At 37.2% G+C, this 119358-nt stretch overlaps 2 protein-coding genes and 2 non-coding genes across 6 annotated transcripts in view; 2 read left to right on the top strand and 2 right to left on the bottom strand.

Moving 5' to 3' along the window:
- Positions 1 to 5074: 5074 nt before the first annotated feature.
- Positions 5075 to 72916, bottom strand: LOC150078166 (ankyrin repeat and SOCS box protein 13-like). Of its 3 annotated transcripts, XM_090384694.1 has the most exons (6): positions 72604 to 72916; positions 55316 to 55506; positions 35373 to 35523; positions 24275 to 24409; positions 22054 to 22248; positions 5084 to 5492 (listed from the first exon to the last, which is right to left on the bottom strand). In XM_090384694.1, exons 1-6 carry the CDS (start codon positions 72635 to 72637, stop codon positions 5365 to 5367), a joined length of 834 nt encoding a protein of 277 aa, XP_090240820.1. In that variant the 5' UTR covers positions 72638 to 72916; the 3' UTR covers positions 5084 to 5364. The 3 variants fall into 3 exon arrangements, with proteins under 3 accessions (XP_090240822.1, XP_090240821.1, XP_090240820.1); XM_090384696.1 differs by lacking the exon at positions 22054 to 22248 and having other exon boundaries at positions 5075 to 5492; XM_090384695.1 differs by lacking the exon at positions 24275 to 24409 and having other exon boundaries at positions 5075 to 5492.
- A 31193-nt stretch (positions 72917 to 104109) lies between these two features.
- The window catches only part of LOC150078163 (uncharacterized), a 333303-nt gene continuing 318054 nt past the window's right edge, over positions 104110 to 119358 (top strand). Inside the window, exon 1 of the mRNA XM_090385417.1 lies at positions 104110 to 104498. The gene's annotated coding sequence lies outside the window, so the exon portion shown is untranslated. The remainder of the gene's footprint in view (positions 104499 to 119358) is intronic.
- Positions 117032 to 117113, top strand: TRNAS-AGA (transfer RNA serine (anticodon AGA)). The gene has a single exon. It is a non-coding gene; the product is annotated as a tRNA-Ser (tRNA).
- TRNAS-AGA (transfer RNA serine (anticodon AGA)) lies at positions 118586 to 118667 on the bottom strand. The gene has a single exon. It is a non-coding gene; the product is annotated as a tRNA-Ser (tRNA).

Below are 119358 nucleotides of genomic sequence, written 5' to 3'. Positions count from 1 at the left end.
ATTTGATGAATTTTAAGTCATCAGATGTGGATATTGTGGGGATATCAGAAACTTGGTACCATTCAGATATGAGGGATGTGGAATTTGATTGTGTTGCAGATATTAACTGGAACTTGTGGGTTGGTCACAAACTAGCAGAAATTTTTTGGATTTATTGGGTGACTTTTCTACAGCAGCATATTAGAGAGGCAACAAAAAGAAAGCTCTTGATCAGATTATCAGCAGTGACTCTTCATGCATTAATTCCTTTATTTGGATATTCTTACTGTGATAGTGTATTAACATGGAATAACTACTGTCAAGGGAAGGGGTTTTGACAGTGGTCTAAGACAGTTTAAATTCTTTTCAAGGGAACCAACTGCTGTTAGCAACAGCAAATTCTAAATGGGAAGTAATCATATAAGCAAGTAATACTCTCTTTCAAATGGAGTCTAAAATCCAGAGAAGTTTTGAGGGCACAACACCAGATGCGAGAACAATAATCCATGATAGGGCAAACTTCAGAATTGTACAAAGTGAGTAATTGTTTAGAAGAAAAGTAACTTCCAGGGTGAAAGAAAACCCTTCTCTTTCACCCTATTGCTTCCTCTGCATTTTTTAAATGCAGAGGAAGCAATATTTGTGATGTGCTTATGCCAAGAGAGATTAGAAGTAGAGGTAATCTAATCCCTAATAGAGACATCTGATCTACAGATCTGAGTGTCATCGAAGATAAGCACAGGAGCAGCAGACTCCTTTTTTTGCAAAACCAAGACTACTACGCTATCTTTGCCTCACTGAAGAATTACATGGAGAGCAGCACATAAGAAAATGGTGATTATTCAAATAGTTGTTTGTACAGGGCAAGGTCTCTAAGGTGGAATTCAATGTGCCATCAGCAGAAAACTATGGATGGAGTTTCCAGTCATTGGAAGAAAGTCATTATTATAAGAGGAAAAGAGTGGGAAAAAAACTAAACCTTGGGGAATGCCAGCATTAGTGAAGAAATTAAAGACTGAGCCAACTATCATTATCACAAATAGCAGTCAGACAGAAAATGAGATACCCAGTTGCAAAAAGTGGTTGGCAGTCCATAAGATAAAAGCTTATTAAGAAGACCTTTAACGCCAGACAATCAAAAACCTTAGAAATGTCAAAAGTAACTGGTTGAGTTTTACCAAACTTTTCCATTGAATTTATCCATGAATGGGTAGCATAGGCCAAAATATTTCCAGTGGATTGACATTGATGAATTCATGTTGGTGATTATTAATCACGTGAAGAAAAGTTTTGAGATAGTTTAGAAGTTGTCAGTTAATGGTAAATGCAAGGTACTGCATTTACCATTAATTGCCGTGTGATTACTGCTGTCCACAAATGCATGTGGACAGCAGTAATCCCAGGAAAACATACTACTTGTATGCTGCTACTGTACACTAAGCAGTGGAGAACAAAAATGACCTAGATACAGTAACTGTATATGAAGTTATCCATCATATACTTAGGTTTCAATAAAGCTTGACAATATTCTGCAAGCCTACTGTACAAATTGAAGCAGTGTGACATTGGGGAAAGTTACTTCTATGGATAAAGGGATGGTTGTTTGAGTGTCAGAAGATAGAGGATGATTATAAATGGACAATGCTCTTCTTGGAATGATGTTATTACTGGAGTCCTGCAGGGTTCAGTGTTTATTGTTTTCATTATTAATGATTTTGGAGGCATCTGCAGATTATATGAAGGGTGATTAAGGTCAAGAGTAAGTCTAGTAGTCTTGTTGCAGTAGTAATTCAACACTTGCTGCAACAAGATCTAGAAAAGTCAGGCAGATAGGTTGACAAGTGGCAAGGTTTAACTGTGATAAATGCAAAGTACTGCATATGGGCAGCAGTAATCCCAGGATATCACAAAATGCATGCTACTACAGTAGGCAGTAGAGAAAAGAACTAGAATTGTAGTCAAACAAATGTTTCCTGAGCAATGTACATAGGCTATTAGGACAGCACATCAGCTTTTTGTCAATGATATATACAGGGATTTTGCCAGCAGGAATAAGGAGGTGATTATCTCATTGTCTAAGGCAATCATTATGCCACATCTTAGTACTACATACAGGTCTGGAAGCCTCATTTTATGACAATCTTGGGGGAAGGGTGCTGCAAAGAGCAACCAAATTAGTCAAGGACACAAAAGGAAGCCTCTTACAACAAAAGACTAGTTCTGCAAATTGCAGCTTTAAAACTGGGGACCTCTTCACCTCAAATGGCACACAAGGGGACAAATTCAAATTGAGGAAGGATGGTTGCAGGATGTGCAAAAATTTGCTTTCAGCCAGAAAGTAACATTATTGGAACAAACTATCATCAGGTGGAAGAATAAATCATATATTTAAGAGAAGTGGGCAGATGAGGTGGATAGTTTTTCTTTTTTTGTATGAGCTTACTTCCTTGCATGATTTCCACTAAATTAATGCTGCAATTTTATTTTCTTCTTGATCAATACACATTAAAGAGATACTATAACAATACTGAGCTTGAAAACTTTTGGTAAAAATAAAGGAGGGGCAAATGTAACAGTTTAGTAAAGAAGTGGGGTACTATTTCAGTTCTTTAACGTGTTATATTTACTTATTGAAAACAGCAAAACAATAATGATTTTCTCTTGTGACTGTCTGGGAAAACATAAAATGGTGTAATTTTATATTTCAATATTTGTATTGAAATAGTATCTCCACTTTACTAAATTGCTGCATTAGGCCAACATAGCCCACTGATAGGGATTATCCATGTAAACGAATGGCAAGTTTTCAATTGGAAGTTGTTCCTCTGCACTCCAAAGTGCAGTGCAAAGAGAAAACTGCACATTTAGATTTGATATATTTATTCACCACTCCAACTGAGGCTACTTGTCCAATGAGTGATCCAAATAGGTCAAACTTGTAAGGACAGAGACAGAAATAGAAAAACAGATAAGGACAAAGAAGATAGGAGAGGTTATTGTCTTAGTTAAGAAGCACATAAAATCTAAGGAAATGCATCTAGTTTACATAGGTAGCCGATGCAATATTGAGTCAGTTTGGAAAGCAAAAATGAGAGTAGGAGTGTGTTATAGGCCTAATGACACTGATGAGTATAAGCCAGGACAGCTCATAGGGTTTTGTGAATGATATACAGGAATTTTGCTAGCAGGGATAAGGAGGTAATTATCCCACTGTATAAGGCATTGGTCGGGCCACATCTTGGATACTGCATACAGGTCTGGAGGCTTCATTTTAGGAAGGAGTTGCTGGAACAAGTACAGAGGACAAGATTGGTGAGCAGAACAAAGTGGTGCTGCTCTAACCAAGAAAGGCTTCAGTTCTGTAAATTGCAGGGTCTGGAAACTAGGCTCCTGCAAAGGTGATCTGATTGAGGTGTTTAAGGCTTTGAATGGCTTGAGCAAGCTCAATGCTAATGGGATTCTTCCTCTTGCCACCACATGAGGATTACAAATTCAAATTGAAGGGCCGACCGGGCTAGCCGAGTGGGTAAAATACCTGCCCGGCAACCCAAAGGTCGCGGGTTCGATTCCCGCCTCGGGCTTGGATCAAAGTACTGCAAAAACCTTGGGAGGTGCAATATGGCCACAGAAGCCGATGCGCCAACAACTACCAAATCAAAAAAAAAAAAAAAAAAAATCAAATTGAAGGACAGTTGTAGAATAGATGTGCAACTTGCCAACAGGCTGTTAATTGTTGGAACAAACTTTCTTTTGTTTTTGTGGAAGTTGATAGTTTAAATCAACTCAAGGGGGAACTAGACAAACCATTGGAGGGAATGAATAGATGAAATGGGTGGTGTCTTTTTTTTTTTTTTGCTGATATATAATCTTGCATCATTTGCTAATGCTAAAATAATGACATTACAGAGCAAACAACTTTGAATTTTCTTGCATTTAATTTTTTTTTAATAACTGAAGTATTAAAAGAAAAGATGATTGTTTAAAATGAAATAGACTTTAGTTATAGGAGAAATCCAGATGATTAATGGCTGGAGAAAGCTTACTGTCTTTTTCTAAATTAACTTGGTAAAAGTATGTTTTTGTCACTTTTAGTTCATATGCCATCAATCAGTGGGGGAATTTCTTGCGGGAAGGGGGCTGAGAATAAATAATTAAAAAGTAAGCTTGCTTCATCCTTCAGGACTGCTGGTTAATCAATCAGTCTCAGATTGACTGAAGTATGGAGTTTACCCATGAGGATATTCTGAATTTTTCATCCCCAAAAATATGCAAACTAAATAATTTAATAATAGTTGAAAAAAGAAAAAAGCCCACATTTAACCAATGAAATTTTTATTGTTAGCTAGGATGTGGTGAATCATCACTGCACTAGAAGTAACACTATTTTTTTAAGTTTTGATTCATGAAATTCATTAATTCAAGCATTCATCTCATTTAACAATTATAAACTGTTTTAACAACTTCCAGTTTATCACCATGCAGAATACAATGAAAAACCAACAACAGATCTATAATATATTCAATTTTGTGTGATATCCTCAAAATACCGATATTTAGTGCACTTTTTCTTGTAAAATGATTGGCTTTAGCAACGACTGTAACACTAAGTTACTAGTTCAAAATAAAAATTATTGTACAAGAAATGCCTGCAGTTGATATCACTTACATAATGTAAACAGTTTTAAAATGGCAAAGTAATTAAAATTTTTATTCTAGAACAATTAATCAGTCATTTGGTCTTATTTATACTTCACCTTGTTTCATATTTAATTAGTTTGTTACCTGTTCAATTTTGCAGAAGTATTTCAGTGAATGTGGTCTGAACAAAATTAGTTTCTTTACGATTTCATTAATGTATTTATAATGCTGCTACAGAAATAAATTATTTGAAATTATTTCCTAACAATGTAAAAAAAAAAAAAAAAAAAAAAATGTATGCAAACAAAATCTGATTTAAAAAAAATTATTGCCTACTTAGAAGTAATCATCCTTTCACGTTAATTTGTGCTTTAACATGAAAATAGCCAAGCACTTACATGTGTTTATACTGATTTGACTATAAAAGTGACTATAAAATTTGACTATTCAAGTGAAAATGAGATTAAACAGACCCTAAATACCTGAAGGACATTACAAAATTTAGAGAAAATTTACATCAAATGCATGAATGGAAAAAGTGAAATGCTATGTCTACAGATGTAACTTAAATAAAATATACTTGTCTTATCTTAACATGTAAAAATAATTTGAATACAATTTTAACAATGTAATTTATGGTAAAGAAAATGATATCCAACAAAAACTAAACATATTCAACAAATAACAGCTTGAATAACTACATATATACAATTAACAGTTAAATAATTAGCAGGGCCTTTGTCCACTTCATCTGTGATCAAGGTATTCTAATAAAGAACTGGGCAGATTTAACTTTGAAATCTGTGATAGACGTTTAGGTCCAAGTTCCGATCGAATAGTTCTACGGCACCAATCTTGAAGCGACGCTGGCATATCTGTAAAGGTACAAAATAGGAATGGTTTATGTTGTTAATAAATCAAAAGAATTTAACTACTACAATTTGATTTCTTTATATATTCTGTTAAGTGAATAGAACAAACTGTACCTGGCCAGTTGCTTTACCTGATTATAAAACACTGCCCTAACATTAATATCCAGACACCTGTATATCTACAAATAATCTTTATTTACAAGAAGACTAATCTGTGCCTTTATGTTCCAATAGCACCTCTAGTGAAACCTGCAACTTAAATAGTGATTATATGTCTTCGCGCATGCGCGAAGACATATAATCACTATTTAAGTTGCAGGTTTAGCCTGATTCGGTAATTTTCATTCCTGTGATCACGACAGTCGGTTGAAAAGCATTGTCAGCTTCAGGAAGGAAAATAGTTTTGAATATTTTTGTTAGATTCTTTTATTGCGTTAATTTGAATTTTAATTGTTTTAAATTGATTTTGAATTGTGTTAAATTGATTATTTAATTATTTATATTTTACTTTAATTATTTATATTTTACTTTAATGTACCGGTAAGTTGTCGATTTTTTCGTTTTTTCCGTTTTAATTTCTGGAGGGTATCATACGGAAGTGTTCCACGTACTATATTGAGGTAAACTCCTCTTATTAATTTACTAATATTATTATCAACGTAGAATATATTGAGTATTACAGCTCTGATTCATACTATCTTCCTTGGATTAGAAATCCAGATGCAAAAAACTCTTTCACTTGCCACACTCACTGTAGAGATGGTAAGAATTAAATTCCTTCTATTTTGTACAGAGAGGGGAAGAATGTACTTGACAAAGACCACATGAAACTATATACCCTAAAATGCTACCTGTTATATCAACCCAGATGATATTATATAATTTACAGAGGTTGTGTAATATTAACCAATCACCATTCAACAATGGGAGAATGCATCAACCTGTATCCCCCCACCCACAAACTTCCAGCTCTGATTTCAAACTCTAAATACACATTTTCTTAATTTTATAATCTATTTTTATTTTCTCAAATGTAAATGTATAATCTATTATTTTGTATCTTTATATACCTCACATCTTTATATCCTTGGACTTAGCACATTATAGCCTAAGTTCCCCATATGCTATAAAAATTCAAATCACATATATACACACTTTATAAAAATAATTTTAATAAAGTAAAAAATGGAAATGCAGATGATTTTTTTATGTACAACAATAAGCTACTTAAAGTATACAGTAATTCTGAATTTACTGTATACTGTAGCAACCCTACAATAGTATTCTTTTAATCTGCAATTTTTTTGGTAAACTTTTCTTTACCAAAAAATTTATTTTTATTTTTCTTTCAGTTTTGTTCCGAAAGATTTCATTTCTAGTGGCGACTCGATTTCTGATGCTGTAGCACAGAGTGCAAATTTCATAATTAAAAGCAATATAATATAACAACATAAATCAACCTTCTTGAGACCTTTGACCAAATACAACATTCACTAAATAGTGGAGGTCAAACAGATGTAATTTTTTTTGGATTTCACATCTGCCTTTGACAGATGTGATATCCAAAGATACTGCATGGCTACCATCTGAAGGGGGGGGGGTCCCCTTCTTTGCCACAAGTGAAGTTCTTCTAACAAATAGGAAAACACAAGTATCTCAACGATACAACTCTAACCTACACTTTGTAAAGAGAAGTCCCTCAGGATGGACTCCTCTCTGCTTTTCTTTTTACCACTGCTGTTAACCTCTTTCTGTCGCTGCTTGAAAATTTCCTTTTGTATGCAGACGACCTAAAGATGTTCCCTCCTGGGACAATCTAAATCCCAAAATGATTTCTAAGAATGCTTTTTGACAGACAAAGACAGTTTTAACAACTCAAAAACAGCCTTTTATCTGAATAACACTGGTCTCAGCCTTAAACCCAACAAGACTGCTCAAATGTACTTCGCTATGAAAAGAATGAAGACAGACATTAGTATCACCCTCAAGTTGTTTTTTTTTAAGGTTTTAGGAGCATCAGTAACTAAGGCCATATTGCTCAGTGTATACTATCTGTAAATTGCATGTATTCTGTGGTTTATTTTCGGTGTGCTGGACAAAAACCCCAAGTTTCCCAGAGAAAAAGCCATACTAACCTCCTGCAACTGACTAACTCAGCCGCATTGTGAAAAAGGCTCATAAAAATTCCTCAAGTCATCAATGGGACTTTAACTCAGGTCTTTTCCATTAGGTGAGGGGAGGACAGCAATTCTACCAACTGTGCTACCCACAAGGGTGTCATCCTAAATGGGCATCCCATTCAAAGTGTGAGAAACAAGAATCTAGGTATTGTACGGGACAATGAACTCACATTTGCACATCACTTTACAAATGCAATAAAGAAAACTCTTGGAGCATTGTGGCTTGTTAGACAAGAGCTAACTAGGATATGGTGTTCCAACCTCATATAACACACTATGTAGTGAGATGTATATCCCCAGTCATCCTTTTGCCTTCTACCATTAATCTTAGGCAATTCCTATATGTGAAATACTAGATTCTGAGGTGGCTGAACTGCTACCTTGAAAAGCCATTTACAAACTCAAGAAGTACTCTTCACACTAACCTGAACTGGATCTCCTGACAATTGAACCATAATCAAAATGAATATATTGATCCTGTCGAAGCTCTCCACAGAAGGATAGAAATTCCAAGTCTTGCTGAAATTGGCCACCATTACCCAAACCACCAGCAGACCCCATTGCCATAATCAAGCCAACTATGAACAGGATAAAGAACCCTGATAGAATGAGTTCTTCCAACACTTCAAATGTTACTACCTTTCAACACAGACTTAATATTGCAAAGAATAAGGTTACCAGAGCATATACACTCCTTCCCAGCACCTACCAAATTGATGCTGGTCAAAAAAAACAGAAGTGTTTGCTACTTAAGTAAAGATGTGCATTTATTTAATTATAATTAATCTTATTATTGTTTATGTATTCTTAATATTGATATTTATTGTTGTACATTATTTATTTTTAGCTAAACCTGCCATACAACTGAGTAATTCAAATAATGTGATGTTTGTGTCTTCTGTTTAAAAAGAAACCCACTAGCAATGTAGGCTATTTCATCTAATATTTTCATCTACTTTTCATGAATGGCAATGAAATATAGAGGGGAGAATTAAAAAATAATTTTTAATGTAGAAAACTAATTGTACCTTTTAGGTGAATATACACAATTTATACAGATATCAGTAGTGAGGTACAGTTGTGTGATTAATAATGTTACTTGGGGGGAACTAATAAAAACAATTATGAGTTAATATATTAATTTTTGGTGTTACTGTTTATACTCCGGCATGACAATCAAGTCAGTAGAGTTTACAATAATCGTCAAAAATCTCTGAAGGCCCCACAAACTGTAAAAAATCTGAAGGTGCTCATGGATTTCCCCATGCTGCAGGAAATCCATGAGCACCTGACCTGATGCAGGATCTACTCTCCACCAGTTCTTTGTAAATATCCTTCAATATTTTTCTCCATTTGGTCTTCAAAGCACCAACCAGTTCCGATCATACTTTCTTGTGTATTGTACCGATCCACAAGAAAGGTGATAACCGGGATTGCAAGAACTACTGTGGCATCAGCCTCCTTTCCATCATCGGAAAGGTCTTTATGAAGATCATCCAGTCAAGGCTGCAAAAACATCGCGAGCAAACCAGTCGAGAAGAACAGGCAGGATTTAGACCCGGGCGAGGATGCTGTGATCAAATCTTTGCCATCCGTCAGCTGATGGAGGAGAGGATCCGGTGTGGACAGCGAACCCTCATTGTTTTCATTGACTTTAAGTCTGCTTTCGACTGTGTCCATCGGCCACAGTCGAAAGATGTGGCCTGCCTTATGGAAACTACTAGAGGTCGAACATGTACCTCAAAAGTCATCACACTCCTCCAAACTGCATACAACGGTTTAACCAGCCAGGTGCGCATCCAGAACGATTTATCTGAGGAATTTACCATCCAAACTGGAGTCCGCCAAGGGGATGTAGCCTCCCCGTTGCTTTTCAACATCACGGTCGACGCCATTATGAGGCAAGCATTCAGAAACAGACGGGGCATACAATATGACAAGGATCACTATGTGACTGACCTGATGTTTGCTGATGATAGTGCTATCTTTGCTGGTAACGACTCTGAAGCCACGGACATCCTCTACGACATTGCCCGCATTGCCCGGCCATACAGTTTGAAGATCAATGCTGATAAGGCAAAGGCCCTGACAACAGATAGGTCGCAAGCCACCATCTATCTCGAAGGCGTCCAGATCGAGCAAGTGCAGGACTTTAAATACCTTGGGTCGCTGGTCCAGGAGAAGAAAGTTGCATCCACCATGGAAATCCACAGCAGAATTGGACAGGCGGCCACTGCGTTCGCCTCTCTCAAATGGTGTCTGTGGAAGAGGACCAACATTTCCTCAAAGACTAAAATCCGACTCTTCCGGACTTTGATCCTGCCCATTCCCCTTTACGGATCAGAAACATGGATTTGTCTCAAGCTAGATTTAAACAAACTTGAGGTATTCCAAATGCGATGCCTGCAGCAAATTTTGGGCATCTCACTTCGTGACCACATCACTAATGATACCATCCACGCCAGATGCCAACAGCAACCAACCATTGCCGACCAAATCCAGAAGCGAAGGCTTAGATGGTTTGGCCACGTATGTAGAATGGGCACGAACAGAATACCATCCCACTCCTTTGGAGACAACGACCCACCCAATGGAGCATCCAACAGACCGCGCCTAGGAAAACGTGGGCCAAGCAAGTGGAAAATGACTTGAAGAGCCGACGTCTCGACCTTAACCAGGCCAGGACTGACGCCATGGATCGTAAAGTATGGAAGAACATCACAGAGCAAGTCCGAAACCCTGCGGCACCTACAGCAGCATACTGGTTGCGTGGCCAACCGCCTCCCCCAGCTGCCAGCTAAGGACCAAGAAGAAGAAGAACCAGTTCAGCTCTGTATTTTGGACAGTCTCTCTATACATGTACCCACGGAGATGGGGGAAATCCCTGGTGCCGTTTGACACTAAACACACTACACATGTACCCAACGATCAAATTCATCCCAAAGGTTCTCTATAGCAGTGGTTCCCAATCTTTTGTCACTCAAGTCACATTCTCACAACACACCTAAATAGTGATTGCCATTGAACTCAATGGGGTTTTCCCTAATCTTGTAACACACCTGAAAAGGGTCATAATGCACCAAAGTGCCATGGGACAACAATTGAGAACCACTGCTCTATAGGACTGAGGTCAGGGCTTGGGCCTGGCCAATGTGACTTTTCAACACTAGTGTCCTCAAACCAGTTCATCACAATGCAAACAGTATAACATGGTGTGTTGTTCTGCTGATACAGGTATAGGCCTTCCCAGTTGTTCTGCCACAACATAGGTAATGCACTGTTAACCAGGCTGTCTAGATAGACCTCAGCAATCACAGTTTGTCCAAAACAATCAACGGTCCCAAATCAAACCATAAAAAACAGTCCCACACTATCACACTGACTCTGCCAAACTTCATTATCGAGATGATACAGTATAGCAAGTAGCCTTCTCCAGAACCTGCACCCAGCATAACCATCAGACTGGTAGACCACATAACCAAGAATCATCATTACAAAGCACAGCTTGCCATTGGTCTACAGTTGAAGAACAGTGAGCCTTACACCAAGCTAGATGAAGTCAGGTAATAATCAAGATGATTAGTAGCTTTTGGATGGCTACACAACTATGGTAACCCATATCAAGCAGAATCCTGCACACTATACTGGTGCTGACATGTGTCCCAATTGTCTCACTGAGGGCCTCTGTGTGTGTGCTGCAACAACATCAACCTGTGTTCCAAGTAGATGATTCTTTGTAAGGCCCCTCCTCTCGTGTTCTATCAGCTTTGGAAGTTTTATCATGTCATTTCAATGGTTTCAACAGTACAACATCAGTTTCCATTTGCAGATCACATCACCAATCATCAACATAGGGATCTTCAATGCCATTGAAATATCACATACAGACTGATTGCTTATGTGGCACCCTAATATCATTCCATGCTGAAGTCTGTTAATTCTGCATCTTGCATTCACAATCACACTGTATCGTCAAAGGCCCGTGAACATATATAGTTGTGTCTAACATGTTGTGCTTGGGTAAGACATAACTACTTATCAACAAAAGAGTGTCCAGATATTAATGGTAGGGTGGTGTACATCTAGTCTAGCATGCCTCAACCTTTTCAGTAACTTCACCCACCTGTTCTCTTTTTTACATAAATGGTAAACACACCTTAATAAGCCTTCAAGCAGTCTACCAGCTGCGAGACACTTTTCTTAAAAGCTTTTGATTTGGTCCCCCACAAGAGGTTATTTCAATAAACTGGATGAAGCTGAAATTACCAGAAAGGATCCATTGTTTTATCAGGAGCTGGTTAAAATACAGGAAGCAAAGGGTAGTCATGAATGGGCATTCCTCAGAGTGGGCTGAGTATAGTTTCTTCCCTTCTGAGTTGGGCTCTTGTTTCTAATTTTCATTAATTAATCTGATGGAAAAGCTGTCAAAATTTGCTGATTAGAAGGTCAGGAGAATACACTACTACACTGCTGTATCAAGTTACACTGCTTCAAAATGATCTGGACTGGTCAGAAACATGTTCTGAAAAATGACAGCTAAAGAAGATTAACACTACTCGTTTTTTTCATCTAGGAAACATAAATCCAGGAGTAACTTACAAACTAGGCTAGGGGTGGTTCAGGAAAAAAAAAAATATATATATATACAAAGGGTACTAGGAAAGTTTTGCAATATGACGCAACAATGAATCACAGGAAGCTGCTTGTTGCTGCATGTTGAGACATGTTCATACGTGCATAGTAGCCGCCGCGCCAAGTCGATGGGCTCAGTTATTCATTAGTAGTGAGAGTGTAACGTGCTTGCGATGGCATCGTGGTCACGAAATGAGATAAGGACAGTTTTGCGGTATAATTTCGTGCGTGGTTTAACCATAGACCAGTGCTTAGAAGAAATGACTCTTGCACTAGATGATGATTGTCCACATCGTACAACGATATTCAGGTGGTATAGAGAATTCCAAAGGGGAAATTTCACTCTGGAGGATTCTGAGAGGCCGGGAAGGCCACGAACGTCAGTTACGGAGGAAAATGTTACTGCTGTGAGGAAAATGCTTGACGAAAACAGGCGAGTGACCTGCCAACAGATAGAGGATACTTTGGGCCTAAATGCACCAGCAATTCGTTCGATTCTGCAAGATCATTTGCACGTGAAGAAACTTTGTTCTCTCTGGGTGCCGCATCAACTGACTGAAGAGCAGATGACACGACGTGTGACTTGGTGCCGGGAGATGTTAAAAAAGTTTGATAAGGGACAATCTCGGTATGTGAACAACATCGTGACAGGTGACGAGACTTGGCTGTACTATTACGATCTGCAGACCAAGGCTCAAAACAAAGTTTGGGTCTTTGATGATGACGACACACCCGTAATTGTCAGAAAATCCCGATCTGTAAAGAAGAAAATGATAGCTGTATTTTTCAAATCGAGTGGAATTGTGGAACGTGTCGTTTTGGACACGCAGAAGACAGTCACAGCTAAGTGGTATACTGAACAATGCCTGCCTAAAGTCATTGGATCTATGAAGAACCTGCGGCCAAAGTCAAGAATGGACACCTGGTACCTCCATCACGATAATGCTCCAGTTCACCGCGCCAAAGCCTGCACCGAATATTTGACCATGACAGGACTGAAACTTCTCGAGCAGCCTCCCTACAGTCCAGACCTTGCTCCCTGCGACTTTGCACTGTTCCCGCATGTGAAAATGAAGCTAAAAGGGAGGCGGTTTTCCAGTGATGAGGACCTTCTACGGGCTTGGGACAACGAGTGTGCTTTACTCCCTAGTGAAACTTGGCAGAACTGGTTTAAAGATTGGTTTCGGAGGATGGAGAGGTGTATTGAATGTAGAGGAAATTACTTTGAAAAAAATTAAATAAACAAAGCTGTATTGCAAAACTTTCCTAGTACCCTTTGTATATTAGGATTACAATACAGTCAAACATGAATTTACCATGCAGTGCAAACAGGTACAGGAAGGTATGTGTATACCTTCCAACCCCTCCAATTTAGTTGGAAGTTTTCAGTTAATCAGGTCTGTCTCTCAATTTTCTGATAAGTTTAATTTTTTTCCAATTTTTTTAAGTTCGCATTATTTTTGAAATACACAATTATGTTATTTTTTCAATTACAGACCAACTGAATTTAACAATATGAGCTTACAAGTCAACATCAGTTGGCTCTGAAAAGTCACTTGATACTACAGTCCATTCCGGTTATTTGGGACACATCGGGACTAGTGCATTTTGGCCCGATTAAGCGGCTGCCCCAATTATCCGAAGTTTCGCGTAATCCCCCCTTTACAATTAGTTCACTGTACAATCAAATCACGTTACGACGAACTCACCACAGTAAAGTACCGTTCACTATACGATGTTCAGTAAGCGCCGGTCATTCTGATCACGTTTGTGAATTGAATTTTAATTCTATCACACAGCGATTCTAATTAGCGAAAATAGGAGGAATATTATCCACAGACTATAAAAGCAAAGATATATTAAGCACAAATTTACCCTTTATTACCTTACCAATTAAAAAATACATGAAAATCGGAAGAATATACGTGATAATCGGAATAATTAATACGTCTGTAATATGTATATACGAACTAGTTGACATTTCTGTTCACTGATATTTGTGGGTGGGGTTTAAAATTTAAAACAGTAAAAAGATAAGCAATCCATATCAAAGAACACGGCATACACACAAATTGCAAATAACATGATACGCGCAAGTGAGAACGGAGTAACGAGTTACAAAGTTTTAAAAATAGGAATGAAGAGAAGATCTGAAAATTAATTTTTTTATTTGATTGAAGATTTCATGGAAGTGTAAACACATTTCACCATAATAACCCACAGAATTCCAGCTGTCGGTATTATCACAAATTCAATAAGATCGAGTTTACTGGCTGTTTATGATAGATTTCACTAACAGAAAAGCCCAATAAACAGGTGACTGCTAATTGTTTTTATTGTTTTATGGTCGTGACCTCCAGAATTTCGACCGAACCACGTCGTACCGTCGGAGCCAATCGTAGTGGTAATCTCCAGTGCAGTGGTCTCCTGCCCTGATTAAACAGCATGCTGTCCCAATTATGCGAAGTAAGCCCTGGCTATTTTCTCGACTGGTTTCTGTTTTTTAAGATTTGCCCCAAATAAACGGCTGCCCCGATTAACCGGTGGCCCAAATAACCGGAATACACTGTATATGGTTTTCAGCCACCTAACAGGGATCAGGCACCTGACTCCAAAAATTTGAAATTTTGAGCTTTTTATGTTTAATAAAACTATTCCATCCTAAAATTTCACTATACAACTCCACTGCAGCATTTCATTCCTACTGCAACAAAATGGCATACTTTCCACTTAACAGCAGATTATTCTTTGTTAGCCATGTTGCCTCCACATGTAAACAAAGTATTCAAACATAAAAAGGTACATAAAAAAGGTGATAAATGCAAAAAAGGGCTTTTAATTAAAAAACTATAGTAAGGCCAGCTTTGACCTGTATACAGCCTCAGTCCTGGACATAACTTTCTATCAACTTCTGGTGGCTGTCAGCTAGAATTTTCCTTCTCTATTTTTCCTGAACAGCAACTGCCAGAGCCAGTTTGTAAAAAACCTATTTTGGCCACAGTCTAATCTAGCAGAGGTATTTCATCACGCAGGTGTTTAATCCTGCAGTGCCAGTACTACATCCATGAAGTGTAACTCAAAAATAACAAGCCCAAATTGTTAGCTGAAGAAAAAAATCTGTGATTTCCTTTACTTTCTTAAATATAGACAAATTTTTACTTGATATGGTTTTTGAATTTTTATTTATTGTTTTCCCAGAGTCATAGTGCAATTAAACCAAGCAGGCACAGCCCCACGATGTTTGTTCTACTTTTCATTCATAGTAATACCAACAGGGGAAACTGACCGATACTGACACTAAAAATGATGCATTTCTTGATAGTTCAAATTATTTATAACTTTCTCCTACATGATCTAACAGTTTCCAGTGATCGTAAACTACGTCTTTTTAAAAAAACCGAATTCAAATATTCATTATTATTTTTGAAATTTTTGAATAATAAACACAGATAATCACTGGGTACAGAGTATGACATGTTCACATCATTCTAAAATTTTAATTTTGAAAAAATTTTAAAAATTCTAAAAATTCTAGAAAGAACAAAGGAAAGGAGGACCAAAGGGGTACTCTTATCAATAAAGGCTTAAGTTCTGCAAATTGCAACTTCTGAAGACTAGATGCCTGCAAGGTGAATGCCTTGAATACCGATGCTGATGGAATTCTTCCTCTTGCCCAGACTATGCACATGAGGGGGCATATGTTAATTTAACAAAAGACAGTTGTAGTATAGATGAGCAGAAGTTTGCCTTCAGCCAGCAGGTGGTTGAATGTTGCAACAAATGTCCATCTGTTGTTGTTGTGGAAGTGGGTAGTTTGAATAAATAAGGAAGAACTAGACAAACTATTAAAGATGGGGAGATGAGGATTTTTTTTTTTTTTTTGTCTGATGCTGTATAAGCTTGTTTTCTTGCATCATTTTCCACTACTAATACTAATATGTATGAGACACAAACTACCTTCTATGTGGTTCATCCAACACATTGTGAGACTGTTAGGTTGTCCAGACCTTTTCTTTTCTTTCCTTTTTTTTTATTTTATTATTTTTTTATTATTATTTTTTTTTCATGTATTACTTGTGGCCTTCTATTGTCAAATAAAATCTGCCACAGAAGATTTTGGGAGATTCAAACAAATAGCAGTTGTGTACACAAAAATTAATGATATAGCATTCAACCACCATCTCATGTTGAAAGTCTAAGTTCCAATGCACAATTCAACTGGCTTCAAACATGCTGCTTCTGCACAGCGATCAATGGAATTTATATTGTTGGTATGCCTGAGAAAATATGCATGAATGGGAAACAGTTGAGTATATATGATATGATGTGAGAATCATGTTACATCACTTTTTAAAATATTATTTATCTATGACAGATAGATGTCATTCTGACAACTATTCCTAGTCACCTTGAAGAATCTCTCTCTCTCTCTCTCTCTCTCTCTCTCTCTCTCTCTCTCTCTCTCTCTCTCTCTCTCTCTCTCTCTCAGTGAACGAACCTTGATTTTTAAGCTTAATACATGCAAAGCCTAATCAGTTCATTAACCTCCAGCAACTTATCACATTATGCACTGTACTATGATAAACAAGAAAAATTGTTCCATTTTTGACTAGAAAATCACTAATGGAGAACATAATCAATATTTTGTTTTCACTATAATTTCAATAAGACAACACTGAATGAAGTATATACAATGAATCAAAACGAATACTTTAAATAACATATTTTGTAAGTAGAAATGATGAGTTAGATAAAAAGTTGTTCATTTTAAAGGTATACAATTAAAAATTAAGTTTTTAATATTACTTACAGATTAAATGGTGGCCTACTGAGTATGAAGAATAATCAAAACAATAACAAATATTTGAAGTAAGGAAGTGCATGCTGAAGTGATACTAGAAATATAAAAACATTGCAGAAGTTCTGCATGTATGGGAACTTCAATACAAGCCAAAGGTGCCAACAATATAATAATATTCTGCCTCCAAGATAAGTTACAAGAATGTGGAACTGATCACAGCATTAATGAGGAAAGCTGTGGGAGGAAAAGAACATTAAGAAGTTCCAAAAAAAATTTATACTATAAAAAGTGCATAAGACTAATCACCAAAGAAGCCAACAAGACAGTGGTCCTGAGAACTGTACTTGGGTCAATCAAGAATTATAAGAATCTTGGAGAACACAACATTTTCAATCCTTTCATACCTCAGTATTGTATGCAATTCAGGAAAAGTATCCTGATCAACAAGCACAATTTAGCATTCTTTCAACAAGATGGTGCACCTCCAAATTTTCTAAATGATGGACTTCTCAGAAAGTCTCCAAGGCCTCACCCCAAACTTTTTTTTTTTTTTTTTTGAATGGGATACTTGAAAGATAGTGTATAGTCATAAACCACTAGTGCTGCATAATTTGTAGATGATAATACATCTATGGAAGCAAGAAAAATTACAGCTGAAATGCACTACCACATGTCAAACTGTCGAGAAACAATATCATTGATGTATGCATGCTGGCGACAGACAACATCATACGTTGAACATCTGATATAACTCCTATAATGCACCCCATATTTATTAAAACTTTCTGAGATACAGAATATAAAGTTGTTTTTATTTGTCACATATGATATAACATGATTAATAATCTACTTTTCATTCATAGTAATAAGCATGGAGAGAAAAAAAATAATAAAAACATTAACAATTGTTGTGTTACATAGAACATCTCCAAATGCATAATACAGGATTGAACTGAGAGACTGTTTCTTTAACTTTAGCTACTATTTTTATTATTATTATTATTTGCAAGGCCTACACTAGAACAGTAGTCTGTATTATACTTTTACTTACAGAACATGGCACAGAATTCTCAGTCTGGAGGCAATGTGAACAATGGAAAAATTGTATATAGTGTGTTATCTGGCACCAATGCTTTCAAGGGTCTTTGAAGACCTTGTTCCATTTGGTTATACAGTGTTGTGACATTCAGCCCATAAATGTTCAATACATTTTTATTTTATTTTATTACAATTTTACCATGCTATGGATGAAACTACATATAAATTTGAAAAGAAAGTTTCAGTATCCCTAATTCTTATACAGTTTTTGTCCTGGAGTTGAGTACACTAACCCAGTTAGTAAAAATGAAATAAAAATGGAACAAATGCACAAATAAACATTATGCATTTGCTGGTGAAATGGTTTTTAAATCAGGTGACTCTGTTGTGAATACTCAATGTGATTTTAGATGCCACTTCAACATCAGGGGAAATGGTAGTGTTCCAAATGAAAAGATCCTATTACATTAGATTTACAAATTTAGGACAGTATCTTTAATAGATGTGAAAAACATCTGGATTGGATGCTACACAAAAGACTGAAAAAATCGGAACATCTCTGAACATGTGTTAGTCATTAATCGAGAGAATTAAACATCGGAATGAACTATACACCATATATTGCATACTGATTAAAAGTTCCATCCATATAAAATGAAAATGCTTCAACTTGTTCGTAATTTGAACATGTTTGAATTTCTGCAATCTATTCCTACAGAAGGAGAAAGATGATCCTGATTTAATCATGAGGAACAAGGTCCACTTTGGATGACTAAGTAAATAAACAAATTCTAGATATTGGGTGGCAGAAAAATCCATGTCACCTTTCTGAAAAACTACGTCACAGAAAAAAAAATTATCATTTGGTGTGGATGTTTGCTTTCAGCACCATCAGTCCATAATTTTATGAAGATGCTAACAGTTCAATTGTCACAGTAACTTCAGCCCTATATGTAAGGTGTAAGAATTTGTAAGAGAAGATCTTCACCAGAAAGGAGTCAATCTAAAAAATTAAGAAATGTCTGGTTTCAACAGGATGGTGCTACAGCACATACCGCACGACTTTCCATTGATACTTTAAAGGAAATTTTCCAAATCACATTATATCTCGCTTTGTAACACAAACTGGCCACCGTGATAACCAGATTTAACATCTGGAATTTATTTTTATGGGGTTTCTTAAAATGCAAAGTCTATGTAAACGCTGAAGTGTCCATAGAAATATTACAGCATTTCAATTTCATGTTTCACGGACACTTCAGCAATTGCAACAAAAAATACGTGAAGAAATTGAAAGAAAGCCACCAGAAACATTATATAGAGCTTCACATACATAATAATCTGACTATATATCCTGCTTCTAATTGCTTTATGTTTATTTTATGTAATATCTATCTCCAAACCACATCTTTGTTATTCGCTATTGTAGTTATGTAATCTACTGTATATATGTCATTTAAAGAAACATATTACCAACTTTTGAAACAGCTTCTCTGTGTTAACTTTGAGTCAACTGCAGAGGATGCTCTGACCTCTCTAGTGCAGCATTTCCCAAACTTTTTTAGCAGTGGAACACTTTTCATCTCACAACATATTTACGGAACACTTACAAAACAAGGTTAGCAGGAGCCAAAGAACTGCTTACTAATATTTTATTATATACGATGCACTGTGCATCAGGAGCATCTTTATTTCCAACACATGCAAAGGCGAAATTCAAATAACTGTGAACATACTTTCGTTTTGGTCTTTTATTAGTTGGTTCCTGTTATTTCACTTCAGATTTTTAGGGAACAAAAGGCTGCAATTGTTCATCCTCTCTTTGAGGTGTGACAATATTATGTTCATTTTCATTGACCACAGTTGCAAAACCTCTCATTTTAAAGCTCCTTTTTTCAACCACAAATCCATGGTCATTTATTTTAATAATAATATTTCGAAATACTGATAATTATCAAAAAAAAAAAAAAAAAAAAATTATACAAGGAAGTGAGTTTAGTTATATTGGTTAGCTTCCCCCTCTCCAACCAGTGTACTCCAGGCTAAATCACATAAAAATGGCATATCACTACATTGCTACTTTTTTCTAGATGTCATTTTTTTTTTTTGTTAGTTGTTGGCACAGCGGCTTCTGTGGCCATAATGCACCTCCCAAAGTTTTTGCATTTTACTCTGATCCAAGCCCGAGGCAGTATTCGAACCCGTGACCTTTGGGTTGCCAGGTAGGCACTTTACCCACCTGGCTAGCCCAGTCGGCCTAGATGTAATTACCTCTACACATACTTCTCTATGCAAAGCCCACCAAAATAAAGTGTTCCTCGGTCTATTTGATTATTAGTCTATGCCAGTATATTAATAACTGAAAAAAAAAAAAAAAAATGTTAAAAATTATATTGATACAAAAGTGGTGTGTGCTACAAATATGCAAAATTTATTTATTTTATTTAATTATTAATTATGATTTTTCATGGAAGACTTATTCACATCTCACGGAACACTATTGTTTCTGCAGAACACAGTTTGGGGAAATGCTGCTCTAGTGACAGCACTCGAGTTTGTGCAATTTTAGAAATGTTTCTAAAAGAGTAAAAGCCCGAGCATTGTTGCTGTCACTGGAGAAACCACAGCATCCCCTGACAGTTCAATGCAAAAGTTAATGCAGAAGGAATTTTATATTTAAGCTGTTTCAAATACTGCAATAACTGACGTTTGAAATAATTCCCCTTTTAATTATAAAATATTACCAATTGTTTCACTTATTCAGATACCATGTCTGGATCTAATGTTTCTAGTTGTTTTATAACTGCATATATTTAAAATTACCTGCTATATATGGTGCACAAAGTATACTTGTTTTACAGCATCATGTATTTATATGAAGGTATGAAGTAATACATGTATAAAGACATAAAACAAATTTAACGAGGCAGCAATGATGAGGTGCCTCACAGGTGCCCCTCAAAAATAATGTATCCTCATTAAAAATTTTAAATTTTTTCTAACTTTCTAAATATAGTAAAACTTTTACTATTTACTACAATAGTTTCTGATGTGATTTTCTTATGGTTTCCTTATAAAAATTATTTGCAAGAACCTGTCAGGTATCCTGCTGCCATTTTTTCAACTATTTGGATTTTTCTTGAAAAGTAACACAGCACTGGACAAGCCCTGATCTGTGTTTGTTTAAAGTTTTTTCAAGTTAATTGTTTTTTCTCTCCCACTAGGTCAATAAACATCTACCATCTTACCCTACTTGTTTTCACAGCATAAAAACAATAACATGAAACCCAGTATTCTCTCAAGCCTGAAAATGAGAGTAAGTAATAGTATTGAATATACATAAGTTTGTATATTCAATTTTTATGTATTTTCATAGTGTATGAGGTATTCTTTTAAACAGTTCCATAAACATGGATACTTTTCCACACACACTAAAAAAAGAGAAATTACAAACGTTGGATCATCCTGAATGCTTCATTTCAGGTAGGTCATGGCTAATTGTCTCAGATATGCACTGTTTAGCTTATAATTCATATTATAAGGAGGATGACATTGCCATATTAGTGAGTGCTAATATTAAACAGATACATCAGTCTCATAAGATATTTACCATGGTGGGCAACCCCAATAAAATGCAAGAATACAAAATTGAAGAATTTTATGCTACATTATATTAGAAACGGATTTGGAAACTTCCTCATTACTCACTTATAAATAACACAGATTAATGGAAATTATAACTACTAACATGTTAGCTGAACCACAACTAACAATCAAAATAATACTTTTTTGTTAGTTACCAAATTTAATGGTTGTATTATGCTTTGATAAATACAGTAACTTGTATAACTTGAACAAGTTCATATTACAACTGTCTAATCATAACAGGATGCATATTATTACTTGTTCCTACCCTCGTATTTAAGAAGTTCTTCATAAAGCTCTCCTGACTGATTTGGAAGCATGGCTATTGGTCTTCTATTCAGATTGTCAGTAACAAATACATTTGCACCATATTCCAAAAGAAAACGTGCTGTGTTGATAGAGTCATTTCTTGCTGCTATATGCAAAGCAGTTTGATGCATCTTGATGGCATTAACCAGGGCACCTAAATTACACATAATTCTAAAATAAATAAATCAGTGCAAAGTACTAATCTACAGTAGAAGAATTATAAAAAAAAATATTATTCTAAAAATAATACTTTCTGCAAAATAATTTTCCATATAATAATAAACAAGTAATACAATAAATGAATGTAATATCTATAAAATTTATAAAGATGCAGCATGAGATACTCCATGCATCTTCTGCACAGGAATTTAGTGATCCCCATTGGTATAAATTCATTTTCTATGCAAAAACAATGGCCAATTATGCACAGATTTTCAATGTCAGCAAGTAATTTTGATTAACCAATTAACCCTCTGTGGGGTTGGTTGCATAATCAAAAATTCAACCCACAAGACAAAGCTAAGACTATCAAGCAGCAAGACAAATGTGCTTAAGATTTTACTATAAACTTGTATAACTTTTTCAAAAAATTATAATTTTAGTATTCACTGATTCATCACTGAAAAAGTGAACCTTGGTGTTTCATGAATTCATTCCATATTTTCAATAAAAAAATATGCTTTAATGCTTTTATATTATACACTGTGTCTACTTTATTAGGTAGACAGCATGACTACATGCAAATGGGAGGCTGCATCATGTGACCATGACACATGCCATGAGCTACATATCCCAGGTAAAAAGGTATATAATCTCTAGGTACTTTTACTCTGTTATATAATGTGTATATGTAAAGTGTAACTAAATTTATTTGAGACATGACCTTCTGGATTAATAAATAACCTAGAGGTTATTTATCAATGGGCACTGCTCTTCCTGGAATAATGTTATTAGTGAAGTCTCACAAGATTCAGTGCTAGGCTCATTGTTGTTTACAATATTTATTGATATTAATGAAGGCATATCAGGCTTAATGCCTAAGTTTTCAGATGATACAAAAGTTGGCAAGGAGTCAACATAATCAAAGGAGTCATTAATCAAAGTAATTAAGATATGCTACTGCAACAAGATCTAGAAAAATTAATTAGGCAGATGGGATGAGAAGTGACAGTTGAAGTTTAACACTGACAAATGACAAAGGCAAGGTACTGTATATGGGTAGCAGTAATCCAAGAATAATATAACTGTATGGTACAATAGTGAAGGTAGTGGAGTATGATAAAGACCTGGGGGGGAGAAATTGTGCAAACAGACATGAAGTTCTCTGAGCAGTGTAGATGACAGCTCATGGAGTTTTATCAATGATATACAGGAATCATGCCAGCAAAAATAAGGAGGTGATTATCCTGCTGTATAAGGCAATGGTTAGCCACAGTACTGCACATACAGGTCTGGAAGTCTCATGGATTGGGAGAAGCGTAACAAAATTAGTAAGAGGGGAAAAAAAAAAAAAAAAAAACTCTTACCATGAAGGACTTCAGTTCTGCACATTGCAGTGTCTGGAAACCACGTGCCTGCAAGAAGATCAGATTGAGGTGTTTACGACTTTTATTGGACTGAATAAGTGTTGATGACATCCTTATCCTTGCTCAGACAACACACAAGAGGAAGCATAAATTTAAAGTGAGGAAGGACGGGTGCAGGAGAGATGAGTGGAAATTTGCTTTTACAGCTAAAAAGCAGTTGATTGATAGAAGAGATCTCCATCTGGGGGTTGTAGAAGTGGGTAGCTTGAAAAAATATAAGGAAGAACTAGACAAATTATTAGAACAGACAGACAAGTGTGTGTGTTTTGTTGGCTGATACTATATAAAGGCTTGCTTCCTTGCATAATTTGCTAATAGTAATACTACAGTGATATAATCATTGCTTGTATTACAGGAAGGATCTAAGGACAAAAGAACTAGGAAACATGACTTTTAATAATAATATAAAAAGCATGTTTTATTTTAAAACCCTGTATTACATTAAAGACTTGATTAATCTATATTAATGGGGAATAAAGTTGTTATATGTCTAGTAATTATCACAAATTCCAAAATGAAACAAGAACATGTTTGTGGAATTCAAAATTTATGGAATGAATCAACATTCTTGATTCTGTACTAATAATAACTCACCAGCTTGCAGCAACACACGCACAGCTTCAGTATTGTTCATGAAAGAAGCAGCATGTAGAGGGGTTCCAAAATGGCAATCCATTGCATTAAGACGAGCACCAGCATTAATTATCAGTTTAATGCACTCAGGATTTCCTATTGATGTAAAGTATCAAATTATGTTAAAAATAAAGTTGCAAAAGATGCTATTAAATTAAACTAATCAGAGAGATTACCTACATATCAGTCAACTCATAAAATTATAATTCTATATAAGCAAGTAATAAGGTAATGATTGATATTATTATTATTATTATTATTATTATTATTATTATTATTATTATTATTATCAGCCATATGATGCAAGGAAGCCTGAGGCTTATGCTGCACCAGCCAAAAAAAATTTCCCAAGTTACCCTGAGAGAGAGAGGTACCACTGGTAAATGCCTTATTTCTATTTTTGACTCCCAGATCTATCATCACCATCTGCTATTCCTTTGTAGTCATTGTCAAATATTACAGGAACCAAAGAAACATCATGATGAATATCACAGGCCCGATGGGGAAGCATTAGGGGTTTATAATGCCCGAGCCCATGGTTCTTCAAGGGACCCGGCTGAGATCTTAATATTACATTTAAGAAATTAAATTCATTTTTCATCTGGTGGTTGGAGCGGCCATTGCAGTAAGCCAAAATAACTTACATGTGCCTGAAAACAAATTAGTACTGGCAAATAATGCATGGAAGCCAGCTTATATAGCATTAGCAAAAAAAAAAAAAAAAAACCCTGCCTGCTTCCACAACAGAGAGTAACTTTTTCTTACAGTCACCCTGACTGAAAGCAAAGTTTGCTTATCTGTCATATACCCATCCTTTTTCAATTTAAGTTTGTACCCTTGTATGAATTGTCTAAGAGTTTGAATACTCTCATTTACTCAATCCATTAACACTTCAGTTAGAATAGAAGTCTTGATTCCTGTTATTAACCTTTGTATCATCTAAAAACTTAAGACAATAAGCTTGATACATGTTCTTCAATACTAATAAATACTATAAATAGCAGCAAGGGGCCAAGCATTGAATCTGAGGGACTCCACTCATTTTATTCCAAGAACAAGTGCCCACTTATAACCATCTGCTGTCTTTTGCCACTCAACTTACTGTTATATTATGGTTGAGTGGCAAAAGACAGCAAGTGGTTATAGATGGGCACTCCCTTTGGAGGAATATAAGTGGAGTCCCTCGAGTTCAATGCCAGAGCCCCTCACTATTTATAGCATTTATTGTTAATATTGAAGAAGACGTATATTTGGAGATTATTGGCAATGATCATTCTCTCTTCATCGGTTTCTGTTGTAGCCTGATTGCCAGCTCATGCTGTAGCTGAGGGAATGCCCATTGCACAGTATAGTTGATTTGTTATGTGATGATTGAATTGATCGATGATATACAAACGGCCTCCATAGCCGAGTGGGCAGGAGTGGGAGTGCAGTAGCACACGGTCTTTGAGTAGATATTGCTTCCCAAACCTTTAGTAAAATGATTATTCTTATTTTTAAGTTTATTTAATATTTAAGTTTACAGTCACCAATTATAAAGAACAGTAAGAAACCACTTGGAAAAATTGTGGATTCAAGATATGAAAGTATATTCACAAATAAAGACTACCTAGCAGTAGATACCTATAACACAGTAGTAATTAAGTGATATGGGATGGCAGTCCATTTGAAACACATTTTTATTTTTTGAATAATTTTGATGTGGATTCTTTGAACCTACAATTTTATCCATGCTGGAAGACAACTTTAGACCCATAAAGCTGATGGTTCCAAAGCCAATTGTGACAAGTTATTTTTACCGATACTAAAAAAATTTCAGAATTTGAAATGCTTTCAAAATCCACTACCAAGAAAAAAATCCTTGATATATAAAAACTACTTAATATAAACTATCATCTTTTGTGGAATTATTATCCCACTTTCAGAGCTCAGTTATTTTTACTCAAAACATGACTTTGCTCTCCTTCCATGAGTCCTTTTGTGATGGTATCTGAAGAGGTTTGTTTGTTTGTTTGTTATTTGGTTTTTAGGAGCATTAGCAACTAAGGCTATACTGCTCCGGGAATATGCAGTGGTCATTCCCTGACCTTTCTGCATCCTCCGTATTTGGTGGTGGCGGGCTCGAACCCCGGTCTAATCAAGAAGCGTGTGCTACGCACTGCTGCTCCTTCCCACCTGGCTACGGAGGTGCCCTCTGAAGAGGTCTGAGTTCATATCTCATCAAAGGCCTCTTCAATCGAGTATGCAGTTAGTTGGCCTCAGGTACAGTAGTGCTGCGTTCCTATGTGCCGCCAGTAAGCAAAATAAAATTTGCTGCCCTAAATGTTGAATATTGATAAGCGTTAACCAATCAGTAAACAATATCAAAAAAAATTCTGCCACCCGTAAGCGATGCTTATCTCGCCTACCCACATGCGGCAGCCCTGCTCAGGTAGAAAGAATAGGATCCCATCTGTGAATTACTGTTCTTCGGTCTACCTGAGCAGGGCTTCCGCATGTGGGTAGGCGAGGTAATCATCGCTTACGGGTGGCAAAATTTTTTTTTGATATTGTTTACTGATTGGTTAACACTCATCAATATTCAACATTTAGGGCAGCAAATTTTATTTTGCTTACTGGCGGCACATAGGAACGCAGCACTACTGTACCTGAGGCCAACTAACTGCATACTTGATTGAAGAGGCCTTTGATGAGATATGAACTCAGACCTCTTCAGATACCATCACAAAATAAATTACATTATATTACCATAATTCAATGAATTACAAGTTTGATGGTGGTTTGAAATGTTTAAAAAAAATGACCTAAATGTATTATTTATATAATCCTGATATTATGTACATAATTTAAAAAAATACTATTAATAAATATGATATATCCTTGTAATGGATGTGTTAACTAACAATTTTTTTTTTTTTTTTTCTCTTCAAGGGATTTTGGTAAGCCATGTCTGTTGAAAATACCAATATGAAGAAATACAAACTCTGTGCTGATATTACATATCTGCATTTGAAATACATATCTGCAACAGATACGATGGCAATACTAAGGGATTCTGCTCCACTAAGTTCTGCTGTTGTCAAGGTGTATGTAAATTTTGCCTGTGTAATAGGGTTATGTGAAGATGAGTGCCATTCAGATCATCTCTCAATATCTGTCAATTCAAAAATAGTAAAAATAATGGGAGGAATAGTCATAAAAGATCATCAGATGACTGTTAGGCATATTACTGAATCCGTCAGCATATCTAAAAGGCACTGCATACCAATACATTACTTGATGCTGAGAAAAGTTTCTGCACAATGTATGTTAACTAATGACTAGAAAGCCTTTGTGCAAAGCCATCAAGAATGCCTTTGGGAGAAATTTAAGTAAAAAAATACTGAGGACTCTTTCCTGGTTTGTAAATATTTCATCAAATTTCTGCTGACGAGGCTACTTGACTAGATGCTTTTTCAGGAACCAGTAAGTGCATCTTTATTTATTGACTTAAAATTGTTTTTTTCTAACAAATTTTTCTAGCAATGATTTCTAACAAATCATTTAAAATTAGTAGTGGAGTATTTATTTGTAAGTCCCTGATTAATTTGGTGCAACTGTTCTTTACTTGGCCCCTGTAATTATTGTGATATTGTTGTACACATTGGCACTAATGATATTAAGAATAGATCTGCAGACTTACTTAACAAGTAAAGGTCAATGATGAAAAAGAGCCTTCAGTTAGCAATAAATTTGAAAGTGTCTGCAATTCTGCCCGGGCAAGATTGGAGGGAGTATATGATGAGGGCCTTGTCAACCAATTCGGCTCTGGAGAGATTGTGCAAGGTAGAATTTTTCACAGCATGGTCTGTACATGTTAACAGAAGAGTGCTTCTACAGAGATGGGATACACTTAGGCCTCTCATAGCCGCATAGTCAGGAGCGTGAGTGCAGTAGCACGTGCTCTGAGTTCTTTGGGTTCAAGCCTGTGACTGCTAAATATGATTAAAGTTTATATTGGTGATTTATTGTAAACTCCACTGACCTGGTGGTCATGCCGGAGAACAAACAAGAACATTTTTTTTTAGTTAAGTAGCACATAAAATCTAAGGCAGTGCATCCAGTTGACATGGGTATTCAGTGAAATGTTCAGTAGTTTGGTGTGACACAATCACTGGGAAAGCAAAAATGAAAGTAGGAGTGTGTCATAGGCCTAATGACTCTGATGAGTACAATAAACAGCTGTACAGAGAAATGGAGTGGACTAATCTGCATCATATCCAGGTGTCGTTGTAAGGGGGTGCATGATAACCAGGTGTTTGAGTGGTTTTTAGACAGTCCTTGGAATACTTATATGGATGGTTAAGGTGGGACATATTCCCTCTATGCCCCACAAACTTTTCTATTATTGACTGGAATTTGTGGGTTGTTCACTCACACACTAGCAAAACTTTTGGGATTTATTGGATGACTGTTTCCTACAGCAGCATGTTCAAGAGCAACCAGATGGAATAATACTCTTAATCTGATTATCAGAAGTGATTATTAATGCATTAAGAATCTAAAGATAAAGGAACCACTAGGTGGCAGTGATCACAGTGTATTGTGGGATTTACTTATAGATGTCAAGGGTAAAGGGAAAGGTTTTTGATTTCGTAAAGGTGACTACAATGGTCTCAGACAGTTTTTAAATTTTATACAGTGGGACAAACTGATGATGTTACCATCAGCCAATTCTAAATGGGATGCTGCTAGGCTTTTCATACCAACTAAGATACATTGTTCAAGTTTCAGGTCTAAACAGATTACAGATGAACAAATCAGACTCATAGCAGAGAAGAAAAATGCATGGGATGTATATAAATTATCAGGTGACATAGAAGACTATGATAGTTATTTATATGTTATTTTGGTTTTTTTAGGAGCATTAGCAACTAAGGCCATATTGCTCCGGGATATGCGGTGGTCATTCCTGACCTTTCCGCATCTTCCGTATTTGGTGGTGACGGGCTCGAACCCCGGTCTAATCAAGAAGCGTGTGCTACGCACTGCTGCTCCTTCCCACCTGGCTACGGAGGCGCCTACTATGATAGATATAAGCTAGTTTGTAATCAAGTCACAAAGGAATTCAGGCAAGCAAAGGAGATAGATTATAAAAATTCCTTGTCAGAGGATACAAAGAAAAACAGCAAAGACTTCTTAACTTATTTAAACTCTAGAAGGAAGAGGATGAATCAAATTGGTCCACTTGATATCAATGGTTTGAATGTTGATAATCCTGCTCAGGTTGCTGACAGACTGAATGAATATTTTTCATTTACATTCACACAATGAATTCTTTATGGAAGTGGAGGCCAGAAGTTTATCAATCTCTAACCAGGAGCTAAATAATTTTGTAATAAGTGAGAGGAAAGTGGAAGAGAAACTGCTGAAGTTAAACATAAGAAAGGGAAATGGGGTGGATGGATCTATCCAATTATATAAAGGGAGGCAGCAAAGGAAGTAAGCAAACCATTAGCCATAATTATGAGAGCATTCTTCGATTCAGGAGAAGAGGTGCCCAGCAGACTGGAGATGTCAGAATGTATCCCCAATTGACAAAGATGATCAAAGGGGGTGACACGAGTAATTACAGACCTGTTAGTTTAACTTCAGTTCCAGGGACAGTAATGGAGTCACTGGTTAAAGAAGTAATTCAGGATCATCCAGACAAGACTACAGTTATACTTCAGACACGGCAGGGGTTTGTTAAGGGGAAACCTGTCTGACCAATTTTATTGGCTACTACAATATGGTTACAAAGGAAGTGCAAGCAAAAAATAACTTGGATATTATATACTTGGATTTCAAGAAAGCTTTTGATACTGTTGCACATAAAAGACTGCTGTACAAATTGGAGCAGTGCAGTATTAAGGACAAGTTGCTGCTATGGATAAAGGGATGGTTGAAAACAGAGAGGTAATCAATGGACACTGCTCTTTGTGGACTAATGTTATTAATGGAGTACCTAGAGTTTAGTGTTGGGCCCATCGTTGTTCTCTATATTTATCAATGATACTGATGATGGCATATCAGGCTAATGTCCAAGTTTGCAGATGATACAAAGGTTGGTAGGATGGTTAATGACAATAATGACCGCATTATTCTACTACAACAGAAGCAATAAAAATCAGGCAAATGGCAAATTGAAGTTTAACATGGACAAATGCAAATTTTCTTCATGTGGGTAGCAATAACCCCAGATAATGTACCAACTTAGTGACACTACACTCTGGGTAGTGACAAATGAAAAAGACTTGCTGGTAAATGTGCAGTCAGATATGAAGTTCTCTGAGCAGTGCAGACAGTTGCCAGGACAGCTCATGGGGTTTTGTCAATGATATACTGTGATTTTGCTAGCAGAGATAACCATAATGGTATAATGATTATACCATTGTATGAGGCAGTGGTTGAGTCACATCTTCAGTACTACATACAGGTCTGCAGGCCTCATTTTAGGAAGGATGTAGGGTTGCTGGAACGAGTACAGAGAACGACAATGAGATTTGTGAGGGAAAGAAATGGGTGCTCCTACCAAGAAAGGGCTTAAGTTCTGCAAATTGCAGCATCTGGAGACTAGGCATCTGCAAGGTGATCTGTTTAAGACTTTGAATGGTTTGAGCAAGTTCAATGCTTGTGGGATTATTCTTCTTGTTCAGATTATGCACGAGGGGGAATAAATTCAATTTGAGGAAGGACAGTTGCAGAATAGATGAGCGACAGTTTGTCTTTAGCCTACAAGTGTTTTTGTTTTTTTTTTTTTTTTTTTTTGGCTGATGCTGTATGAGCTTGCTTTCTTGCATCATATGCTATTAGTCTATTAATGCTAATATGTATGAGATAAGGGCACACGTCTTTGATCTCGAGTCCAAACATAAAACATGACTTGAAACAAACATCATCTCTACAACTCAAGAAATTCTGTACTGAACGGCCCAGAAGAAAGGTGATGACCTCTTATTTTATTTTATTTCTTTTGGATGCTCAATGAGTAGTACTTGCTGTTTACCATGCGCATATATAGCCATAATTACAGGTCAGTATTATGCACAATTAATAGTAAAAAACTGCATGAAGTCATCACAGGATGAAGCAGCAAGGAAGTTGCATCTTAGTGATAACAGAAATCCTCAATAATCCCCAGGCTACTCCGAGTGCCCAAGCTAACCACAGTACACTGGCGACAGCACCTACAATGTGCACGCGAGCATAGAAACTGGACCTTGAGTGATTGGAAGAGTCGTCTGATCCAATGAATCACATTTCCTGTTGCACCATGTGGATGGCTGGGTACATGTGCATCGTTTATCTGGGAAAGTGATGGTGCCCGGATGCACCATGGGACGAAAACAAGCTGGTGGCCTCGGTGTCATGCTTTGGCCGACCGATGTTCTGCTGGGACACCCTGGGTCCAGTCAGAGCGATGTTCTGCTGGGCACTCTAACGTCTACCACCAACCTATACTTCATTGCTGACCAGGTACACCCTTTCATGGCAACAGTCTTCCCCTCTGGCGGTGCCGTCTTTCAGCAAGATAATGCATCATACCACACCGCCTGGATTGTTCGAGACTGGTTCGTGGAACATGAGGAAGACTTCCAGGTATTGCCCTAGCCTCCAAATTCCCCAGACATCAATCCCATCGCGCATCTGGGGTTTGTGTTGGAACAGCAACTTCAATCTGCGGCATTTCAACCACAGACCTTACAGGAGTTAAAAGGACCTGCTGGTTATGTGTTGGTACCAGATACCACAAGACACATTTAGAAATCTTGTAGCATCCATGCCTCGCCGGGTACGAGCTGTTTTGGCTCATCGGTGTATATGAGTATCCTTTTTTTTGGCAATGCTGATAAGGGAGGTTTGCTGAAAAAATTCACATCTTATTTTCTGGTCTCATCTACTGCTGAAAAGAGGTTTATCTACAAAAGTGATGAACTGCTGAGAGTATGGAGTTACAAGGTAGTTTCTAGAATCTGATAAACGAAGCATACAGGTCTCAGAAAATCTGATGGCAAAGGTAAAGAAAGCCAACACGAGAACCACAGGAAGCTTTTAGCAGTCAAACATATTTCCCGGTACCGCAGCTTCTCCCTGCATTCTTGGTAAACAGATGGTGCGTGTTATCGGTAGTGGCAGTAGAAGTTGATAACGATGTACTAGTTAGGTTTTTCTTATTACTAAAAACAGATTATCGGAGTTCATGAATGGATACCTGAAATTTACTTATGGATACACCCTACAGACTGCCTCAGTCTTAAGGTGTTTATCCCCCTTCTCGCTGTTTTAACCCAATAGGAAAACAACTTCTACTGCAACTACAACAGTCTGTAGAAGTTGTTTTCGTATAGAGTTAAAACAGCGGGAAGGGGATAAACACCCTAAGACTGAGGCAGTCTGAAGGGTGTACCCATAAGAAAATTTCGGGTACACACTCATGAACTCTGATAATCTGCTTTTAATAATAAGAAAAACTTAACCAATACATCTTTATCGAATGGGCTGAACTATCGTGCATGTGAACATGCTTGACAAGATAAAAAATGTACCATTTTCATGAATGAACGATCTTTGAATATTTATTTATTTTTCCTAATTATTTATCTTAATGTTAAAAGTTGTGCTAAAACCTGAGGGTCTTCTTCAGTAGCATATATATATATATATATATATAAACTGAAGAAAAATCCCTTGGAATGGGATCATTCCTGTAATGTGAACCTTTAATGGAAGATGCTATGCTATGATGTTTTCTCATGGTGATGGCGAGCAATTAATGTCAACCCCATTCATCTAACTTGCTTTACTATTATTTTGAACACTTCTGAGTAAGATCTTGTTGCGTACCCTCTAAGATTTGTTTTACTGGGGTGACAGGCCAGAAATAAATGAGTTTGTATCAAGTTCTGTTGTTTTAAGAATATAAACTTAGAAAAACAGTTTTTGAAACACAAAATATAGATGCATGAACATTCAAGGTATCCATCCACTACTAGGTCAGATGAACATTATATAGTTATTGAGCTAATTCACTAAAACATCTAACCATCCATGACCTGGAAAAACAACTGGGACACTCTACTGTGAAACCTGAATATATACACTGATTAAAAAACTGAAATTTGTCCCACATGTGCCATAAAAAAAAAAAAAAAAAAAAACATGCTACACAACTATCCTGATAACATTGTTTTATCGGGATTAGAATAAGGGAAGGAAAGAAATATGATAAAAGTTGCAATGTGTCATGGATGGCAGTAGGATAGCTGCACAAAAAAATCACCAGACAATGGCCAAGAAGAAGTTCAAAAAAGTTAAAAACAAACTTATGTGCATGTTTCAGCTATGGTCTCTCTTTTTTCTTTTGTTTTTACTCAGTATTTTTTCCCATCATTTTATGTTCAGCATACACCAATTATTCTTAACTTGGAAAAAAGGCAGAATCTTCATCCAACAACTGTCCATTAAGGTTAGCACTAAGCTTGAATTATCTTGAAATAATGTTATTTCTACATATACAGGCTGATTCAGGAGATAGTACATATTTTGGGTGGTTATAGTATCGCTTATTCTGGGTAAAAAAGTTCATATAAACATACGTCCAATTCTCAATGGATATGGAGATACAGCTCCCTGAATCAGATGTAAATAAGAAGCAGTTATAACCTGACACTGTTTGGTGTTAGAAGTGTTGTTAAGAATGCTGCACATCTTCACCACACATGCCGAATATGCCAATATGGTGTTTATCTACGGTTTTTGTGGTGGAAGTGCTCCTGCTGCTTGTAGAGAATACCATTGATGGTTTTCAAACCGGATTCAAGAGTGTTTACCAGTGTTTACACCAAACTGCATGAGACTGGTACAGTTCCCAGCACTCCTCATATTTCTTCTGAACATGCAAATGAAGAAAATGTGGATGAATAGAACGCATTCTTCAGTCGGTAGAGCATAGTCCTACTATTATCACACGAAGAATTTCTACATGTATTGGTGTTCCACAGACAAGAGTATGGCGAACATTATGTGAGCACGGCTTGTATCCATTTCACATATAGCGGATGCAACACCTTTAATCAGGAGACGATACCCAGTGATAGGAATTCTGTCAGTGGGTAAATGCTAATCGCCAATTAATTCCATTAATACTGTTCAGCAATGAAGCTACTTTAACCCATGACAGTATCAATAACACCCGTAACAATCACAGGTGGTCAGATGAAAATCCACATGCCGCTGCAGAAAAATTTTCAACACCACTTCTCTGTAAAGATGTGGTGTGGTAGCATCAACAATCAGTTGAATGGGCCTGTTGTGTTATAAAATTGTCTTACAGGGCCCATTTACCTAGAATTTCTACAAAACGAACTTTCATTACTATTGGAGGATGTTCCCTTGGCTACAAGGATTGGTACGTACTTTCAGCATGACAGAGCTCCTGCACATTACACCCGTCTGGTGATACAATATCTAAATCGAACTTTCCCTGAACAATGGATCGGCCGCCAGTAGTGACCCATCACCGACTTTGGTGACCCATTCATTGGTCACCAAAGTCTCCAGACCTCACAACGTTAGATTTTTGTTTGTGGGGATGGATGAAAAGTGCAGTATACAAAGAAAAGGTGAATACAAGAGACGAATTTCTTGCTCGCATTTTGGATACTGCTGCCCTCATTAAGGAATGCCAAGACGACCTCAGAAGAACAACACGTCATATTACCACAAGAGATGAAAAGTGTATTGAGGTTGGAGGTGGGATTTTCAAACATTCATTGTGAACTGTAAAAAATTTGTCATTATTTGTATTTTGTATCATTCAAAAAGTCAATAAATACAAACAATAAGTCATTTATTGTTCTTTAATACTTCTCATAATGGCTTTGTGCATACCAGTTTCAAACAGCTGTATCTCCATATCCATTGGGAATTGGGCACATGTTTATGTGAACTATTTTACCCAGAATAATCGATACTACAACCTCCCTATTTACTATTCCTCCTGAATCACTCTGTACACTGGTGTGTACTCAAAACTTACCTCTCATAGAAGCTTCATGAAGTGGTGTAGTTAGTACTAATGGTGGATTAACACGAGCACCTTGACTGAGTAGAAGCCGAACACATTCTGTACTGCCAGCAGCACAAGCATCACACAGCGGTGTGCTCCCATCAATGCTGTGTGCATCTACCTAAGTATAAAGAATAGAGAAGAATAAAACATTGTAAAAATTATCCTTTTACAAATACAGAAAATTAAGCCACCATGCAATTGCAACTTATGAGTTAACAAGGTTCTGACAGCCCCTCCCATCTGCATGACAGAATCTATATTGATATCTATTTTCAAACATTAATCAAAAAGGAAAAGTCACATTGATACCAAATTTTCCAGCATATTTGTCACTGGTCTTGTGGAAGCTTGCGAGATCAATTACAATTCAATAAACCATCAGTCTTCATCCTCACAGAAATTTATATATGCTGTACATAAATGAAAAGTATTTTCAGGCATTACTTGAGAAGGTTGTTGTTTTGTTTGGAAAATTTTTGGTGTAGCAGGCAGCAGCAGCAGCTTAGGTCCTATTGTGGCTAACAAATGATATTGGAGATATCTTCAACTCTTAATATCATTTGTGCCTATGTGTACAACAATATCATCTTTTGTGCCCTTAAATGATATTTGCTCTATATCATCTACTTTTGCCCATTGCAGACATGCCTTGGTCCTATTCCACCTTGCACAATCCTCCTACGGGAGCAATACATTCTGCCTTCAGAGATTAGTATTAGTAATGGCCACATGGTGCAAGGAAGCCAATGGCTTATGCTGCACCATCAAAATAAAAAGAATAATCATAATAATAAAATAAAAATAACAAAAAATACAGAAAATAAAATAATATGAATGAAAACAAATTAATAATAATAAGGAAATTTAAAATAATAATAATAAGAAAATTTAAAATAATAATAATATTAATAATAAAAATTAATAAGAGAAAAGGAAATGGACAACCTATGCATTTCCCTCCTCCCTTAAGTAATTATCCAGCTGACCTTTGAATTTCCCCAGACTGTCAGCCTCTACCACCCATGTAGGTAACTTACACATGAGCCAAAACATCATGACCACCTACCTAATGATGTTGGTCCTCCATGTGCAGTGAAAACAGCTCGTACCTGGCAAGGCATGGACGCTACAAGATTTCCAAATGTGTCTTGTGGTATCTGGTACCAATGCATAACCAGCAGATCCTTTAACTCCTGTAAGGTCTGTAGTTGAGATGCTGCAGATCTGAGTTGCCACAAATGCTTGATGGGATTGATGTCTGGGAAAATTGGAGGCCAGGGCAATACCTGGAAGTCTTCCTCATTTTCTGCAAACCAGTCTAACAATCCTGGCAGTGTGGCATGTCACATTATCCTGCTGAAAGACGGCACGGCCAGAGGGGAAGACTGTTGCCATGAAAGGGTGTACCTGGTCAGCAATGATGTTTAGGTAGGTGGTAGACATCAGAGTGCTTGGCACATGGATGACTGAACCCAGGGTATCCCAGCAGAACATCGCTCAAAGCATGACACCGGCTTGTTTTTGTCCCACAGTGCATCCAGGTGCCATCACTTCCCCAGGTAAATGATGCACACATACCTGGCAGTCCACATGGCGCAACAGAAAACGTGATTCCTCGGACCAGACTACCTTCTTCCAATCACTAAAGGTCCAGTTTCGATGCTCGCATGCATATTGTAGGTGCTATAGTGAATCATGGTTAGCAGGGGCACTCAGAATGGCCTGTGGCTATGCAGTCCTGTTTTCAACAGGGTTCGATGTACTGTGTGTTGTGATACATTACTCCCATCACCAGCTTTTCAACGGCAAGTTGCACCACAGTCGCCCTTCTGTTGCCATATATCATCTGGGAGAGCCCCTTCCTCACCTTGAGCATCGATGAGCCATGGTCGTCTAACACCTCGCTGGTAATTTGTGGGTGTTCCCTCCTCGGACCACTTTCGGTAGGTACTAACCCTGGCTCACCATGAGCATCCCACCAGTTGTGCCGTTTCGGATATATTCTGACCCAATCATCTGGCCATTACAATTTCGCCTTTGTCAAACTCACTTAAGTCCACTGCCTTTAACGGAGCTTAGTAGCAGGTATTTTTTATACAGTGTCCCGAACTGCGCATGCACCGCAGTTCACCTGCATTGCTTCGATTTGCATAACGACTCTCTGATCATAATGTTTGGCTCATCAATGTATTCCAGTAATTTATAACTCACTAGGTAAAATAAAACTTCCTGCAACCAGTCTAAACAACTCTCCCCTGTAACTTGAATTTGCCCCAGTTGTTCTAGATTCATTTAATAACCCGGAAAATTTCATCCTTATTCATTATGCTTATGCCTCTCAGAGCCTTAAACACCTCAATCAAGTCTCCTCTAAGGTGCCTAGTTTCCAAGCTCTGCAACCCACATTCTTTGAAGTCTTTCCTCAATATGGATGCCCTTTTGCTGATCTCACCAGGTGAGTTACCTGTCTTTGGACCATTTCCGGAAGAACAAATGTCTTTCTTCAGGTGCAGCCTCCATACTTGAACACAGTATTCCAAGTGTGGTCTAACAATAGCCTTATATAATGGGATTATGATGTCCTTATCTCTACTAGCAATTTTTCGATAAATCATTGATAGGACACCGTGGGCCCTCCTTGCAACCAGTCTACAATGCTCTGAGAACTTCATATCTAACCGTATTATAATACCCAAGTCCCAACCGTGGGCCCTCCTTGCAACCAGTCTACAATGCTCTGAGAACTTCATATCTAACCGTATTATAATACCCAAGTCCCTTTCCTCCACTACTGGCTTTAGTTCAATTGCAAGTGCATAAGTTATTTTAGGGTTACTGTTCCTCAGGTGCAATACCTTACACTATGCTGGATTAAAGGATTATTGTTTTTCTAAAACTTTTGATTTAAATTTAGTAGTATAACATTATTTTGCGATTTTTTGATTAATTTGGTGTATTTATTCTTTACTCGGCCTTGTAAAAGTATCGGTAAGGGTTTCCACGTGTTCGTAACTACCGTTACCGTTAGTAACTTTCCCGCCATTGTGATACCGTAGGTTATATACCGTACTAGATAGCGTTAGTTGAACTTCATTAGCAGTTAAATTGTACGTTTAAATAAATACATATAACGACTTAGATTACAAACGTAATATAATTAATAACATAACATAATTAATTAATAAATTAATAGAATCATGACTCAGACCAAAGCAGCAAAGCAAAAGGCTCAAGCTAATGGAAGCGCTGTGGCTCAGAGCAGAACTGAGGGGGGCAGTTGCCCTCTGACTCACAGCCTTATAAAATGCACTGTTTGCTTGATGTTTGCAGAGCAATCGGGTACGGGACATGATACTGCCAAGGGGGATGTCTTTGTGTGTGCGCGATGCAAGGAGTGTATCGATATCAGGCAACAACTCGGCGTTCTTGTGGGCCTATATGAGAGCTTGAAGGACAAGGTGGATGCCCTCGAAGAAACTAAATTGAGGGGCCCATCAAGCTCTCAGCTGCCCACATCAACGCCAGAGCTTGCACTTGGGCATCGCGTGACACAGAGACAACCCCTAAGGCAGAATGCGCTGGTCCCGAAGGAACTAGTAGTTGTTGGTGACTCTATTGTCAGGGAAACGGGGAACATGCTTTGTAAAAAAGATAGGTGGAACAGGACCAGGGTATGTCTGCCAGGGGCAAAGGTTGATGACGTTGTAGAGCGAATATCATCTTTTAAGGGCACAAAAGGTGATATAGTTGTACACGTTGGCACTAATAATATTAAGAGTAGGAGACCGGCAGAATTACTTAACAAGTACAGGTCACTGTTGAACAAAAGCCGAGAATTAGGGTTGAATTTGAAAGTGTCTGCAATTCTGCCCAGACACGATAGGAGGGAGTATATGATGAGAGCCTTGTCGATCAATTCGGCCCTGGAAAGATTATGCAAGGCTCAAGAGGTAGAATTTTTTTCAGCCTGGACTGTACTTGTTAACAGGAGAGATTGCTTCTACAGGGATGGGATACACTTAAATAGAAAGGGTGCAAGAATATTTGCTGATGCTATCGAGGCAGTGTTAGGTGGGTCGGAAAACTGCTAGCTTGGGGGGAGACAAAGACCAATAGATTGACAGTAGCCACTGGCAGAGGTGAAAGAGATTCTTGCACTGCTTCTATTAGAATGAGCAGAAGCCTGAAAAACAAGATGCATGGTATTTCAGAGACTGCTGGGAGCCATTGCGGTACAAGTAAACACATGGGTTGTGTTAGGGTAGCTAAGAATAGAAACAGGTGCAGGTATACTTGCGTGTACACCAATGCTAGGAGTTTAGTAAATAAATTTGATGAATTTGAGGTATTGCTCAAAACATTGAAGGCAGATATTGTTGGGATATCAGAGACGTGGTGTCACACAGATATAAGGGATGCAGAACTGCAATTTGGGGAGTACAACGTCTACAGAAAGGATAGACAGGATAGGAAGGGAGGAGGGGTTATGTTATTAGTTAAGAAACACATAAAAACCAAGGAAGTGAAGCCAGTCGACATCGCTGGACAGTGCAGTGTGGAGTCAGTTTGGTGTGACATAAACATTGGGAGATCAAAATTGAGAGTAGGAGTGTGCTATAGGCCTAATGACTCTGATGAGTATAATAAGGAACTGTACAGGGAAATAGAGTGGGCCAGTAAATCAGAGTGTCTTATAATGGGAGATTTTAATTTCCCAGATATTGACTGGAATTTGGGGGCTGGTTACTCACACACTAGCAGGACTTTTGTGGATTTATTGGATGATTGTTTTCTACATCAGCATGTTCGGGAGGCAACTAGAGGGAGTAATACTCTTGATTTGATTATCAGCAGTGATTCTTCATGCATTAAGAATCTGCAGATAAATGAACCACTAGGTGGCAGTGATCACAGTGTGCTGAAGTGGGATTTACTCAAAGAGGTAACTACCATTAGGGGTAAAGGGAAGGGTTATTGCTTCCGTAAAGGCGACTACGATGGACTGAGACAGTATTTAAATTCTATACAGTGGGACCAACTGATGATGTTACCAACAGCAAATTCAAAATGGGAAGCATTCAAAGAACTTATCTTGGAAGCTACTAGGCTTTACATACCAACTAAGAAATATTGTTCAAGGTTTAGGCCAAAATGGATATCAGATGAACTAATGAGGCATATGGCAGAGAAGAAAAATGCATGGGATACATACAAATTAACACATGACACAGAAGCCTATGATAGATACAAGTTGACATGCAACCAAGTTACAAAGGAGGTTAGGCAGGCGAAGGCAGATTACGAGAAATCCTTGGCAAGGGATGCAAAGAAAAACAGCAAAGAGTTCTTTACTTATGTAAACTCTAGAAGGAAAGGGATGAATCAGATTGGTCCACTTGATATTCATGGGTCAAGTGTTGATGATCCTGCTCAGGTGGCTAACAAACTAAATGAATATTTTGCATCGACATTCACACATGAGGAGTTATTCAGCGAGGGGAATGCCAGAGGTGTATTCAACTCTAGCAGTAAGTTACAGAATCTTGAAATAACTGGGAGTAAAGTGGAGGAGAAACTGTTGAAGATAAACACAAGAAAGGCACCCGGGGTGGATGGGATCTATCCAGTTATATTAAAGGAGGCAGCAAAGGAAGTAAGCAAACCCTTAGCCATAATTATGAGAGCTTCCTTGGACTCAGGGGAGGTACCCATAGACTGGAAATGTGCAAATGTGACCCCAATTCACAAAGGAGGACCAAAGGCTGACACAAGTAATTATAGACCTGTGAGCTTAACTTCTGTTCCAGGAAAATTAATGGAGGCACTGGTTAAAGAAGCACTGCAGGATCATTTAGACAAGACTTCAGTTATAACTCAGACACAGCATGGTTTTGTTAAGGGGAAGTCTTGCCTGACCAACTTGATTGGATACTATGATGCAGTCACAAAATAACTGGATGCAGGGAATAACTTTGATATTATATACTTGGATCTTAGAAAGGCTTTTGATACTGTTGCACATGGAAGACTGCTACACAAATTGGAGCAGTGTGACATTGGAGGCAAATTGCTGCTATGGATAAAGGGGTGGTTGAGGGGGAGAAGACAGAGAGTGGTAATCAATGGACACTGCTCATCGTGGACTGATGTTATTAGTGGAGTCCCTCAGGGCTCAGTGTTGGGTCCATTATTGTTTTCTGTATTTATAAATGATATTGATGATGGTATATCGGGCTTAATGTCCAAGTTTGCAGACGATACAAAGGTTGGCAGGGTTGTCAAGGACACTACTGACACTATGCTGCTGCAACAGGATCTGGAAAGGTTGAGCAGATGGGCTGAGAGGTGGCAAATGAAGTTTAACATTGATAAATGTAAAGTACTACACATGGGAAACAGCAACCCCAGAGCAACGTATCAACTCTGTGGTACTACACTGACAGTGGTAGAGAATGAAAGGGACTTGGGGGTGGTTGTGCAGGCAGATATGAAGTTCTCTGAGCAGTGCAGACGGGCTGCAAGAGTAGCTCATGGAGTATTGTCAATGATATACAGGAATTTTTCCAGCAGGGATAAGGAGGTGATTATTCCATTGTATAAGGCGATGGTCAGGCCACACCTAGAGTACTGTATACAGGTCTGGAGACCTCATTTCAAGAAGGATGTAGAGCTGCTGGAACGAGTACAGAGAAGGGCAACAAGATTAGTGAATGGAACAAAGGGGTGCTCTTACGAAGAAAGGCTTAAGTTTTGCAAATTACAGTGTCTGGAGACTAGGCACCAGCGAGGTGATCTGATAGAGGTGTATAAAGCCTTGAATGGTTTAAGCATGCTCAATGCTGATGGGATTCTTCCTCTTGCTCAGAATAATCACCTCAGAGGGCATAAATTCAAATTGAGGAAAGACAGATGTAGGATAGACGTGCGGAAATTTGCCTTTAGCCAGCGGGTGGTTGGTTGGTGGAACAGACTTCCATCCCTTGTGGTGGAGGTTGATAGCCTAAATAAGTTTAAGGTTCAGCTGGACAGGTATTTTGAGCGAACAGAGGGGTGAAGTGGAAGTGGGTTTTTTTTTTTTTTTGGCTGATGCTGCATAAGCTTGCTTTCTTGCATCAAATGCCTCTACTAATGCTAATGCTAAAGCATAGCTGCCATTTTTCTGACCATCTCTGAAGTCTATCTAGGTTATTCTGAAGAAGTTCTGCTTGGCGGCAATAATTAACTACTCTACCAATCTTTACATCATCTGCAAATTTAGACATCACATCGTCTATCCCTTCATCAATGTCATTTATGAAAATCAAAAACAACAATGGTCCTAATACTGATCCTTGGGGAATTCCACTTCTTACATCAACCCAATCTTAGGAATAACCATTTATCACAACACTCTGCCTCATGCCCTGAGCCACTCTGCTATCAATCTAAGGATTTTCACTGTGATTCCAACCTGTTCCAGCTTATAAAATAACCACATATGTGGGACTAAATCAAATGTTTTGTTGAAATCCAAATAAACAACATCAAAATTATTTCCTAAGTCCAGCTCTTGAGTGACACTGTCAAAATAGCTAACCAGATTAGTTAAACATGATTTTCCCTTTACAAAACCATGCTGAGTATCCTTCAGAATTCCACCCTTGTTCATAGTCTCCATGATTTTTCCTACTACTGAAGTTAGACTAACCCGCTGGTAATTTCCCACTTCACTCTTAGAACCACCCTTATGTATTGAAGATACATTGGCACTTTTCCAATCCAACGGAATCACTTCCGAGTCCAATGATGCTCTCATAATTAGCCTAAATGGTTCAATGTACTCACTTGCCAGTTCCCTTAAGATTACAGGATAAATGCTATCAACCCCTGGAGTCTTACTGGCCTGTAGGTTCGAAAGATTTTTCGAACCTACAGGCCAGTAACCGATTCAAATAAAGATGTGAAAACGATTTCGAACCGATTTAAATAAAGATGTGAAATTTCAACATCATTAATTACATTTTTTCAACTTCACTAACAGAATTTCTCATTGACATGTAAATATTGATGCAAAGTAACTGTTGAGTTCATCTGCAACTTCAGCTGGGGTATCTAATACTATCCCACATCCATTACATAAGGGTCCGATCTAGTTTGTCCTTCTCTTCTTTGCATTTATATATGTGAAGAATTGCTCATCCCTCTCTTTGCTAGCGATTTCTCATAATCTGTCTTTGCCAGCATAACCTTTTAGCATTAGTACAGGCATGCAGTGCAAGAAAGCAAGCTTATGTAGCATCAGCAAAAAAAAACTTCCCATTTCACCCCTCCATTTGTTCCAAATGCCTGTCCAGCTTAGCCTTAAATTTATTTAGGCTACCAACTTCCACAACAAAAGATGGAAGTCTGTTCCACCAATCAAAAAAACTACCTGCTGGATAAGGGCAAATTTCGGCACATCTATTCTACAACTGTCTTTCCTCAATTTAAATCTGTCCCCCCCCCCCAAAGTTTCTCCATCTGAGCAAGAGGAAGAATCCCATCAGCATTCAGCTTGCTCAAGCCATTCATGGCCTTATACACCTCAATCAGATCACCTCACAGGTGCCTAGTCACCAGACACTGCAATTTGCAGAACTTAAGCCTTTCTTGGTAAGGGCACCCCTTTGTTCCCCTCACCGATCTTGTTGCCCTTCTTTGTACTCTAGCAACTCTACATCCTTCCTAAAATGAGGCCTCCAGACCTGTACACAGTACTCTAGGTGTAGCCTGACCATTGCCTTGTATAATGGGATAATCACCTCCCTGTCCCTTCTACCAAAATTCCTATATATCACTGACAAGACTCCATGACCTGTCCTGACAGTCCCGTCTACACTGCTCAGTGAACTCCATATTTGACTGCACAATTACCCCCAGGTCTTTTTCACTTTCCTGAGTGTAGTACCACACAGTTGGTACATTTCTCTTCAATTATTGCTACCCATATGCATTTGTCAATGTTAAAGTTCAGTTGCCACTTCTCAGCCCATTTTTCCAACTAATCTAGATCCAGTTGGAATAGCATACTGTTCATTAACAACCCTGCCAACCTTTGCATCATCTGCAAACTTGGACATTAAACCTGATATACCTTCATCAATATCATTGATATATATAGAAAACAACAATGGGCCCAACACCGAACCCTGGAGAACTCCACTAATAACATTTGTCCACGAAGAGCAGTGTCCACTGATTACCACTCTCTGTCTTCTCCCACTCAACCATCCCTTTATCCATTGTAGCAACTTACCCTTAATGCCATATCTCTCCAATTTGTATAGCAGTCTTCCATGTGCAACAGTATCAAAAGCTTTCCTGAAATCCAAGTATATGATATCAAAATTATTTTTGGCATTTGGTTCCTTTGTGACCACATCATATTATCCAATCAAATTGGTCAGACAAGACCCCCTCCCCTTTAACAAACCCATGCTGTGTCTTAACTATTACTGCAGTCTTGTCTAGATGATCCTGCAATGCTTCTTTAACCAGTGATTCCATTATTTTCCCCAGAACACAAGATAAACTAACAGGTCTATAGTTACTTGTGTCACCTTTTGAACCCCCTTTGTGAATTGGTGATACTTTTGCACACCTCCAGTCCATGGGGTCCTCCCCTGTGTCCAAAGAAGCTCTCATAATTATGGCTAAGGGTTTGCTTACTTCCTTTGCTGCCTCCTTTAATATAACTGGAGAGATCCCATCCACCCCAGGTGCCTTTTTTATGTTTAACTTCAACAATTTCTCCTCCACTTTGCTCTGTTATTACAAAATCACTTAGCTCCCTGTTAGAGATTGATAAACTTTTGGCACTCCCCTCATTGAATAACTCCTCATGTGTGAATGTAGATGCATAATACTCATTCAGTTTATCAGCTACCTGAGCATGATCATCAATAGTGAACACATCTATGTTAAGTGGTCCAATCTGATTCATCCCTTTCCTTCTAGAGTTTACATAAGAAATCTTTGCTGTTTTTCTTTGCATTCTTTGCCAAGGATTTATTGTAATCTGCCCTCACCTGCCTAACCTATTTTGTGACTTTACAGACTAGTTTATATCTGCCATAGGCTTCTATGTCACCTGATACTTTATATGCATCCCATATATTTTTCTTCTCTGCCACGAGCCTCATTAGTTTATCTGACATCCATTTAGGCCTAAACCTTGAATAGCATTTCATCATAGTTGGAATGAAAAGTCTTGCAGCTTCCAAAATTATGTCACTGAAGGATTCCCATTTAGAATTCAATGTTGGTAATACCATCAGTTGATCCCACTATACAGAATTTAAAAATTGTCTGAGACCCCTGTACAGGCGACCCTCACTTAACACTGATAATTCATTTCAGAAAAACAGAGAGCTAAGTGAATCCACGCTAAGCAAGCGCCACATTACCATAAGGTAACATATGTATTTGTGAGTTGCGGTCGGTGCCATAGGATATTTCGTAATCAATAATAAATGTGTAGTAAAAAGATGCTTAAATGTCGGTCAAAATATTTAATATTCAAATATTTGTACATATAAAATATTCTGCATTACATATGTGTATAATTATATGGTAACTACTTACATATCAAAATTAAACTTAAAATTACAATTGAAATCATGAATTTAATTGATCTAAATTGATTTAAATTAATTGATGAATTTAATCATGAAAAATGTGTCGATTTTGGGTTGTACTTTGGCAAACTAAAAGGAGTTTTAATTTAAAATCCCTTGAAGTGTTACCATCCAACAATAAAGTCAACTGATCCTTCGCCGCTTTGAAACCTGGCATGTTTTTTTCTTCTTTCAATGTGAAACTTCTTTTAGGCATTTTTTTCCCAAAAAAGTCCTGCTTCATCTTTGTTAAAAACTTGAAGTATAACACATAATACCACACTTCAATAATTTTAACATGTTCTTTTTTGAAAGTTTAGGCTCCTTGATCTGCACTTGCGGCTTCTCCCTGCATTTTAAATCTATTCAACCAGCCCTTACTAGTTTTAAATGGTTCCACATTTTTTTTTCAGGTAAGCTTTCTTCAGATCATCATATAGGTTAATCTCTTTTTTTTATATATATATTTAACTTAACTGAATTCTGCATTGGATATTATCTTCAAAAAATTAGTTAATCTCTCTATTTCAATCCTAATAGCCAGCCTAGCCCTAGTTGCTTGCAGTGAAACAGCTGTCTTTCCCGCTACTAAAATTAATTCTTTATTTTTTATAATTGTTTTTACAGTTAAGCATGTCAGACCTAAATTATGGCACACATCCACTTGCCATTGACCGGAATCGCTTTGCTTCAAAACGACTAATTTAATTTTCAAATTCAGTCTTTTTCTTACATTTGTAGTCTTCATACTGCGTCCAGACGTTGCTTTTTCATTCTTATCCACCATTATTAACTTTTCGAAAATGTAACTGCGTTGGTTGCATTAATTATGATTCAATGTTCAAGTAAACTGTCTGTTACGCATGACGTCTAATACTGTACTGAGTGATGACTAGACTTCGGATAAATGCATATAACGCAAATATTACAAGCAGTATACTTGATCATTTTTTAAAATGTTGATCTCAGAACTACATAACAAGTCACTGTACTGCAATTAAATTAGAGTGGAGAAAATTTCACTGAGCGTGGGAAAATTTTTCAAGTCAGCATGGGAAACGTTTTAATGATGTTTTGCTACTCATTTTAAAGCTATCAACTCCATCAGATAAAACGTTTTCATTAAATATGCCAAATATGCAATCTATACGCTGGTAAAAGAGCATTATAGCGATTTGTGACAGCGGTATAGTTAGATACGGGTTATAATATAAGAACAGCGTTATAGCAAATCAGTGTAAAGCGAACCAAATATGTTATAATGAGGGTCTGCTGTAGTTACCTTTACGAAAGCAATAGCCCTTCCCTTTAGCCTTGATGGTAGTTACATCTTTAAGTAATTCCCACATGAGTACGTAGTAATCACTGTCACCCAGTGGTTCTTTTATCTGCAAATTCTTAATGCATGAATAATCACTGCTGATAATCAGATCAAGAGTATTCCACCCTCTAGTTGCCTCTCAAACATGTTGCTATAGAAAACAGTCATTCAATAAATCCACAAAAGTCTTGCTAGTGTGCGAGTGACCAACCCACAAGTTCCAGTCGATATCTGGAAAGTTAAAATCCCCCATTATAAGACATTCTGATTTACTGGTCCACTCTATTTCTCTGCACAACTGCTCATTATACTCATCAGATTCATTAGGCCTACAACACACACCTACTCTCATTTTTCCTTTCCCAGTGGGCGCCTCCGTAGCCAGGTGGGAAGGAGCAGCAGTGCGTAGCACACGCTTCTTGATTAGACTGGGGTTCGAGCCCGTCACCACCAAATACGGAGGACACGGAAAGGTCAGGAAATGACCACCACATATCCTGGAGCAATATGGCCTTAGTTGCTAATGCTCCTAAAAACCAAATAACAACAACAACATCCTTTCCCAGTGCTTATGTCACAGCAAATGGACTCAACATTGCATTGTCCACCAAAATCAATTGGATGCACTTCCTCTGATTTTGTGTTTCTTAACTAACAGCATAACCCCTCCTCCCTTCCTGTCTTCTCTATCCTTTCTGTACGCATTGTACTCCAAAATTCCAATTCTGCACTGCTTATGTCTGTGTGACACCACATCTCTGATATCTCAACAATATCTGCCTTTGATGTCTTGACTAGCACTTCAAGCTCATCAAATTTATTAACTATACTCCTAGCATTAGTGTACATGGAAGTATACGTACACCTGTTTCTACTCTTAGTTACCCTAGCACAGCCCATGTATTTATTTGTTCAACTATGACTCCCAGCAGTCCTGGAAATCCCCACTGCCTTGTTTTCCAGGCTGCTGCTCAATTGCATTTCAATAGAATCAGTGCAAGAATCACTTTCACCTCTGCCAGCGGCTACTGTTAATCTATAAGTCTGTGTATCTCCCAAGCTAGCAGTTTTCCGACTCACCTAACTCTCCCTCAATAGCATCAGCAAATATTCTTGCACCCTTTCTATTTAAGTGTATCCCATCCCTGTAGAAGCAGTCTCTCCTGTTAAAAGTGGTTAACAGTAGAGTTTTCAGTGGCATTATTACAGATCAATTTGTAGCTGTTATAGGCTTCAGTATGTTTTATTGCTCTGTAACTTTTTCATGCCATCTTTTTCTGCTCAAGTAATTTGGCAACTTCATTATTAATCCAACTTGGAATCCTCCTTGTGGAGTATTTTTTTGATGGTATATAAGCATTCAGGCTTCTGTGATTAATGTTTTAAAGGTATACCATAATTCAATTGTATTTGCTCTCTGTGAGATATCCACCCAGTTAATAGAGGCCATGTAGCACCTTAAGGCATTGTAATTTCCTTTCCTGAAATTATAACCATTCCTTTGCCTTTAACTACTGCTACCTCTCTCATCATCATCCACCGTAGAATTCTGTGATCATTTACTGCTACTAGTTCCTGTACTGTCAGCCCTGTTTGTGTTGTTGTTATTATTATTTGGTTTTTAGGAGCATTAGCAACTAAGGCCATATTGCTCCAGTATATGCAGTGGTCATTCCCTGACCTTTCCGCATCCTCCGTATTTGGTGGTCACGGGCTTGAACCCTGGTCTAATCAAGAAGTGTGTGCTACGCACTGCTGCTCCTGCCCACCTGGCTATGGAGGCGTCAACTGTCAGCCCTATTATGCCATCTGGTTCATGGGTGATAATGAGGTCTAGAGTATTCTTTTCTCTAGTACTTTCCCTGACATGTTGATACACATAACTATCATCTAGTTCATTTAAAAATTTTGTCCCCCATGTGGAGTTTCCTTTCCATTTGCTCCAAACAATTAGAGGCAAATTGAAATCACCCATAATAAGAAATTTGCGCTTACTTGCCCATTCCATTTGCATGTAGAGGCTCTCATCATAATCTTCACAATCACCTGGCCTGTAGATTATTCCCACTCTCATTATACCTTTGCTTCCAACTATTTCACACCATACAGATTCTATACCAGCATGCGAAAAGTCCAAATCCAGGAAAACTTTCATCGCGCTCAGGCTACTTTTTATAAGAAGCATGACCCCACCACACCTTCTACCTTCCCTATCCTTCCTAAATACATTATACATACCATACTGAAACTCATCATCCCTTATCTCCAGGTGGCACCACATTTCTGTAAGCCCTATTATGTCAGTGTTATTTGTCCTAAGCAGCAGTTCGAATTTACTCATTTTATTGACGACACTTCTGACATTACTGTATAAACAATTAAGACTTAGTGTTCTTGTATAGTAACAACCCTGACACACCCCTTCAAGTTATTTAAGCTGGCTTCCCTGGCATTTGCTACCCGCTCATTTGAAACGCTTTTGCCCTCAGAGCATCTTGCTACTATGTTCTCTTGCAGTAACAAACAAATACTCTTGAGGTATGTGCAAGGGTTAATTTGACCAATACTATCAGATAAACACATATCTATATTACCCTTCTCTCCCCTCAAACTAGCAGTTTCCTTGAACCTTTAAGGTATCTTCAATAATACTGGCAAAAACTTTTGCACCATCTTTGTTTAAATGTATCCCGTTTCTACAAAAAAGATTCCTTCTAACTACAAGTGCAGGCCAAGCTGATAGAAATTTCCCCCCAAAAGCCTTGCAGTCCTTCAAGACTTGAGTTAATCCACTCGGCTTTCAGCATATAATCCCTCCTATCGTGCCTGGGCAGTTTTGCAGACACAGACATTGTGACCTAACTTGCGGCATTTTATAGAATGGTCCTATATTTGTCTAACAAATCATCAGATCAATTATGCTTAATGTTGTTAGTCCCCACATGAATAATAATATTCTCTTTTCCCCCCCCTTAAAATCTGACAGTCAGTTAGTGACATCATTAATACAGGCAGTTCTTACTTTACAAGTTCCTGACTTTACGAGTTTTTATTCCCAAGTATCAAGTATCAACAAAATCGAAAATATGAACATTAATTGCAAAAAATGAATGTTAAACATTCATAAATACTGCATTCCAAACCACGTGCGTAGCTATACAATACAGTTTACCCCACTTTACGATATTAATCAGTTCCAGAGACACCATTTGTATCGTTAAAATATCGTAATATGAACCCAATAACACATTGTTTGTTGGTAATTCGTTTCAAGATCTCAGAAGTTGAAATTTTTGTTGTGTAACTAAGCTATTTATCTTCCTAAAATGTCATTTTTAAAGTTATGAGCATGACCTTAAGGCCATATAAAAGGTCATGAGCGTCATTTGTAAATTGTATTAGTTACCAATTAAAATCATTAAAATGCACTACACTTTCATCGTTATCGTATGTTCCGTTATAAGACTCAATTTTAAACGTCTTCGTGATATTTTCCTAAAGCACATTTCTGGAGGTCACGACCATAAAACAGTAAAAACAATTTGCACTTTCCAGTTTATTGGACTTTTCTTTTAATGCAATTCATTATAAACGGGTAGTAAACTTGATCTTATTGCATTTGCGAAAATGCCGATACCTGGAATTGTGTGGTTTTTTACGTTATTATGGTGAAATATGTTTCTCCTCTCTGAAATCTTCAATTGTATAAAAAACAAATACATTTTCAAACTCTTCATTCCTTTTTTTTAAGCTTCGTAAACTTATTACTCCACATGAATCGTGTTAGTTTCAATTTGTGTGTGCCATTAAAATATGCTTATGCATACAAGCATGAAATTTATAATTAAAAGAGAAATAAAGTTTCCAAGATAAAAAAGATTATCTTGGAAACAAACCTGGAAACAAAAAACGTCTTCTTGTGCAACAAACCAACGAGTGCCGAGCCAATAATGAGTGATCAACGAATGTGCATTTAGTCGTGACGATGAAGAATAAACATTCTTTAACATTTGTAAGTCGTAAATAATTTCTCTATTATTATAATTTGCTTGATTTTACAGGCTACGTTTTCATTTCTTTGGATAAATCAATCATTGTTTAAACATAAACTAATTAGCTAACTAATTTCATTGTTAAGAACGTAACCCCTATTTTTAACCTTATGTCTATGGGAAATAAATTCCCGCATTAAGAGTTTTCGCTTTACAAGTGCACACTAGGAACGAATTAACTCGTAAAGTCGAGAACTACCTGTAGTTGCTCCTGGCAGACACCCTGATTTTAGTCCACCTATCCTTAATTACAAAAAATATTTCCTGTTTCCCTGACAATGGAGTCTCCTAATAGAACTAAGTCCTTTTGAACCAGAGTAGTTTGCACTTGGTTATTCTCTTCTGTGGTCCAAATCGGGAGTGCATCACTTGGTAGGTTGCTAGAGCCTTGAGTCCCCGATGAGCTCCCAGTTACATTATTCTCGAGGGCAAGCACTCATTTTTTCAGTGACTCAAATTGTTCTAGCAATGCACCAAATTGTAACTTAAGATCAGTGCACTCCTTACAATGGTGACAAAGAAAAGAATCTTCAAGTGAGCCAGGATTATCCACTAGGTCGACCTTTGAATACATGCCACAGGTTCTGAAAAGGATAAAATCATGACTCACCTGGAAATTGCTTTCTGCTATTCCCGTATGAGTCATGGTACCCTCTGACGAAGTGTTCAAGGCAGATCTGGTAATAACCATTATCAAATTTACTAATTAATTATTAATAAAAAAACTTTAAAAAATAAATCAAACTATTATGGGGAAAAAAAACTTATAAAAATAAATTTTACAATATACGGAAAAACCTTGGAAATACTGCTCTACTTCAGTAATCCTACTTTAATCCCCTCTTATCTATGTTTCTTTAATATCACTATGAAGAGCTGTAATAGGCATGTCTGCTCGCCACAAATGCCAATAGTACATGCTGCTGCGTTGCCTGAAGCACAAGTGTAAGCTAAGGCAATGAGCTGGATAGCTGAGAGCTTGATGAGCTCCTATTTTCTCCTTCAAGGACATCCTCTCTGTTCTTCAAACCCTCAAAAATGCTCATCAGAACACTGAGTTTGTGGCAAATTTCCTCATATACTTTGCACAGAACACAAACAAAGGCATCCCTTTTGGCTGTAACATAACCCATTCCAGACAGATCCACAAATAAAACACAAGTAGCATAGCATGGATTTATTGGAGGACTGTTTTCTACAGCAACATGTTCGAGAGGCAACCAGAGGGAGTAATACTATTGATCTGATTATCAGCAGTGATTATTCACACATTAAGAATTTGCAGATAAAGGAACCACTAAGTGAGAGTGATCAGAGTGTACAGATGTGGGATTACTTAATGATTTAACTACCATCAAGGGTAAAGGGAAGGGTTTTTGCTTTCGTAAAAGTGAATACAGTGGTCTCAGATAGTTTTTAAATTCTATACAGTGGGATCAACTGATTTAAAAGCATCGAATTCTAAATGGGAAGCCTTCAAGGGATTGTCTTCAAGTCTTGGAAGTTACTAGGCTTTTCATACCAACTAAAAAATACTGTTCAAGATTTAGACAATGGATATCACATTAAATTATGAGGCTCGTGGCAGAGAAGAAAAATGCATGGGATGCACATAAATTATCAGGCAACACGGAAGCCTATGGTAGATATATATAACTGTAATCAAGTATCAAAGGCAGTTAAGGCAAGTAAAGGCTGATTACGAGAAATCCTTGGCAAAGGATGCAAACAAAAAAGAACAAAGGCTTCTTTACTTATGTAAACTCTAGAAGGAAGTGGATGAATCAAATTGGTCCGCTTCATATTGATGGTACAACTGTTGACAATCCTGCTCAGACAGCTGACAAACTGAATGAGTATTTTGCATCTACATTCACAAGAGGAATTCTGCAAGGAGTGGGAGGACAGACATTTACTAAACTCAAACAGGGAACTAAATGATTTTGTAATAATGGAGAACAAAGTGGAGGAGAAATTATTGAAGTTAAACACATAAAAGGCACCTGGGATTGATGGAATCTATCCAGTTATATTGAAGAAGGCAGCAAAGGAAGTAAGCAAACTATTAGCCACAATTAAGAGAGCATCCTTAGATTCAGGGGAGGTCCCCATGGACTGAAGATGTGCAAATGTATCCCCAATTTGCAAAGGGAGTTCAAAAAGGTAACACAAATAATTATAGACCTGTTAATTTAACTTCTGTTTGGAGGAAAATAATGGGGTCACTCGTTAAAGAAGTGTTGCAGAATCACCTAGACAAAACTGCAGTATAGTTCAGACAGCATGGGTGTCTGAACTATACTGCAGTCAGATCTTGTCCGACCAATTAGATTGGATACTCCAATGTGGTCACAAAGGAACTGAATGCAAAAAATAATTTTGATATCATATACTTGTATTTCAGGAAAGCTTTTTGATACCACTGCAGATGGAAAACTGCTATACAAATTGGAGTGGTATGGTATTAAAGGCAAGTTGCTACAATGACCTTATAGGCTTATTAGAAATAAAATTTCTTAGCTAAAACAAAAAACTATATGCCAACCTACGCTATTAGAACTCTCCAGAAACTTATTTACCACAATTAAAACCCTACAATTCCACTACTATGCAATACACTACTAGTTACGTGACACAATATTTGCACCAAATCACCAATACAAAAGCTCTATAAATATTAGGTTTAACTTACAAATTCTCTAGCTAAATTTAAAAATAAGCTAACGAATGATTAGGACTATTAAACTATTTACTGAACATGATTTAATGTTAATCAAGTTAAAAAAAAAAAAAAAAAAAAGGGCAAAATTTTCCAAACGTATCTGTTTCCAAGAGCACAAAATTCTGTCTGCACAGTTCATAACCTTGAACCAAAAAAAATTTCTTTGATCATTTTAAATAATGCATCATGAGAGTAATTTCTCTGCAATGAAACATGACATGTAAATTCAAAGAATAGGAATCAAGGGTGGTGGAACACTGTTACGTACTGTGTATTTGTGTTATTTTTTTTTTGAGAGAGATTTCCTAGGCATATTAACTACTTAAATCATACAGTGCTGAGTCATTAGCAGAGGCATATGATGCAAGAAAGAAAGTTTATACAGCATCAGCCAAAAAAAAAAAAAAAAACTTCCCATTTCACCCATCCATTTGTTCCAAATGTGTATCTAGTTTTGCCTTGAATTTATTTAAGCTGTCAACTTCTACAATGACAGATGGAAGTTTGTTCCAGCAATCAACCACCTGCTGGCTAAAGGCAAATTTCCACACATCTATTCTACAACTGTCTTTCCTCAATTTGAACTTCCCCTCAGGCTCTTAATCTGGGCAAGAGGAAGAATCCCGTCAGCACTGAGCATGCTCAATCCATTCAAGACCTAATACACTTCAATCAGATCACCTCGCAGGTGCCTAGTCTCCAGACACTGTAATTTGCAAAACTTAAGCATTTCTTTGTAAGAGCAACTCTTTGTTCCATTCACTAATCTTGTTGCCACCAAAATGAACCAATGAATTTTTTTTGTTACTTTTCAAAAAATATTTCATGATTTTTTACTATTAATTATAAAAAACTAAAACCTAAGAAGTTTTGCATATTTTATAAAGCCACTTAATTTTTCCCAAACTTCAAATACTGAATATTTTACTAATACACAGTGTTCAAATATTACATTTTGCTTTAGAACTACATATTAAAGTTTGTTCTCTGAGCATTACAATAAGAAAATTTGGTCCAAGCATAAATAAGTTGTCGGTTCAAAACTTTTCAATAATTAGCTTGTAGGTAAGCTTCACATTATCAGAAATTTACCTCAAACTTTGTTTCTTTCAAATGACCCTAAGCAAAAAATCAGCATATATACAGTTACATTATATATAGTAAATATCAAAAAAAATTACCTTGGCTCCAAAACTAATAAGTAACTCTGCACACTCAATATGACCATGTATGCAAGCCTCATGAAGCGGAGTCATTGAATCATAAGTAGCATCATTAGCAGAAAATCCATGCGTTAATAGATTACGAAGTGCATCAACATTACCTGTTTCAGCAGCTTTGTGTAATGGATATGGACCACTCTCATTAAGAACTGAAAAGAATAAACAGATAAAAATAACATATACATAAATAAAAATCTTGAATCATTTTTTGCATTTGCAATGAAACATTAGCACTACGGCAGTTCAAAAGATTTTTTTATTCATTCAAGGATTGTGTTTTGTATTTAAAACATTCAGCACAATTTTTTTTTTTTTTTTTTTTTTTTACACACTTGTACACTAGTTTGGATGGAAAATTGACACTTGCTCAACTTTTCCATTTTCAGAGGCAATATATTTCCCTTTTTTTTTTTTTTTTCTTTTTGCTTGTTTTGTACGTCTTTATTTTCAGAGTTTCTTCCTGATTTGGTGTCATTAAAACTTTTATTTAATGAGCTTAATATTGAGAACAACAATATCGACAAAACAATTCAATAATTTCAGGAGGCTGCTACACTTTCAGTAGGGGCGCCTCCATAGCCAGGTGGGCAAGAGCGGCAGTGCGTAGCACATGCTTCTTGATTAGACCGGCGTTCAAGCCCGTGACCACTGGATGCAGAAAGGTCAGGGAATGACCACCGCATATCCCCGGAGCAATATGACTTTAGTTGCTAATGCTCCTAAAAACCAAATAACAACAACTTTCAGATATTTCCAAAATCAGAAGTAGTGCACCAACAAATTTTATTTAAGGAAGCTTATATATTCCACATTGGTAATTTTTACAAACATCAGCACACAACAATACAATGACATAATATAAAACAAACTTCTGGGGAGGGGGCTAGATTCCCCATGGTTACACCTATGAAATCAAGTCATCCATAAAATGTATATTTTTCAAATGGGTCACAAAATCAAATAATGAAAATAAGCAAAAAAAAAACATCACTATCAGTTAAGAAACAGTCTACCTGATTACCAAAATGATTCATCAGTTTAAGTGCCTTACAAGCTCTGAAAACTATACTTGCTCACAAATGTAATGAAAGCTGTTCAACTTAAAAGAGAAAAGGCACTCCTTTGCTTCTCCAGAAACAAAAAAAATAAAGAGTCATGAAAGAAGTAAATGCATGGGCTGTGTTAGAGTAACTAAAAGTAAGAACAGGTACATGTATTTATTTGTTATTTGGTTTTGTTTTTTTTTTTTTTTTTTTTAGGAGCATTAGCAACTAAGGCCATATTGCTCCGAGATATGCGGTGGCCATTCCCTGACCTTTCCGCATCCTCCGTATTTGGTGGTGACGGGCTCGAACCCCGGTCTAATCAAGAAGCATGTGCTACGCACTGCTGCTCCTTCCCACCTGGCTATGGAGGTGCCTAGGTACATGTATAAAGTGTACTTGCATGTACCTGTTCTTAGGAGTATAGTAAATAAATTTGATGAATTTGAAGTGCTGGTCAAGACATCAAAGCCAGATATTGTTGAGATATCAGAGACATGGTATCGCACAGATATAAGGAATGCAGAATTGGAATTTGGGAGCACAATGTGTACAGAAAGGATAGGAAAGGAGGAGGGGTTACATTGTTAGTTAAGAAACACACAAAATCTAAGGAAGTGAATCTAGTTGACATAGACAGACACTGCAATGTTGAGTCAGTTTGGTTTGACATAAGCACTGGGAAAGCAAAAATGAGAGTAGGAGTCTGTTATAGGCCTAATGACAATGATGGGTACAATAAACAATTATACAGAAAAATAGAATGGGCCAGTAAATCAGAGTGTCTAATAATGGGGGATTTTAACTTCCCAGATATATCAACTGGAACTACTGGGTTCGTCACTGGCAAGGCTTTTGTGGATTTACTGGATGATTTTTTTCTACAGCAGCAGCATGTCAGAGAGGCAACCAGAGGGAGTAACACTCTTCATCTCATTATCAGCAGTGATTATTCATGCATTAAGAATTTACAGATAAAGGAACCACTAGGTTGCAGTGATCATAGTGTACTGATGTGGGATTTACTTAAAGATTTAACTACCATCAGGGGTAAAGGGAATGGTTTTTGCTTTCATAAGGTGACTACAGTGGTCTCAGAGATTTAAGTTCTATACAGCTGGACCAACTTTTGATGTTACCAACAGCAAACTCTAAATGGGAAACATTCAAGGAAGTAACCTTGGAAGCTACTAGGCTTTTTGTTCCAACTAATAAATACTGTTACAGGTTTAGGCACAAATGGATGTCAGATGAACTAATGAGACTCGAGGCAGAGAAGAGAAATGCATGGGATGCATATAAATTATCAGGCAACACTGAAACCTGTGGTATATATAAGCTAGTCTGTAATTAAGTCACAAAGGAGGTTAGGCAAGCGAAGGCAGAATATGAGAAATATTTGGCAATGGACGCAAAATAAAACAGCAAAGATTTCTTTACTTATATAAACTCTAAAAGGAAAGGGATGAATCAGATTGGTCTGCTTAATATCAATGGTTTGACTGTAAATGATCATTCTCAGATAGCCGCCAAAATAAATGAGTATTTTGCATCTACATTCACATATGAGGAGTCATTCAAGGAGGAGAGGGCTAGACGTTTATCAAACCTCTAACAGGAAGTAAAATTATTTTATGACTGAAAGCAAAGTGGAGGAGAAATTGTTGAAGTTAAACATAAGAAAGGCACCTGGGGTGGATGGGATCTATCCAGTTATATTAAAGGAGGTGGCAAAGGAAGTAAGCAAACCTTTAGCCATAATTATGAGAGCATCCTTGGACTCAGGGAAAGTCCTCACGGACTGGAGATGTGCAAAGACATCTCCAATTCGCAAAGAGTGACACAAGTAACTACAGACCTATTAGTTTGACTTCTGTTCCAGGGAAAATAATGGAGTCACTGGTTAAAGAAGCACTGCAGGATCATCTAGACAAGACAGCAGTAATAATTCAGCCACAGAAGGGGTTTGTTAAGGGGAAGTTTTGTCTGAACAATTTGATTGGATACTACAGAGTGGTCCCAAAGGAACTGGATGCAAAAAATAATTTTGATATCATATACTTGGATTTCAGGAAAGCTTCCGCACTGTTGCACATGGAAGACTACTGTACATATTGGAGCAGTATGGCAAGTTGCTACAATGGATAAAAGGTTGGTTGAGTGGGAGAAGGCAGAGAGTGGTAATCAATGGATACTGCTCTTCGTGGACTAATGTTATTAGTGATGTCCCTATGAGTTCGGTGTTGGGCCCATTGTTGTTTTGTTGTTGTTATTTGGTTTTTTAGGAGCATTAACAACTAAGGCCATATTGCTCCAGGGATATGCGGTGGCCATTCCCTTACCTTTCCACATCCTCCATATTTGGTGGTCACAGGCTCGAACCCTAGTCTAATCAAGAAGCGTGTGCTACACACTGCTGCTCCTGCCCACCTGGTTATGGAGGCGCCTGTTGTTTTGTATATTTATCAATGATATTGATGAAGGTATATCAAGCTTAATGTCCAAGTATGCAGATGATACAAAGGTTGGGAGGATTGTAATGTACAGTAATGACAGTATCTGCTGCAATAGGATCTGGAAAAGTTGGGTAGATGGGCTGAGATTTGGTAACTGAAGTTTAACATTGACAAATGCAAAGTACTGCATATGGATTTCAGTAACCCCAGAGATATATACCAACTGGGTGGTGTTACACTTGGGTAGTGAAGAATGAAAGAAACCTGGGGGTAATTTTGCAGTCAGATATGAAGTTTTCTGAGCAGTGCAGACAGGCTTCCAGAGTAGGTCATGGGGTCTTGTCAATGATATACAGGATTTTTGCAAGAAGGGATAAAGAGGTGATTATCCCTTTACATAAGGCAGTGGTCAGGCCACATGTTAAGTACTGCATACAGGTCTGGAAGCCTCATTTTAGGAAGGATGTAGAGTTTCTAGAATGAGTACAGAGAAGAGCGACAAGACTGGTGAGGGGAACAAAGGGGTGCTCTTACAAAGAAAAGTTTTAAGTTCTGTAAATTGCAGCATCTGGATAATAGGCACTGCGAGGTGATCTGATTGAGGTGTATAAAGCCTTGAATGGATTGAGCAAGCTCAATGCTGATGGGTTTCTCCTCTTGCTCAGATTACAAACCTGGGGGGGGGAGGCATAAACTGAAATTGAGGAAAGACGGTTGTCAAATAGATGTGCTGAAATTTTCCTTTAGCCAGCAGGTAGTTGATTGTTGGAACAAACTTCCATCTGTCATTGTGGAAGTTGACAGCGTAAATAAATTCAAGGCAGAACTAGACAAAAATTTGGAACAAATGGATGGGTGAAATGAGGTTTTTTTTTTTCTTTTTTGCTGATGCTGTATAAGCCTGCTTTCTTGCATCATATGGCTCTACTAATGCTAATGCTAACTGATAAAATCTTTTTGCTGATAAGATAATCATTGTGAGAATGCAATCTTTCAGTCTGCAAATTGGGGAAATATGGTCCCTAAACATTACAACTATGAAATTTGTTGATTTTAAAGTTTCCCAACCAAAGAAAACAGCTACTATTTGGACAGGAGTGATCACAAGCTGCAAAATGCTGTTATTTTTATTCAATGCAGTGGCCAAAGGCAACCAAGAAGCATACCCTAAACAAATCTTCAAAGGCATACCTCTTCTGATAAGACAATCTCATAAGGAAAGAACAATATAACAATGGTGTTACAATGTAAAAAAAAAATAATAATAATAAGCAGACATGTACTGATAAAATTCATATTAGGTATTTGGTTCTTTATTCTTACTTATTTGTTTATTATCTTATTATTTTTTACCATTAAAAACTCTATAGCCATTTTTTAATATTACGGTTATGACCGTGTAGAATGATTTGCATCTTTTAAGATTACGATGTGCACTGCAGAAAGATCTAATATTCCTTACATTTCAAGAGTATAACTTTAAAATGGCTTTCACAAGCAAGTGAAAACCATTAATCTGTTTGACTATCTAATTTTTCCAATTAGATGGTCCCATAGGTCAAAGCTAGTCGTAACGTAGAGGCAGCCAAATCAACTAGTGCATATTCTTGCTGATTTACTTTGTCAGCCATAACTGGAGTCTAAATAGTGCATATGCAGGGATACTAGTTATTTCAAGTTCTGTGCGCTGTGTACATTATATCTAAAAATTTCACCATTCATAATGTCCCCAATGTCTTTTACCTCATCTACATCAATGTAAGAATACTCAAATGGAAGAACTTTGTGTGAAAAGAATAAAACTTCCCAAAAAGTGCAAGGTAACTAGTTATCTCAAGGTATTGTGTGCTATGGTTGCTGTATATGTGTACATCATATCTTGAAAATTTCACCATTCATATAATGTTCTCCCCAATGTCTTTTACATCAATGTATGAATACTCAAATGGAAGAACTTTATTGTGTGAATAGAATAAAACTTCCTAATTCATTTCACATATATACAGGTAACCCTCATATAACGTGGTACCTATACGTGGTTTCGATATAATGCGGTTTATAAATTGTGGCTACCCTTGTATGACACAGTCGTGGTTTCGATATAACACAATCTACAAATTGTTGTATGGCTTCTTTTCACACACTTTTATCACGCGACTTAAAAATCAAACTTTATGTTCGTTAAATTTGTGTCTGCTCGTATAACGGGTGTAGTTGCCAGAACCGAATTTACATAAGGAGAAACACACAAATACATACATACAATATTTTTTGTGTAGTGCCAATTTTTTATCTTATAAAGAGTTAACTGTTGTGCAAGTAGTTATAAATAGTGAGTTATTCAGGGAATACTCCTTGGCAAATAAAAAATTTATTTTTTATAGTAATGGCCACCAAAACTGCAAAAGAAGGGAAAAAAACCAACATTGAAAAGAAAATTCATTTCTCTCAAAGAAAAAATTAAAATCTTTGATCGGTTGAAAAATGGAGAAAAGCAAGTTGTTGCAAGGACTTTGAATTCAAATGAATCAACAATTCATACAATCAAACAAAATGAGCAGAAAATCAGAGATAGTTTTATTGCTTGTTCAACGATAAGTGCAAAGCGTGTTGCTCATGTATGCAATATTTTAATGGGAAAAAAAATGGAGAAATCTCTAATGGTTTGGATTGAAGATTGCACTCACAAGAAAATGCCTTTGAGTGGAAACCTTATTAAACAAAAAGCCCTCAAAATTTATCAATATTTATAAGAACTTGAACAAGATTTTTCAGAAGAAAGCTCTCAGCATGAATTTTGTGCCAGTAAGGGCTGGTTCAAAAATTTTAAAAAGCAATTTTCTTTGCAAAATCTTCAGCTCCAAGGAGAATCAGCATCAGCAGACATAGATGCTGCCTGAAAATTCCCAGAACTTTTAAAAATCGTTGAAGGTGGATATAGTGCAGACCAGGTATTCAATGCAGACGAATTTGGGTTAAACTGGAAAAAAAATGCCAAAACGCATTTCGAAAATTGCCAAATTGAAAAAACAGCCCCTGGATTAAAAGTTTCTAAAGATAGAGTTACTCTACTGTTTTGTAGTAATGCGTCAGGTGATTACATGACAAAACCAATGTTAATTAACTGATCTATAAATCCTCGTGCTATGAAAGCAATTGAAAAGTCCACCCTCTCTGTTTATTGGAGAGACAACAAAAAGGCATGGCTTACAGCTAGCAATTTGAAAATCAGTTTTTTAACTGGTTTGTGCCTGATATAGAAAGATACACAAAGAAAAAGAATATAGACTTTAAATTTTACTAATTTTAGATAATGGCATCGAAAAATGTAGCCCATCCGTATATTAAAATAATTTATTTCCTACCTAATATGTTACTTATTCAACCCCTTGATCAAGGGATAATTTCAACATTTAAAGCGTATTATATTCATCAAACATTCGAATTAATTTTGGAAAAAATGGAATCTAATCCAAACATGACACTGCCTCAAGTGTGGAAAGAGTTTTCAATATTTAATTATTTAAAAATTACTTCTCTATGTGTAAAGGAGTTAAAACCCTCTACACTGAAAGGTTGCTGGAAAAAAATATGGCCTAGTGTCGTCCTTAATCAAAATTTTAGGCACCTGGCACACACTTGTGATGGCGAGGGATTTTCTGATATGGTTGAAAATGAAATTCATGAATTAATTGATGAAGAAACAGATTAAAATGATAAGGAATTGGTTCAATTAATAGAAGACGGCAAACCAAATACAAATGGTGAGGAAAGTTCTACTGAAGATTCTGATTGTGCTGAGTCCGTTAAAGAGTTCAGTCTAAAGAAATTAGCAGAAAGATTAAATTTGGCACAAAAGTTAGGAAGTTATTTTATGGATAATGATCCCTCAACAGAGCGCTCGGAAAAATTCAAAAGACAATTGGACAGTTGTTTAGCTCCATACTATGAACTTAATAAAAAAATTGCATCATAGTGGTTACGCAAGGTCTTATTACCGACTTTTTGATAAGAAAACCAGCTGAAGTACCTAGTGAGAATTATACAAATGTCGTCGAAGATATTTCAAGTGATAACGATATCCGGCCACTCGTAAATAAAGAATATCTACGAAATATTTTTTCTGAAGACAGTGATGACGATTAAAATATCCATTTCTTTAATTTTGAATTTTATGCATTATGTGCAATTAAATTTAGGTACAATTCCTAATTTTTATAATTTTATGCTATGTATTTCTTAAATAGTTAGTTACATGAATTCTTGAATGAATAAAATATGTTTTTGTTGAATGTCATTGTTGTTTTTATAATTAAAAAAACACTACGGAACCTAATCCTACTTTTGTATAAAACCTGGACCTCATATAACGAGATTTCTATAACGCGTGATATTTCTGGAACCTAACCTCCGCTTTATACAAGGATTACCTGTACATGGTTACAGAACTAATCTGAATGATGTAGATTTCCATCTGCAATCTGCTAAGCTTACTTTTCTAACAGAATCTCAATTATCACTTATCTCGACCATCACTCATCTCATGTCTCCTAATTATTTGCTCTATGATTCCTTCTGCTTTAAAGGCAATACATGTAATTATGTATGCTCTAATATTCCTTGTCAGATAGTTTCTAATCTGGAATATATTTTCTTCTTCTGCAGCTTAAAATCTCTTTAGCACCAATCTGTCAAATTCATTTGTTGCCTCCATCACGCTCCTCACTCTACAAATCATTCAGAACTTACTTTCTTTCTCCAATATAACTTTCCAAAAAGTGAAGTAATTTTCCTTGGCGATTTTAATGTTTACAATTCACACTGCTTTCGATTTTTTAGTTGAATAGATACAGCTGATAGGAACACTTAGACTTCCGCTATTACTAATGACTTCACAGACAACTGGTTCGTTTATCTACTAGAATACCAGACAATCCTAACTACACACCTAACACTTGCTTGTCTCACAAACAACCTCTCAAAGTACACAGAATGCCACTGGTCTTTAAGTATCTCTAAGTATCAAGTCACTAAGATCACAACTTAGTGACTTCTCTAACAGAGCTTGTGTTAATGGCAATTCTCATCCACATATTTTTTGGCATTACAAGGATACAAAGTGAGATGATCATGTTTTATATTTCTCTTTTCCTTGGCTGGACTTGGCATTAAAAAGTTTCTGCCTACACTCTTATTAATAACAAGTTAATAAATCCAAATTTGATTTTGAAAAGGCTAAAAACAGGAAACTTGTTTCTTGTTTGAAAGGTAGTTGAGCCTTTGATCTTTTGTTAAAGCTATTGGCTGCAACTTCAGTTCATCCATATTTCTATCTTTGTTACACCCAAATGGTGCTATTGCATCCACAACTAAAGGTAAAGCAAGCTTAATATCTTACGCTAACACCTGCACTGATGACCATGGTAAATCTTCTCTGCTATACCAAAAACGTCTTCCAAGAGAAAAAGTATTAAAAGAATCTCATGAATAATAACAAAACTAAAGGTATTGATGGTATTTCTAATTCTGTTCCTAAAACTTCTTTGGAGATAGCTCCTGTTTTGTATGACCTTTTTGCACTCTCTTATTCCTTGTGTTTTCACTTTTGCATGGAAACTTACTCATTACTGTATCAGGATGTTTAGTGTAGTATTTTTAATTATATAAAATTTGAGCAGAAAATACACCACAGGCCACAGTAGCAAAGCAAAAGGCTTAAGGTAGTGGGAGTGCCATGGTTGGGGAAGAAAGGGGTTCTCTGAATCACCACCTTATGAAAAGTACAGTACTGGTTGTTTGATGTTTGTGCAGCTATCAAGGAATGGAACGTGATATTGCCAAGGTGGATGTCTTTGTGTGTGCTCGATGTAAAGATTGAAAATGTTAGGTGCCAACTCAGAATTGTTGTGGGCCTCTATGAGAGCCTGAAGAATAGGATGGATGAACAGAAAGGATTTAAACTGGAGGCCCATCAATCTCTCAGCTGCCCACATCAACACCAGAGCTGGCACTTAATCATCAGGCAACAGAACGACAATCACAAGGTAGAATGCGCTGGTCCCACAGGAGCTAGTTGTTGTCGGCGACTCTACTGTCAGGGTAGTAGGAAATATATTGTGCAAAAAGGATAAGGGAATAGAACCAGGGTATGTCTGCCAGGGGCAAAATTGATGATGTTGTACAGGAGATATCATCTTTTAAGAGCACAAAAGGTGCTCTTAAAAGATGATATCTTCAACTGTGCTCTGTTGAACACATTGGCACTACTGACATTAAGAGTAGGACATCTGGGGACTTAATAAGTACAGGTCAACGTTAAAAAACAGTCACAAGTTACGGTTAAATTTGAAACTGTCTGCAATTCTGCCAGACAGGACAGGAGGGAGTATGTAATGAGAGCTTTCTCAATCAATTCAGCCATGAAGCGATTGTGCAAGGCTCATTGGGTTGAAATTTTCTTGGCATCATCTGTACTTTTTAACAGAAGAGACCGCTTCCACGGGATGGGATACACTTAAATTGAAATGGCACAAGAATATTTTCTGATACTATCAAAGAGTGTGAAATCTATTAAGATCTGCGCCAGCTGGTCACATGGATCCACTCCCTACTCTGAAACCAGGAACACCTAATAATACAGGAAGAAGAATACTACAGGGCATTCACCCAATTTTCTCAGGACCTCTTTTCACGACAAAGATCCCTGCCACCTCCATAACAACTACTGATCTCCCAACTCTGGCCGACACCCCAACACTAAATGGCAACGGAACTGCACAGCTGTGTGACAACAGTACCCTACAAAGACAATATCAGGAACAGATAACTATGGCGCAGCAAGCCCAAGGATTCCAAACTCAAAACTCCTGGAAGACTGTCCCATAGACATAATTATGAGAAAACCCTAAAATAAACCCTTAGCCATAATTATGAGAGCATCCTTAAATTCAGGGGAGGTCCCTTGTCAATGATACACAGACTGGAGATCTGCGAATATATGCCCAATTCATAAAGGGGGGGGGGGGGTCAGAAGGTGACAAGTAATTACTGACCTGCCAGCTTAACATCCATTCCAGGTAGAATAGTGGAATCACTGGTTAAAGAAGTAATGCGGGACCATCTGGACACGAATGCAATTATACCGCTGTCACAGCATGGATTTGTTAAGGGGTGGTCTTCTCTAACCAATCTGATAGGTTACTATGATGTAGTGACCAATGAACTGGATGCAAAAAAATAATTTTGATATCATATACTTGGTTTCGGGAAGGATTTTGATACTGTTGCACATAAAAGATTGCTGTATAAACTGGGGAAATGTGGCATTAAGGGCAAGGTACTTCTATGGATAAAGGAATGGTTAAGCGGAAGAAGACAAGAGAGTGGTTATCAATGGGTACTGCTCTTTGTGGATTAATGTTATCAGTGGAGTTCCCAAGAGTTCAGTGCTGGGCCCATTGTTGTTTTCAATATTTATTAATGATATTGGTGAAGGTATATCAGGCTTAATATCAAAGTTTGCAGATGATACAAAGGTTGACAGGGTGGTTAACAACAGTCAGTATACTACTGCAACAAGTGTTAGAAAAATTAGGTTGATGGGCTGAGAAATGATAGTTGAAGTTTCAAGTGGACAAATGCAAGGTACTACATATGGGTAGCAGTATCTCAGAGTAACTTATCAACTGTGTGGAACTACACTCAGGGTAGTATAAAATGAAAAAGACTGGGGGTCATCATGTAGTCAGATATGAAATTCTCTGAGCAATGCAGACATGCTGCCAGGACAGCTTATGGAGTTTTGTCAATGATACACAGAAACTTTGCTAGTAGAGATAAGGAGATGATTATCCCTTTTGCACAAGGCCATGATTAGGCCACATCTAGATATGGCCATCATGTATACGTCTGTATACATCATGTATACAGATGTGGAGGTCTTACTTTAGGAAGGATGTAGAAGATGCTGGAACAAGTGTAGAGAAGGGCAACCAGATTGGTGAAGGGAAACAAAAGAGTGCTCATACCTAGAAAGGCTTAACTGTTGCAAGGTGCAGCATCTAGTGCCTAGGCTCCTGCAGGGAGATCTGATTGAGGTGTTTAAGGCCTTGAATGGATTGAATAAAATGAATGTGAATGACATTCTTCCTCTTGCTGAGACTACACATGAGGGGACAAATTTAAGTTGAGGAAGGATGACTACAGGATAGATGTGCAAAGTTTACCTTCAGCCAGCAAGTGGTTGATTATTGGAATAGGCTTTTATCTGTTGTTGTGGAAGTGGATGGTTTGAATAAAGGGTAAGTGTGAGTGAGGTGTGTGTGCCTGTTTTTTTTTTTTTTTTTTTTTTTGGCTGATGCTATATAAGCTTGCTCTCTTGCATCATTTGCCACTACTACTAGCTTTCAGATTTGTAGTCACTGTTAAAAATGTTAAAAAAATAATATTAATGTGATGATATATTAAGAGAATTCATTGAGCCTATGTTGGTTGCATCGCTAATGGAATACATCATTCATGTGCCATCTATTAGAATCCATTTTTTTTTATGAAAAAAATAGATAATTTTTAGCCATTTCACTGAATTTAAAAAAAAAAAAAGTTACTCATTGTCTAGTTTCCAGTTGCTGCAATTTGCAAAACTGAAGCCTTTCTTGGTAAGAGCACCCCTTTGTTCTCTTCACCAATCTTGTTGCTTTTTTCTAGGCACCCATTCAAGCAGACTCAAATCCTTCCTAAAATGAGGTCTCCAAACCTGTATACAGTTCTTAAGATGCAGCCTAACCATGGCCTTGTACAAAAGGATAATCATTTTCTTATCCCTACTAGAAAATTTCCTGTATATCATTGACAAAACCCCCATGAGCTGTCCTTCCAGCCTGTCTGCACTGCTCAGAGAACTTCATATCAGACTACACAATTACCCTCAGTTCTTTTTCTTTTTCATATTCCACTATACTGAGTGTAGTACCACAAAGTTGATACATTTATCTGGGGTTATTGCTACCCATATGCAGTACCTTGCATTTGTCAATGCTAAACTTCAACTAAACTGCCATCTCATCCCATCAGCCTAATTTTTCTAGATCTTGGTGCAATACAGGCATTCTTTGTATAAACCAGTTAATTTCAAAAGTAAGACAAATACTCATATGGCATCTATTAGCATTAGTAGAGGCATATGATGCAAGAAAGCAAGCTTATTCAGCATCAGCCAAAAAAAAAAAAAAAAAACCCCACTCCCATTTCACCCCTCCGTTCGTTCGAAATACCTGTCCAGTTGAGCTTTAAATTTGTTTAGGCTATCAACTTCAACAACAAATGATGGAAGTCGGTTCCACCAACCAACCACCCGCTGGCCAAAGGCAAATTTCCGCACATCTATCCGACATCCGTCCTTCCTCAATTTGAATTTATGCCCTCTAAGGTGATTATTCTGAGCAAGATGAAGAATCCCATTGGCATTGAGCATGCTCAAACCATTCAAAGCCTTATACACCTCTATCAGATCACCTCGCCGGTGCCTAGTCTCCAGACTCTGTAATTTGCAAAACTTAAGCCTTTCTTCGTAAGAGCAACCCTTTGTTCCATTCACTAATCTTGTTGCCCTTCTCTGTACCCGTTCCAGCAGCTCTACATCCTTCTTGAAATGAGGCCTCCAGACCTGTATACAGTACTCAAGATGTGGCCAAACCATTGCCTTATACAAGGGAATAATCACCTCCTTATCCCTGCTAGAAAAATTCCTGTATATCATTGACAAGACACCATGAGCTACTCTTGCAGCTCGTCTGCACTGCTCAGAGAACTTCATATCTGCCTGCACAATTACCCCCAGGTCCTTTTCATTCTCCACCACTGTCAGTGTAGTACCGCAGAGTTGATACGTTGCTCTGGGGTTACTGTTTCCCATATGTAGTACTTTACATTTGTCAATGTTAAACTTCATTTGCCACCTCTCAGCCCATCTGTTCAACCTTTCCAGATCCTGTTGCAGAAGCATAGCGTCAGTAGTGTCCTTAACGACCCTGCCAACCTTGGTATCATCTGCAAACTTGGACATTAAACTTGATGTACCATCATCAATATCATTCATAAACACCGAAAACAACAACGGACCCAACACTGAAGCTTGAGGAACTCCACTAATAACATTAGTCCACGTTGAGCAGTGTCCATTGATTACCACTCTCTGTCTTCTGCCACTCAACCATCCCCTTATCCATAGCAGCAATTTGCCTCCAATGCCACACTGCTCCAATTTGTGCAGCAGTCTTCCATGTGCAACAGTATCAAAAGCCTTTCTAAGATCCAAATATATAATATCAAAGTTATTCCCTGCATCCAGTTCTTTTGTGACTACATCATAGTATCCAATCAAATTGGTCAGGCAAGACCTGCCCTTAACAAAACCATGCTGCGTCTGAGCTATAACTGAATTTTTGTCTAGATGATCCTGCAGTGCTTCTTTAACCAGTGCCTCCATTAATTTACCTGGAACAGAAGTTAAACTAACAGGTCTATAATTACTTGTGTCAGCCTTTGATCTTCCTTTGTGAATTGGGGTTACATTTGCACATCTCCAGTCTATGGGTACCTCCCCTGAGTCCAAAGAAGCTCTCATAATTATGGCTAGGGGTTTGCATACTTCCTTTGCTGCCTCCTTTAATATAACTGGATAGATCCCATCCACCCCAGGTGCCTTTTTTATGTTTATCCTCAACAATCTCTCCTCCACTTTCCTCTCAGTTATTACAAAATCATCCAGCTCACTGCCAATGTTCACTTTACCTACATCATTCTCCTTCCCGAATAACTCCTCATGCGTGAATGTAGATGCAAAATACTCGTTTAGTTTGTTAGCCACCTGAGCAGGATCCTCAACTGTTGAACCATCAATATCCAGTGGACCAATCTGATTCATCCCTTTCCTTCTCGAGTTCAAATATGTAAAGAACTCTTTTCTGTTTTTCTTTGCACCCTTTGCCAAGGATTTTTCGTAGTCTGCCTTTGCCTGCCTAATCTCCTTTGTGACTTGGTTACAGACCAACTTATATCTATCATAGGCTTCCATGTCACCCATTAATTTGTATGTATCCCATGCATTTTTTTTCTCTGCCACATGTCTCATTAGTTCATCTGACAACCATTTAGGCCTAAACCTTGAACAATATTTCTTAGTTGGTATGTAAAGCCTGGTAGCCTCCAAGATTAGTTCCTTGAATGCTTCCCATTTTGAGTTTGCTGTTGGTAACATCATCAATTGGTCCCACTGTATAGAATTTAAATACTGTCTCAGACCACCATAGTCGCCTTTACGAAAACAAAAACCCTTCCCTTTACCTCTGATGGTAGTTACCTCCTTGAGTAAATCCCACTTCAACACACTGTGATCATTGCCACCTAGTGGTTCATTTATCTGCAGATTCTTAATGCATGAAGAATCACTACTGATAATCAGATCAAGAGTATTGCTCCCTCTTGTTGCCTCACGAACATGCTGATGTAGAAAACAATCATCCAATAAATCCACAAAAGCCTTGCTAGTGTGCGAGTGACCAACCCACAAATTCCAGTCAATATCTGGGAAATTAAAATCCCCCATTATAAGACTCTCTGATTTACTGGCCCACTCTATTTCCCTGTACAATATCTTATTATACTCATCAGAGTCATTAGGCCTATAGCACACTCCTACTCTCAATTTTGATTTCCCTATGCTTATGTCACACCAAACTGACTCGACACTGCCCTGTCCATCGATGTCGACTGGCTTCACTTCCTTGGACTTTATGTGTTTCTTAATTAATAGCATAACCCCTCCTCCCCTCCTGTCCTGTCTATCCTTCCTATACACATTGTATTCCCCAAATTCCAGTTCCGCATTACTTATATCTGTGTGACACCACGTCTCTGATATCCCAACAATATCTGCCTTTGATGTTTTGAGCAATACCTCAAATTCATCAAATTTATTTACCAAACTCCTAGCATTGGTGTACACGCAGGTATACATGCACCTGTTTCTATTCTTAGCTACCCTAACACAACCCATGTGTTTACTTGTACCGCAATGACTACCAGCAGTCTCTGAAATATCCTGCATCTTGTTTTTCAGGCTTCTGCTCATTTCAATAGAAGCAGTGCAAGAATCACTTCCACCTCTGCCAGTGGCTACTGTTAATCTATTAGTCCTTGTATCCCCCCAACTAGCAGTTTTCTGACCCACCTAACACTGCCTCGACAGCATCAGCAAAAATTCTTGCACCCTTTCTATTTAAGTGTATCCCATCCCTGTAGAAGCAGTCTCTCCTGTTAACAAGTACAGTCCAGGCTGAAAAAAATTCTACCCCTTGAGCCTTGCACAATCCCTCCAGGGCCGAATTGATCGACAAGGCTCTCATCATATACTCCCTCCTATCGTGTCTGGGCAGAATTGCAGACACTTTCAATTTCAACCCTAATTCACGGCTTTTTTTCAACAGTGACCTGTACTTGCTAAGTAATTCCGCCGGTCTCCTACTCTTAATATCATTAGTGCCAACGTGTACAACTATATCACCTTTTGTGCCCTTAAAAGATGATATCCGCTCTACAACGTCATCAACCTTTGCCCCTGGCAGACATACCCTGGTCCTATTCCACCTATTACACACCAAAGTTAATCTGTCATCTATGACTCACTGAAATTGACACCTCTTATAAACCGAAACAAAAGTGGTTCAGTTTACAAGAGAAGTCTGCATGTTTATGGAATGTGCCACACACCACACATGGTGTGATTTGGGAATTGACACCACTTAGGAGGCATAAATTTGTATTATGAAAGTGTGGTGCATACAGGGCCTGAGTGATGAATGAATAACTGTTACTACTGCCTTCCTACCATTTACATAAGCACATTTTGCTTTTTTTTTTAAATCTCTCATAATAACTGTGTTCTTATTTTATCAACAGTCATGTAATCAAAGAAAAAAGGAACCCCCTTGATGTAAGTCAGCAAATTATCATCAACACTGAAATCTGTTATACCCAGTAGGAGTGCAGGTCACTGTCAAAATACAAGTCAAGTCTTTCTGAGCTATCAGCCTTCCAGAAAATAAATACCTGTTATTGCTGGGTCCACTGACAATGGACCAGGTGCCACCAATGAAATTCTACATTATCAATTTAAAATGTTTGTAAAGTATATCGCAAACTCGTTTAATCTGCACATTTTAATTGCTGGTTAAGAGGTTCAAAATTACAATAAAGCTGGAAATTCTCCTTCGTCTTAGAGGCCATAGCAAAAAGCAAGCTTATAAAGCATCAGCAAAAATAAAAATAACTTCCCACATCACCTGTCGATCGCCTCCAATAGTCTGTCTAGTTCTTCCTTGAATTTATTTAAACTACCCACCTCCAACAACAGAAGTTTTGTTCCGACAATCGACCATGCGCTGGCTGAAGGTAAACTTCACACATCTATCCTGCAACCATACTTTCTCTACTTGAATTTATTCTACACAACGGCTTTCATCATGGCTACATGTGTTTACTATAGGCGAAATTCTGGATTCCAGTGATATTTTCGAACGGTCCAGTTGTAACTGTCGAATTGCCTCACGACTATTTGGAGTTTTTCGCGATGTCACCCGGGTAGTATGCAAGCCCATCAACAAACTAAAATCGTGCAGAGCCCTGATTGAGTGTTCACTCTAGAGGTTAACAGAATTTGATTTTAAAATAAGTGATAAAACCTACTCACTTGAATCCAAATCCACAGCTTCTTCTTTTGACATGAATTAAAGACGTAGTTTTTATACTGTATTATATAATAAACACTTAACTGTTCTAAGACCAGTATAGCTATATATAAAAAAGAAAAAGAAACCTAATCCACCGATCAAGAAATAGGTAAATAATGTATTTAAAACAAGTGAAATCAAATCCCAATGTTTACTTAATAAGCAAACGCTTTACTACGAGTTATACTATCCCACAACTTCGCATTTCCAATCAAAAACAAAGATTTATTGTTTATCACAACAGCGTTTGCACTATAAAAATTAAAATTAAAAAAAAAAAAAAAAAAACATTAAAGATGCCCTCTGCTGGGTAGTAAATTAATTCCCAAGAGCTTGACATCAGATTATTCAATTATTTTTTTTATATTTTATTTTTCGATATAGAGAGGCAAAATGAATTGGGATCTTGTAAAGTGCATAGAAAAATAAAGAATTGGATTAGTGAATACAAATATTATATCGAGTTACATAAATTTACTTATAATCGATCTGAAGCTATTATAATATAATAGATTTAGATTCGACTTGATTTTAGTAGTCGTAATAGTAATAACCATATACAGTAGTGCAAGGAACTCCCAAGCTTTTGCTGCACTGGTCGGGGGAAAAAAAAAAAAAAAAAGAAAGAAAAACAAACCAGTGCATAAGAAAATACAAATTATATGATTCCTTCCTCACATAGGTGACTATCCAGTTAACCTATGAATTTATTCAAACTGTCAGCGTCAACTACCTGTGAAGACAACCTGTACAGTAATCAACAACTCGCTGGCTAAAAGCAAACTTTCTACAATCTAGTCTAAACCTCTACCCTTGTAATTTGAATTTGTGCTGGCGAGTTCCGGAATTCTCTATAACAGTGAAAAATTCTGCCTTCATTCATTTCGCTAGCCCCTTTCAGATCCTTATAAATCTCAATCAGGTCACCTCTGAGGTGCTTGGTCGCCAAGTCCACGTATGCGGAGTCTTTCCTCATATTGTCTGCCTTTTGCTGATCTCACCATGCGAATTGCCTTGTCTTTGGACCCTTTCAAGGTGCTCAGTGTCTTTTTTTCAGATGAGATTTCCATACTTGAACACAGTATTCCAAATGTGGTCTTAGAATTGCTTTATACAGTGGAACTATGACCTCCATATCTCTACAGGATAATGTTCAATGAATTATTGATAGGACACCATGGGCTTTCCTGGCTGCTTGTTTACACTGCTCAGAAAACTTCATATTTTTTGTTTATACTCTGGCACCACCACCACCAGGTCAATGGAGTTTACAATAAATCATCAATACAAATGTTAATCGTATTTAGCAGTCACGAGCTTGAACCCCAGTCAACTCAAAGAGGGCATGCTGCTGCACTCATGCTCCTGACCACTCGGCTACGTCAGGCCTGTCCCATACTATAGCTTCCAGATCCCTCTCTTCATCTACAGTTTTTAATTCAACACCACAAAGTATATAATTTATTTTCGAGTTGCTATTCGCCAATAGCAACATCGCCAAGAGCACAGATAGCTTCTCATCTGAGAAGAGGTGAGAAGTTATCTGTTAGGATAAGAACCTTGATTCTCACCACGAGAAGCAAACCGATGAATTCTGCAGGAGGCCTAAGAGTAAGTGAACAGAATCATTTAAAAATGTATTGATTCTACATACTTTTAGACTGCATATAATTACAAAAATTGTTCAATGATATACTGTAATCATGTAATGTTTTAAACATAAGGATGGCAGCCGTTCCAACAATATGCACTACTTTAAAACCATCAAGTTCAAGCGATCAACCTAATACATTTTTACAGGTGTAGCTCTATTTTAAATAAAATACACTAGTGTATAACTGTTATAATTTTTTATTTTAAAAAAATATATTAGGTAAGTAGGGTAAAAATGTGAAGCAGACTCAAAATCTAATTTAGGGAAATAATTCATAAGATTTCTGGCATTTTCCAGGAAATTATATTATACTTTTATTTCATTGGATCACAATCGATTATGTGCTGATTCCTGTTTTAAATTATGGTGTTCATAAGATCCTAAGGTGGAAGTGAGAAATTGATACCAATAAAGAGTTATCATAAAAGAAATCCTTCCAGAAATCTTTATTTTAAGTAAACCAATTTCAGGGTCGTTTTCACTCCTCATCTCCAACTCAAATCATCTCCCGTTCAAAGGTGGCAACTCTAGGTCTTCTATTTACAACGATTCTCTGTCCCTTTCTAGTGTCCTGCAGGTAGCACGTGGTTATAATCCTCGTTCATCACACCGTGTGGAAAAGATCCAGATTCGAATCCCATAAATTAATCGAGGAATTTTTATGAGCGTTTTCCACGCCGTAATTAAGCCGATCAGTCTCAGGAGAGAATGGCAACGTTTTATCCCTAAATTCGAGTATTTTTAATCACATAAAAAAGGCAAACCAACCATAAAACAATTTGTGGTTGTTTTGCTTCTTCCTCCGGATAAAAAAAAAAACAATTTACAGCTAATACAATTGCGCGTGTGTGCGTGCACTGGTGTGTATGATAGAGGCAACAAATAAAGTTTACAAATAATATGACAGAGGGAACAAATAAAATGTGGCAAAGAGGTAATGCCAAACGAGACCAAAAATTGGAGATTCAAAATTATAAAATCTGTGAAAAAGAATATCAGATTGGACATATAAAAAATACAGGGCATTGGAAACTACCTGCAATTCTGCCCAGACACAATAAGATAGAGAGTGTACATGATAAGGGCCTTGTCAATCAATTGGGTACATGAGACAGAGATTAGGCAAGGTTCATGACTGGATTTTTCCAGCCTGGTAACTGCTTATTAACGATGATGAGACTGCACAGGCTAGGAGATTAACAGAGTAGCTGCAAACAGTGAGGAAAGTGATCCTTGCACTGCTGCTATTGGGAGAACAGAAAATCCTAAAAAGCGGGGTCTCGGAGGTTACGAGGTATCTGGTGTTATTTATGGTACACTATGGCACTCTACAACAAAGTGATTTTTATCCTGGCAATAACTTACGGCTCGCCAGTATGGTTTACCACGGCAGTTATAGTCGTTAACAAAAGAATTCTTGACACCATCCAGAGAAATATTCTACTAACTACACTGGTGCGCAAAACTTAAGGACCAGTCTGGTTTTCACCTGTAACTTCTCATAGGTGTGGCCTGGAGATGGAAAAAGCATACCAAAGGAACCTCGTGAGGTACAGAAATGAGGAACGAAACAACAACGGAAACAAAACGGTACAGAGGGACTTTATTCAAAAATGGCAACATGGCACTGGCTGCCATGATACAGATGAATCATTGACAAAGATGGAACAAAGGGAAGAGGTGGTCCTGAGTAGGAGATATGGCCACCTCTAATGTCGATGCAGGCTTTGCACCGCCTATCATAGTTATAACGCTGTTGTTGATAAGTTCTTACGGTAACATCGTCCAGTCCATTCCTCTGTCAGCGCTATCTTCAGCTGGTGAACTTTTTCTGGTGGGTGTGGACGTGCCGCTAGGCTTCTTCCCAGAGCGTCCCATATGTGTTTAATGGGATTTAGATCATGGAACGGGCAGGCTAATCCATACGAACAATATCCTTACTTTCCAAAAGCATATAAACAGCTGCAGAGCGATGGGGTGTAGCATTATCATCCATAAACACGAACTCGAGGCCAATGGCACCTCGGAATAGACGCACATGGGGAAGGATTACCTCAGTACAGTAGCGCGCAGCGGTTACAGTACCGCCTTCCAGTATCTGGAGTTGTGTACGTCCATCCAAGGTCACGTCTCCCCAGACGAGAACACCTCGACCGCCATATCGATCCCTTTCTGTGATGTTTGCTGGGTTATACCATGTGCCAACCTCTCGCCAGATTAGCTGACATCCAGAATCGCTGCTTAGACTGCATCTACTCTCATCAGTAAAGAGTACCTTACCCCATTGCCCTGCTGTCCAGTCCTTGTGTTCGATGCACCACTTCAAACGGTGTCTCCGATGGGCAGATGTTAAAGGGACACAGCGTACTGGCCGTCGGGCAGACAGTCCACCTTTACAGAGTCGCTGGTCACAGTAAAGCGCGATATCTGTGTCCTATGCTCCTGTGCAGCTGGTTTGCAATGGATCCCGCTGTCTGGTGTGGGTCCCTCTTGGTCTGTAGGAGTATATAGTGCTCATCATTGGGCGTTGTTTTTCGTGGAGGACCACCACTGGTCCTTCGAAAAGCTGTATATGTCGTCCTGAAGGCCGACCACGCACGTGAAACGACTATGGGCGATACCGAAGATTAACAAAGCAGACCATAGACCCGCACCAAACGAGCAAGAAAAGAGCAGCAAGGAACCTAAGGGAATAGTGCCACTATCGACAATTGAGCACCCAGAAATGATGGATATGTCCTGATGATGGATATGTCCTAAATCAGCCTCATGTCTGAAGAACCAGAACTTACTACCCACATTGGGCCGAGTAGTAATGTAAGATTACCCACCAAAACTAAATGGAAGAACTGTAAATACAACTGAAGAATGACATATACCAACTAATATAATGACCTTCTAGTCCCCCAGTTGATTTGTTAGGAACCGCATCCTGAATCTGACCTTCTGCCATTTGGCGATCTAAACCGGGTGCCCTAACCTTGTTTCTTTAAATCCCCATCCCCTGGCGTGGGAGGGAGTATACAGGTTTCCACCTTCTCCCCCTGCTCCCCCCTCTTCTCCTGGTGGGGCCTGTCCTCCCTGATCTTCACGGGGGTCACTTTCCCAATTGTTCCCTTATTTCTATCTGTTCTCCACAGCCTTCGGTCTCTCTCTCTCTCTCCCTACTCAAGCTTAACTTACCCAGAATGCCCATAAAGTAACTTATTTCAACTAGCACAAAATGTAACCCCTCTCACTTAAACCTATACCCCAATTCAGCTGTAAATTCACCACAATGCTCCTCATTTTTTTTTCTATAGGTCTTTGCCACTGAAATCTTCGGAAACTACAGAACTGTACGGAAAGTACAGGTCACTGTTGAACAAAAGCCGAGAATTAGGGTTGAATTTGAAAGTGTCTGCAATTCTGCCCAGACACGATAGGAGGGAGTATATGATGAGAGCCTTGTCGATCAATTCGGCCCTGGAAAGATTGTGCAAGGCTCAAGGGGTAGAATTTTTTTCAGCCTGGACTGTACTTGTTAACAGGAGAGATTGCTTCTACAGGGATGGGATACACTTAAATAGAAAGGGTGCAAGAATATTTGCTGATGCTATCGAGGCAGTGTTAGGTGGGTCGGAAAACTGCTAGCTTGGGGGGAGACAAAGACCAATAGATTGACAGTAGCCACTGGCAGAGGTAAAAGAGATTCTTGCACTGCTTCTATTAGAATGAGCAGAAGCCTGAAAAACAAGATGCATGGTGTTTCAGAGACTGCTGGGAGCCATTGTGGTACAAGTAAACACATGGGTTGTATTAGGGTAGCTAAGAATAGAAACAGGTGCAGGTATACTTGCGTGTACACCAATGCTAGGAGTTTAGTAAATAAATTTGATGAATTTGAGGTATTGCTCAAAACATCGAAGGCAGATATTGTTGGGATATCAGAGACGTGGTGTCACACAGATATAAGGGATGCGGAACTGCAATTTGGGGAGTACAATGTCTACAGAAAGGATAGACAGGATAGGAAGGGGGGAGGTGTTATGCTATTAGTTAAGAAACACATAAAAACCAAGGAAGTGAAGCCAGTCGACATCGCTGGACAGTGCAGTGTGGAGTCAGTTTGGTGTGACATAAACATTGGGAGATCAAAATTGAGAGTAGGAGTGTGCTATAGGCCTAATGACTCTGATGAGTATAATAAGGAACTGTACAGGGAAATAGAGTGGGCCAGTAAATCAGAGTGTCTTATAATGGGAGATTTTAATTTCCCAGATATTGACTGGAATTTGGGGGCTGGATACTCACACACTAGCAAGGCTTTTGTGGATTTATTGGATGATTGTTTTCTACATCAGCATGTTCGGGAGGCAACTAGAGGGAGTAATACTCTTGATTTGATTATCAGCAGTGATTCTTCATGCATTAAGAATCTGCAGATAAATGAACCACTAGGTGGCAGTGATCACAGTGTGCTGAAGTGGGATTTACTCAAAGAGGTAACTACCATTAGGGGTAAAGGGTTATTGCTTCCGTAAAGGCGACTACGATGGACTGAGACAGTATTTAAATTCTATACAGTGGGACCAACTGATGATGTTACCAACAGCAAATTCAAAATGGGAAGCATTCAAAGAACTTATCTTGGAAGCTACTAGGCTTTACATACCAACTAAGAAATATTGTTCAAGGTTTAGGCCAAAATGGATGTCAGATGAACTAATGAGGCATATGGCAGAGAAGAAAAATGCATGGGATACTTACAAATTAACACATGACACAGAAGCCTATGATAGATACAAGTTGATATGCAACCAATTTACAAAGGAGGTTAGGCAGGCGAAGGCAGATTACGAGAAATCCTTGGCAAGGGATGCAAAGAAAAACAGCAAAGAGTTCTTTACTTATGTAAACTCTAGAAGGAAAGGGATGAATCAGATTGGTCCACTTGATATTCATGGGTCAAGTGTTGATGATCCTGCTCAGGTGGCTAACAAACTAAATGAATATTTTGCATCGACATTCACACATGAGGAGTTATTCAGCGAGGGGAATGCCAGAGGTGTATTCAACTCTAGCAGTAAGTTACAGAATCTTGAAATAACTGGGAGTAAAGTGGAGGAGAAACTGTTGAAGATAAACACAAGAAAGGCACACGGGGTGGATGGGATCTATCCAGTTATATTAAAGGAGGCAGCAAAGGAAGTAAGCAAACCCTTAGCCATAATTATGAGAGCTTCCTTGGACTCAGGGGAGGTACCCATAGACTGGAAATGTGCAAATGTGACCCCAATTCACAAAGGAGGATCAAAGGCTGACACAAGTAATTATAGACCTGTGAGCTTGACTTCTGTTCCAGGAAAATTAATGGAGGCACTGGTTAAAGACGCACTGCAGGATCATTTATACAAGACTTCAGTTATAGCTCAGACACAGCATGGTTTTGTTAAGGGGAAGTCTTGCCTGACCAACTTGATTGGATACTATGATGCAGTCACAAAAGAACTGGATGCAGGGAATAACTTTGATATTATATACTTGGATCTTAGAAAGGCTTTTGATACTGTTGCACATGGAAGACTGCTACACAAATTGGAGCAGTGTGACATTGGAGGCAAATTGCTGCTATGGATAAAGGGGTGGTTGAGGGGGAGAAGACAGAGAGTGGTAATCAATGGACACTGCTCATCGTGGACTGATGTTATTAGTGGAGTCCCTCAGGGCTCAGTGTTGGGTCCATTATTGTTTTCTGTATTTATAAATGATATTGATGATGGTATATCGGGATTAATGTCCAAGTTTGCAGACGATACAAAGGTTGGCAGGGTTGTCAAGGACACTACTGACACTATGCTTCTGCAACAGGATCTGGAAAGGTTGAGCAGATGGGCTGAGAGGTGGCAAATGAAGTTTAACATTGACAAATGTAAAGTACTACACATGGGAAACAGCAACCCCAGAGCAACGTATCAACTCTATGGTACAACACTGACAGTGGTAGAGAATGAAAGGGACTTGGGGGTGGTTGTGCAGGCAGATATGAAGTTCTCTGAGCAGTGCAGACGGGCTGCAAGAGTAGCTCATGGAGTATTGTCAATGATATACAGGAATTTTTCTAGCAGGGATAAGGAGGTGATTATTCCATTGTATAAGGCGATGGTCAGGCCACACCTAGAGTACTGTATACAGGTCTGGAGGCCTCATTTCAAGAAGGATGTAGAGCTGCTGGAACGAGTACAGAGAAGGGCAACAAGATTAGTGAATGGAACAAAGGGGTGCTCTTACGAAGAAAGGCTTAAGTTTTGCAAATTGCAGTGTCTGGAGACTAGGCACCAGCGAGGTGATCTGATAGAGGTGTATAAAGCCTTGAATGGTTTAAGCATGCTCAATGCTGATGGGATTCTTCCTCTAGCTCAGAATAATCACCTGAGAGGGCATAAATTCAAATTGAGGAAAGACAGATGTAGGATAGACGTGCGGAAATTTGCCTTTAGCCAGCGGGTGGTTGGTTGGTGGAACAGACTTCCATCCCTTGTGGTGGAGGTTGATAGCCTAAATAAGTTTAAGGCTCAGCTGGACAGGTATTTTGAACGAACAGAGGGGTGAAGTGGAAGTGTTTTTTTTTTTTTTTTTTTTTTTTGGCTGATGCTGCATAAGCTTGCTTTCTTGCATCAAATGCCTCTACTAATGCTAATGCTAATGCTAACTAGGTGGTAAAGTCTGCCAGAGTACTTAAAAATCTACTGGGTGCCTGACCTGCCTCCTCATGGCAAAGTGTCGGCAACGTTAATTCCCACTAGGGGCCCAACAGCTAAATGGTCAGAAGAACAACATAAAATAACACTACACGACATTTCACTCCCCACACACTTTTAAATCTTTGGACACCACAGAATACTATGATGCACAAACAGAGTATACAATGCGGAGATGGGGGAATCACCTGATGCCATCAGACAGCTAACACACTCTACACTTATTCATGGGACAGTCTGCTCATGTAGCACAGCGGTATTGTCACCGTCCTCTCCACACCGGGTGAAAGGCCCGAGTTCGAATCCCGTCGATGACGCGAGGAACTTTAATGGGCTTTTTTCACTCCGTGGCTGAGTTAGTCGGTCTCAGGCGTAGATAGCAAGGTTTTCCCCCAGAAACAGGGGTTTTTTTCGTCTAGCAAAAACAGTCAAATCGACCAGAGGAAACACACAATTTACAGACAAAATACATATATGGGTATATATAGTCAATTACTGGTGACCTAATATAATAATTTGGTTTAAAAATATTCATGGGACAAGCAAATACATGGGATGTGTTAGAGTTATTGAAAGGAAAAACAAGTGCATATACACTAATGCTAGAAGTATGGTAAACAAATTTTATTAATTTAAAGTACTGATTAAATCATAAACGAGGATATTGTATAGATATCGGAGGCATTGTGCCTCTCAGACATAAGGAATGCAGAATTTGAATATGGAGGAGTACAACGGCTACAGAAAGGACAAGAGGAGGGAGGAGTTGTGTTCTTAGTTATGAAGCACATAGAATCTAAGGCGGTGTACACAATCAATTTTATGGTCAGTGCAATGTTAAGTCAGTTTGATGTGAAACAACAATGAGAGTAAGAATGTGTTATAGGCTTAATGACTGTAATGAACACGCGTATATAACTGTAATGAAGGCTTGTGCCTTCCTGGCCGCTTGCTTATACTGCATCGAAAATTTTACGTCTGACTGAAACCAAACCCCCCTCAGTCCATTTCTTCCTAAACCACATTTAGCTCTGCACTCCCTAGTTTATAAGTAACTCCTGTTTGCTGTTCTTCAGATCCAAAACTTTACAGTTTGAAGCATTAACTTTCATTTTCCATTTTTCAGCATCTGTACACCCTATCTAAATGATTTTGAAGAGAAATAGTCTAGTTCTAGTTGTTAACTATCCTTCCTACCTTTAAATGCTGGGTATACTGTACATTGCAGATACACTCCTGCACAATTTCCAGCAGATTTTGAAATCTGCCACATCCCCCAGGTATCAAACCCATTAGAAGCCTGGGGGATGTGCTTAACTTCATTTTGAGGTAACAAATACATTTGAAATGGATTTCATACCTCAAACCCATTTCTAAAAAATTGGGACACATGTCAACACCAATGCAGTGCACAAAATGCTACATGATATTGGTTACTACAGTTATCTTCCAAAAGCCACTAATCGCCTCTACTAACACCAGACGCCATTAGCTTAGGTAAGGCCCCCGTTCTTGGACCGTACAATAATGAAAAGCTGCACTTTGGAGTGACGAGTCAAGGTATATAGTTTACCAGTCTCACGATCGTGCCTGGTATTGGTGAATGAGTTGAGAAAGCTACCTGTCGGACTCTATCATCCTGATAATGAAGCTTAGCAGAGGTAACCTGATTGTCTGAGGCTGTTTTTCATGGTTCCATCGGTTGTGTTAAATGCCTGGGACCATCGGTTGTGTTAAATGCTGACCGAATGCTGAGAATGCTGAGATCTATCTAGGCGTCCTGACAATAATAAGTTACCGAAGTTTTGGGAGTACGTCGGGGAAGCCATACCTATAGCAGCAGGACAACGCTCCATGTCATACTGCTCGCGTTGTAACCGACTGGTTTGAGGATATGAGCATCAGAAAGTTGCACTAGCCAGCCCAGAGTTCTGAGTTCATCCTATAGGGTACCTCTGGGATGAATTGGATCGTCTGTTGAATATGAAAAAAAATACCATTTAACAGAGCTGAATTGGTAGCCACCTTGAAGGATTAATGACGGAAAATATCGGAGGACATTTCCAAAAAAAGTAATGTAGAGCATTCAATGGAGACTCTAGATTGTCATAAAGGTTAAAGGTTTCAGCAAGTTTTTTTTTTTTTCTTATAAATAAAGATTATTATTTGTTGTTGTTGAGTTTTAGGAGCATCGGCAACTAAAGCGATGTTGATCCTGTATATTGTGTGTAAATTACGTATATTCTGAGGTCAATTTTCTGTCTGTTTGTTGGAGAAAAAACCCGAGTTTCAGGAGAAAAACCATACTACCTATTCCTGAGACCGACTAACTCAGCCACGTTGTGATAAAGACTCATAAAATTTTTCACCTGTAAAAATTAGTCATCGACTGGATTCGAACTCAGGTCTACGGTGTTGACTCAGGTCTACAGTTTTCAACACTTATCAGTCACGAAGAGGAGATCAAAAATGATCAGGTAAAGATCAATGGCGACAGAATTCGGCTGATATCTGCGTACACGGTCTTGAGACAAATATGAGATGAGAGACTTACCCTCAAGGACCACTTTGAAAGAATGAAGAAGAGTTTAGTAGTTTTATTATTATTATTATATTAGAGTTACTGTAATCGATTACAGTAACCCTTATGTAAATTGTGTGTTTTGCCTGTCGATTTGCCTGTTTTGCTGGACGAAAAAAAACCCAGTTTCTGGGGAAAAACCTTGCTATCTACGCTTGAGACCGACTAACTCAGCCACGGAGTGAAAAAAGCCCATTAAAGTTCCTCGCGTCAACGACAGGATTCGAATCCGGGCCTTTTCCACCTGGTGTAGGGAGGACGGTGACGATACCACTGTGCTACGCGCGCAGACAGTTTTAGTAGCTTATGTATCATACGGCAAGAAACTGTTGGAATACAATAATCAGAATGTCACACAATATGACATCTTCCAATGATTCTGTGCGAAATTGGCGGTCCAATGACCGGCGATTTCGACCAGAGAACGCATGCAATCTACTGGCATAAATACATGTAGGCATATAAGTTAGTTCTTCGGTGGCCCAAATATTATTTATTTATTTATTATTTTTTTTTTTAACCATTCGCCGGGGATGCCCATATAAAATCTTCTCCGTGTGAATGACATGTTTCGGCCTCAGGCGAGGACAGCATGGTTTTCTTCCGAAAACTTGGATTTTTTATCCAGAAAAACAGCAAATCGACCAACCACAGAACACACGCAGTTTACAGAGCTTATATTCGGCGCAAGTTGTTGATACCCTACAACAGCAATAACAATGACATGTTTCCAGTTATAGATCCAGAAAAGTATATAGTGTAAAAAGAAGTACAGACGACAGCCTCTGAAAAACACTTTCATGCTAATAAATCGGCAGGATAAACAAGCAACCCAGAAGTGACTGTTTAAAAAATAAAAAGGCTTGAAAAGAAATAAATTCTTATAAGACTATATGTATTTTGATTAGTTATATGGTTATACGAATCTTCATATAACCATATGTAAATATTCATGGAACTTAAGCAATCATAGGCTACAGTCTAGCAATACATTTTCTAAAAACTACATCTAGTAATAATGCGAAATAGTGAAACGCACAAATCTATGAAAATATATTTCTGCACATAATAATGCTTAACATGTATAACGTTCTGTATGTAATAACTATGTAAATAGTGATAGTCTAGATAAATTTTTCTTTGCAAGATAAGGGATATGTAGTTGAGATAACGTGCGATTAACGCTATATGAAATAATGACATGTTAAAATACAAGCAAGTTTGGCTTTGGAATGTATGCTCTTCTGATAGCCATTCAGAGAGTGAAATTATTAGTAATAAAACTGGTGTAAATAAATAAATAAATCTCCAGTAAACTTTGACAAATTCCCCTGCATTCTCTCATCAGTGGCATTAAAGAAGATGAGGAACAGAAGCTGCTCTAACAGTGATCCCTGAGGAACTCCACTTGCTACACTGATCCATCCTGAGGTATTCCATTTATGACTACTCTGTCTCCTATCTATTAGCCAGCCCTTCATCAAACGAAGGATCTTACCAGTAATCGCAAATATTTTCAGGGTTATATAAAATCCTTTCATGGGGAACCGCATCAAAAGCTTTTCTGAAGTCAAGGTAAATAACAACGAACACATTGATAGTCTATTGATAATGGCAATGATAATTAATTAATAATAATTAATTGATAATGTCGAAGTTGTTTCTGGAGTCATCATTATCCAGATAGAGCAGGTTGGATTTGCCTTTCACGGACCATGCCATGATCCATTAAAGATATCATTCCTATCCAGATGGTCTTGTATTGTGTCCATAACTGCAGACTCCGTGACCTTTCCCGCTATTCAAGGCTAGTTTAACTCATTAGTTCTATATTTGTCCATTATCTCGTAATGGCAGAATTTTTGATGGAGTTTATGAAATAATTAATCGATTTATTAATTTATAATTCCAAAAGTGAAAATATTTAAAAAAAAATAATTTATGGAGTTTAAATTAAATTCCATAAATTTCATTTAAGTTATATTTAATTTAAACTGAATAAATTTAAATTCATTACGTAATGTCGTAAAAGTATCATACGTTGCTGGACAACACGTTGAACTTCACTGAGAGGTCTCACTACAGTTGCCATCTGCTTTTGACACTGAAACACTCGATTAGCAAGTTCTTGCAGTTAGCACAGCGGTCATGACGCTGTTCTGTCCCGTGTTGAAAAGGCTTGGTTTTACGTTAGAACCGGATTCGCTTGTATAGAGTTTTTTTTTTTTTTTTTTGTTTCCTTCCCCTCCACATCCTCACCGAGTTAATTAATCTTGGGCAAGTGTTGGTAGACAGACGTTTTGCTCACTCCCGAAAAATCCGGTTTTTCATTTCGCAAAACAGTCAAACAGGCCAGAGAAAAATACAATATATAAACAAAATATAGTGATACCTCGTGGTTTGAGATACCACGATACTTAATCTGAATTTAAACTACATGTTCAATTTAAAAAAATATGGCTGATAGATTTCAGAATGTATGAATGAAAGTACAAAGTTGTAAACTGTTATGTTGTGGTAATAGATTCTTGAAATTACTTCTGCGGTTAGTAAAATGGACTAAATAATTTTAAAATCAACTTTTTAAACCATAGTTATTTAATTAATTTAAAAAGCGATTAAATTAATTAAATAAAACGATTTAATTTTTAAAACTTTAAAATTAATTAAAGAAAATGATTAAATTTTAAAAAAACTTTAAAATAATTAATTAAATAAAATTGTTAAATTTAAAAAACCGAGTTGTGCACTTCTACTTCCTTGAGCATATTTTAATTCCGTATCCTTACTAATTAACTCATTTAAACTCTAAATTATTCAAAACCTCTTAAACCCCAAAATTATTCATCCATCCTACCTCATGTAACAACTGCAGATTATCTAAGGTGAATACCGTTTATTAAGCTTTGATATTCGAACTTGATTTTAAAAAAACCTTAAAATTAATTAAATAAAAGGATTACATTTAAAAAAAACTTTAAAATTAATTAAATAAACTGCTTTGGTTAATAAAACTGTTTTAGTAAACGATATCTTGAAAAACAACGTCTGTAAGAGTTAGAAATTTCAAAGGGCCGGATACTTCTTCACACTAATTAGTCCACTAAGAAGTTTTTTAATGTTATCACGCTGCGCTAAATACACCACCCGAGTTGCTGACCGAAACGGTAACGTGTTCTTACTGAATTATGGAAGCAACGCTTATGATGTGTACCAACTACAAGAAACTTGCGGTATATCCTGTGAATCCAAAACCACATCCTAAACACCTGAATCATCAGACTTGTTCTAATGAAAGACTACGTTTTCTGTAATTAGTTATTTATCATTAACTCTTATTATTCATAAATCTGCTTGACTTGTAATAACGTTACAGTGGATTGATAATGTGAGACGTACTACGTGCAACAGTGCGTGGTGCTGAGCTGTTATGTTGTTGGTAGTTCGTTAGAGTATCTAGTAGAGAAAGAAAAAACCGTTGCGTATAAACTGGTTGTTGGGGTAATTTGAAGGGGTGCCATGATAAGTGTTTTCATGTTACCGAGTTTATATAATGCGATTATTTATTCTTTTCAGTACTTATCTGTACAGCTGTTCGTTTATCCATCAGCCTCTGTAATATATCTATGCTAATTAATGGGAGTTGTTTGTTTACTGCTATCAATAAATCATTCTAAAAATCAGCACATTTTGTTGTGTCTTTCTGGTGAGTCAAAAATACAGAATCTATAAATGAGAACGCAATGTAATATGCAAGTAAATCGTAGATAATGACAGTAGTCACCACATTTGACTATAAACTGTCCAGATCTTTTGGATTACAAAGTGGGACACCTCACAATAAGTTCTCCCCTTGGTTTATAACAGTAACATAAAATATTAGGTTACTAAAGTGTTTCAATGTTTTATTGTAACTAAAAAATAAATTATTATACACAAGTACTTTCTGTATTAAAATTATGTTTTATAAGCTTTATTCCCTTGCATCATGATTGGTTGTTGTAGGATTTTAGGCACATCGGCAACTTATGCCATATTGTACCGTATATGATACGTCTGTAAAATTGCGTGGGTTCTGTGGTCCATTTGCTGTTTGCTCGACGAAAACCAGACACTATAATGAAACATTTTTAAAAATATATTCAAATAAACATTACTTTTAACTTTTTTTAAAAAATTATATTTTTCAATGTAATTTTCTTGAGCAGCTATACACTTCTTATATTGCTCATAGAGCTGTTGGAAACACATTTTAAACTCATTTGAACTGACTGCCTCAATTCCATTGACATTTCTTTTTATTCCTCTATCCTTCTAAAACTCAGTCCTGTCTTATATCTCGCAAAAAGAATTCTTCTGCTCCTATGCTTATCTTTGGTGACACTCCGATTTCTAGGCAAGATGATATATCTCTTTTGGGAATTACCCTGACTTCTAATCTCTCTTGGCACAAGCACATTACAAATATTGCTTCCTCTGCATCTAAAAAACTTGGTTTTCTCTTTCGTTCTCGGCGTTACTTTTCTTCCAAACAGTTTTTCACTTTGTACAAATCGCAAATCCGCCCTACCATGGAATATTGTTCCCACATCTGGGGCGATGCCCCCAAAACATCTCTCGGGCTTCTAGATTTCATTCAGAAGAGGGCAGTTAGGTTAATTAATGATTCATCTCTAACAGAGTCTCTCCACTCTCTGTCTCATAGACGTACTGTTTCTGCTGCATGTCTTTTCTACAGATACTTCCATGGGCACTGTTCTTCTCAACTGGCTTCTATAATTCTCGCTCTCTCTCTTTCAAAAATGTCCGAACATATGCCACCACCAGCCAACATCTATTTACTGTCCAACTTCAAACTCACAGAACCAACTTTTCATCTTCCTCGTTCATTCATTCAACTGCCGCTTTCCGGAACAACCATCCTTCATACGTATTTCTTGAAAATTACAGTTCACAGAAGTTCAAGTCTAATGTCAACAAATATCTCCTTTCGTCTTCTCAACCTCCAACCCATGCACGGTACTAAGTACTCTAGGTTCTAATACCTCTCGTGTTTGGGGTTTTCATATGAAAAAAAAAAAAAAAACCTCTAAAATCATAATCATTTAAGTATGAATTTGATTTGGGAAATAAGGAAAATCAAGGGCATAAGAGATATTGTTTAGTTTCACAGTCACAAGCTTTACCCAAAACTCCTTGATAGCCAGCACAGAATGAGGCCTGGAGTTGCCGTTCAACAGGAACCAGTTCTCCTTTTTTCGAAACTGAGGCCTTATTAGATGAATCTTTTAAACCGAACAATACCGAACTTCTGCACAGCTATCTTTATTCAGTGCTCTACCTTGTGAAACAAATTACTTGTGAATGATTACTTTGATTTCGAAGAAAGTGATCGCCATCTTTGATTTTTAATTTTGGGAAATTAAATGTTTTGTGTTTCGGAGAATATATTGATCGCCATTCCATGCTTTGTCTCTTTCTTTGTGGATGGCATTCGAAAAATTACAATTCGTTGCCTGTTTGCGATCGAATCGAGTAAGGAAAGACCGTCGTCAACAACTTCAATGAGTTCTTTGCATGCTTCGAGCCCGAGAATCTTTTGTTCATCAATCAGAGGAGAAGTGTGAGAAGAGTCAAACAGTGGGGAACGAACTTAGCACAGATCGGTATGCCCAAATTATCTGTCCTAATTGGTTCGCTGAGGACATGAAACCGATTTTCCATTATTCCAATAGCAATTCGACCATCGGAACAATGTGCAATCGAAAAACTTTTCGATTGCTTCTGAGGATTTTTATATTAGTGATGCCCCGAGTCCAAGATGATATACCTTTAGTATATTATGTTTGTAAATTTCATGTGTCCAGTGGTCAGTTTGGCTGTTTTCTGGATAAAAAACCTTCTCGTGAGGGGAAACCTTGAAGCTAATAAAAGTTTCTTGTGTCATTGACAGGAGCCGAACCCGAGCCTTTTCCAAACGGTGTGAAAGGATAGTGATTATTGTTGTTGTTCTTTAAGGAGCATCAACGACTAAGGCCATATTGCTCCGTGTATATTGTCTGTAAATTTTGTATGTTCTGAGGTCGATTTTCTGTTTTGCTGGACGAAAACCCCGAGTTTCCGGGAGAAAACATGCTACCCTCGCCTCAGATCGAATAACTCAACCATGTTGTGAAAAAGGCCCATAAAAATTCCTCACCTCATCGACGGGAAGCGAACTCATGTCTTTTTCGCCAGGCGTGAGGAGGATGGCCATCCTACCAACTGTGCTACCCACGAGGGCATGGTGATTAAAACCAGTTGATTATATCCCGTTTCTGGGATCACATTTCTAAGATTAAAAGCGTTCATTGTCTTCCAGAACCTCACAGAACTTTCAAAATCTTGGAATCCAGTGAAAAACATACCAGTGAAATAGACCATTGTTACCATACACCTTGTTTATCGTGAATATTTAAGAATCAAAAACATTTTTGAATACTGGGTGTATGAGCACATACTTTAGAAACATCCTGAATTTCAGTAATACATAAACGATGTAATCATACTATAGTGTGTGTCTTTATTACGATTTATACTATATAATTAACATAGTATTGATACACACCATCGCCACTTCTACTTTTACGCTTGAATGCCATCATTCTCTTTACTGAAAACGATTTTCCACCTTAATGTTTTGATATTGTATCAAAAACTGAAGGTAGTTCTTCACAGGCATATTTTTTGGACAAGTGAATGCCACTGAGCTTTTGACTCAAATCAGATCGATATGGATACACCTAAGACTTTTCATGTGTTTATGAAGTGCTGAATCTGCTCACTAACTTCCTTTTCCTGCTTGCTTATAGCTTGATTGATTTTTTCCATGAGTGCAACAAAAATTCTTCAACTTCTTCACCAACTTCTCCTCTGATTGATGATCAGTCAGTTAGTGGCTTATCTTTAATCACAAAAGAGTTTCTTTTACAGAGTAAAGGAACCATTTTTTTACGATTAAACGTAAAAAGAGATTCACAGTGAATCGTTTTCTTGAAAATCACGAACACATTTTGTTTATTTGGCTTGATGTTCATTCCTGAATATAAAAGCCATAGTAAGTTATGTTATGTTATGTTATAGTCTGCATCCACAGAACACTATGTTAATCCACTTTTATTGTATTATTAAATTTTCTGTATATTATTTTTTTTTATTGTGAAAAGATAAATGTGCTTGTACCATATTTTTTTAGCGAATCGGACGTAAAAGGAATTTATCATTAATGGCATGCGCACACGAGGGACATTTTGTGGCCGGACTCGACTGCAAAAAGCAGCCAGAGAATGGCTAAAAAAAAAAAAAATTGCAGCTATCTCGGTAATTCTCTGGCCGAGATAGCTGGTATTGCACTACTTCGAATAAATAACGCTTCTCTAGTAAAGAAGACTACTGTTATTTATTTTCAGTGGATACCACCACCCAGACGATCGTTTCGAAGCTAGTGGGCTTCATCATCAATGGGTGGGCAATTGTCTGGGTGGTGGTATCCACTGAAAATAAATAACAGTAGTCTTCTCTACTAGAGAAGCGTTATTTATTTGAATTAGTGCAATACCAGCTATCTCGTTGTGAAGGCAGCCACAATATGAGATACAATTAAAACGATGCCTTTTACACAACATAGTAGTTCAAATTTATGGGTAAAATATGATGTATCTACACCGATATTATATAGTTAATTATCTAAACCCATAAGAAATTATGCCTTGTGCATTTCGTTTTCTAATACGTTAATAAAAATTATAATTACTTACCTATTTCATTCTTCTCCTTACTATTCAGTTCCTTAAAATTGCTGCGAAAAACCTCACACACTTCCTCTCAAGCTTTTGTCTTCTCGCTTTTATATTCTTCGCATGCATAGTTCCAATTTTCAGGTTGAGCTCGTATCTCATTATTGAAAAGTGTTGAACTACTCCATATCAAAACAACTTTGCAAATAACGAGACAAAACTACGATTGACTCACGAGTGATTGCTGTTGTTGTTGCAATAGGATTTTAGAATCATCGGCATCTAAGGCCATATTGCTCCGTGTACTGTATATTGTCTGTGGATTGCGTGTGTTCTGAGGTCGATTTCCTGTTTTCTGGAAGAAAAACCCGAATTTCCGGGATAAAAAACCATGCTACCTTCGCCTGAGATCGACTGACTCAGACACGTTTTGGAAATGTCCCATAAAAATTCCTCACGTCATCTTCGGGACTCGAACTCAAATCTTTTAAACACGGTGTGAGGAGGACGGCGATTATACTAACTGTACTATCCCGGAGGGCAATGGTGATTGCGTGTTCTATGAGAAAACACTGTGGTCGGTGCCCGGAGACCCTAAATGTATGTGTCTGCGCGAGTAGAACAGTGGTAGCGTCCTCCCTACAACTGGTCAAAAAGGCCCGGGTTCGAATCCCGTCAATGACGCGAGGAACTTGAATGGGCTTTTTTCACTCCGTGACTGAGTTAGTCGGTCTCAGGCGTAGATAGCAAGATTTTTCCACCAGAAACTGGAGTTTTTTTTGTTCAGCAAAACAGACAAACCGACCATAGAACGCACGCAAGACACACAGCACGGCAGATGAATTTTAATATTAGGGTGGCTTAATACATAATAGTTTACTTCTTTTTTTTTTTTTTTTTTTTTGGAGGCCTTAAATGTGATTGGGGAGTTGGTTGATGGTTTCTCAATACATCTACTACTTTGGTAAGTGCCGCAGTTTATATGATAATAAAATAGGGAAAAACAACGTTTAGCTCAAAGTCACTTGACTCCCTTCTCTGTACTGAAGTTATAGAAGAGAAGCTTACTGAGTGACCTTGAGTTGTTGTTATTGTTATTTTTGTTGTTGTCCATGCTACAAACGTGATCCTTTTATTGTGTATTATGTTTGTTTGAGACTTAATATATGGGACGCACAATTCTTGTTTAAGAACCAAGTGCATGTCGTGCAAAGCCGAAAAATCTGGAATAACTCACAGGAAACCGAATTTGCCCTAAAACCGACGTTGGTGTTATTTTGACTTCTATGAGTAGTCTTGGAAGCAGTCGAAATGGACAAAATGACCCTCACTTTATTTGGAGATCCAGCTCGTTTCAAAGATATTTTGTAGAATTCAGATCAGGAGTCTGAAATTGTCACGCGAATTATGGAATTTCAGTTTCCTCAAAAATCAGATTCGTTCAATACAGGCTTATGGGAAGAAGCATTATCATTTTGGAACATAAAATGGGTATCCGAGAGCTGTCCAAAATGTCAATGTACGAAGTATCGTTAAAAGGTTTTCAGCCCTGCGTTCGACGGTCACAATTCGCACCAAAAGAATAAACCCCGCATCGTGATGTTTTCTCCACCTCACAACTTTCTTGTTAGGACGATGCATCAGGACAGGTAGATAGAGCTCTCTGTGCATTCTTCAAACCCAAAACGGATTTCCATATCTGAAAATTTCAACTCGACTCATCACTCCACAAAACCTTTCTGTTGCTCCAAAGTTATCGACAACATATTACTCCAAACGACGTGTGGCATTCGTTGGTGCCATGTGGATTAGCTGAAGCTCCTTTATGAACACTGTGTCCATGCAACTCCCTAAGAACAGTGGACGCACTTAGAGAGAGTCCTGTTTATATCCGGAGCTCCCAAGAACATCTTCTTAATCAATTATCTTGACTTATTACATTGTGGTTTAACTATTGTTCCATGCACTGACAAACTGCTCACATGCAACCAGCAGTCATAGTTCTCGGAACTCGAAAGTTCCTTGCTGTACACGACATCTCCAATGTATCTTACACCTTTATATCTGTTTCTCTTTTTTATCTGCCTATGCGTGGCTTTATCGTTTGCAGTGTTCACTAACGCTGGAGGGCGTTCGAATATTTTTGAGGGTATTCTGCATATCAATATTAACGGTATTAAAACGGCTGAAATTTAAGGAAGCAAAGCTTATGTAGCATCTGCCGATAAAAAAAAAAAAAAAAAAAATGAAACAAAATAAAACCAAATAAATAAATTTATCCCACCGTTGCTTGTACTCATAGTTCTTGTACATTAACTTCTAACATGTATTGAAAGTTGACACTGGTACAAGCACTAAATTCAAATGATTAATTCCAGAGGTCACATGACATATAGAAGGCAGCAAAAGTTACAAGTATAATATAAATGGCACACACACTCAATAGCAGGTAGATGAACACAATGGGACGAGAAAAGAATAGTGGGCATGCCGATTCGTCAGATAGCAGAAAGAGTACGACACCCAAAATGAACCGTTGGAAGACTGTAGCTAGTCAACCAAGCCAGGGAGATAACTATCGTGATTCCCAGAACATGTCGAAGATTGAAACGAAGTGAGAGAAAATCGCAAGGCGTCCTTAGTGAGCTGACTCGAAGGACGATTGACAGAACTAGAATAAAGGCAGGACAAAAAAACCATGAGAAAATACTTCAAAGAATAGGTTACCATGGTCATACAGCTGCTTGTCAGACGAAGCTGTCTCCCAAAGATGCACATCACTACTTACACTGACGCAGACAACGAAAGCATTAGACATTACAGCAGTGACAGAAAGTGATGTGGAACGATGAATCATGCTGTACAGCCCGAGCATTAGATGAATGTGACTGGGTGTGGCACATGCCCAAAGAATGGTTTCAACCAGATTATAGTGCAAGACCAATACAGTTCGGTAGTGATACTATGATGTGGTGTTTTACATGGTTTAGACTCAAGTCTAAACTGATTCACTGGTTGTCATCGACGAAACCATAACTTCAGTTGACTACTTACTGTAACTTCTCATCATTTCTGTCTCACCTGCATAGTGGAAATTCTTTGGATCTCATAAGAGATCACATTGCATTTGCACGTCCACATCTCAAACGGGATCGATACAACAGTAGTTTGAAGAGAATAATGTGATGAACCTGCTATTTCTAGCTCAGAGCCCAGAGCTGAATCCAATCGAACACTTGGGATGTTTTGGAACAACAACTCTGAGACAGATCGAGTTCAAGCAGAGAAATGGCCATAGCCTTAAGAGAAGAGTGAAGCACAATTGCAGTCACTGCATGCCAAACACGAAGAAAATGCACACAGGGGTTATTGATGTTATTAGAATCCATGGTGATCAAATTCGATATTAAAAATTTATTTTTTCTGGCCAGATATTTTCATTTAGTCGATACATGTTGGAGGATAATCCACATGGAGCGAGTTAAATACAGATTACAAATGAATTGCGTGTTTCAACCATTTCGAATGAAATGTTGCAAAACAAATTAATACAAAGCGTAAAGGAATTTGTCTGACGAAGAGTCCATTACAATTATTATCACTTCCTCAGTTGAGATACCCTGAGACATCCATTACTTAAGGGAGTATGATTACAGACTGCAACCGATAAGACATATTATTAACAGGGCGGGTACAATGTTAAACATGCGCTTGGTTCTTGACATAATTATTTAAATACCTTTTTTGCATGTCATATTAATAACGGCAATTACAATAACTCTGTTGTAATGGAAGACAATATTACAATGCAGCCTTACTTTTACGAAATTAATTTATATATCTCATGTTTTAAAATCAAAATTCCCAAAGCTATTATTAATTCACGAATCCTTATTCTAATTTTCACCTCGGTTAACAGCGAAGTCTTTGTAATTAAGTTTCCTTCGTAATTGCTCTTATCACTTATATTACTACGCATTACTTATTTGACATCTTTCAGTTATGTATCTTTTGGTAATGGAAAAATCTTTGCATTCATGGTTTATTTTACAAATTTATATCATATTTATATAGGGTTACAAAATTGCGTACTCTTGCTAACATTCATGATCACAAAATTAATAACGTATTTGCTGACTAAGTATTTAAATATTTTACGAATATATCATTTTGAATGAACGAGCACGACATCTGCAGTTGTAGGTAAGAGGCTCACTTTACCGGAAACAGGTGCACACCTGCTTCCGGTAAAGTGTGTTGTGGCACAGAGTTTCTGGGTCAATAAAAGGAGTCTCATCCTTAGTGCAACGAATTACTGACAAGGAATCCAACCATTCGTGATCTCTCTTACGATGAAAGACGTACTTTGCATCTATCATGAAAAACTATAAGTAACTTTCATCTATTTCAAAATTATTTGTTCAAAATAAAATGGCCTCTCCAGCATTACCACATACACAGACTTGTCTTGTTAATGAATATTAATAATGAATCCAACAGTTAAGTTACAACTACGTTTTTTCTTTAACATAATTGGAAAAATGTTTATTTGTCTTCAATTCTATTCTTTGTCATGGAGCAGTGCTGCTCTTCGAGATAAGACTCAATTGGTTGACAAATCCGCTCAAAGTGAGGAAATTATCCGAATGAAGCAGTTAAAATTAACCTGGATTGGACTGAGCATGCATGGGATGCCTTATAGAGACGAACTGAAGCGTGTGAACCTACCCCTTACTAACACCCTGAATTCTCCATGAGCTAAGTTCTGACTTTGTTAATAAATAATGCATTTCTACTCCAGGATGACCACAGAAGTAGTGTCAGATGAGTTCACAAGATAGAGAGGTTACAAGAATATTATGCCGTATTTAGCAGTCACGCGAGCTTGAACCATGAGCACCCAAAGCGCGCGTACTTTTGTAACCTCGTACTTGACCGTTCAGCTACGGAGGCCGTTATAGACAAGTGAAATTCATTGTGGGAATTATTAGGATTGGTTATTTAGTTTTCTGCAGTCATGATCTCTTGATTATGATTCATGAAAACAGAGGCAGTTTTTTTTTAATTCAATATAATTGAGACTGTAATACGCTTTTGCAAAAAGTTTATATATATATATTTTGATATATCAAAGTTTTGGTTGTAATTTAACTTTGGATACCACCGTTCATAGCGCCCTTGCGAGTAGCACACTTGGTAGAATTGCCGTCCTCCCCACACTGGGTGGAAGTGGAAGAAACCTGAGTTAAAATTTCGTCGTTGATGTGAGGAATTTTTATATGCTTTTTTTCACATAGCTCAGTTAGTCGGTCTCAAGGGTATCACGGTTTTTTCCTCCGGAAATTAGGGTTTTTCTTCCAGCAAACAGATAAGTCGAACACAGAACACATGCAATTTACAGGCATAATATATATGATGCAATATGACCTAAGTTGCTGATATGCTTAAAACCCTACAACAACAAGAACGGAAGGTAGCCGGTGTATTTGTTACCTCAGCAGTGGCTGTACTGCATGATGACTGACTGGACAGACTCTTAATTGAATGGCATGCTTTTACTCCGTGTGTGTGTGTGTGTGTGTGTGTGTGATGGGCTAGTTAGCATTTTTCTAAGCCAAAACCTTGATATTAATTTAATAATTTAAATGTTCTGTGAACATTTAAATTATTAAATATTATTAAATTAAATATTAAATATTATTAAATTAAATATTAAATATTATTAAATTATACTCTAAACCTAACTATTAAGTTAGAGTAGTTTACAAATAATCAATTTGATAATAAACACAACCGTTAACCATATTTGGTAGTCACGTTCGACATTATTTAAATCAAGAAAGTTTTTCTCAATTTAGAAGTCAGCATTTCATGTTTGGCTTATAAAATTAGGATGGTTATAAAAGTGCGTCACTTTTATGTCTGAAACTAGGGAACATGAATCTTACAGAGATGAAATTTGAATGAACAGTATCCAGACCACGCTGAAAGGAAAAGTAAATCCACAGAAACAAAGATTCCATGATGCTTGTGACCGAATGCAGCCGTACAAAAGAAACATGGCATAATTTATTTGATGAAGTTACAATATGTTATGAGTTCGGACAACGGTTGACAATATGTCAACCGTTGCCTGAAACACATCATGGGAAAAATTGGCAACGTTCCATGTGACGCTCTCCTTCAGATCAACCGGAGATTGAATATTGCCGATAAAGTTATCGTTATAGCGATACCTCATAACCAGAAGCCACAAGGATTAAGGTCCAGAAAGCGAAGTGGTCATGAATTGGCGAAATGCTGGGAAATGATGTGGTCCTCTTCATGTGATTTAAAGTAACTGTTTTGCTGGTCAAACAATATGAAAAGGGATCCCACCCTTCATAAAAACAGCTGTGGCCAAACATCCGCCTCTTAAAGGGCAGGGACCACATGCTATGAAGTTTTTGGTCCAGTTATGAAGTTTTTGGTCCAGTTATGAAGTTTGAAGTTTGTTGTGAACCTACACTAAATAGCAATGCTTGGGCATTGGCGATGAACTTCTTCAATAACACATGGACGCACTGTTTTCTATACTCGAAAATGACCCTAACGGTCCACAATATGTCACAAAGCCACATGCCATCCACCTCCATCCTAGCCAGAAACCGTAGAGAGAAAGAGAGGGGTGTTGCTTGGAGTCATGTGGAACTAATTGATGAGCACATATACTGTATATTGTAAGGAACCCATTGTAGTGGGCATGGAAGTACTTCGCACGCTGTTGCTCATCGAATCTCTAATTGTCGCTTTGTCATTAATGGACATGTGTATGTATTATGTGACCAGTGGCCAAAGCAACAGCAATTTCGTCAACAACTATCGCCTTATTGCGATAGTTGTTGGCGAAACCTGTTTCTTTGAATTTCCTCAACCTTTTGCACAATCCATTTTGGGAAAGGAGTTTCAGCTTTTTAAATGGCAGCGCTTCCCAAGCGTAGCCGAATCTGCGCGGGTAGCAGAGTGGTATCGTAGCCCTCCTCCCCACACCGGGTGGAAAAGGCTCAAGTTCGAATCCGGTCGATGACACGAGGAACTTTAATTGGCTTTTTTCACTCCGTGGCTGAGTTCGTGTCTCAGGCGTAGATAGCAAGGATTTCTTCCCCCTCCACCCCGGAAACTCGGGTTTTTCTTTCAGCAAAACAGGCAAATCGACCAGAGAACACACGCAATTTATGGACATAATACACAATGCACAGCAGATGAATTTTAGTAAGGACGCCTTAGCCGAGTGGTCATGCGCGCGGGTTCATGAGTACACGTGCCTCCAATGACCTTTCTTCAAGCCCGTGACTGCTGAATACGGTGCTGTTTCTTGTATTCTCTCTACCTTGTGAATTCCTCTGACCGTGTGTCGTCCCGGAGTATAAACAGTAAATTTATTTTATTTTATTTAAAAGAGCTTTAGCAAAAAAGCACGATCTTTTATTTTATTTGCAGTTCACTTTTTTTTGTTATTGTGGCCTCATCTACTTTGACTTGAGCTTTCTACTGTGGTCGCATCTGCTAAGATATGCGTGTCACTAGTCATGTCACGAGATGTACTTGTTCTTGTTGTAGGTTTTTAGGCGGTTGAACAACTTAGGACATATTGCGCCATATGTAATGTGTCTGTAAATTACATGTTTTTTGTGGTTGATTTGCTGTTTCCAGGACAAAAATCGAATGTCTGGTATAAAAAACTACGCTACACTCGCCTGAGACTGACTAACTCAGCCACATTACGAAAAAGATGACTCACGTTATTGGCGGGATTCGAACTCAGGTCTTTTGCACCTGATGTGGGGAAAACGGTGATTATACTAACTGTGCTACTCATGAGGACTCTCTCTCTCTCACAAGATTTACTTTGCATACTGACTGCATGCAGTGCCAAGCTCACCATGGTTGGTATCACTTTTTAGAATTTTTATGTGGTTAGACACTGTCTACTCAAAATTTCATCTCTGGATGATTCATTGTTTGCTGTGGGAAAGGGGATAACAGTGATGAGTTAACGCAACAGATTTTGATATTAAGCTCTTTCCTGGTGGCTTTTTAGAGCATCTCATAGACAGAAGAATAGTAACGTTGCAATATAAACTGGTTGGTGGGGCAACTTGAACTAAAGTGCGTGATGGACAGGTCCATCTTTTTGTTAATAAGTTTAGCGAAACCGTTTATTCATTCCGGTGCTTGCTTGTGTGCCTCATTTATCAGCCTGTGGTGTGTATATGCTAATCAGAACAACCTGTTTATTTATTTTGGCTTATCAATAAATCTTTCTCATTAACTCTGACAATATTATGACAAAAATTTTCCACACACATTTGAATGTTGAAACAATTTATTTATTTAGATGCTTAGGGCGTAATGGATAAGAGAGCTCAAATGGAGTTGTTTGTTTCCTTCCATCTATTTTGCTGGTTTTTATCAGCAAAGTATTTTATCAAGAAGTATAAACTCCTCTAGTTACAGCTCTCTTTACAAAATATATGGAAAATAAAATGGCACAATAATAAAAAATATGTAATAAGCTATATTTTACATTGAATAACCCATTTGTTTAGAAGAGGTGACTTTCTTGAATAATCGGAATTCTCTCAGTTATTGCGTTTAGTAGTTTATTTAGTAGATTTAATTGATGATGCCTACGTCCTACAAAAATACAGTGCAACCAGTGTACTATCTAAGGTCTAGAAATCAAGAAATATTTAAGAAAGGTTTCAGTTATAAAGGCAGAGCTGAGCAAATGGGCGACTCAAACTTCATACAGTTTTATCAGTATTTTTAAACATAATCCAAGGCGTAGAGTGGCGCCTCCGTAGCCAGGTGGAAAGGAGGAGCAGTGCGTAGCACACGCTTCTTGATTAGACCGGGGTTCGAGCCCGTCACCACCAAATACGGAGGATGCGGAAAGGTCAGGGAATGACCACCGCATATTCCTGGAGCAATATGGCCTCAGTTGCTAATGCTCCTAAAAAAAAAAAAAAAAAAAAAAAAAAAAAAGGCGTAGAGTACAGGGGGAACTGTCACAGCCTTATCCATCCATGTGCATTATGCCCGTAAATTGCGTGTGTTCTGTGATCGGTTTGCCTGTTTTTGCTTGGACGAAAAACCCGAGTTTCTGGGAGAAAAAAGACTTGCTACCATAGCTTGAGACCGACTAACTCAGCCGCCGGAGTGAAAAAAAACTGATAAAAGTTTCTGCTGTTATTGACTGGATTCGAACACAGGTCTTCACCACCCTATCTGGGAAGAGTGGGGATTATAACCACTGTGCTACTGCGAGGACAACGCGTAGAGGAAAGCTATAAATACTTTTTCTCTACTCCGACGCACATGCAAAGAAGACTAAGTGGAAATAGATACCACTAGCGGTCGCAAGCTTGGCTAATCGCATACAGGTGAAAGCCTTGCACCAAGATAAACAATATATGATCCCGGTTTTCGTAATCAATTAAAAGATCATACTACGGATGAAACTGTCTTACTATAATAACAGGGGCATATCAGCGACACTAAGAGAGAGCGAGCTTTGTCGGCAAAGGGTTGCTACAATGTTCGATGTTTGCGTATGGTTTCACCGAAATGATGGCGAATAAAGTTCAAATAGACAGATTAGTTAGGCATAAGATGTGGACATTGGTGGAACCCAATTCGGAGCATGAGATTGGAACAGTAGTCTCCAATATTTATTTTATAAATGTTGTATAAATGAGCATTCATATGTTTCAATTATTTTACAACTGTTGTTTGTTTATTTCTTGTAGAAAACAAGTCTTTATATTTTTGGCTTGTACTTATACGTTTTATTATAATATTCATATTTTAATATGTTAAAAAGGAGATGTCTCTTTACCAAAAATTCTTTTATAAATATTTTCGATAATAAATATCGCATTGTATTGTTTGATTATTATTAATTATTATTATACTTTTTATCTATTTCAGTTGTCACACCGAATACTATAATTCGAATAAAGGCAACATAAATTGTAAATAAAAAATAGTGAAATATCAAAGTATGATACGTCTAATAAAATCAGTCATGAACAGATAAAGTATAATTAGCTTAAATTCAATTTTACTCACAACTGGTATTTTCTCACTTCCATATCGGAATAATCATTTCCAAGGACGTGAGTACAATGGAGCAAAAGGTGCACCGCTCCCAGTCTCCCATTCATCAGGGAATTCTTCTTCAAGAATTATATGTAGGTACTTCTGCTTTGGGGGGTTTCACTTCGAGTTTGTGCCTAGGCCTTCAGTCAATCGTGGCACTGATGATCATTTCGCTTTAGTGTAGTAAGACATTACGTAAAAATCATTAAAAAATGATTTTTACGTAATGTCTTCTAAATAAAATTTACAGAAATCCGATCATGATTCACTACAGCATCGACATTTGTCACATTCATTTTGCATTTGAAAATGAAGTATCAAAAAATTATTTACACATACTCCTGTATTGAGCTGCTGTTGCAATCCATTATATTCTTTTATTATTATTATTATTCTATTTATTTTTTTATTATTTCATATTTCACTCCCAGAGACAACCAGGCTGCTAAAGGAGGTTAAATGAACGATCTGCCAGAGGCAGTGTTTCTTAGTGCATAATGTTACTCTTTATATAATGTTTAGTTCTCAGACGTTGTCTGTCTGCACACGGAGAAACCCAATTTCCGGTTTAAAAAAAACAAAACAAAAAAAAAAAAAAAATCAGCTGAATCTCACTTGGAGAAAAAAGGCAAAAACAGATGATATGTCCCGAAATATTATTAATTAATGTTCGAAAAAGCTATTGATACAAGTGTGTACAATATAGAAGAAAGTTGTGTTGCATATGAGTTTTTTTGTAAAAACATAAACAAATATTTTTGTGCAAAAATTTTATTCCAACAAAAAAAAAGTCACGACAAAACTCTCACGATAAAAAAAAAAGAACTAAAATGAATACTTTTTTTGAATTAGCAAATTGAGAATCAAAGGCATTTGTTTGTTATTTTAAATGAAAAATCGGTGTCATTTCATAGGCTTCAAAAAATTTAATTCAATGAAAGGACCGTCATCCAATTTTGATTTTTAATAACCCAGTATCCGGTATTAGTTATAAGTACATCTTAAAGAAATTATCTTAAATATATCTCTCAATAAATTTCGTTTAGTAACTACTATATGAAAAATAACAAATTTTCGTATTATTCACAATTAATTTCAAATTCTTTTATATATAAAAATTGCATAACAAGATCATAGTAAAATCTCTTGTTAAAAACAACCTTTATGGAATATGACAAACTTTTATATTGGAGTGTGAATTGCATCTACAATTAAGGCCGTCGCGCGGCAAAACATATTTCCACAGGCAAGGTTTGCATCGACACCGTCCTATACTCTTTCAAGAAGTATGTCAATGTGTCATCAAAAATCGCATATCAAATGCTATATGTAAGTAAGTAAAAATGTATTAATACTCAAAGAAGTGAAGATATGTATAATCTTACTACTATAGGGGAATCTGAGGAACAGAAGTGCTTTTTGATTATAAATTGTACTGTATTTAATATTTTTGTTGTATTTAACTTTATGTACTCTATTTAGCTTTTATTTAATTTCCGAAAAGAATTAAAACAACATGCCCTTCGTAGTTTCATAAATTGATACGAAAACCACCAGCTATTAGGGATGGTGGTTTTCGTGCTGGTGGATCAACGAATTTTAAAATTTAGCCATTTATTTATTTTTCAAAATAGTGGAAATTAGTAGGAGTAATTAAATGAGATTAGGAGCATTTTAGCACTTTTTTTCGGCGATAGATGCAAAATTTTTAGAGTCACGGTGGCACAATATGAGATGTTTAAATGCATTTCATCCAGGTTTTTCACCTCCCCCTCTTTAAACCAGTATACAATAAAGCATAGCGAAATATTTCAGATATAAATATTTAAATTCGTACTCAGCAAGTTCCCCGTGAAAGTTTCAAGGATTTCGGTATTATTTTGGTACTGTATTTAATAATATTTAAAATGTAAATATCTTTGGTTACTTCTAAGCAAAAGCACTTATCTTTGAGAATTAATAATTAAAATGAATTATATAGGAAATACCAAGAAATTTATAATTATTAGTCGTTTCGACATTTATTAATTAATAAATAATATTAATATATCGATTTATTACAGTTTATGTTCTATTAAAATATGTTATATTAAAAAGTTTTTTATGATTGGAAAAAATGCCCGTAATTCTTGGTTACTTCAATCAAATGTCACTGGAAACTAAAAAGGTTACGGTAAAAATAAACAAAGTTACTCTACTCTCGGCAGTTTATTTTGTGTATATTTTATTTTTTTATTTTGTGTTTTATATTAAAAAATACCATAATAAGCTGTTTTATTTTCCCGTGATCTTTGATTGAGTACAGCCATGAATTATGGAAATTTCAATAATGTGATTATTAAACTTTTGGTAGTTTTAAATAACTTCCGAGTTCCATCACGCAATTTAGATGCTTGTTGCGTCCTCTTGTGGCAGAATTTAATTCGCACAGCCATCAAGCAAACTTTTCTCGTCGTGCGCAGTCTGTTCTCGTAGTCTTGCATTAGGCTGTGTGCAGCAATGTTTGCTGTGTGTTTATTGTGTACTGGTTATTGTGTTTGTCTGAAGTGCTTTTTCATTACTAAATAGTTATTAGTTTTCTTTCACTTTGTGCAAACGCGTTATGGCGTCATATTATTCACATTCTGCTTATAAATATGTGATATTTCGCTAATTTTACAGTGAAGATCAACCTTTCGTTTTATACAGTCGGCGTCGGTATTTGGTGTAAACTCAACCGGGACATTTCGAGCTTTAACGCCCTTGAGGAAAAGGAGGGCTGGCGTATCTAAGTGTCTCAGGGGCGAATAAGTTTAAAATATGGTCACTCTTCACAGCACTTTTGTAACTTAAACTCCCGAGACAAAGGCAACATCGATGAAGTGTTGTTTTATCTTTTGTGAGATATACTTTTAGAATGAACCCAAGATAATAGTAAACAAGACATTTTGCGTCAGAAGGTTCAATAACTGATTAATTAGTGGTAAGTACATTTTTTTTGTTGCTCAGAATTAAAACTTAAGGTTAAATTAAATTTAACTTCAAAAAGCTTAATTAGTTACCCCGAACAATCTAATTAACATTTTTCTAGGCAGGATTGATTAAAATCTTTGTTTCTTGTGCCTTAAGTTCAATGATTGATTCTCTCCCCTCCCACTTCCCCAACTAATGTCACATGCATTATTTAGGGGACTAATTTAGATTAATTATACTGAGAATTTAATCATAGCATACTAGCAGGTAGTATTTTTAAATTTATCAAAATAATTTGAATTTAAAAATTCAAATTGTTTTAATAAATAAGTTGAATTTTTTATTAGATCTTTCCATGCCATATTTACTGCAAAGCGGCTAGTATGCCTATGTCTGCTGTATTTTGAAAAGTGTGACAGAAGAGTGAATAAGAAAATAAAATATTAAAAAAAATCTCTTATTTAGAGAGATCTATGTTATAAAAGCACAAGCTGCTAATAATAACTAGTCGAAATCGTAAGTACTTTTATCTATTCTGTTTATTTAAGCATTTCTTTTTAAAGCATGGCTAGCCTGAATCATTGATAAATAACGGTAGTCTTGTTATTATTGTTATTATTATTAGCCATATGGTGCAAGGAAGCCTGAGGCTTATACTGCACCAGCCAAAAAAAAAAAAAAAAAAAAAATCCTGAGTTACCATGAGAGAGAGAGAGAGAGAGAGAGAGAGAGAGAGAGAGAGAGAGAGAGTGAGTGTGTGTCAGAAGTAGAAAGGAATCACCAAGAAAGATGTTTAACCATGTTTAACTACCCATACTCACAAGATATCCTGGAGTTATGAAATACAGTATATATCTAAATAAGAAGTGATTTGTAATAATAAATTCAAGCACTATCAGCGCTAAGGAATGTGGGTAAGGAAGAATTATATTTTCTTTTCTCATCGAAAATTCTAAGACGATGAATCACGCATCTATAACATTCAGTATTTTTTTTTTTTATGAGAAATTCTAAAGAATAAATTTGTGGACTTTCCATTTTCACGCTGTTATGTTTTCATCCACCTGCCAGTAATTTTCTGCCCAAAGTCTTTAAATGCCCAAAAGATTATCTCAAAAGTCACGCTTAGAAGAAAATCGTGACTGAAAATCCTGGATATTCATTAGTCAAGGATGCAGTGTCTGGAAGTCAGTGACGTATCCTTACTCTTAAATTCACTTATAGCACATAATGATCACAACCATCCATGTAATAGCTAGATTTATTACGTTAGTTTAGCAGTTTGCAATTGCAGCTGCAGCAAATTTTTAAACTTTCACTGAAACATTTATTTAGTAAACATCTTAAAAACTAGTTTCGGTGGAAGGTTAATAAGTGAGTGAATTTGTATTTTATTTATTCTTCGTCCGTTTTCTAAGCAGCAGACGAACTTTTAGACGCGTTCGCATATGCGTAAATCGCCTGTTGATTTACTGTCAAATGATATTCGACTCGTTTTCCTTTCGCTTCTGAAGTTTCCTGAGTAATGGTTATGTTAATGGATAAACTAATAGAAATGGTTTTGAATATAATAGTGAATAAATAATTTGAGAGTAGGCCTACACAAGTCTACTACAATATTTTTTTTTTGTTTTGTTTTTCATTTTATACTCCGATAAAGCTGCAGCGTGACCGGAATTTCTTGACTATTAACGTACTTTTTAAAAATTTAAAATAACATATAATGCACATCGCTGATAACGTAATTTTTATATAAGTAAATTTATAAATTTTTATTAAAATGAATTTCTAAAATTAATTAAAAGCTAGGTGTAATCAATTCTGACTTTTAGCCTCACGAATTAAATCAGAAGAAAATTAAATCTTGGGAAAGGGAGAGCTTGCAAACTCACTTTGTTTGAATGAAGGAACACTATTAAGCCGAGTGGGGTTGGACATTTCCCCGAGGAATATCTTTAATCAGAACCTTGCTCCTAGTATTGTACAGTATTTTCCTTTGCAGACTGGTGTTTCTCTCAGAGATTATTGTATTTTTTGATATGGCTACCAAAGATCTCAGATGATAGGTAGCAGTAAGTTAAAGATCTTAATAATCTTTTCTTAAAGTGCTGTCTTGTTTTGAGTAATTTCCTGACTATGACGCGTTTTTTTAGGATTTTTTTTTTATTACTACTCTTTACAATCAGTTTTCTTAACTTCATCCCACGTTTCTTTCATTGGAATTATTTTTCATGGAATCCCTTTATTTTCTGTGTCTCTAACTTTAAAACCTGTGTATACAAGTTTATCCAATGAAAATGTAACCCAGTTGGAATAATCCAATCAAAATGCAATCTGGTTTGCAACACAAGAAAAAATGAACACAGAATTTAAAAATCTGTTACAGAATGTTGCTGAAGTGCAAGCCTTGCTCGAGTAGATATTCTTCACTATTTTTAGTGTGCGTGTGTGGTGCATTTCTGCGAAGAATGTTTCCTCGACGTTCCGAATGTAGTTCGCAACATTTATTTACAGCTGTTTTCAACGGTTATTAACTACTGAATATCACTTAGCACTGACAAAATAAGCACAAGTTCTTGGGTAAAAATAATTATACACTGCACCAATAAGTGTTGTTTGCACCTGAAATACCACTGCCGTCACAACGTAACTTCCTTCTTTCACCCTAAAAATTACAGGCAGTTCTCGCTTTACGAGTTCTTGGGTTTGCGAGTTTTTTCCCCAAGTATCAAGTATCAACAAAATCGAAAATATGAACATTAATTGCAAAAAAAAAAAAAAAAAATGAATGTTAAACATTCATAAATACCGTATTTCAAACCACGTGCGTAGCTATACAATACAGTGTACCCAGCTTTACTAGATTAATCCGTTCCATAGACACCATCGTATCGTTAAAATATGGTAATGAGAACCCAATAACACATTGTTTTTGGTAATTCGTGTCAAGATCTCGGAAGTTGAAATTTTCGCTCTATAAGTAAGCTATTTATCTCTCTAAAATGTCATTTTTAAGGTCACTAGCGTGACCTTAAAATCTTAAAAGTTCGTGAGCATGGTTTGTAAATTGTATTAGTTACCAATTCAAATCATTAAAATGCACTACACTTTCATCTCCTTATCATATGTTCCGTTATAAGAATCAATTTTAAACGTCTTCGTGATATTTTTCTAAAGCACATATCTGGAGGTCACGACCATAAAACAGTAAAAACAATTTGCACTTTCCGGTTTATTTGGCTTTTCTTTTAATGCAATTCATTATAAACGGGTAGTAAACTCGATCTTCTTGCATTTGCGAAAATACCAATAGCTGGAATTGTGTGTGTTTTTTTACGTTATTATGATGAAATGTGTTTCCCCTTTACTGAAATCTTCAATCGTATAAAAAAATAAATACATTTTCAGAATCTTCTCTTCATTCCTTTTTTTAAGCTTCGTAAACTTGTTACTCCACGTGAATCATGTTAGTTGCAATTTGTGTGTGCCGTTAAAATATGCTTATGCATGCAATCGTGAAATTTATAATTAAAAGAGAAGATTATCTTGGAAACAAATGCCCCTTGAAACATTTCTGATGAAGACGACTCTTTGTGCAACAAACCAACGAGTGCCGAGCCAATAATGAGTGATCAACGAGTGTGCATTTAGTCGTGATGATGAAGAATAAACATTCTTTAACATTTGTAAGTCGTAAATAACTTCTCTATTATTATAATTTGCTTGATTTTTCAGGCTACGTTTTCATTTCTTTGGATAAATCAATCATTGTTTAAACATAAACTAATTAGCTAACTAATTTCATTGTTGAGAACGTAACCCCTATTTTTAACCTTATGTCTATGTGAAATAAATTTCCGCTTTACGAGTTTTCGCTTTACGAGCGCGTGCCAGGAACGAATTAACTCGTAAAATCGAGAACTACCTGTATCTCACTCCATATCGGATAATTTCATCTTCTTTGTTGCCATAGTTACCTCGGCACACACCGTTGACTAATGGGTTATGCGATAAACGGAAATTTATCGCATTTTGCAAAAATATTTTTTATGCTTTTAATCCCTTCCCCTCCGAATCGATTTTTTTCATACGTTTATGTGTGCATGTGAAGCTCACATGCTGAATCCTGAGATTAGACTTGGACAGCTGCGGAACCAGGTTTTTAGGGTTTTTTTTTTTTTTTTATCTTCCTCTTTTGGGGAAGAGCGGAAGCACAAAAAAAATATACGCGGGGAAACAGTTCGAGCAGAGCTGGGATGAGGATTTTTCTCTCCCTCCCCGAGGTAGGCTGTTCAGAAACGCCCCTCTTTCCATCCTTCTCAACTAGCTTATAATATATTATATATACTTGTGTTCATCTGATATAGTTAGTTGAATTATTTAATATACGATATACTGTAATCTGTTCATGCTGGTGTAGCTAGTTATCAGAGCCTTCGTTTTAAGTTGCTGCATCTTCATCCTGGCTCTGAGTTCATGTGTGTAATAAAAGCTATTTTACAAGGGAGGGACAGACTTAATTTGGGATATGCAGGGGTTTATCCATAGCGGCCCCCCCCAACGATTTAGAGTTATATACTATTTCTGATTATATTCACAGTTATTTATTTCCACCACTTTTATATGTAAATCAGATCTAGATAATAAAACAAGCTCCTACGTATATGATGTTTGGAAAGGCATGCTCTGTTTAGGTTTTGTAATTGCTATCACGTATTTTCTAGATAAGGTAGTAGTAAGGAGGAAAATGTCATAGTTTCGTTTTCTGCCTATCCCCTCTAATCCGTAATGCTCTAATCGGTGTTTCTTTTTATTTCTTAAAAGTGCTCAAACAACTGGAGTTTTTTCTCCATTTTTTCTCCATTGTATGTATCCAAATGAACTATAAACCATAGAAAAGAAATATAATTGTTTCGAGCAGTCATAATATGACAAATTTTAGCTATTGCTTGGCCGTCTTTACATTAAAGCTGATATTTTTATGGATGCGATGAACAATAAACTACTGCAGCAATCTGAATTATTATACATTAAAAATTCCATTTATATATTTATATTCTTAAAAATCTGAGGGACTAGAGGCGTTTTCAACATCGTCATAATTGCTTTATTGCTCAACTGGTATACCAGTTGAGCACAACAGCTGGTATACCAGTTGCGCAATAAAGACACACGTAAGAGCAATGCTGAAATTGCTCTTACGAGTGACATACTCAGAACGATATCATGACATACGAGTGCATATATGTATAGTATCTCATGTAGGGCGGCTCCAGAATTCAATTATTTCACGGTTGTACGTTGTGATGATACAGAACGCTGTAAAAAAATGTATATCATGTCGGCTAACAATCAGTCCAATTTATCTAAATTACCTTTTTTAATGAATCAAAATTTGTAAGTGTTAATACACCGCAGAGCAATTCAGTACTTTGCCAATGTTGTTAATTGCAATCATCTGCAGTAACCACGCTGGTTTTGCACCTTTTAGCACAAGTAAGTGCCAAACCTTGTGCCTCTTCGAATTGAAGTTGAATTCAGCTCATTTCAAATTTCCATGATTATGGAAACCACTTTCCAGGTGTCTACAACCACCGAATCTCACTACAGTTTTAGAAGTTTCCTGGATAACTGATGGTCGATAATATATTGGGGATGCACATCTTCCGTGATTTTGAGATATTCTTTGGCGCTCTTTCGGCCATACGAAATGTTCAATAGAACAATCGTTTTGCTTGTTCTTTGTTTCCTCAACTTATTTGCAAGAAGAGCGTGTAAATGCAGCTATAAATGTCTGTGGTTGATTCAGAGCTATCCGCTTCGCTACCCACGAGGGCCAAAAATTATTACCTAAAGAAATAGTAAAACAACTTTGGCAGCTTAAGTGACAAGGATATAAAATCATTTATGAACGGCTTGAGCTCAGCTTCCTAACAGTAAAACAGACCCACAATTGCAACAGATTGCACTTACTGAAATCCTCTCCTCATGTACCTCCTCCAAAAGTCACGAGGAAGTCAGATCTATCATTCTGCCCCTCAAGAACAAGTTCGGTAGAGTACGATAACATCTCTAGTACTTTGTGAAAAAAATGCCCCGAGCATCTTCTTATCCCCATCTTGTAATCTTTAACCTATCATTATAATCACAAACCATCCCCGAAGCAATGAATACAGCTTTCGAATCGATATTAACAAAACAAAACAAAACAAAAAATCATTATAAGGTATCTTCCTCATGCTTATTGTGAAATATTAAATAGAACATTGTTTTCATCTCTTGTCTTTGCGCCCACAACAACTTCTTAGTAAAAAAAAGAAAGAAATGAAAACGAAAAAAATTAAAATAATAGTGCGGAAACAGATGGTGGGTTATTCAAATCCACTTCTGAGATTTTTATCCTTACTGAAAACAAAGAAGACTGTTTTTCGGAGTTAGAAAACTATTGCGGTATGGTTGACTGCACTTTACTGTGGAAAAGTTACAACTAATTGACTTCAGGGACAATGCCCTGCAATGGTTCGCTGACTAGCTTGCCTGCAGAACATCAGCATAATGACATCTTCAATGAACACAAAAATACCACAATAAGAATGCTCCGAGAATCAGTCGTGGGTGCATGTAATTTAGCTCATTTTTGTAAATGATTTCTGTCGAACCAACTTCACAATTCCATCGTTAGTGAGGCATAAGAATTTCTGCTTGTTCTCGAAGAAAACTAATTTCTTTCACTTCTGCCCTAATGATTACGTTTTTATTTTTTTATTTTTAAATTTCTATTTTTGTTAAAATGTTTCATTTAGGAAGCGCACATATTTTTGCAAGAAACACACCCCATTTGAGATCCTTTATAATTTCGAACATGAACAAAGATTGACATGCTCTGTAGTTATACCAGTGATCCAGCTTTTTAGTCTATATATGGCCCGTAGTTTTGATAACTTCCAAATTTCAGTTAACAGTGAAGTTTTATAAGATTTGTATGTCTATTTTTCTTTCCTTCCTTTTTATTTTTATTTTTACATGTCTTTCTTTATTTCTGTTTTTTTCTTGATTCTCTTCTCTTACAATCTTGTTATATGCTGGATGCTTTTTATGCAATATTTTTTTCTTCTGTTATTGCTATCGAATAAATTCGACTGTGCTGTTATTTTAGTATATATTCTGTTAACTATTCATTTACAAAGGGTACTAGGAAAGTTTTGCAATACAGCTTTGTTTATTTAATTTTTTCAAAGTAATTTCCTCTACATTCAATACACCTATCCATCCTCTGAAACCAATCTTTAAACCAGTTCTGCCAAGTTTCACTAGGGAGTAAAGCACACTCGTTGTCCCAAGCCCGTAGAAGGTCCTCATCACTGGAAAACCGCCTCCCTTTTAGCTTCATTTTCACATGCGGGAACAGTGCAAAGTCGCAGGGAGCAAGGTCTGGACTGTAGGGAGGGTGGTCGAGAAGTTTCAGTCCTGTCGTGGTCAAATATTCGGTGCAGGCTTTGGTGCGGTGAGCTGCAGCATTATCGTGATGGAGGTACCAGGTGTCCATTCTTGACTTTGGCCGCAGGTTCTTCATAGATCCAAAGACTTTAGGCAGGCATTGTTCAGAATACCACTTAGCTGTGACTGTCTTCTGCGTGTCCAAAACGACACGTTCCACAATTCCACTCGATTTGAAAAATACAGCTATCATTTTCTTCTTTACAGATCGGGATTTTCTGACAATTACGGGTGTGTCGTCATCATTAAAGACCCAAACTTTGTTTGAGCCTTGGTCGGCAGATCGTAATAGTACAGCCAAGTCTCGTCACCTGTCACGATGTTGTTCACATACCGAGATTGTCCCTTATCAAACTTTTTTAACATCTCCCGGCACCAAGTCACACGTCGTGTCATCTGCTCTTCAGTCAGTTGATGCGGCACCCAGAGAGAACAAAGTTTCTTCACGTGCAAATGATCTTGGAGAATCGAACGAATTGCTGGTGCATTTAGGCCCAAAGTATCCTCTGTCTGTTGGTAGGTCACTCGCCTGTTTTCGTCAAGCATTTTCCTCACAGCAGTAACGTTTTCCTCCGTAACTGACGTTCGTGGCCTTCCCGGCCTCTCAGAATCCTCCAGAGTGAAATTTCCCCTTTGGAATTCTCTATACCACCTGAATATCGTTGTACGATGTGGACAATCATCATCTAGTGCAAGAGTCATTTCTTCTAAGCACTGGTCTATGGTTAAACCACGCACGAAATTATACCGCAAAACTGTCCTTATCTCATTTCGTGACCACGATGCCATCGCAAGCACTTTACACTCTCACTACTAATGAATAACTGAGCCCATCGACTTGGCGCGGCGGCTACTATGCACGTATGAACATGTCTCAACATGCAGCAACAAGCAGCTTCCTGTGATTCATTGTTGCGTCATATTGCAAAACTTTCCTAGTACCCTTTGTATATTAAAAAGCAGATACAGCATATACCGGTATTAACTGCATGTCTGTTCGTTACGCTTTTGTATTCATTCTACAGTATTGCATCTCTTTCTCAGACTATTTAAGAAAGTGTTCTGAACCGTGCTGATGTACGATGTCTTATTTCGAAATGAAGTATATAGCACTTTAGTTAACGAACAAGCCTAATGCTTTCGTGTTAACTTTTAAATCATCCCCACTTCAGACAAAATAAAATCTTGCGTTCTGAAAAACCAAAGCCTATTATAAGCTAAAATAAACTATTATAGTCTGTGGTTTTTGAATTTACAATTAAATTTGAAATAAACTTTTTATTTTTGAATTTATAATTAAAAATAAAAGCCGATTGCATTTTAATTAATTAAACTTGAAAATAAATTAGTTATAAATTAGCTTATAAGGTTGCTGAAATGGCCCCCCTCAGCTACTGGCATATGTGGGAAGAACCATATACGAAATGCGCCCCCTCCCCATTCCTTGTGTAAAGAGTAAACTGTTGGGTAGAAAAGAATTGCATAATACAGACATCAATTGAGGGAGAATCCGATTTGTGTTCCAGTTTATTTTTCTGTATTCAATTACTTACACACCGAAATCTCGCATTTCGCCCACAGTGCCTATTTAAATTCATTATATTATATATATTATATTTTTTAAAGTCACTGTTTATCATCTGTTTCTTCAGAACACAGTTATCGCCATCTTATGTGTTCAGCCAGTCACTGCTCATGCAATTCGCATGTTTCAAATCTGCGCAGTCCGAATTCTAGAATCAATAAGCGTTTTTTTTTTTGCATTGTGTTGAATTAACTTTGACTAAAAATATACAGTATTTAATCTTGTTTTATTGCCGAATATTACCATTACTTTTCAGTTCAAGTATGGCTAGAATTAATATGAAGAAATTATAATTTTTTTTTTTTTTAACTCTGGGAGATAATTATCATAAAACATACTAGGTGACTACATTTTAAAATATAAATGACGCCGACACACAGACACTTTAGACTGCGTTTTGCGCATGCGAATCGTGTACAGGTGGCTGCTACATTATTTTGGAAATGTAGTGTCCATCAGAGACGACTTTGTGGTGACTTAATTTGCTGTCGTCTGTTGCAATATTTTCCCAATAAAACATAAAGTTTATTGGGAATAGATGTTGACTCAGTAAATATTATTTCTTTACGGTTGTTTTCTTTAAATACTTTTAATCTGAAATGTTATCCCTACAAAACCGAAAGGTACAGATGAAAAATACTAAGTGTTTTAGCTCTCAGAAATGTCAACGATTATTTCCTGTTGCCCAGTCAACTTGTCTGCTCAACAGAAAATATAGTTGACATTTTAAGTCCCACTTACAAAATGTGTGTGTAACGTGAAATTTTCAATTAAAATTTAAATCAAAAGATGCTATTAGAAAAAAAAAAAAAAGTGGGTGGGACCATTTTCATCTTTGTCGTGACAACAGGACTCCTCATTAAAAACGAGAAATCTGGTCCACCCTATGCTACCCTCTATTCTATTCTTGCATTTTGGAGATGGGATTAATTTCAAAATAGGCATTCATTGCCAATATCGTATAAATTACCTGATCAACTACATTGTATTTAAAATTGGAATATTTAAAACTCTAGATTTACTAGCTTTCTAATATCGAAATGTAATTAATCAGGTAATTTTTATTTTGCGTACTATAAAAAAGGCCAAAAGTGTTTTGGTCCCCTATACTTTCATAAATAAATTATTTATTTATTATTTCTGTAAACTTTTACGACATCGAAACCTGAAGTTTTCATTAAATGACGATAAGGAAGATATCCGAAGTAAAGAAATTTAAACTGTATTAAGGTAATTCAATTGGAATGGACTATCTAATCTGGTGATCTTGGGGACTGGCCCTATGGATGGGCTGCGATATCATCAGAACCTTACACTGTTTGATTTTTTTTTTTTTTTTTTTTTTATGTGAAAGACATTGTCGTTCACAGTGAGTTGTAAAAAAAACTGATCACGCTATTTTCCAAGGAGTACCAGGAGGTTGAATATCGGCTTGACATTATTCGAGGTACTCGTGGTTCACAGAGTGAGCTTTATTAATGTTTCATAACACTTCATGAGTCGAACTCTCAGTTTATTTTTAACTGTACCTTTAATATCTTGAGAAATAATAGATTAAAATTGCAAAGATTGCTTATGGACACACTACTGTATACTGGTCACATATGTGCTCAGACTTCAGCAATGAAACGCATATGATGAGGCTTGATGGACAAATCGAATTACATCGATTTATATTTATATATTTATATCACTTGCTTTTAAGATAATCCTTATCTTTAAATGCAACAGCTTGTGGAGATCTTATAATTCCCATCTAAATATATTGTATAAGACAACGATTCTTAACCTGAGTATCACGGCACTTAAAGGAGTACCACGAGATTCCGAAATACTCTATTCATACTAATGTAAATTGTACCTTAGGTGTACTGGGAATACAGTAATTTCCTTAATTACACTCCAAGGGTTTGATTTCATTGTTGTTTGTGCAAGGCATTTTTATTTTCTGAAGGGTGGAAGTTTGGGTCCAATTACGATTCCACTGCATACCCTCCCTTCCCTCTCTTTTCCACCGAGTGGAATACGCAGACATGATACGCAGTATAGGAATGACGTATGCTTCAAATATTATTATACGAAAATGTTTCGTACATTAACTTGTTATTTAGACAAGCGAACGGATTGTGGAGATTTTGATGTGAATAAAATTAACTTTTTCATTGAACATATTCTTTTTAAATAATGTTAAATTCAAACAAAATTACAGAACATAAGGCATATGCTCATAATAGAAATTGGGGCCAAGTGGTTTGGGCAAAGAGCTAGAAATCTGTTGAGGGTCAAATCTTCTATACTATGATTAATTTTCTTATTACTTATTTGGATGTTCAGACATTACTTGATAAGGTAAAGTGGAAGCGACAACAAATTTTATTCTCAGCGAAGAAAATAAACAATTTCTAAGCCCATTTCTGATTCCATATTGTCCCATACAGAATCACTACTGGCGGTGGTCCCAAGGAAATGTGCGTGTCTACTAGCATGCACGTTGCGAAATGTCGCATCTGCGCTGCCTTAAAAATTGCACAGCCCATTGTTAGCTGTGGCCACGACTGATTCTTAGGTGGCGCAGCTAGTGGAGCATACCCTGATCCCCGATATAAAAGGGTAGTGACCAAATCCAAATAAAGAGGACTGAATCTCGGTCGCAGCAAGGAGGACCGGGATCCCCAACATTAATTTTGGGACCTGGCTTTTTGAACTCGGATCGGCTTTGGTTGTGTCGTTAGTATACTGCTACCAAAAAACAATTATAGTGAAGAACTCCTTTAGCCACTTTAGGGCTCAATCAGAGGGTAGTGACCAAATCCAAATAAAGAGGACTGGGAACCCCAACATTAATTTTTGGACCTGGCTTCCTGAACTCGGATCAGCTCTAGTTGTGGCACTAGTATACTTACTGCCAAAAAGCAATTACAGTGAAGAACTCCTTTAGCCACTTTGGGACTCAATCGGAATATTAAAACGTTTATTCTTTTAAATAAATAATGAATAGCAGCTCCGACCTTTTCATAATTTTAAGACTTTTTAGAACATTCTTACAGCCCTTATTGTACCGAATTTTATGTGGATAAATTAATCTACTTTGCTTGTACGCCTGTATCCTCTTAAGTACTGCTACACAAAGCCCATCGCACAGCCAACGTGATATGAACATACTCTATGAAAGTTTGGTAAACATCTGAGTATAAAAGTGTTTATACCCAGGATATAGTATAGAAGTGTTCAACTCCTAAATATGCATGTGATAATTGAACTCTGCTGAAATGCAACTGAATTGTTTGTTATTTGTTTAAAACTGAATGGATTATGGAAGTTTTAACATACATTATTCACTTCATGCATTATTCATTATTCACTTAATTTAATTTATAAACTGGTATTTTTTTTTTTATTTTTCATTGAGTAGTTTTTTAATTCCCCACCAAATAGATAATTAGGTGGTACGCACTACAACGGCAGTCGTGGCCGAGTGGTTAAGGCGACGGACTAGAAATCCGTTGGGGTCTCCCCGCACAGGTTCGAATCCTGTCGGCTGCGATATCTTTTTTTCCCCTGTTTTTTTGTTTATGCAGCAGTAAATTCTCTTGTCACAGAAGAGAGGGTAGCATTATTAATCTGGGTGTAATTTTCTTTGTACATGTATTTGCGCAATAAAAATTAATCAAATTGATCTGATAATGGATGCCGAGAATTGTAAACATATATAATTAAATATTATCTTCCTTTGTGGATGTATTTTGTATTTTCTTCATGTCAGTGTGCTCATATCGAGGTGCATCAGCCAGCACAAGTAGAACTTCAAAGGGCCGCTGTTCTCTTCCAGTTCTCCTTTCCCATCCAGATCCGTGCTCTCTACACAGTGTGCAAGATCGGTAAAGCTGTCCCTTCTCCTCTCGTCTACCCTGCTCATATATTGAATTGGGTGCTGAAATGCTATTACTCTTATTTAGTTTCTCTCTGTAATTTCCCTTATTTTCGAACTTTTTTTTTAAACCACGAAATTTTAGTGTTTTTTTTTTTTTTTTTTTTTTTTTTGAGATTTGCTGTTTTTGCAAATATTTATGAGGAAAAAAAATATAGAATATATATACATGAACGTACATACTGACTGTTGAAATTTCATTTTTCTTTATTTTTTTTTTTATGTGCCGCTGTTATGTTTTAAAAAATGAATACTGTCCTAGATGTAACTAGATTTTTGGCACCTGTGATCCCATATCAGAAGCCTTTGATGTTCATTATTTTTAAATAATAATTTAATAAATAACTAAATCAATTTCATTATTAAATAATGATTTAATAAATATTAATATTGTAATATAATTTATATTATAATAAATTATATATAATTTATATTATAATAAATTATAATAGTGTTTTAATTATTTAATGAAGTATAATATTAATTAAATTATTAGTATTAATATTGGTGTATGGGGCAAGGAAAAAAAAAATCCCTGTGTTTCCCTCATCTTATTGTTACTATTTCCAGGCTGCCTTTTGAATTAGTGATGGGTATAATAGAGAGATCATAATCCAATAATCAATTATAAATTTTAGATAATGAAATAGTACAGCATAACTGGAAATGTGGCTAATGCCGGTTAGGACAGAGAGAGAGCGCAATTATATCATAACTGCGAATTAAGTAATCTTCAGAGTTTACGTCCTGGTCGAACTGAGGATGGAAATCGTATTTCCAAATCCGTCAGCGATAATTAAATTATTTTATTTTATTTAGTTAGTTTTTAACAACACAGTTTGCTCATAATTTCTGCTCCTTGCTAAGTTTGTGCTTATAACGTCTTGAAACAATTATCTACACCTCTTAACCTAGATTTGAATTTATGCTTCCGGTTAAAATGTCATTAACACGTGAAATTTTCGTCTTCACTCATTTTACTGTCCCTATTCAGAGCCTCATAAACTTCGTCTAATCTCCTCTTTGGTATCTTTTACAAGTGACTTTACATCTACATAAACAAAGAAGAAGAAGAAAAAAAAAATACCGCAGCCGACAGGATTCGAACCTGTGCGGGGAGACCCCAACGGATTTCTAGTCCGTCGCCTTAACCACTCGGCCACGACTGCTCTTGTGAGGTTGACACCACCAAACTTATCAAGTTTTGTAACCTGCATAATTGAAGTCGCTTAATATGGGCTGTTGTTGTTGTTGTTTAGGAGCATTAGCAACTAAGGCCATATTGCTCCGGGATATGCGGTGGTCATTCCCTGACTTTTCCGCATCCTCCGTATTTGGTGGTGACGGGCTCGAACCCCGGTCTAATCAAGAAGCGTGTGCTAGGCACTGCTGCTCCTTCCCACCTGGCTACGGAGGCGCCCTTAATATGGGCAACCTTTTGCCAATCTCGTCAGACTTGTTGCTCATAATTTTTTTTACGTATATATTTGCATATATACATCAGGGCTCCATACCTGATGTACTGTTTCAAAGTGCAGACTCACAATTGCATTATACATTGGAATTATAACCTGCTGTTTTTCTTCTCTCTCTCTCAGTAATTGTTCCCTAAATCATTGACAGGATATCACAGGCCTTCTTTGCCACCTGTCTACACTATATAGAAAACTTGCATACTTGTCACATAATCCACAAAGTCCTTTCTTTCTCTACCATTTTTAATTCGGCCTCGTCCAAGTGCATAAATTATTTTTGAATTGTTATTTCTCCAAGTGTGAAACCTCGCATTTTGCAGCATTAAAATATTGTTGCCACTTATCTGTCCATTCCTGAAACCTATTCAAATCGCCTGACGGAGTG

Source organism: Mastigoproctus giganteus, chromosome 11 (genome assembly GCF_048544385.1).
Source record: "Mastigoproctus giganteus isolate SK-2022 chromosome 11, ASM4854438v1, whole genome shotgun sequence".
Lineage (NCBI taxonomy): Eukaryota > Metazoa > Arthropoda > Arachnida > Uropygi > Thelyphonidae > Mastigoproctus > Mastigoproctus giganteus.
This window is presented reverse-complemented; position numbering and strand designations above follow the sequence as displayed.

What these genes read in the sequence shown, in the direction of transcription:
- LOC150078166 (XM_090384694.1), bottom strand. Translation starts at nt 72,637, where the DNA reads ATGTCAAAAGAAGAAGCTGTGGATTTGGATTCAA. An exon ending in AGCTGTGGATTTGGATTCAA is followed by an intron (nt 55,507 to 72,603) that starts GTGAGTAGGTTT and finishes TATTCTTTTCAG; the next exon opens with TTCTTAATGAGAGTGGTCCA. An exon ending in TCATGAAGCTTCTATGAGAG is followed by an intron (nt 24,410 to 35,372) that starts GTAAGTTTTGAG and finishes TTACATCAATAG; the next exon opens with GAAATCCTGAGTGCATTAAA.